Raw genomic sequence first — 144,179 nt, 5'->3', positions numbered from 1 at the left:
AATTTGCAATATACAACATTTATAAAATCAGGGTTAACTTTCATATGATATTATGCTACTTCACATGTAATGAAAGGAACTTATTACACTATATTCTCTACTCCTATTTTCCATCCTCTATGTTCATGTTTTCAAACATGTCACTTTTACATATGCTATAAACATACTATATTTTGCTGCTATTTTGGCTTTAAATAGCCAACTATCTTTTAGAGTAAATAAAATAGGAAAAATATAATCTTATTTTACTTTCATTATTTTTTCTAGCTTGCTTAGTTTCTAAAGAGTATTGTTTTAATTCCTGTTCTTCTATATGTAATATTTTTTTTAATCTGACTGCCTTTAATATTTTCCTTTTGTCTTTCTTTTTAGCAATTTTAAAATGATTAGGTGTATGAGTGTGTGTGTGTGTGTGTGTGTGTGTGTGTGTGTGTGTGTGTTCTATTTGGTTTTTTCTAAGCTTCTTAGATATGGGCTTTTGTTCATGTCATTAACTTTATAAAATTCTTAGACTATATTTTTCAAATACTTTTTATTCCCCATTTTTTCTCTCTTTTCTCTTTTCATGATTCCAAATATGCATATGTCCCACAGCTCTTGGATGATCTGTTCTGTTTTCTTTGTTCCATAGTCTGTTCATGTTTCAGTTTGTATAATTTCTATAAATCTATCTTCAAGTTCACTGATTCTTACCTTGATTGTGTTGTATCTAGTGATGTTAGTGTGTTTTTAATTTCTAGCTTTGACAATTCATTCTTTCTTATCAGTTCCATTTTCTCTCATGAAATTACCCATCTGATCTACATGTTGTCCAACTTTTTCTTTAGAAATTTTAGCATATCATAATAGTTATTTTAAATTCCCTTTCAGATGCTTCCAAAATCTGTGTGATATATGTTTCTGTTTCTGATGATTTCTTTATTATCTTGGGAATGTTTTTTGGTTTGTTTCTTTGTTTTTGTTTGTCTGTTTTTTGTTTTTGTTTTTTTGGGGGGGTTTGGTGGGGTTTTTTTGTTTGTTTTCCAGCCAGCTAACTTGGGTAACACAGTAAAGACTGAGGTAACGTCATTTTATGCCTGAAAAGAGGGTTGCATTTTCTTCTACTAGGTCTTAATTATGGGAATTTGAGTTAACATAGATACGAGTTTGGGATATACTGTTGCTATACCTATATTCATTGCACCACAGGCTTCAAATACCTTCACAAAACCCATGTTTTGGGTGGGGGTTGGTTTGCCAGAAAACTTATTTTTCAATATTTATTTCAAACTCAAAGTCTTTTCTTTGCATTATGCCTCAGAGAGTTATGTCTCTTGCAAATTACTTACTATTCAATACTTACCTTGGCATCTTGGTGGTAGGGGGCAGGGGTGGTGAATCAAGGCAAATGACAGTATTCAAAGGCATTTAAAAAGTATAAAAAATAAATAAATAAATAAAAATTTTTAAAAAAAGTATAAATGACAGGACTTGGTGATAGGGTAGATGTGGGACTAAAGAGAGGGCTGGAAGAAGAAAGCAGAGACTGGCAAGTCTGAAATATGCAGGACAGACTGGCAGGTTGGAAATTCTGGAAGGAGTGGATGTTGCAGTTTTGAGTCTAAAGGCAGTAGGGAGGCAGAATTACTTCTTCAAGGGACTTCAGTCTTTTCCCTTAAGGCCTTCAACTGAGTAGATGAGGCCCACCCACATTATGGAGGGCAATCTGCTTTACTCAAAGTGTACTGACAAATGTTAACACATCTAAAAAGTAGCTTCACAGTAATATCTAAGCTATTGTTTCTAGTTGGTCAGACATCTTGGAGCCTTACCAAGTTGACATAAATTTAATCATCACAAATTTTCAAAGGAGTTCTTTTAGACTTACAAGTATTACTTAAGTGTTTCATTTTTGAGTAATTGTAAATGACATTGCATTTTTAATTTCAGCACCCATGGGTTTTTTTCTGTAGAATAGAGAAATATTTTTGTATGTTTTCTATGTTTGTATTTTAATGCTTATTTTATATCCTGTAACCTTGCTGACCATACTTACTGTTCTAATTTTTTTGTTTTGTTTTATTTTGATGTATGTTTGTTTTTTTCTGCACATAGGGACAATTTTATATCTTCCTGTCCAATCTATATGCCATTCATTACTTTTTCATGTTGCATTGTCTAGAATACCTGATACTATTTTGAATAACACTGGGGAGAGGGAATATCCTTGCCTTTTTCCCAGTTGTAGGGATAAGAAATTCAGTTTTTCAACATTAATCTTAATGTTAGCTTAAGATTTTAAAAAATGAGATATAATTCATATACCATAAAATTCACTCATCTAATGTGTACATTGTAATTTAACCACAGGGTTGTGTAATCATAACTACTATATAATTCCAGAGTATTTCATTACTTTAAAAGGAAACTTTGTGCCCATTAGTAGTTATTCTCCATTCTGCCTTCCCTAAAAACCCTGGAAACCAGTAATCTACTTTTTGTCTCTATGCATTTGCATATTCTAAAAATTTCATATAAGTGTAATTATATAATATTTGGAATTTTGTGCCTAACTTCATTTACTTGGCATAATGTTTTCAAGGTTCACCTATGTTGTAGCATGTATTGGTATTTTATTGCATTTTATGGTTGAATAGTATTCCAATGTATGGATATACCATTTTGTTTTCTATTTATGATGTGATGCACATTTGGTTAGTTTCCACTTTTTGTTTTCTTTTTGTTTTGTTAAGTCTCCTTTAAATATTTGGTAGAACTCTCCAGTGTAACCATCTGAGCCTGAAAGTCCCTTTTTTGAGTAGTTTTAAATTATGAATTCAATATCCTTAATGTTTAGAGAGCTATTCAAATTATTTCATTTTCATGAGTTGTGGTAGTTTTTACTTTTTTGCAGAATTAATCCATTTCATATAAGTTGTCAAATTTATATTTTCATATTCTTTTACTATATCTTTGATGTTTTCCATTCTGTGGTGATGTTTTTCATTCTGTAGTGATATCACTTGTTTCCTTACTTATGTTTATAATTAGTGTCTGATGAATATTTTCACTGGGCATAGGATTCTGGGTTGACAGTTCTTTTTTCTCAGCACTTGAAAAATTTTATGCCACATCTTTCCAGCCTACTTCGTTTCTGATGAGAAATCCACTGTCATTTAAGTAGTTTTTTTCTCTATACTTATGGTGTCATTTTTCTCTGGCTGCTTTGAAATTTTATTCTTTGTCTTACAGTTTTAGAAGTTTGACTATAACGTAAATTTATTTGGCTTAATCTAACTTGAGATTTGCTCACCTTTTTGATTCTGTAGGCTTATTTATGGTTTTTGCCAAATTTGGGAACTTAGACTGCCCTTTTCTTCTCTGCTCCAAGTCTCTGATGACATGAATATTCTATCTTTTGTTGTGGTTTTTGAGGCTCTGTTTATTTTTTAGTCTATTTTCTCTCTGTTGTTCATATTGATTAATTTGTATTGTTCTGTATTCATGTTCACTGATTCTTTTATCTGTTCCCTCCATTCTGCTGTTGAGCCCATTTGTTGATTTTTTTAAATACAATTTTAAAGGTTACAGTCCATTTACAGTTATTCAAAATATTGCCTATATCCCCCGTGTTGTACAATATATCCTTGTAGCCTATCTTACACCCAAAAGTTTGTACCTCCCACTCCCCCACCCATTTATTGCCCCTCCCCCCACTGGTAACCACTAGTTTGTTCTCTATATCTGTGAGTCTGCTTCTTTTTTGTTCTATTGACTAGTTTGTTGTAATTTTAGATTCTACATATAAATGATATCATACAACATTTGTTTTTCTCTGTCTGACTTATTTCACTTAGCATAATGCCTTCCAAGTCCATCCATGTTGCTGCAAATGGCAAAATTTTATTCTTTTTTATGGCTGAGTAGTATTCCATTGTGTGTGTGTGTGTGTGTGTGTGTGTGTGTGTGTGTGTGTGTGTGTGTGTGTACACTACATTTTCTTTATCCGTTCATCTGCTGATGGACACTTATATTGCTTTTTTATTTATTTTATTTTTTTAATTGTAAAATTTCTGTTTGGTCCTTTATATCCTCTATTTCTTTAATGAGACTTTTAAGTTTTTCATTTGTTTCAGTGTGTTTATAAATTTTTGTTGAAGCATTTTTATAACAGCTGCTTTAAAATATTTGTCAGATAATTCTAGCATTTCTGTCCTTGTAGTGATGATATCCATTGATTGTATTTCTTTTCATTTAAGTTGAAATTCTCCTAGTTCTTCATATGATGCATGAATTTTGATTGAAATATTGGTATCTTGTATATTATGTTGTGAGACTCTGGATCTTATTTAAACCTTTTTTAATTGGCTTTCTTTGACACTGCTCTGGCAGGAAAAGGTGGGGGCACTGTCTCCTTATTGCCAGGTGTGCATAGACATACAGGTTGCTTATTCAACCTCCATTGCCAACTGAGGAGGGAAGGTATTTTTGGGTAAGAGTGGGAGTTTAAATTGGTCACTAGGTCTCTACTGATACTTCCCTGGCTTGGGAATTAGAGTGCCTTATTACTGCTCCCCATGTGACCTCTGCTAACAACACTGAAGGGATGTGGTTCATTGCCTCTGGGTAATGGTAAAAGTCCCTACACTCCTGTGTTGAAAACACCCCTGAAAGGAGTTGTGGAGCCTTGTTACTGCCAATTGCGAATATAAGACCGTACTTTCAATGTATTCTCCACTGACAATGCAGGGGCTGGAGGTCAGTACCACCTGGTAAGGTTGGAAATCCTAGTTGGCTCCTTGGCCTTTTCTGACACCACACCTACCCACATGTTGGGGCACCCTGTTACAGCCTGGTCAGGGTCGAAGCCTCGGATCCCTACTTAGCCTCTGGTGACATGGGTGGGGGTAGGGACAGGTGGTTTTTTGTTTGTTTGTTTTTGAGGGCAGTGATGGCTTGCTTCTGTAGAGTGGTTATTTTATAAAAGTTATCTTCCTAGGCTACCTCTTTCCTGGTCCCTGTATTACAAAGAGCAGAATTTGTTTGAGCTCTTATTGTCTGTGCCTATTGTCATTTCCAAGTTGCTGGATTCTTCAGCTGCAAGTCTAGGATGTATGAGGAATAGAAACAATGAAACCTAGGGAACTCCTTGCCATATTGTTCCTTGGATCCTGAGCTCCCTAGCTAGTCTGGTTTTTTCCTATCTTTCAAATGTTCTTATGTTTGTTTTATATAATACCCAACACTTTTAGTTGTATTTAGCAGAAGAAAGAGGCAAAATTATATCTATTTCATCTTCCAGAGGAGGGAGTGACTTTCATATACATTTTAAAATTTAATTTTGACAACTACTTCAAGTTAACAGTTCACAGGACAATTATTTAGGTGAGAAAATTGAGACTCAGAGCATTTATTTTTTATTTTTTATTTTTTTTAACATCTTTATTGGAGTATAATTGCTTTACAATGGTGTGTTAGTTTCTGCTGTATAACAAAGTGAATCAACTATACATATACATATGTTCCCATATCTCTTCCCTTTTGCGTCTCCCTCCCTCCCACCCTCCCTATCCCACCCCTCTAGGTGGTCACAAAGCACCAAGCTGATCTCCCTGTGCTATGTGGCTGCTTCCCACTAGCTATCTATTTTACATTTGGTAGTGTATATATGTCCATGCCACTCTCTCACTTTGTCCCAGTTTACCCTTCCCCCTCTCCATGTCCTCAAGTACATTCTCTAGCAGGTCTGCATCTTTATTCCCATCTTGCCCCTAGGTTCTTCATGACCATATATATATATATATATATTTTTTTTTTTTTAGATTCCATATATGTGTGTTAGCATATGATATTTGATTTTCTCTTTCTGACTTACTTCACTCTGTATGACAGACTCTAGGTCCATCCACCTCACTACAAATAACTCAATTTCGTTTCTTTTTATGGCTGAGTAATATTCCATTGTATATATGTGCCACATCTTCTTTATCCATTCATCTGTCGATAGACACTTAGGTTGGTTCCATGTCCTGGCTATTGTAAATAGAGCTGCAATGAACATCGTGGTACATGAGTCATTTTGAATTATGGTTTTCTCAGGGTATATGCCCAGTAGTGGGATTGCTGGGTTGTATGGTAGTTCTATTTTTAGTTTTTTAAGGAACCTCAGAGCATTTAAATAAGTTCATTTTAGTTGTTGAATCACTGACATTTACGTACACCCTTTGCCAAGACACCTATCATTCTCACTTTATGATCTTAACTTCTACAATGTAATTTATTTTCCTTCAGTTTCTTTATATTAAGACTGTGTATCAGATTTCTTGGTATCTCATACATTGCTTAGTGGGCCTATGCATATATTAAGTATTTAATAAATACTTGCTGGAAAAACACAATGAGAATGCATTCTTATACCTTTGTTATTATTTCTGATTAATTTTATTAATCATTTTATTCTGGATTATCGGTAAACCTTTCCTTTACTTTTATAGCTTACCCATAGCCTGATACTAATATGTGGTTTAGGAGGCTATTACCAGGGCACCCATGAGGCCCCACAAGGAAAGTAGTGCCTATTTTAAAACTGGATGTCTATGCAATTCAAAGTCCCTTTGAAATTTTGTAGATCTTCAAATCAGGGCAGACGTGAAATGGTATTTTTGGAAGTAAAGATTTGTGAGCCTCTTCTTGGTTCACAGCAACTCGATTCAGCTTCACCCATCACCTTGAAGTCAGCCCTTCAACAATCACAGGCACTAATAGCATTTTCTTCCTTTCATTGATTTTTTCAAACTGAATGCACAGCCTTCCTCTGACTGGCACATGCTATTGTGCCATGCTGCAGTTCTTCCTAGCCCTCTCTATTACCCTGTGTAATGCTGCTCAAATCCCTAATTACCCTTCTGGATACTGCTATGGCAGCTAATAAAACGATTTTGCAGGCTCAGATTGCCATGATTCTTCAGCAGCTACATATTCTTCCACTGTTGCTATGTCATTTTCAACATATGTTCACTGTTACACCTGTTGTTTCTAGTACAAGTATCTTTCATTTTTCTCTATTATGCTTTACAATTTTTTACCTGAACTTATTTCAGAATGAGAATTCAATCAAAGTGACACATTAACATGCCTTAAGCTTGAAAACATTTTGATCATATACTTAAAAGTGTACCTCAATTCAGATTGAATAAGTATGGTTTATTTTGTAAAACTATAGAAAACATCCCTGTTGATTTTTGTGAGTCACAGGGAACAAACTCTACAGAAATATATAATTATGTTGACAATGATGGAGCAAGATAATATGGGACTTTGACCTATCATGACAGGTGGTCCTGGAGGTGGCCTAATCTTGACATCTTGAATATAGTGCTATCTTATGTTGGTGAACCAGTTAACAAATTCCCAGGTACACTGTCTTCTGCCCCACTGAGATCTTAACCATACTTACAGTAAATGTTAAGGTATCTTGAAAAATGCTTTACAAGCATTATTTTATTTAATCCTCATATGAACTCTATGTTATAAATACTATCATTACCTCATCCCAAATTAAAGAAACTCATAGAGTAAGAACTTATATAGATAGTAAAGGACATACACAGGGTTCAACACCAAGTCCATCTAACTTAAATTCTAAGCCCATGCTATTAAGTATATATTGTACCACCTCTCATCATCCTGAGTACACTGTTATTTGCTTTGCCTCAGTCACGTGTTCAGGACTGTGCTGAAATCAAAGCATCAGCAGAATTTAAGTGGTGGTAGGAAGAGCATAGCAGCAGCTTTCCTCACCAGTTACAAGATATAAAGGTAAATATAGTAATAATTTTTTTTTTAAAATGAGTATGTAAATTAATTTTGTAGGTATTCTAAATATTAATAATTTAGTGTCCAGGAATTTTAATCACTGTACTACTCATTGGACTGGTACCTGGTGCTGTAATATTAGGAAGTCATTCTTTACAGCACACTGATAGACTGACTATGATAGACTGACTATGAGAAACACTTTCTCACTATGAGAAAGTGTTCAAATCTTTGAAAATATGCCCTACTGAACTAAGTACATCTAGATTCTTGTAGGTTTGAGACTCTTCATATTCCTTATATCTGCTTCCATAAAAGCCCTAGTTATCCTTTGCTTTCTCCTTTCTTTTTTTAAAATTTTTTAATTTAATTTTATTTATTTCTTTATATAGCAGGTTCTCATTAGTCATCAATTCTATACACATCAGTGTATACATGTCAATCCCAATCGCCCAATTCATCACACTACCATCCCCACCCCCTGGCAGCTTTCCCCCCTTGGTGTCCATACGTTTGTTCTCTACATCTGTGTCTCAACTTCTGCCCTGCAAACCGGTTCATCTGTACCATTTTTCTAGGTTCCACATACATGTGTTAATATACGATATTTGTTTTTCTCTTTCTGACTTACTTCACTCTGTATGAAGATCCATCCACGTCTAGATCCATCCACGTCTCAACAAATGACCCAATTACGTTCCTTTTTATGGCTGAGTAATATTCCACTGTATATATGTACCACATCTTCTTTATCCATTCGTCTGTCGATGGGCATTTAGGTTGCTTCCATGACCTGGCTAGTGTAAATAGTGCTGCAATGAACATTGGGGTGCATGAGTCTTTTTGAATTATGGTTTTCTCTGGGTATATGCCCAGTACTGGGATTGCTGCATCATATGGTAATTCTATTTTTAGATTTATAAGGAGCCTCCATACTGTTCTCCATAGTGGCTGTATCAATTTACATTCACACCAACAGTGCAAAGAGGGTTCCCTTTTCTCCACACCCTCTCCAGCATTTGTTGTTTGTAGATTTTCTGATGATGCCCATTCTGACTGGTGTGAGGTGATACCTCACTGTAGTTTTTGTGTGTGTGTGTGTGTGTGTGTGTTAGTTTCTGCTTTATAACAAAGTGAATCAGCTACAGATATACAGACGTTCCCATATCTCCTCCCTCCCACATCTCCCTCCCTCCCACCCTCCCCATCCCACCCCCCCAGGCGGTCACAAAGCACCGTGCTGATCTCCCTGTGCTATGCGGCTGCTTCCCACTAGCTATCTATTTTACATTTGGTAGTGTATATAGGTCCATGACACTCTCTCATCCTGTCACATCTCACTCCTCCCCCTCCCCATATCCTCAAGTCCATTCTTTAGTAGGTCTGTGTCTTTATTTGAATTTCTCTAATAATTAGTGATGTTGAGCATCTTTTCATGTGCTTCTTGGCCATCTGTATGTCTTCTTTGGAAAAATGTCTATTTAGGTCTTCTGCCCATTTTTGAATTGGGTTGTTTGTTTCTTTAATATTGAGCTGAATGGGCTGCTTATATATTTTGGAGATTACTCCTTTATCCGTTGATTCATTTGCAAATATTTTCTTCCATTCTGAGGGTTGTCTTTTCACCTTGTTTATGGTTTCCTTTGCTGTGCAAAAGCTTTTAAGTTTCATTAGGTCCCATTTGTTTATTTTTGTTTTTATTTCCATTACTCTAGGATGTGGATCAAAAAAGATCTTGCTGTGATTTATGTCAAAGAGTGTTCTTCCTATGTTTTCCTCTAAGAGTTTTATAGTGTCCGGTCTTACATTTAGGTCTCTAATCGATTTTGAGTTTATTTTTCTGTATGGTGTTAGGGAGTGTTCTAATTTCATTCTTTTACGTGTAGCTGTCCAGTTTTCCCAGCATCACTTATTGAAGAGGCTGTCTTTTCTCCATTGTATATCCTTGCCTCCTTTGTCATAGTTTAGTTGACCATAGGTGCGTGGGTTTATCTCTGGGTTTTCTATCTTGTTCCATTGATCTATGTTTCTGTTTTTGTGCCAGTACCATGTTATCTTGATTACTGTAGCTTTGTAGTATAGTCTGAAGTCAGGGAGTCTGATTCCTCCAGCTCCATTTTTTCCCTCAAGATTGCTTGGGCTATTTGGGGGCTTTTGTGTCTCCATACAAATTTTAAGATTTTTTGTTCTAGTTCCATAAAAAATGCCATTGGTAATTTGATAGGGATTGCATTGAATCTGTAGATTGCTTTGGGTAGTATAGTCATTTTCATGATATTGATTCTTCCAATCCAAGAACATGGTATATCTCTCCATCTGTTGGTATCATCTTTAATTTCTTTCATCAGTGTCTTATAGTTTTCTGCATACAGGTCTATTGTCTCCCTAGCCAGGTTTATTCCTAGGTATTTTATTCTTTTTGTTGCAATGGTAAATGGGAATGTTTCCATAATTTCTCTTTCAGATTTTTCATCATTAGTGTATAGGAATGCAAGAGATTTCTCTGCATTAATTTTGTATCCTGCAACTTTACCAAGTTCATTGATTAGCTCTAGTAGTTTCCTGGTGGCATCTTTAGGATTCTCTATGTATAGTATCATGTCATATGCAAACAGTGACAGTTTTAATTCTTCTTTTCCAATTTGTATTCCTTTTATTTCTTTTTCTTCTCTGATTGCCGTGGCTAGGACTTCCAAAACTATGTTGAATAATAGTGGTGAGAGTGGACATCCTTGTCTTGTTCCTGATCTTAGAGGAAATGCTTTCAGTTTTTCACCATTGAGAATGATGTTTGCTGTGGGTTTGTCATAATGGCCTTTATTATGTTGAGGTAGGTTCCCTCTATGCCCACTTTCTGGAGAGTTTTTATCATAAATGGGTGTTGAATTTTGTCGAAAGCTTCTTCTGCATCTACTGAGATGATCATATGGTTTTTATTCTTCAATTTGTTAATATGGTGTATCACATTGACTGATTTGCATATATTGAAGAATCCTTGCATCCCTAGGATAAACCCCACCTGATCATGCTGTATGATCCTTTTAATGTGTTGTTGGATTCTGTTTGCTAGTATTTTGTTGAGGAATTTTGCATCTATATTCATCAGTGATATTGGTCTGTAATTTTCTTTTTTTGTAGTATCTTTGTCTGGTTTTGGTATCAGGGTGAAGGTGGCCTCATAGAATGAATTTGGGAGTGTTCCTTCCTCTGCAATTTTTTGGAAGAGTTTGAGAAGGATAGGTGTTAGCTCTTCTCTAAATGTTTGATGGAATTCGCTTGTGAAGCCATCTGGTCCTGGGCTTTTGTTTGTTGGAAGATTTTTAATCACAGTTTCAATTTCATTCCTTGTGATTGGTCTGTTCATATTTTCTGTTTCTTCCTGGTTCAGCCTTGGAAGGTTATACCTTTCTAAGAATTTGTCCATTTCTTCCAGGTTGTCCATTTTGTTGGCATAGAGTTGCTTGTAGTAGTCTCTTAGGATGCTTTGTATTTCTGCAGTGTCAGTGGTTACTTCTCCTTTTTCATTTCTAATTTTATTGATTTGAGTCCTCTCCCTCTTTTTCTTGATGAGTCTGGCTAATGCTTTATCAATTTTGTTTATCTTCTCAAAGACCAGCTTTTAGTTTTATTGATCTTTGCTATTGTTTTCTTTATTTCTATTTCATTTATTTCTGCTCTGATCTTTATTATTTCCTTCCTTATGCTAACTTTGGGTTTTGTTTGTTCTTCTTTCTCTAGTTGCTTTAGGTGTAAGGTTAGATTGTTTATTTGAGATGTTTCTTGTTTCTTGAGGTAGGCTTGTATAGCTATAAACTTCCCTCTTAGAACTGCTTTTGCTGCATCCCACAGGTTTTGGATCGTCATGTTTTCATTGTCATTTGTCTCTAGGTATTTTTTGATTTCCTCTTTGATTTCTTCAGTGATCTCTTGGTTATTTAGTATCGTACTGTGTAGCCTCCATGTGTTTGTGTTTTTTACGTTATTTTCCCTGTAATTCATTTCTAATCTCATAGCATTGTGGTAAGAAAAGATGCTTGATATGATTTCAATTTTCTTAAATTTACTGAGGCTTGGTTTGTGACCCAAGATGTGATCTATCCTGGAGAATGTTCTGTGCACACTTGAAAGTGTAATCTGCTGTTTTTGGATGGAATGTCCAATAAATATCAATTAAATCTATCTGGTCTATTGTGTCATTTAAAACTTCTGTTCCCTTATTTATTTTCATTTTGGATGATCTGTCCATTGGTGTAAGTGAGGTATTAAAGTCCCCCACTATTATTCTGTTACTGTCGATTTACTCTTTTATAGCTGTTAGCAGTTGCCTTATGTATTGAGGTACTCCTATGTTGGGTGCATATATATATTTATAATTGTTATATCTTCTTCTTGGGTTGATCCCTTGATCATTATGTAGTGTCCTTCCTTGTCTCTTGTAACATTCTTTATTTCAAATTCTATTTTATCTGATATGAGTATTGCTACTCCAGCTTTCTTTTGATTTCCATTTGCATGGAATATCTTTTTCCATTCCCTCACTTTCAGTCTGTATGTGTCCCTAGGTCTAAAGTGGGTCTCTTGTATACAGCATATATATGGGTCTTGTTTTTGTATCCATTCAGCAAGCATGTGTCTTTTGGTTGGAGCATTTAATCCATTCACGTTTAAGGTAATTATCGATATGTATGTTCCTATGACCAGTTTCTTAATTGTTTTGGGTTTGTTTTTGTAGGTCCTTTTCTTCTCTTGTGTTTCCCACTTAGAGAAGTTCCTTTAGCATTTGTTGTAGAGCTGGTTTGGTGGTGCTGAATTCTCTTAGGTTTTGCTTGTCTGTAAAGCTTTTGATTTCTCCATCAAATCTAAATGAGATCCTTGCCAGGTAGAGTAATCTTGGTTGTAGGTTCTTCCCTTTCATCACTTTAAGTATATCATGCCACTCCCTTCTGGCTTGTAGAGTTTCTGCTGAGAAATCAGCTGTTAACCTTATGGGAGTTCCCTTCTATGTTATTTGTCATTTTTCCCTTGCTGCCTTCAGTAATTTTTCTTTGTCTTTAATTTTTTTAATTTATTTATTTATTTATTTATTTATTTATTTATTTATTTATTTATTTATTTATTTATGGCTGTGTTTGTCTTTAATTTTTGCCAATTTGATTACTATGTGTCTCAGTGTGTTTCTCCTTGGGTTTATCCTGTATGGGACTCACTGCACTTCCTGGACTTGGGTGGCTATTTCCTTTCCCATGTTAGGGAAGTTTTCGACTATAATCTCTTCAAATATTTTCTCTGGTCCTTTCTCTCTCTCTTCTCTTTCTGGGACCCCTATAATGTGAATGTTGTTGCGTTTAATGTTGTCCCAGAGGTCTCTTAGGCTGTCTTCATTTCTTTTCATTCTTTTTTCTTTATTCTGTTCTGCAGCACTGAATTCCATCACTCTGTCTTCCAGGTCACTTATCCGTTCTTCTGCCTCAGTTATTCTGCTATTGATTCCTTCTAGTGTAGTTTTCATTTCAGTTATTGTATTGTTCATCTGTTTGTTTGTTCTTTAATTCTTCTAGGTTTTTGTTAAACATTTCTTGCATCTTCTCTACCTTTGCCTCCATTCTTTGCCTCCATTCTTTTTCCAAGGTCCTGGATCATCTTCACTATCATTATTCTGAATTCTTTTTCTGAAAGGTTGCCTATCTCCACTTCATTTAGTTGTTTTTCTGGGTGTTTATCTTGTTCCTTCATCTGGTACATAGCCCTCTGCCTTTTCATCTTGTCTGTCTTTCTGTGAATGTGGTTTTTGTTCCACAGGCTGCAGGATTGTAGTTCTTCTTGCTTCTCACTTTCTCCTTTCTAACATGACAGTTAAGTTATCTAACAGACTACTTGCTTTGTCGGGGTCAATGGTACTCATATCCTAATGGATAAAGGTCGTCCTCATTCAAGCATCATTTTACCAATTTCAGTTTCTATGGAAGGCTGATGTGAGGAAGATTTTGGGAAGAACCCAAAAATTATATCCTTTATGTTACTGCCAATCTTTTTTATTCTTTGGACAGGGCCTGTTGACAGTTCAGAACCATTTAGGCAATATTTGAATTTATAGTTTGAAAATGAAGATTCATTTCAAGGCATTGGCCAGGAGAGTTGGATAATGTGAACCACCTGGCCAGTAGTCCTTTACTCCTCCAGTTTTGACTCTTGGACATAACATATATGGATTTTTGATTATTAATGGGAATTAGGTAAATGAACAAAGAAAACAAATATACATGATGTACAAACTTCATTTGAAACAAAAGGTTCAATTTCCTCTCCCTCTATTCTTTATCAGGATGGTTATAATTTCTCTGAATGGTTAGAGTAGACTTTCTGCTCTTTAATTTTCTCTTCCCACCCCCTAGTGAAGACCACAATGAGTCCTCTAAGTGGCCAAAAGGCAGCCATGGAGAATAAGGGAGCACACAATCTGAATTACTGGTCTTCAGATAATTAAGCATTGACTATTCATTTTTTATCTGATGTTTTAATTACCACTTTTATTTCAGAACTTACTTTCCTATAATTTTTGTTGTATAACCAAATAATCATCATGGTAGAATTGTTCTTTATCCTCATTTAACTTCCTATTGTATATGATGGTGTTATTCATAAATATGATACTGTTCCAGTAAACATAGATTTTAAATCCCATATTTAAAATAAGTTAGTGTTTCATGTGTCTTTTTTTACCTGTTTTATTTTGCAGGGTATATCATAAGATAGTATTGATGCTTTTGATCTTCTTGCTGTCTAGGGATCTGGTACAAAGGTAAATAAATAAAAGTGTGGGTGGAAGAAGGCATAAAACGCTAGAGACTCAGAAGTTCAAAACAGGGGAAGATTAACTTTCTATCTATATAAATAGACATAGAAGTTCACATCTGGGGATTCTTTTTTTTTTTTTTTTAAAGATTTATTTATTGATCGATTGATTACTATGTTGGGTCTTCGTTTCTGTGCTAGGGCTTCCCGTAGTTGCGGCAAGCGGGGGCTACTCTTCATCGCGGTGCGCGGGCCTCTCACTATTGTGGCCTCTTTTGTTGCAGAGCACAGGCTCCAGACGCGCAGGCTCAGTAGTTGTGGCTCACGGGCCTAGTTGCTCCATGGCATGTGGGATCTTCCCAGGCCAGGGCGCGAACCCGTGTCCCCTGCATTAGCAGGCAGATTCTCAACCACTGCACCACCAGGGAAGCCCCATCTGGGGATTCTTACCTTTTACTTTTCAGAGAATCTAACAGATAATTCATTCTTAGTTTTCATCATATATTCTGTTCATAAGAATTGAAGAACATGGACTTTTGATATATATTAAGCAGATATTTACTAAAAACCTAGTGTATTACAGGTGCTATGGGAATACAATTGGACTACAACTTTTCTGTCCAAAATATATTCAAAAATAGGGAGGGAGGAAAATATACACATAAAAAGACAAAAAAAATAAAAACATACAAGGCCAAATATATATACATCAATGAAAATCAGTTATATATACATCAATGGAAATTATATATAATGAGTAGTCTTTCACTTCAAGCATGGGAGAAAAGGTTTTATGAAGGTCCCTGCCACTACAAAACAACTAATTCTATGTGAAATAGTTTTCAGGATACATTGCAGTTCTTAGGTGAGGGAGTTCTCCTAGGTCTCTTCCCTCCAAATAATATGAGCTGAGCTCAGTATATGAAGTGCTGAACAGCAAGTAAATAAAAAAGAAAGGCTGTCTGTCTTGAGGAAAGATGCTGATACCAGCAACACAAGGGGGACACAAATATTCAGTCTATAGCACATTTTGATTATTAATTGATAAAAAGGAATAAACAATAAAATCAACACAATTAATTTGGAAACTTCAAATACTGAAGTCAAATTCTTCAAATTCCACCTTTTCTTTTATTCTCCTTTAACAAACTTTTTGACACATAGTCATCAAAACACAGGAGGGAGTTTAAAAAATTGTAGAAAGCTGGGGATAACTGAAAGTGGCTAATTTTACAGCTGTCCTTAGATAAACATAAAAGTTACGGGCAACTTGCATGGATCATTTCTTGTTTAATTGTCTACTATAATCTTTAAATCAACATTTATCTTGAAGACAAGGGAGCAAGATTTACAGCAAGATTGCGCAGCCTTATAATTGGACTTGATATGAATATAAAGTAACAGTTTTGTATTCACACAGTTCAATTCCCAAGTGTGGGATTTAGTAAGACTGTATTTTTTAAAGAAAAAGTATCTATGTTGTTTTATTGCCAAAATGAGAGAAATTGCAGAAAATGATTTGTCTTATTTGCTTTGGGGGCTCGAGAACTCCATCAAATTCTTTACTTCTTATGCAGACAAAAATATAGTCTAAGTCTTTGTTTTAAAAAAAATGCATAAAGAGAATTTATCTTCCAGAGGTTGGAGTGGACTTAATATTTTAATATTCTTTGAAAGCAACATTAATTTCCTGGGGATATTTTTATGCACCCACCTGATTCGTTGGCTGAAATCTCTAATGTTTAAGTATTTTCTGCTTTCTCAACCAAGATAATACTTTTTAAGCTACTTTTGCTTTGTTTCTAATAACAATGTAATATGGAATTTCTGAGTACATTTTCTACAATAAAATAGTATTAATGAAGATACTCATTAGGAAATTGTGAGAATTATCATCGGATGGTTAATGTTTGTGGTTTGAATTATATAGTTTCTTTGGATAATGTAAGACCCACTAAAATGCACTCTTCCACTTCTTTTTTTAGAATTTGGTGTGTGCTTTTGTTTTGTTTTTTACTGAAGTAGTTGATTTACAATATTGTGTTAATTTCAGGTGTACAGCATAGTGATTTGAGTTTGTTTTTTTTTTTGCAGATTCCATTATAGGTTATTATAAGATATTGGGTATGATTCCCTGCGCTATACAGTAAAGCCTTGTTGCTTATCTATTTCATACTATATGATATAATTTATATGTAGAATCTAAACAATGATACAAATGAATCTATATGCACTCTTCCAGTTTTTCCCCAAATTTTAACTCCAGAGGTCAACAGAGGAAGATCCAATCCTCTTGACCCTTTTACTCTGAACATTTCTATTATTGTCATGTGTGGTTACATTCAAAATATCTGAAGACGTGATTCCTGGTGCAAGTTTTTACTTTTACTTTTTCTTCATCTTAAACATGCTAAAATTATGACTGGCAAAATACCTAGTAAAGGAGTTAGAAGAAAAAATTCTGGTTTTAGTTCTGCAGAGAGGTCCCTCTGCCCTTCCTTAGAAAGTAAGTCATGGTCGTTGTCATCAAGGAACTTATCTGGTTTTCCTTAGGGCTTGGCTAGCACAGACAGGATTTCAGTGAATGAATATAAAGGTATAAATTAATTAATTGTATTGTTATTATTGAGACTTTATATTTCATATGTTAGTTATATGTGGAATCTAAAAACTACAACAAACTAGTGAATATAACAAAAAGGAAACAGACTCACAGATATAGAGAACAAACTAGTTGTTACCAGTGGGAGGAGGAAAGGGTGAGGGGAAAGATAGGGGGAGGGGGATTAAGAGGTACAAACTACTATGTATAAAATAAGCTATAAGGTTATATTGTACAACATGGAGAATATAGCCAATATTTTATAATAACTGTAAATGGAGTATAACCTTTAAAAATTGTGAATCACTAGGTTCTACACCTGTAACATATTGTACATCAACTATATCTCAATTTAAAAAACAGAACATTGCAAAGGGTATGAAAAGATCAAATTCCTTTTATCACAGATGTATTTAGATTTAATTTGCTATCTACCTAACTGGTTTAACCAGATTTTCAAAAGAATAAACATGTGGTTAATCTACCATCAGTCATGAAGGGGAATGTATATGCATACCCAGTAGTGTTAGGTATCGCATCACTTCAAAACATACCCCCTAATTATGGCCTCAAGCCCCTAGTATTTTCTCTTGCCATCCTATCCCTTATGAATATCATTTATTCCCTTGCCTTCTGTCAACATTTCTATGTAGTGGATTCCAAAGCTCTGACCTAGTTGTTCTTCTCATGTGTCTATTTGTCTCTCATTTCTAATTTCCTACTAGACATTTCTAACTGTAAATCCTGACAGAACCTCCTTGTATCATGCATACAACCACATTTCATATTTTGCCTTGTCCATTTCAGTTCCTCTTCTTTATTTCCTATTTTCATTAAGGCCACTACCAGCTTCCAAGGCACAATTTTTTTTTTTTTTAGTGTTTCCATAGTGAGCACTTTAATTAATTTTTCCATGGAGTACCATCTTTCTTTCATTTTTTCTTTTTTAACATCTTTATTGGAGTATAATTGCTTTACAATGTTGTGTTAGTTTCTGCTGTATAACAAAGTGAATCAGCTATATGTATACCTATATCCCCATATCCCCTCCCTCTTGCATCTCCTCCCACCTTCCCTATCCCACCCCTTTAGGTGGTCACAAAGCACCGAGCTGATCTCCCTGTGCAATGTGGCTGCTTCCCACTAGCTATCTATTTTATATTTGGTAGTGTATTTATGTCCATGCCACTCTCTCACTTCGTCCCAGCTTCCCCTTCCCCCTCCCCCGTGTCCTCAAGTCCATTACTATGTCTGCGTCCTTATTCCTGTCCTGCCCCTAGGTTCTTCAGCACCCTTTTTTTTTTTTTAGATTCCATATATATGTGTTAGCATACAGTATTTATTTTTGTCTTTCTGACTTACTTCACTCTGTATGACAGACTCTAGGTCCATCCACCTCACTACAAATAACTCAATTTCGTTTCTTCTTATGGCTGAGTAGTATTCCATTGTATATATGTGCTACATCTTCTTTATCCATTCATCTGTCGATGGACACTTAGGTTGCTTCCATGTCCTGGCTATTGTAAATAGAGCTGCAATGAACACTGTGGTACATGACTCTTTTTGAATTATGGTTTTCTCAGGGTATATGCCCAGGAGTGGGATTGCTGGGTCATATGGTAGTTCTATTTTTAGTTTTTTAAGGAACCTCCATACTGTTCTCCATAGAAAATCACACATATTTTAAAGCTAAGACACATCCTTGATTCTTCTTTCTCTCAGTTATCTTTTTTCCAGTCTTCTACCAAAACTCATCTTTTCTTCCTTCCAAATATCCATGATACCATCCATGTTCTTTGCTTTTCTATTACCAACACCCCTTCTAATTTTTGTCTAGATTACTGGAATTGCCTTCTTAATGAAATGCCTGTCTTTATCCTCACCTTCGACAAACATGTAGCAGCATTTTATTTGTTGGCAGCTTTATTGCCTATGTCATTGCTGTATCAATCAGGGTTCACCAGAAAAACAGAACCAATAGGATAGATAGATGGATCGATCAATAGACAGATAGATCAATAGATAGAAGGAGATTTATTATGATGAATTGGCTCATGCTATTATGGAATCTGAGACAGTCCGCCTTCTGCCATCTGCAAGCTGGAGGCCCAGGAAAGCCAGTGGTGTACATCCAGTCCAAAGATAAATAATGAAAAAACAAAACCTACTATGGCATTAATTGGTATACTGTACTTTGTTGGAGCAATCTGTAATATGTTGGGGAAGGATATATTTTCCCCTGATGAGATTTCATAAACTATTATGCAAATTTATTTTATAGCATTTGAGGAAAAATACAATTTTAGACACAATACATTATACTGTTAAAAAGTAGTAAAAATAAACAAATTTACCACTAACCTAAGGACATGAATCATATGAAATATTTATAAATCACATTTTGTAACCTTTAATAATATCAAACCAAATCCGGTCGTTTTAAATTAGATTTCAATCCAGTGTTCTACTCTTCAAACAATACTAGATCTAGCCAGCCTTCACTATCAAGGGTACTTTTAAATAACTATGCTCCTCATAAAATGCCTTCTTCAGAGAGGAACCTTGTTTCATGTTGTCTATAATAAATAAGATGAACTGTAATGTTATTTTCTTTCTCTTAACTACATCATCAGCTGTTTTGATTTATATTTCTCTCATAAAATATTATTATCAAGCAAAATAAAGCACAAAACCCTTTTTCTTGTTTTACAAGCAAGAGAAAGTCTAGCTTTTAGACTGTAGGTGGTTAGACAATTTGACTTCCTTTTCCTTCTATTTTTCTTTCTTATTTTTCCCCTGTCTATATTAGGAGTATTCTGAAATACACATCCAATCTGCATTTTTTTTTCAGTTGGTCTCTTTCCTTGACAGTCTGAAACAGGCTGTGCTGTGTACCGTGAGTTATGGCAAAATTTCCAAAGAGACTTTGCCTAGTGGAGGCCCCTTAATAGTCTGACTCTTTCTTTTCAATTAAAATAAAAAATTATAGGGTGACCTTGCAGGGCAAAAATCATTGTATATATTTGGAGCTATCTTTCGGATTTTAAATCCAAAGATGTCCCTGAACACTTTTGTATTTAATTTTATTTAAAAACTTGCAATTTTGGATAAATAGATTGGCAGCAAAGATGGACCAACAAAGGAACAGCTTCTTCCCTTAGTAGTAAATTATTAGCTTTTAAAGAAAATTGCCTCATTTACCCTGCTTTAAAATATGCGGTCTTTGTTGATAGCACATTTTGTCTTTAATGCCATGTAGTATTCTATATGTTATCTGTTTGCTTCCCTTCCCATTGATTCCAAAGCACAGCAACCAAGGTAACATTAAAGGGAATGATGCTTACATTGGAATATTCTTTATTTACTCAGAGTCCCAAATTACCATTCTACGCCTTAGATAAGCCATACTGGTGTTACCAAGTACAATTGCTAGCACTGTTATTTTAGCAAAGTCAATATTATGTTTCCCAGAAATCACAATATAGAGAGCCAAATATATCTATCTCTGCATATAAATAAAATAGTCATAGTGGATCATGGCCAGAGGAGAGCAACTAAATAGGGAGCCTGCAGGAAATCATATTCCAAGATAGGTAGTTGAAGTGACTGAAGTGGCTTAACCTGAGGACAAGACAACAGATCAGTATCTTTAGGAGACTGACACGCTGCCTACTGGGCTAGTGAGGCAACTCTGATCAGTATCTTTAAAATCGGAAGAGCTTGCATGGTTAAGAAAACCCCAAAGGTAAAAGCAGTGTGATGAATTGGGAAGTGTCCAGCTTTGGAGTGTGGCAAACTTCACTTGGAATCCTGTTTCTTCCTGATTGTGTGATTGGGCAAATGGTTAACTCATCTCTCTGCACCTTCATTTCCTCATCTGACAAATGGAAGTGATAAAACTGATGTCACATGACTGTTGTGAAGATGAATACCAATCACTTGCATAAAGCACCTAGCGGAGGGCCTAGCGTTAACTAAGAAAGTAGTCGGTGTTTGAATGTCCACGAGCAAAGGGAGGAAGGAGGGCTCTTTCTGGGCTGAGAGTAGGAACTGCGCATGGGACAAAGGGGAAAAAATACTATAATACCCTCAGTGAAGCCACGTTGGAGACCTAGGAACTAAACCAGAGCATCAAGTCAAAGAGCAAAGAGGCTAGAAAAGCTCTCTTAGTAGTGATCCTGCAAAAGGGGATAGGCAAGATGGAATGAATGCATAGTTTGAATGAACAAGAAGTTGAAGCCTGGTGAGACTGTGGATCAGTGGCACCCACTGTAGAAGGGAGCATTTCACAGGGTCTCTGTGCCACAGCAGTGGACGGGGAAAAACTGTTTTGAGGGCCAAGTTTGTTGACACACTTGACAAATGTTAACTATTATTAACATTCTGAAAATAATTCTTCATATTAATACAAATGGGTAGGCACTTTAGGAGAGTTTGCTCAAATATAAGGGACTAATTTATTGATATTGATTGACCCATCCAATCTTTGAAGTCTACTCAAACCTACTTATTAAAAGCTTCCTCATCATGCAAAACCCTACTCTGCTGCAGTCAGTCTTCTAGTAACTGTGGGCAAAATTTTGTGTTTGGGTCTGAATTTAATACATAATGGGCTCACATTCACTAATCTACCTTTTAAAACTGATTCCCAGTGATATTCTTACTTCTGAAACCTCTGCTTCATTCACGCTAATTTCTAAGTTCACTTGGCATGTTTCTATCTCTGATTTTTTTTTTCATATAATGTGTCATCTACATTAAATCCTACACCAAGCATCAAGACCGAGCGCAAATCCTAGTTTAGATACAATCACCTCTGGACTGTTAGAAAACTTGTTAGTTTAAAATATTTCTGAATTATTCATATGCTGTATTTTGATATGTATAACATCACTTTCTTAAAATATTGTATAATATTTCTAATGATCAGAGACTCAGAATTTACGTATCCCTGTCCCCCCACCCCCATTTCTCCATGTTATAGCAGCATATGATACATTCTCAATAAATATTTATCATACTGAATCAAGTTACTTTAATAAACAAGTGAGTTTTATTATCCTTCTGCAATTGGGCAGGAGTTGATGAATACTAGTTTATTAAACTAGGTGATGCATTACTGCCAGAACAAAGAGAAGTTTGTTCTGGGGCCATTTAATTTATTTAAAGAGAACCCTTGCTTTTTAAAATTTTCCTAGCAGTATGTGCTTGGCTATGGTGAATATCATAATTTAAGGAAAAGGTAAAAGAATGTTTGACTGATCAGGTGGCATGTTTACTATTAATTTCCCAGTCATCCAACCCTCAATATCAGAGTCATGAGCTTCTCTGGGGTTCTACAGGATGAGATCCTTGTGCACATGAGTTTCTATGCTTCAGCTTCTCCTTCTCTGCTTCCCCAGACCCCATCCTCCAAAACTTTCCATCTGCAATAAATCTGTTAATGTCTCTTGCCTACTAATGGGTTTTAGTGTTCATCCTCATTTTCATGTGGTCATATTTGGAAGATGAGACAAAGAGGTTTGGTCATTCTGCCATCTTTAACCATCTGCGGCTTAGTGACATTGAACCAAAACAGTTTTGAAACCACTGTGATCAACCTTTGCTCAAACCATTCACCCTCCTCTTAGTGCGTTCCCTCAGTTTATTCAATCAGTATTTAATTTCTTTAAAATCCACACTAAGTCTAATGCCTTCCAAAAAATAGAATTCATTTTTCCCTGTGGAGACCTAATGTCTCTATTCCTCCAAATCCCACAGCATGTTTTCTCAACGTCTATTACAGCATTTACAATCATTGGCTTTATTACTGGAATCATTTATATATCTCTGACTCCCCAGTTAGACTGCAAGTTCCAGGACACGGGGGTCCATGCCTTTTTAATCTTTATATTCCCAATGGCGTTTTGCCCATAGGAGGTAATAAATGTTTGCTCAATTGAAGTAAGTTACTTTATTCTACTTGTTATTCTTTATTTCATTTATTTATGTCTAATAAGTGATTTAATTTGTTTATTTTTATAATTAAAAACACAAATGTAATCTTTCTTAGGAGTTCTGCGTTTTCTAAATCTAATGTTCTATGCCTAAACTCCTATGTTTGTTAAGTTACCTAAATAAGTAAAATCAAAACACATTATGGCAGAAAGGGAAATAAAGGCCATTGTTTGTACATAATAATTCAGCACAGACATTGGAATTAGACCAGCATTCTAATCTGGCTCCAGCTCTTACTTGCTGTGTGACCTAGGGCAAGTCATTGTACTTCTCTGAACTTTAGTTTCTTCATTGGTAATATGAGCATAATAATACCTCCTTCTTGAAGTTATCAAGATTAAATGACTTTGCTAATTATAATTTTTCAAGTTCTAAACAAATTCTAGTTGTTATTGTTCGCATGAAACGTGACATGGTAAAGGGCATTCTTAGTCACCTCCCTGTTCTCAACCCCCGGCACAGGGCCTGCCACATAGTAGGTACTTACTATATATTTGTTGAACAAAGAAATGTGGAGGATGAAAAAAAGGAGGCAAAGAAGGTGGGAAAGAACTAAATTATATATTTATTCCAGATCTTAAACAATAATGGAAATTCCACTATCTGTAAGAAGGTAAATTCTACAATATTATCATGTTTAGAAGTAATTTTCTCTATAGCATGGTATGAAGGTCTATGTCTGTCCTAATGCATGAGTTCATATTCATCAAACAACAGGAACGATGTTTACAATAGATGTCAAGTGCATAGTAAGCAGATCTAGCATTCTTTGTGTTCCCTGAGACATACAGATTCACACGTGTTCTCAATCTATAAGCTGAATTCATATGTAAAAGATAAAAATGAAGCTGCATTTTTTTCTTTCTTTTCCACTCTCTTAACAACCCTAGCTCTGGAGAAAATAGGCAAGAAAAATGATTTGAACCCCACTATATTCTCTATTTCAGTGCTGTGCTATAAACATTTTACTTTATCAATTACTTTATCAGTTTTGAAACCCCACTGAGGCATGACAAGACAGTTAGATGAAGGGAATAGCAGTTTGGAAAAGCTCACTTGGTGGTCAAGCAGCAGACAATGGAGAGATGCATGTTGTGGCTGTAAAACCTCTACAGTATTTCTGGTTCAGAGACCTCCAAAGAAAGAGGACTTGAGAGCTGAGAAGAAAACCAGTGTTAGGGCCTTAAAGACATAATGCAGTCATGCATCAAAAAACAGCTTGGGGAGTCAGACATTCTGCTGCTTACTACCTGAGTGTCTTTGGAGAGGTGACTTTAAAATCTCAACCCCTCAGTTTCCTCTTCTGACAAACGTGCTGATAATCCTTACTTTTCAGGAGACTCTTAAGGGTGAGCTAATATAGGGGAGATCGTCTGGTGCATACTTCATGCATATTACTTTTCTTTTTTCCTTTTAGAGTTGGAAAGACCCTTGGGAAAGACAAACTAATGGCTGCAATTGGGTCTATCAGCCGATTTTATCTGCAAGACAGTTAAGTATGTAGTGTCTTTTCTAGAGAAAGAAAAGTTGGAGAAATTCACACAGTGAAGCAGCAGAAATTCTAGGATTTAATTATGCTTCTGCAAGTTCTTATAAGGAGATTCAATGTGTGTTAGAAGGAAGCCTCCTCATCATGTCTTGATAAAGTCAGGTTTAAAATGAGCTATAATTAGCTCAGTCATTCAGTAAAATTTGGGGATGCCAAGCTCAAGCCTAAATTTAATACTTGAACTAGTCTTCTGTGTTTGAACATGAAGTGCTAAATTATAATTCATTATCAAGAAGTAGGGGGAAAAGTATGAAACTTGCTTTGTGAGTTCATTCATTTAAGATATACCTGAGTTGGGCAGCATCCTTTGTAATATGGTGTTTCTTAATGCCTTGTGCATAATTGTTAGAAAAAAAGGAATTATCAATCTAAAATAATAAAAAAGTTATTACTAAAAAATCATGCAGTTAACCATGGCCTATGGTTGAAAGCTGGCTCTTTAGCCCACAAGATCCAGAGCAGAGCTAGTGGAAGCATACTGAAAATGCAAGCAAATCACCTTAATTCCTGAGCTTGCAATTTGAGCCATAAAGTTAAACCCAGTTAGAAATGTCACAAACGCCATCAACAATTTGGGAAAAGCAAACTGGCCATATGTGTGAAAAGCTTCAAATTACTGACGTCATCTGATCGAATAATTCAATGTCTAAGAAGCTACCTAAAGAAATAATCAGAAACATAAAAAATAACTAATCTACCAAAATTTTCACTACAACACTATTCATAATAGCAAATTTGGAAATTACTTAGATATTCAACAGAACAATGGTTAAAGAACCTGTGATATCCATATTACAGTCTTTTACATAGTCATCACAATATTATTTAGAAAGAATTCCCAATGACCTGGAAAATACTCATTATGTAATATTAGGTCAAAAACAGCAGGCTATGAATTTTTAATGATATATAAATGTTGTGTGTGTATGCGCATATGTGTGTATGTGCATACTCCTATGTATACATTATAAAAAGACTGGAAATAAAGGCTCCAAAATATGATTGAGCTTAACAACTAAATTTTACTTATTATTGTGAGTATATGTATATTTTTAAGTTTACAGTAAATAGCTATTACTTTTGTAATCAGAAAAACACAATATTGTTTATAACAGTATTTTTAGGAAGCTCTCCTGTAATATCCTCATGTAAAAGTATCTGTGAGACACAAACTTAGAATACATTTTGTTGAATAAATATTCAAGTAAGTCCACACTCTACTACTAGTAGGTAAAGAGTTGGAGCACCTGGAAGCTGCCTCATGAATAATCATTCTCCTTTTGGTGAATCCTCCCTGGTCTGGTGCAGTTCAATAATTCTTGTCATATGTTCTATTTGGCAGCTGCTCATCTGCCTCACGCTGCCTAGGTCACTGACATTCATGCTTCTAATGGTACAGCATAAACAGAAAAGAATACTACAAGCCTGGGTCACAGTTTTAACCAAAACCTAAAACAAACAAAACACTGACAAAATGTATGTCAAAATATACTTCACAATGCAGTGTTTTCTTATTTTAAACATTATTATTGTATTATTGAAATCCATGTTACTGTGACTGAGATCACTCTATTAAAATGAAAAATTTAACAGGTTTCAAAAGGTTGTATAGTTTGGGCAGACTTGAGATAAGCCCAGTATGAATTTGGAAACATGGGTTCTATTTGTGGTTCAGAGTAGCTATATATTCTTAGACTGTCACTTCTCTTGGAGCTGGTTTCCCTATCTGGAAAAATAGGGGTTGGGGACCATGAATGCTAAATCACCTCTCCCCCCATGCCATGTTCCCCCTGGATATTAGAAATTCAAGGCTTAGAAATTTGAGATCATGGAATCCAATGTTTTCAGTGTCATAAAAGTTTCATAAGCTAAAGTTTTCATTCCTCTTGCAAACAGGCTGACTACTGTACTGTATATCAAGGGCCAAAATGAGTTGTGAATAAAAGTTTGACTCAGTGGTGCTTCATCTGGATGAATTATAAGCCTCAAAGAACCTAACTGTAGCAAATTAATCAAGAAGCATATTCATTGTCTATGTATGCCTTTTTGAAACTGAGTTTCTCTAGTACACTTGAAAGGTGACTATCGTTCACTTGTGAAGCTGACATATTTGTTCTTAGTATAAGAACATGCATTTTGGATGTAGGCCAAGTTAAATTATTCCTCCTAGAAAATACTCCTTTCACTGCAAATGACAAATTCTTCCCTAAAACAAATCACTGTATTCACACGCCTGCTTATTGTAAATTATTTCAGTATTGTCCCCAGTCCATCACTTACTTTTAGTTTAAAAATGGAATATTTTTAGTCAAGGAAAAAAAATACTTAGAAGGAAAGATAGGATATATATTTCTCTTCTCACCATGAATGAAGCTGGGCTGTCTTCCAGGTATTTCTCATTTGGTTTAGGAGACAACTTTAAAATCTATACAAAGCTAATTACTATGTATTGTGAAACCATAACACACAACCAAGGATAAAGGAAAAAGTGGGAATCCATAGAGGACCTCATAGTACAGATGGACACATGCATCTTTGAGGAAAACTGTGACACAACCACTTATACAAGGTCATAGAGGTTATTCATTAAAACCTTTACCTTGTAAATGAACCCCAGCCTAGATTTAATGCTTGGATTATTTGTATGCACAGGCACTCAATCATTATCCACTTTCTAGAATTATAATTTATTTCTGCTTATTATTGCATGGAAGTATCAATCAGGACTAGCCAAACTAATTCCTAAAATGCAACTGAAAGTAGCTGTAATTAAACTGATCAGAATACAAATTTCAATGATCATCTTTTATATAGAAAATGGAAATTATGTACTACATATACTTTTCCCACATTCATTATTCACACATTCATTCATCTACTCATTTCACAAATACAGTGAAATGCGGACATTGTTTGTCACAGTCTATGTCTATGCATGTGTCTGTGATTACACACTTACACTTATATGAAGCATAGAAATTTAAGAACTTAGGAAAGTCTAAGAGTTATGAGACGCTAGTTTTAGTCTTGGCACTTAAACACATTGTATTTCCTAAAGAAGGCCCATGAAATTTCTCTTTTACACTTTGACACACTCCAATCAAGAGGCGGAGTGTAATTTCCCTTCCTTTCAAACCGGGTAGGTGATATAACTTCCTTGTAATTGCTAAAAATGTAGCAGAATGTATGCTCTGTGACTTCCAAGGCTAGTTCAGAAAAGGTCAGACATCTTCCGCCTGGTTCTCTTTGAACCCTCTGGGGGAGCGAACCACAGTAAAAGAAGCGTTATTTTCCTGAGACTAACATATTGGAGGGGCTACATGTAGACACTTTGGTCAAAAGTCCCAGCTGATCCCAGGTATCTTCCAGTCATCCCTTCTAAGATGTCAAGAATGTGAGTAAAGCAGTCCTCGACCTTACAGACCATGGCTTCCTCCAGCTGAGTACAACTAACTGACCTCAGTCAATGCCATGAAGAGCAGAAGAATTATCCAGCTGAGACCTACCTAAATTCCTTAACTATAGTATATGTAAAATGTAATAAAATAGTTGTGGTTTTAAGCCACTCAGTTTTAAGGTAGTTAGCTTCACAGCAGTAGTAACTGCGATAGATGTAAAACTTAATAGCTATGTAACTGTTGAAAAGTTACCCATTTCTTTTTCTCATTTGTAAAATGACAATACCGATATAGATCCTTCCCAACCAGCATGAAATAACAAGAGAGGATAATAGCTGTGGGAGTGCATTATGATGTGACATAATGGTAAAGCATTATCTCTATCCATCCATCCAATGTAAAAGTCAGTCCGGTGTTTCTAACATTCAAAACATTATAATCCTCTACATTATACGGAGATGGCCAAATGGTTTTAAGGCATGTACTTTGTTATCTAAGGTACAACCTCAGTCCCAATTGGAGGCTACATTTTGCAAACTCTCCTTCTTCTGAACAAATATATTAATTATCGCCACAGTTCAAGTACTTCAGGTTTCCCTGAGTCACATGGACTGAGCACTGAAATCTCCTTTATATGACTGTTTCTAACAAAGTACAATTAGAGGTGTCATTTTAGCACCTATTTTCCTCAAGCCCACATTTCTCTTTCATCCTCTCAGCAAGTTGAATACCAAGTTAGTCTCATTTCTTCACCCTTCCTTCACCCAATACTTTTTGGGTCAAGAAATCAAAGTTGCAAATGAGGTAAGTGTAGTGCTACCACGTTTAATCCTCAGAGCTAGTTGGTGCCTCTAATATTGCCTGGGCTGTACTGCCCTGCCTCTAGGTTTCAGTCTTCCAGAGTTTCAGTAACTTCGTTGTGGATATTTTCTTAAGCCATCTTTCCATGGCCACTCTAAGGGACACATTAGATGTGTTTTCAAAGTGACTTTCCAAGCTGAATCCCAGGCAGGTTACTAGGTTCTTTTGCCTGAGTTCTTCTAAGTGTGAAAATGTCAATATTCACTTTTCCATTACAAGAAAAAACTCAACACATACTATGCCATGCCTGCTAACGTTTTCTTTCTCCTGTTAGTGATATGGATATATAGAAATTCACACTGTCCCAGTTCTTTTATCTCTCTCTGATATTCAGTGAGATATCCTGGTGGTGGCTACAAGCTGAACCTTTATAAAAATTAAGAAAAAAAAAAACACCGAAACTTTGATCACACATCTCTAATAAGGAAGCAAATTCTAGGCTGTAATACTGAATTTGCATACACCTCTCTGAGGTCAAAGTTCGTTTGGAGGGCAAGTTCATATAGGTATACACCTCATTAAGAAAACATGGTGTTTGAAAATCTGGATTTATGGAATGGGGAAAATTGAGGAAGTGGGATGAAGTTATTCTCTTTTTTTTTTTTTTTTTAACTTTTTGGGTTTTATTTATTTATTTATTTATTTATTTATTTATGGCTGTGCTGGGTCTTCGTTTCTGTGCGAGGGCTTTCCCTAGTCACGGCAAGTGGGGGCCACTCTTCATCGCGGTGCGCGGGCCTCTCACCATCGCGGCCTCTCCCGCTGCGGAGCACAGGCTCCAGACGCGCAGGCTCAGTAGTTGCGGCACAAGGGCTTAATTGCTCCGCGGCATGTGGGATCCTCCCAGACCAGGGCTCGAACCCGTGTCCCCTGCATTGGCAGGCAGACTCTCAACCACTGCGCCACCAGGGAAGCCCTATTCTCTTTTTGGAAGTTTTATCTATATTATTTCTTTAAATACTGATCCACAGGTGCATATTTATTTATTCTTTTGAAGTATAGTTGATTTACAATGTTGTGTTAATTTCTGCTGTACAGCAAAGTGACTCAGTTACACACATATATACAGTCTTCTTATATTCTTTTCCATTATGGTTTATCACAGGATATTAAATATAGTTCCCTGTGCTATACAGTAGGACCTTGTTGTCTATCCATTCTATGTGTTAATAGTTTGTATCTACTAACCCTAACCCCAAACTCCCAGTCCATCCCTCTTCCACCCCCATACCCCTTGGCAACCACAAGTCTCTTCTCTATGTCTGTGAGTCTGTTTCTGTTTCGTAGATAGATTCATTTGTGCCATGTTTTAGATTCCATATAAGTGATATCATATATTTGTCTTTGTCTGACTTACTTCACTTAGTATGATAATCTCTAGGTCCACCCATATTGCTGCAAATGGCGTTATTTCATTCTTTTTTTATGGCTGAGTAGTATTCCATTGTATATATGTACCACATCTTCTTAATCCATTTATCTGTTCATGGACATTTAGGTTGTTTCCATGTCTTGGCTATTGTGAATAGTGCTGCTATGAACATAGGGGTGCGTGTATCTTTTTGAATTATAGTTTTGTCATGGGCATATTTTAAATGCAACATTAGTTACAAAATGTGTATGTACACATAGAAATTTTCAGAATTATATATTTTGCAGAGTAGGTTGTATATGTATAAATTATAACTAGATACAGTATTGCTTCAGGACAGAAAACTAAAGAAATGGGTAAGTAGTACCTTACTCACTGCCTATTTTGTGCAAGAAATAATGCTAGGGACATCATATGCATTCTTCGTGTTGATATTAAAGAAATTCTACCAAAGGGGAGGGGGGAGGGAGGGACAAATTAGGACTATGGGATTAATAGACACAAACTACTATACATAAAATAGATACGCAACAAGGATTTACTGTATAGCCCAGGGAATTACATGCAATATCTTGTAATAAACTATAATGGACTACGTATAATATGCAAAAAAACCCCAAAAGTGAATTGCTATGCTGTACACCTGAAGCTAACATAATATTGTAAATCAACTGTGCTTTAAGAAAAATTTTATTATCCCCATTTTAAAGATAGGGAAACTGAGGCTCAAATTAAGTAAGTAAATTATCCAAGTTTGCTCAGTTGGTAAAGGGTGAAATGATTTAAATTATAATTCAGCTTCATATTGCCTGTGTAGCCTTTGTCTTCCATTACTTCCCATGCTCTACCCTTTATGAATAGTTTGAGGTGTACATGTTTCTAACTTGCTACCTTTGCTCACAAAGTTCTCTCCTTCCGGGATGCTGTTACTCCCATTTCTACACATCATATGTAGCCCCACCCAGATAGCTGTCTTTCTTGAAGACTTTTTCAACATCCTCAATCAGAACTGTCTCATTTTCCTGTGTTCTCATGGCATTTTGTGAAGCTTTCTCATAATGCCTTGTATGTTATCTATGTTCATGTCTTAGCTTCCCAGCCAACCAGCCTTCAATAATAATACTCAGTTCTGTTAGTGCATTAAAAATACATCACATGTTCCCATTCATTTTCTCTTTAAAGGAAAACTCTCCTAGTGACTGGTAGTTGTGAACTCATTTCTAGTGCTTAACATGAGAGTTCAATTTTTAAACTAAAATATTACGATCCATTTTTGTTTAATTCACCATAGAATATACTCTTTTCTAGAGAGTTGTATTCTAAAATCAACAAAAATTCTCCCTCCATATCTATTTGTACCTATCAGTTCATCTACTTCTTTAATAGAATTTCAGTCAGCTGTGACTTTCTGGAACATTAGTTAATATATTAATTTAAAGTTCAGCAATTTGTGAGTATCTACAAAGTCCACAATAGGTCATGATTAACACTTAAATGATGGCTTATGAACGTGGGCAACCAATCTCAGCATCTGCATTTCTGCTGGGCTTTACTATTCTCTCCTCCTTGTTTTGACACCTATGCTATAATTCCCATAAACTAAACTGTGATTTTCTTGCAGCAGAAATGACTCCAAAAGAAAGTTAGCTGATATTTCTCTTGATAAAAGGAGGGAGGGAGCAAACAGTGAAGTCTAAGGAAGTGACAGTCCTTAGAAAGAACAAAAAAAGCAATAAAAATGTGCCTAAATTAAACAGAGGAAGAATAAATTTTATGGTAGCTCACATGAAATTAACAAGCCCACCAACCATATGCTCTATATAGAAACAAGAAAAATATAATTTCTCTATTTAATTTGCCGAAAACACTGCTCGTGAAGTGCTAGATAAAACATTATGAGCCTGAAAGATTTATCTACTTTTTAAAGGAATATTGCATTGCATTGCATTGCATGGGGAGAAACATATAGTGGTATGTGTCAACTAAGCGTTTCATGAAGCTCTTAAGACTTAGCTCTTACTCCCAAAAAGTTGTCAAACATAATCTTTCATTGTTATGACACATCTATTTACGTATCATCAAACTACATTTAAACAGGGTAAAGTGACAAGGTCTGGATTCCATGAGATTTCAGTATTCAATGTAGAAAAAGCTCAGTTTATTTTGACTTTTTGAGGCTTACTCTTTCACTTACTTGTGAGTTATTGATCTGCAAGTTTTATTTGCCTCCTCTAATTCTCTATACATTAGGAATTAATATTTTTGTTTGCTGTGAGCATTTTTCATTCACAATTTTCTGAGGCGTTCCAACTATTGAAACTATCTTTTTCAATTATGTAAAGAAAACAATGAATTTAAAGCACTGTTCTAGCTTAGCTGTCTCTTCTACTATTTTTGACTCATCTAGAATTACTTTTAAGTGAATTTTCTTGAGCATATGTATTGCCTTCAGACATATTTTCAGTGAAAGATCTAAGCAAGTGTCTTTTTTAACTTCTTCATTCTTTAACTTCTAGTCAGTCACTGCCCAGTAACCCACATTCATTTTCCGCTTAAGTAACAAAAATGTCCTCCGGACTATATAACTTTAAGAGAAACTGTTGATTTCTAATTACATATTGAATTTTGCCACCATACAAGTTACAGAAAACCAGAGGAATTATGTTTGCACAAAGCTTGTATCGGAAGTAATATTTTTATGTTTGCCATGGTGAGTTATTTTATTGATTTTACAGCACTGTATCTTTTATTCCTTATAATATGAAGTTGGTGATTTGGTTAAATCTGAAAAGTTAACTCTGTAATCTGGAAAAAGTCTGTTTAAATATCTTAAAGAGGATGAGGAAGAACCACAATTTAGAACACTGTAGCTTCTTATTCCTAGGACTAGTGTATGAATATGAGTGTGTGTGTGTGTGTGTGTGTGTTTATAACAGGTAAATGAAATTAATTCCTTAGTTCATAGTAGATTTAATATCTACTACATGCAAATAATTATTCTATGTTTTTAGATACAGTGATGACTAAGATATGGTCCTGGTTCAAAAAGAATTTACAGTCTGTTTATTGTCCTGGCTTAGACATCTCTTCTGAGCTCAAGACACCTATACTGGACAACACTGTCGACTTAAAAAAATGCACAACGTGAGAGTTGTGAGTTAAGTTTTATTTGGGGCAAAATGAGGACTGGAGCCTGGGAGACAGCATCCCAGATAGCTCTGAGAAACTGCTCCAAAGAGGCAGGGCGGAAGGCCAGTATATATCTGATTTTGGTGAAGGGGGAGTACATGCAATAGAGCACATATTTTTTTACAGAAGGTTTCAGCTCGTCTCGTGCAGGTTACTGCTAGTCACGAGGAGCAGATGTCACCATGAAGGTTTTTAGTGCTTTTCTAGATATGAGGAGATGCAAGAATTGGGCTCATAAAAATCAGCTCCTGAAATTGTCTAGCTATCTGAAGACCTGTTCTGCCAGTTTTTCCCAGAGCACAGAGTGCCTCATTTCTGCTCTCCACCCTGAACTGATTTCAGGGGGTGTTGAAAGTCAGCAGCTGCAGCAGCACCTGATTTAATCCTTGTAGGGGTAGATGGCAAGTGCCAATGGAAAATGCCAATTTGTAGTTGACAACACCTAACACAATGCCTGACACATAATAGACACTGAATAAATATTTGTGTTATGAATACTTCTCCTTTTCAGGGGCCTTAAATACTAAAGTTCTTTTGGACACAGACTTCTTCTCCCTCTGTGATCTCTTCTACTCCCATACTTCAGTGGCCAATATATGCTGACAACCTTCTCAATTTATTTCTCCAGCCTGAAATTCTATTCCAAATTTCAGATCTGTATATCCCACTCTACATCTGTAAATGGATGCCTCAGGAGCTCTTCAAATTCAAGATTCCCATTAGGGAACTCATGAGCTTCAAACCCATCCTTCTGTAGCCCCACTATAAACTTGGTATGTCCTCATTTGTTCCTAATCTTAGTAAACAGTATCACCATTCACTCAGCTACAAGGCCACCATTGCAAAGAGACCCTAATGAGGCCTAATACCTACTTCCGGGTATTCACATCTTTTTATAAGTCCCTCTCCTTGAGTATGGGCACGACCTGTGACTTGCTTCTAACCAAAAGAACATGACAAAAGTGATGGGTGTCACTCCTGTGATAATGTCACATCATATGACTCCATCTTGGTAGCCAACTCACTATAGAAAATCTCCTTGCTTTCTTGATGTAGTAAGTGGCCATGTTGGGAAGGCCCATGTGGCAAGGAACTGTGGGCAGCCTCTGGGAACATGGTGCATTATTGGTACAGTTAGAGCATAGAGAGTATTGGACAGAAGAGATTATGGGAAAAGAGCCTGGAAAGGTGGTTTAAGACTAGATTGTGAAAGACATTATCCTGCCAAGTGAACGATAATTTGTTACTGTGACAACAAAGTAGTTAACTCATTCAGTAAATGGTTGTTCCATGCTTACTAATTGCAATCAATTTTCTGGTCACTAGAGATACAGCTGAGAACAAAACCCCTGGCTTCAGAAGCTTATATTTGTAGGCAGAGAGTCACTGAATGGTTAAAGCAGGGTATATGTGAGGTCACATTTGGATGTTAAAAGAAAAACTAAAAAGAAAGATTAAATGACAAATATCATATGATATCGCTTATATGTGGAATCTAAAAAAACGGTACAAATGAACTTATTTACAAAACAGAAATAGAGTTACAGATGTAGAAAATAAACTTATTGTTACTGGGGGGTGAAGGAGGGATAAATTGGGATATTGGGATTGACATATACACACTACTATATATAAAATAGATAACTAATAAGGACCTACTGTATAGCACAGGGAAGTCTACTCAATACTCTGTAATGACCTATATGGGAAAAGAATCTAAGAAAGAGTGGATATATGTATATGTATAACTGAATCAATTTGCTGTACACCTGAAACTAACACAACATTGTAAATCAACTATACTCCAATTAAAAAAAAAAGAAAGAACGATTAAAATAGGAGAGAGTGGAGGCAGGGAGAACTGGAACCCAATTCTGGAAAATTGTTAACTAATAAAAAAATATAGAAAATACCAGATAGGAAGGAGAAGGGTGAACATGGCAGGGCAGGAAGTATAGCTGCTTACTACAAGTGAACACAACACTAGGCACGCGGTAGGGCATTGAATGATTGTTGATGTGAACCCGGCTTTTGGCTTCATTCTAACGTTTTCCTACTCCCAGCCAGGTGGGGCTAAGCTACTTGGATCTGGGTCCATTAATGTGCATTCTATGATTGGTCTTTTTAAACAGGTAGTCTGGTTCTTTAATTTGACAGCTCCTTCTCTGAGGTGGTAGTTTTTTGGTTTTTTTTTAAACATTTAATGTTGCTATCCATTTATTTTTTTTTTAGAGATAACATACATGTTTAATTTAATTAATTAATTTATTTATTTTTGGCTGTGTTGGGTCTTCGTTTCTGTGCGAGGGCTTTCTCTAGTTGCGGCGAGCGGGGACCACTCTTCATCACGGTGTGCGGGCCTCTCACTATCGCGGCCTCTCTTGTTGCGGAGCACAGGCTCCAGACGCGCAGGCTCAGTAGTTGTGGCTCACGGGCCTAGTTGCTCCGTGGCATGTGGGATCTTCCCAGACCAGGGCTCGAGCCCGTGTCCCCTGCATTGGCAGGCAGATTCTCAACCACTGCACCGCCAGGGAAGCCCGAGGTGGTAGTTTTTAATCCAAGAATATGATGGCCATGTGTTGGCATTATTAGAACAGTAGCCCTTCTGCCACTTGGAAATACAATCTGCTTCTGAGAGTAGCTGCTTGTCTTCATTGAAAAAAATGACTTTATCTGAATTTTACACTTTTCCTACTTGACTCTGGGTTTTCATTCTCTATCTGCTGCTGATGAACTTATCCTTATTTGGAAGAGCTCTTTTGAATTTTTGCAGGATCATATTTAAGGCAGAGTAACATTTTCAAAGCAAGTTACATATACTTCAATGAGCTTTTCAGACTATACTTTAAGAAAAGAATATGTGAGCCTAAATTTAAGGGTAAAGGTAGTTTGCCATTTTTCCCTTACTCATATGTATCATCAATGTCCCAAAATTTAGGTCAGGACTGGGAAGTGAAAATGGGATGAGAGAGCATTCTAATGGAGAAGATTAGCATACTTACAAGTAATTAACACCATATAAGAACTTACGTAGCAAACAATATAGTTATCTTACTAAACTGCATGCAGCCACCTTAAAATTTGGAGCCCACAGTAAAATTAAATTTGGGTTGCTTCTCAGCATTGGCATTGACAGTTTCATTTTTTTTTAATGATGCCTTAATCTAAAGTGGTTTTGTGAACTGAATTTATGTGCTGCTACTAGGCTAATAATACACAATACATATATTTAAAATTTTTAAAATTTTATTTATTTTTTTATACAGCAGGTTCTTATTAGTTATCTATTTTATACATATTAGTGTATATATGTCAATCCCAATCTCCCAATTCATCACACCACCACCACCACCACCCCCCCACCGCCACTTTCCCCCCTTGGTGTCCATACGTTTGTTCTCTACATTTGTGTCTATTTCTGCCCTGCAAACCGGTTCATCTGTACCATTTTTCTAGATTCCACATATATGTATTAATATATGATATTTGTTTTTCTCTGACTTACTTCACTCTGTATGACAGTCTCTAGATCCATCCATGGCTCTACAAATGACCCAATTTCGTTCCTTTTTATGGCTAAGTAATATATCATTGTATATATGTAACACATCTTTTTTTTCTAACATCTTTATTAGAGTATAATTGCTTTACAATGGTGTGTCAGTTTCTGCTTGATAACAAAGTGAATCATTTATACATATACATATGTCCCCATATGTCTTCCCTCTTGCATCTCCCTCCCTCCCACCCTCCTTATCCCACCCCTCTAGGTGGTCACAAAGCACCGAGCTGATCTCTCTGTGCAATGCGGCAGCTTCCCACTAGCTATCTATTTTACGTTTGGTAGTGTATATGTGCCCATGCCACTCTCTCACTTTGTCCCAGCTTACACATCCCCGTCCCCGTAACCTCAAATCCATTCTCTAGTAGGTCTGCATTTTTATTCCCATCTTGACCCTAGGTTCTTCTGACCTTTTTTTTTTTTATATTCCATATACATGTGTTAGCATACGGTATTTGTTTTTCTCTTTCTGACTTACGTCACTCTGTATGACAGTCTCTAGGTCCATCCACCTCACAACAAATAACTCAGTTTCGTTCCTTTTTATGGCTGAGTAATATTCCATCATATATATGTGCCACATTTTCTTTATCCATTCATCTGTCAATGGGCATTTAGGTTGCATCCATGACCTGGCTATTGTAAATAGTGCTGCAATGAACATTGGGGTGCATGTGTCTTTTTGAATTATGGTTTTATCTGGGTGTATGCCCAGTAGTGGGATTGCTGGGTCATATGGTAATTCTATTTGTAGTTTTATAAGGAACCTCCATACTGTTCTCCATAGGGGTGCATCAATTTACATTCCCACCAACAGTGCAAGACGGTTCCCTTTTCTCCATAACCTCTCCAGCATTTGTTGTTTGTAGGTTTTCTGATGATGCCCATTCTAACCGGTGTGAGGTGATATACCTCATTGTAGTTTTGATTTGCATTTCTCCAACAATTAGTGATGTTGAGCAGCTTTTCATGTGCTTCTTGGCCATCTGTATGTCTCCTTTGAGGAAGGTCTATTTAGGTCTTCTACCCATTTTTTGATTGGGTTGTTTGTTTTTTTTAATATTTAGCTGCATGAGCTGTTTATATAGTTTGGAGATTAATCCTGTGTCCATTGATTCATTTGCAAATATTTTCTCCCATTCTGAGGCGTCTTGTTTATAGTCTCCTTTGCTTTGAAAAAGCTTTTAAGTTTCATTAGGTCCCATTTGTTTATTTTGGTTTTTATTTCCATTACTCCACGAGGTGGATCAAAAAAGACCTTGCTGTGGTTTATGTCAAGGAGTGTTCTTCCTATGTTTTTCTCTAAGAGTTTTAGAGTGTCCAGTCTTACATTTAGGTCTCTAATCCATTTTGAGTTTATTTTTGTGTATTGTGTTAGGGAGTGTTCTAATTTCATTCCTTTACAAGTAGCTGTCCAGTTTTCCCAGCACCACTTATTGAAGAGACTGTCTTTTCTCCATTGTATATCCTTGCCTCCTTTGTCATAGATTAGTTGACCATAGATGCATGGGTTTATCTCTGAGCTTTCTATCCTGTTCCATTGATCTATATTTCTGTTTTTGTGCCAATACTATATTGCCTTGATTACCATAGCTTTGTAGTATAGTCTGAAGTCAAGGAGTCTGATTCCTCCAGCTCCATTTTTTTCTCTCCAGACTGCTTTGGCTATTCGGAGTCTTTTGTGTATCCATACAAATTTTAAGATTTTTCGTTCTAGTTCTGTAAAAAATGCCACTGGCAATTTGATAGGGATTGCATTGAATCTGTAGATTGCTTTGGGTGGTATAGTCATTTTCACAATGTTGATTCTTCCAATAAAAGAACATGGTACATCTCTCCATCTGTTTCTATCATCTTTTTAATTTCTTTTATCAGTGTCTTATAGTTTTCTGAACACAGGTCTTTTACCTCCTTAGGTAAGTTTATTCCTAGGTATTTTATTCTTTTTGTTGCAATGGTGAATCGGATTGTTTCCTTAATTTCTCTTTCTGATCTTTCATTGCTTGTGTATAGGAATGCAACAGATTTCTGTCCATTAATTTTATACCCTGCTACTTTACCAAATTCATTGATTAGTTCTCATAGTTTTCTGGTGGCATCTTTAGGATTCTCTATGTATAGTATCATGTCATCTGCAAACAGTGACAGTTTTACTTCTTCTTTTCCAATTTGTATTCCTTTTATTTCTTTCTCTTCACTGATCGCTGTGGCTAGGACTTCCAAAACTATATTGAATAATAGTGGTGAGAGTGGACATCCTTGTCTTGTTCCTGATCTTAGAGAAAATGCTTTCAGTTTTTCACCACTGAGAATGATTTCCTGTTGGTTTGTCATATATGGCCTTTATTATGTTGAGGTAGGTTTCCTCTGTGCCAACTTTCTGGAGAATTTTTATCATAAATTGGTGTTGAATTTTGTCGAAAGCTTTTTCTGCATCTATTGAGATGATCATATGGTTTTTATTCTTCAATTTGTTAATATGGTGTATCACATTGATTGATTTGTATATATTGAAGAATCCTTGCATCCCTGGGATAAACCGCACTTGATCATGGTGTATGATCCTTTTAATGTGCTGTTGGATTCTGTTTACTAGTATTTTGTTGAGGATTTTTGCATCTATATTCATCAGTGATATTGGTCTATAATTTTCTTTTTTTTGTAGTGTCTTTGTGTGGTTTTGGTATCAGGGTGATAGTGGCCTCATAGAATGAATTTGGGAGTGTTCCTTCCTCTGCAATTTTTTGGAAGAGTTTGAGAAGGATGGGTGTTAGCTCTTCTCTCCATGTTTGATAGAATTCATCTGTGAAGCCATCTGGTCCTGGACTTTTGTTTGTTGGAAGATTTTTAAGCACAGTTTCAATTTCATTACTTGTGACTGGTCTGTTCATATTTTCTATTTCTTCCTGGTTCAGTCTTGGAAGGTTATACCTTTCTATGAATTTGTCCATTTCTTCCCGGTTATCCAATTTTTGGCATAGAGTTGCTTGTAGTAGTCTCTTTTGATGCTTTGTATTTCTGCAGTGTCCATTGTAATTTCTCCTTTTCCATTTCTAATTTTATTGAATAGAGTCCTCTCCCTTTTTCTTGATGAGTCTGGCTAAAGGTTTATCAATTTTGTTTTTCTTCTCAAGGAAACAGCTTTTAGTTTTATTGATCTTTGCTACTGTTTTCTTTGTTTTTATTTCATTTATTTCTGGTCTGATCTTTATGGTTTCTTTCCTTCTACTAACTTTGGGGTTTGCTTTTTCTTCTTTCTCTGGTTCCTTTAGGTGTAAGGTTAGATTGTTTACTTGAGATTTTTCTTGTTTCTTGAGGTAGGCTTGTATTGCTATAAACTTCCCTCTTAGAACTGCTTTTGCTGATTCCCACAGGTTTTGGATAGTTGTGTTTTTGTTGTAATTTGTCTCTAGGTATTTTCTTATTTCCTCTTGGATTTCTTCAGTGATCTCTTGGGTGTTCAGTAACGTATTGTTTAGCCACCATGTGTTTGTGTTTTTTACGTTTTTTCCCCCTGTAATTGATTTCTAATCTCATAGCGTTGTGGTCGGAAAAGATGCTTGATATGATTTCAATTTTCTTAAATTTACCGAGGCTTGACTTGTGACCCAAGATGTGATCTATCCAGGAGAATGTTCCATGTGCACTTGAGAAGAAAGTTTAATCTGCTGTTTTTGGATGGAATGTCCTATAAATATCAATTAAATCTATCTGATCTATTGTGTCATTTAAAGCTTGTGTTTCCTTATTAATTTTCTGTCTGGATGATCTGTCCATTGGTGTAAGTGAGGTGTTAAAGTCCCTCACTATTGTTGTGTTACTGTCGATTTCCTCTTTTATAGCTGTTAGCACTTGCCTTATGTATTAAGATGTGCCTATGTTGGGTGCGTGTGTGTGTGTGTGTGTGTATATATATAATTATTTATTTTAAAGTGAGAAATTTTTTTAAATTTTATTTATTTATTTATTTTTTGGCTGCATTGGGTCTTCATTGCTGCATGCAGGCATTCTCTAGTCATGGCAAGCGGGGGCTACAGTTCCTTTTGGTGCACAGGCGTCTCATTTCAGTGGCTTCTCTTTGTTGTGGACCACGGGCTCTTGATGCGTGGGCTTTGTTGCTCCACGGCATGTGGGATCTTCCCAGACCAGGGATCGAACCCATGTCCCCTGCATGGGCAGGCGGATTCTTAACCACTGCACCACCAGGGAAGTCTGCATATATATTTATAATTGTTATATCTTCTTGTATTGATCCCTTGATCATTATGGAGTGTCCTTCCTTGTCTCTTGCAACATTCTTTATTTTAAAGTCTATTTTATCTGATATGAATATTGCTACTCCAGCTTTCTTCTGATTTCTATATGCATGGAATATGATTTTCCATCCCCTCACTTTCAGTCTGTATGTGTCCCTAGGTCTGAAGTGGGTCACTTATAGACAGCGTATATATATGGGTCTTGTTTTTGTATACATTCAGTGATCCTGTGTCTTTTGGCCGGAGCATTTATTCCATTCAACTTTAAGGTAATTATCGATATGTATGTTCCTATTACCATTTTCTTAATTGTTTTGGGTTTGTTTTTATAGGTCTTTTCCTTCTCTTGTGTTTCCTGCCTAGAGAAGTTCCTTTAGCATTTGTTGTAAAGCTGGTTTGGTGGTGCTGAATTCTCTTAGCTTTTGCTTGTCTGTAAAGGTTTTAATTTCTCCATCAAATCTGAATGAGATCCTTGCTGGGTAATCTTGTTTGTAGGTTTTTCTCTTTCATTCCTTTAAATATGTCCTGCCACACCGTTCTGGCTTGCAGAGTTTCTGCTGAAAGATCAGCTGTTAATCTTATGGGGATTCCTTTGTATGTTATTTGTTGCTTGTCCCTTGCTGCTTTTAATATTTTTTCTTCGTATTTAATTTTTGACAGTGTGACTAATATGTGTCTTGGCATGTTTGTCCTTGGATTTATCCTGTATGGGACCCTCTGTGCTTCCTGGACTTGATTGATTATTTTCTGTCCCATATTAGGGAAGTTTTCAACTATAATCTCTTCATATATTTTCTCAGTCCTTTTCTTTCTCTCTCTCTTCTTCTTCTGAGACTCCTGTAATTCAAATGTTGGAGCGTTTAATGTTGTCTCAGAGACGTCCTCAATTCTCTTCATTCTTTTTTCTTTATTCTGCTCTACAGGAGTTATTTCCACTATTTTATCTCCAGGCCACTTATCCGTTCTTCTGCCTCAGTTATTCTTCTATTGATTCCCTCTAGAGGATTTTTAATTCCATTTATTGTGTTGTTCATCATCGTTTGTTTGCTCTTTAGTGCTTCTAGGTCCTTGTTAAACGTTTCTTGTATTTCCTCCATTCTATTTCCAAGATTTTGGATCATCTTTACTATCATTACTCTGAATTCTTTTTCAGGGAGACTACCTATTTCCTCTTCATTTGTTCAGTCTGGTGGGATTTTGCCTTGCTCCTTCATCTGCTGTGTTTTTCTCTGTCTTCTCATTTTGCTTAACTTACTGTGTTTGGGGTCTCCTTTTCACAGGCTGCAGGTTTGTAGTTCCCGTTGTTTTTGGTGTCTGCCCGCAGTGGGTAAAGTTGGTTCACTGGGTTGTGTAGGCTTCCTGGTGGAGGGGACTGGTGCCTGTGTTCTGGTGAATGAGGCTGGATCTTTTCTTTCTGATGGGCAGGACTGTGTCCAGTGGTGTGTTTTGGAGTGTCTCTGAACTTATTATCATTTTGGGCAGCCTCTCTGCTAATGGGTGGGGTTGTTTTCCTGTCTTGCTAGTTGTTTGGCATGGGGTGTCCAGCACTGGAGTTTGCTGGTTATTGAGTGGGTCTGGGTCTTAGCGTTGAGATGGAGGTCTCTGGGAGAGCTCTCGCCGATTGATATTATGTGGGGCTGGGAGGTCTCTGGTGGACCAATGTCCTGAACTCGGCTCTCCCACCTCAGAGGCACAGGGCGGACACCCAGCTGGAGCATGAAGACGCTGTCAGCCACACGGCTCAGAAGAAAAGGGAGAAAAATAAATATATAAATAAATAAAATACAGTAAAGTAAAAAAGTTATTAAAATAAAAAAATAAAAATGTAATAAAGAAAAGAAGAGAGCAACCAAACCAACAAACAAATCCACCAGTGATAAGAAGCGCTAAAAACTATAACATAAAAAGCAAAACAAAGGACAGACAGAACCCTAGGACAAATAGTAAAAGCAAACATATACAGACAAAATCACACAAAGAAGCATACACATACAGACTCATATAAAGAGAAAAAGGAAAAAAATATATATATATATACATTAAAAAAAGGAAGAGAGCAACCAAATCAGTAACCCAATCTACCAATGATAATAACTCTAGATACTAAACTAAGATAAACATAAAACCAGAAACAAAATAGATGCAGAAAGCAAACCCCAAGTCTACATTGCTCCCAAAGTCCACTGCCTCAAGTTTGGGATGATTTGTTGTCTATTCAGGTATTCCACAAATGCAAGGTACATCAAGTTCATTGTGGAGATTTAATCCTCTGCTCCTGAGGCTGCTCAGAGAAAATTCTCTTTCTCTTCTTTGTCCGCACAGCTCCTGGGGTTCAGCTTTGGATTTGGCCCTGCCTCTGCATGTAGGTCGCCCTCTGGCGTCTTTTGGGCATTCTGAAGTCTTCTGCCAGGGTTCAGTAGGTGTTCTGTAGGAGTTGTTCCACATGTAGATGTATTTCTGATGTATTTGTGGGGAGGAAGGTGATCTCCACGTGTTACTCCTCCGCCATCTTGAAGGTCCCCCCAGCATTCCTCTTTTGAGTTTTATTTTACAAAATGAGTTGGATCCAGATGTGCTGAATTGTCTGCACTCATTCAAGTTCTCTTTTTCTCTCATTATCCTTGTCACTGTGAAGTAAACGTTATAAAATATTCCTCTGTATATAGTTACTATTATCCTCTTCCTAGATTATTATTTCCTAAACTAGTATCCTCCGTAGGCAGGAGGTCCCATGGCCATATATTACTGTATCCCTGAATACTGAAATTTTTTTCTACATTTTATCATATTTGAAATTGTTGTTTTTTACATTTTATCATATTTGAAATCAAGATTCATTTATTCCTTCAGACAAAAAATATTACTGCCCTTGTGGAAGTTATATTTGGAGGATGGAGGGGAATACAATATAAAACAAAGAAATTATATAGTATGTTTGATGGTAATAAGTCCAAAAGAAGGACAAAACAGGATAAAAGTAACAGTGGACCTCACTGGTAAAGAGACTTTGGGAAAACAGTCTTGAAAAAAGTGAGAGAGTTAATCATGCACTTATCTAGGGCAAACATATTCTAGGCAAAGTGGACAACCATTGAAAGGCTGTGAAGCAGGAGGGTGCCTGGTGGGTTGGAAGAATTGACGTGCAATGAGACCAATGAGCCTAGGAGTGTGCAAGGAGGAAAGTAGTAGCAGAGGTCAGAGAGGTAAATGCAGACATAAAACTAAGGAAGCAGCAGGAAATCTTGACATCAAGGCCAGGAAACTGTAGACATGAAACTAAGGCAGAGGCAGGAAATATTGACATCAAGGCTGGTGAAATATTTGGTATGTGTGCATCCAATTAACCATGGACAATTTGTGCAGGCAATGGGATTAACTAATTTGACTGTCTTTGTTGATCAAAGTAACCTGTTATTGGGACTTTCCTGGTGGCACAGTGGTTGAGAATCTGCCTGCCACTGCAGGGGACACAGGTTAGATCCCTGGTCCAGGAAGATCCCATGTGCCACGGAGCAACTAAGCCCGTGTGCCACAACTACTGAGCCCATGCGCCACAACTACTGGAGCCTGTGTGCCTAGAGCCTGTGCTCCACAAGAGAAGCCACCACAAATGAGAAGCCCATGCACCGCAACGAAGACTAGCCCCCGCTTGTCACAACTAGAGAAAACCCTCGCGTAGCAACAAAGACCCAATGCAGCCAAAAAAAAAAAAAGTAACCTGCTATTTAATGTTTTATTCTACAGATAGAGCTGAAGACTTCAAGTTAGTACTGGTATAATAAATCAGAAACATATGCCATGGTATAATTCTCTGTTTGCAGAGTTAAGCTTAGGATGACATTGTATTAAAGGTTGGGCAGAAGAGGGGCTTCTATGTTTTTTTTCTTTAATTCCCACCAGAAAAAAAAAGCCTTTTCAATAAGATATCAACACATCAACATGACTTGTTGAACAATGAAGAAATGAATATGTCAAACTGTCACATCTTCATGTAGATGAAATATACATGCTGTCTTTAAATTCAATTATTTGAAATGAATTTTTAAAAAATTGTTAACGGTATAGTTGAAATGAATTGTGTTAAGTAAATATATCTATGTAGATATATTAGTAGATAATCAAGCTTTGCAAACATCAGTTGCAAGAAATTAGAGCCATATTCATCTTCCCTATTACTTCTGGGTCCAGTAATTCTTTTTTTTTTTTTTAAGTTTATTTATTTATTTATTTATGGCTGTGTTGGGTCTTCGTTTCTGTGTGAGGACTTTCTCTAGTTGTAGCGAGCGGAGGCCACTCTTCATCGCGGTGCGCGGGCCTCTCACTGTCGCAGCCTCTCTTGTTGCGGAGCACAGGCTCCAGACGTGCAGGCTCAGTAATTGTGGCTCACGGGCCCAGTTGCTCCGTGGCATGTGGGATCTTCCCAGACCAGGGCTCGAACCCGTGTCCCCTGCATTGGCAGGCAGACTCTCAACCACTGCGCCACCAGGGAAGCCTAGGGTCCAGTAATTCTTATACACTAAAAAAAGATTTGGGCTTATGCTCCAGAACCTGAAAATGGACCCAAATACTGTTTACACTTAATTTACTCATTTTGCTCTAGTTTATACCAAACCTCAGATTAAACAGTAGTAAAACTTCATTTCTTTAATCATTTTATAAAATTAACACATTGACTTAATCAAATTTGCCTTTCCTTTGCATTACACAATGTTCAAGTCTTACTCTACCCTTTGGATTGCCTAAACCCCTTAATGAAAAGAGGAGCTCTCTGATGCAAGCTTTCACAATGAGATATTTAAAGTAATGTGTTTAAAAACACAGAACAAAGAAATTATATATTAAGTACTAATTTCTCAATGATTTATTAATGGCTGGGTTGAACCATGGGGGCAGAATAGTATCTTGTGATCGTCTATGTTATGTTTTTGCCTTGAAGTTAGATAACTTGGCTTTGGTTACAGTTCAGTTATTCACTGGCTCTGAGCCACTACTTCCCAACTGTAAAGTAAGAGGTTACACTAGCACAATTATTTGAAAACTATTTTCCAAGAGATGCAAAGAAGATACTTCAAGGGCTGCCGCTGGGGTTAGGGTAGGGGTGGGATGAACGGGGTACACAGCTCTTCTAAGAACATCTGTTAAATATATTGAGATTCTTTGTAAGATTTCACTGGAAAGAAGCTTTCCAGTGTGAAAATTATTTAACAATTGTTGTATTGGGGCAGTGTTCATCAAACTTTTTTGTTTTCCTAGATCATAAAAAAACTTTTAATATACTTACTCCCTCAAAAAGTTATATATTAAAAGCTAAAAACGTTCACTGTATGTTTAAATGGTACTTTTAGAGCATATTACAAATATTAAATTTTAAAAATAAAAGTACTTCGTCATCTTTTTAAATTCATCCAATAGTATCTATATATCAAACAACTGGGTACACACCATTATCCATTAAAATGGACTTGAACAATCTATAACTGTCAGAAATTTAACATTGTTCCTTTTTGTCTTGTAACTCATATAGCTATTTCCACAATATTTTATACTAGTGTAATATATTTTATGTTTAAACCTTTTATGGAACATAAGATCATATTTCTTGGGCACAAAAATATGTATATACATAAAAATGTTCATTCAAACATTTCCTGTGACCATACATTCCTATGGATTAAAAAAATTCAGGATTGAGTTATCATTACACTTATTTAGTAGTATCCAATTGATCAAAATAAAAAAACATTACACATTTGAATAAAGTATTAAAAACAAAGTTAATATTTCTTAGAAATCTATTTCTTAAATGCATTGGACAAGAATAATTTTTGCAATGAGTTTATTTGCCCCTAGATAAATATTTTTGTGCTAAAATTAAGTTCATTCATGGAGAACTTTTGTTCTGTGTGTGGTGTTTGGGTTTGCATATATGTTAGGCCTGGAAACTTATTTGTGACAATTACAAGATGGGAAAGGAGTTTTATTTTAGTAATGTCTCATACTCATTTGATCTCTGACTTATCTGGCAAAAATGTATAAGCTGTTAACTGGTTTAGGTCTTCCTTCAATGGGCTTGAAAGAATTGGAAGCCACATGAATGGCAAAGAATGTGTCACCAAGCGACAGTTTGATTCACATTCTCAACAGTTACAACAGTGTTTGTTAGGGACAAGTTGAGAGCACTGCCGTTCTTTCATAAAGTGGAAACAGGAGGATTGGGACAAGAAACAGGGGAAAGGACAGGACAACCTGCTTGGACGCTGCTTCCAAGCAGATCAGTTTCCGAAAGATGACATGTAGAAGTTAGGGAACTGAAAATACTTTCTCTTAGAACTTGCCACATCCAAGTACCCCTTAAAAACTCTTCATGGACCTCTATACACATATATGGATGCCCTAGTATAAAAACCACTGCTCTGGAGGATCTCTTGGGTCTCCTCACATTTTATCATTTGTGATCTCTTGTAGTTTATCATATTATGCATTAGAAACCTAAAATCCCTTTGTAATGGAGAAGCAAGAAGGAAACACGTAGATTTCACAAATGCAAAATATGCCTCACCCTTTCATATTTTTCTTTTGTATTTACACCAGATTAAACCTCTCTAAATAACGGTATCTCCCAAATCAGTTATTGTTCTTCTCATGTGTATCCGATTGAAAAGCGAACTTGAAAACTGAGTTTTACAGTTGACTTGTAACTAGATCCAGAGCAAATCAGCCCTGTTAAATGCCTCTTGCCTACTGATAAATTGAATTGACTTGAGCAGAAACGCATTAAAATGTAACATGAGAAGAATATAGGAAGAGAGGAAGAGTGGCGTGATAATTACCATAGAGACATTATATCGACCCTGCTATTAGTTTTTCATGTCACTAGCAAAACTGAGAAGCAAGCTCTTTAGAGTAAATACAATGATTTATTTTTATGTTACAATTATATTGTTCTAGTTTAGAAGAGAAGCATGACACAGCTACATGAATTCAATGTGAAGCTCTTCTTTAGGTAATTAACTCCATCAGTGACACACTATTTTCAAATAACAAGGAACATACAATTTTCACCTGAGGGCTCCAGACATTTGGCTTCCTCAAATCAAGACTATAGTGATGGTCATATGAACTTATCTACCAAACATAAACAGACTCACGGACATAGAGAACAGACTTGCGGTTGCCAAGGGGGAGGGATGGAGTGGGAGTTTGGGATTAGCAGATGCAAACTGGTATATATAGGATGGATAAACAGCAAGGTCTTACTGAATAGCACAGGGAACTATATTCAATATCCTGTGATAAACCATAATGGAAAATAATAGAAAAATAGAATATATATATGTATAAGTGAATTACTTTGCTGTACAGCAGTAATTAACACAACATTGTAAATCAACTATACTTCACTTTAAAAAAAAAAAGACTATAGTGATGGGGACTAATTAACCCATCAGTGCAGGGTGGCCCACTGGTCTGTCCTCGGATATCTTGAGCAGCATGAAGAGTCTTTTACTGCCCATGTAAATATACAGTGACATCACCATGAAATGTGGTATTTGGTTTCCACTGTCAGACTTGGAGGTTTACTGGCATAATGCATGCAGGCAGAATGACTGCCTAATGTTCTTGGGTCCTAGTAAGTTTTTTAGGAAGGTTTGATGAATATTTGTGGAAGGAAGAAGGAAAGGAGGAAGAAAAGCATTCTATATATTTTTAAAGAAACCTAGTAGATGATGGCCATTCTGACTGGTGTGAGGTGATACCTCATTGTAGTTTTGATTTGCATTTCTATAATGATTAATGATGTTGAGCATTCTTTCATGTGTTTGTTGGCAACCTGTGTATCTTCTTTGGAGAAATGTCTATATAGGTCTTCTGTCCATTTTTGGATTGGGTTGTTTTATTTGATATTGAGCTGCATGAGCTGCTTGTAAATTTTGGAGATTAATCCTCTGTAAGTTGCTTCATTTGCAAATATTTTCTCCTATTCTGAGGGTTGTCTTTTCATCTTACATCCACTATGGAGAACAGTATGGAGGTTCCTTAAAAACCTAAAAATAGAACTACCATACGACCCAGCAATTCCACTACTGGGCATATACCCTGAGAAAACCATAATTCAAAAAGAGTCATGTACCACAATGTTCATTGCAGCTCTATTTACAATAGCCAGGACATGGAAGCAACCTAAGTGTCCATCGACAGATGAATGGATAAAGATGTGGCACGTATATACAATGGAATATTACTCAGCCATAAAATGAAACAAAATTGAGTTATTTGTAGTGAGGTGGATGGACCTAGAGTCTGTCATACATAGTGAAGTCAGAAAGAGGAAAACAAATACCATATGCTAACACATATATATGGAATCTAAAAAAAAAAAATTGTTTTGAAGAACCTAGGGGCAGGACAGGAATAAAGATGCAGACATAGAGAATGGACTTGAGGACACGGGGAGGGGTAAGGGTAAGCTGGGATGAAGTGAGAGAGTGGCATGGACATATATACACTACCAAATGTAAAATAGATAGCTAGTGGGAAGCAGCCTCATAGCACAGGGAGATCAGCTCGGTGCTTTGTGACCACCTAGGATAGGGAGGGTGGGAGGGAGATGCAAGAGGGCGGAGATATGGGGATATATGTATATGTATAGCTGATTCACTTTGTTACAAAGCAGAAACTAACACATCATTGTCAAGCAATTATACTCCAACAAAGATGTTAAAAAGAAAAAAGAAGAAACCTAGTAGAGCATATAGACATAAATGAGTGGAATCATTCATAATAGAATGTACTGCAAGATTTTTTGTAATTCACACATTTTGTGTGTATATTTATGTCTGTATATATACATATATATCTGAGTATATATGTATACGTGTCTATACATACAAACACACATATATATATATACATATAGAGAGAGTGTGTGTGTATATATATATATATATATACACACAGAGAGAGAGAGAGAGAGGATTACAGTGAGAATGTGTGCAGGTGCAATTTAAAGCTGTGAAGAGCCATGCAAGTGTGGGCTGTCCTTTTATTGGGAGCACACACCAGTTGTTTCTTGAGAGAGACACAGGATATAACTATACCCTGGAATTACAGTCAAAGGCCACAGAACCTTTGGTCAAAAGTGTGGTTCTTGGAATTAGACGGAGCTGTGTTGGTACCCCAGCCTCATCACTTACTGGCTGTGAGACCTTGCACAAGGTATTTAACTTCTATGTGCCTCAGTTGTCTCATTTGTGCAAAGGGCATAATAAGAGTTCCTAAAGCAGCAGGATGTTGTGAAAAGTACATGATCCAGTGTGTGTACAATATTCCTTACTAAAGATTTATGGATGTAACAATACAGGTCAATATTCCTTCAATTAATCTTTACTAAAAAGATCTTAAAGAAATGTCCCATTTGTTCAGGTTGCAGAGCTGTGTGGTAATAAGGATAACACAGGTTTTGAGTATGATAAATCTGAATTGATATCCTAAATCTTTGCTACTTTCTCAGATTTCTCTCTGTAAAATAGGATAATATATAATCACTGACTCATATTTAGCAGTGACAACATGCCACTGTTCCAAGAGCTTTACATGTATTTGCACATTTAATCCTCATAGCAACCCCATGGAATCAATGCAGTATCGTTACTTCTCTTAGCTACTCATTGAAGTTGTGGTCATTACCCTAATCTCACAATTGAGACACTAACTTAGAGTTTTCATAAATGGTACTAGATTTTCAACTTCTTGAGGCCTTGAATCCTGTGCAAGGTATCAAAAAGTCCTTGGAAACTATGACATAGTTAATAAACATATGGTAAGTTGAGTCAGGAAGATGACTGTCAGAAACCAAGCCTGCAAAAATTGACAATGGTTTGGCGAGTATGGCTTGAATACTCTAATAATACTTCAGAAAACCTAGAGCTCCTGAGAATGAGGATGGGGTAAAGTGTGTAGGAGGGTAGACTCCTCAGTTTAGTGGTTGATGAATATACAGGCCTTTTTAAGGGAACTGAGCGGTTCTACTTGCAGCCTGTTGCAGGAGGATAAATTGAACCATTTGAAATCTATGGAAAGTGTACAGAAATGTACTCTAGAAATCTGACTGCTAGAAGTTCAGGCCTTAGGCACTTTCTCTTATTAAAAAAAATTAACAAACCTATTGACATTCATCTATTAGACTAAGAAGGAAAAAAAGAAACCGTAAAGCTGGCAATATTTCTAAGTTTGATTGACTTTTTCTTATGAGGAAAAAATGTAAAAAAAAAAAAAAGGATTTACACTTCTCCAAACAAAATACACGAAGAATACATATGATGTGGTGGAACCTTGAATTGACCTCTTTATTGTCACCAAAGCACCAGGGAAAAACAATGTATTTCTTGGGTTGGATGTTAGAAATAGGTATGTCTGCTTTTAATACAGGTATGCTTCTTCTGTGTAAAGATGATTCCTATCAGTTTGGGCTAATTCATGCTTTATAATTTAACATACATTTTCAAGAATTGTCTGAGTGGTCCAAGCAGAATGTTGCTGTGGTTGTTGCTGTTGCTGTTTTTGTTGTATTCATTTCCAGTTTTTGGAGGAAGAAATTGAGCCTGCAGAGAGATGAACTGACCTAGTTACAGACATAAGCTAGTATTTAGTGACATGAGACCTATTTGCATAGAAAGGTAACACGAGACACATTTCCCTGTTCGCTGTGACTAAATTCAATAACCAAAGATCATGATGTCAGTAATCCCATACTTGGATTTAGATTAAACATAAATGGATTAGGCTGGCAACAAGAAGGGCCACTTCTAAATGGCATCATTGGATCTGTCACAACATGGTTTATACAGAAATATTTGGGAGTTTTGTAATATATCAATATAATCTATATACACCACCCATTCAGATGACCAGATTAATTATGCAAAGGCCCGGTTTTGTTGATACTATTTACTAATTTAACTGTAGGATATGATCTGTTAGGCCTTGTTATTTGTAGATGCCTCCTCGTTTCTGTTCTGCCTCCTCTAATTACCTCCTCCTTACTTAATGTAGTTACATTTTCTATTCATTCATTCAACAAATATTTATTCAATGCTTACAATATACTAAGCACTGTCCTGTGTTCTGAGGACCCAGTAGTGAAAAGACCAACATGGTTCTTTTCCGTGTTGAGAACAAAGTCTGGTGGAGGAGGCACCTGAAAGGCCTTGCTGATGGATTGCATGTGGGAGCTAAGGAAGGTTGAGGAGTCATGGGCGACTCCCAGGCTTCTGACTTGGGCAGCTGGGTGGATGGTGCTGCTATTCACTGAGGGCAGGTGTGCTGGAGGGAGGGCAGATGTTTAGTTGTTGTTGCTTTGGTGTTCTTCTGGCTTGACAAGGGGAAAGTGATAAATTACATTTTAGGTGTGTTGAGCTTCAGGGGCTTCTGGGCCACCTAAGGGGAAATGTCCAGTCAGCAGTTGGTTATACAGGCCTGTATCTGTTTAATCTCTCTGAATCCCATCCCTCCCTTCTCGAGGACCTTAATCTATTGTTTATCCCCTCTCTGTGTTTTAAGTTCTTTCTGTAAATTTGTTCTTTATCTTTAGTGTGAAACATACTTCACACACTTAAAAAACAAAGGGACACACATCTCCAATCCTGGCATCTCCATATACTACCTGTTTCCCATCATTAAGTCATTCATTCAATTAATAGTTATTGAACATATATTGAACATTTTGCAGGTTACTGGACATAAAAGTGGTAAATAAGATCAGCAACAGCCCTGTCTTTATAGTGCTTTCTACAGGCAGTGAACAGATAACACATATGTCACATATTATAAGGAAAAGTACAAGGTATTCAAAGAAAAATATAATAGGAAGACCTAATCTAGACCGAGAAGTCATGAAAACCTGGAGAAAGTGATATTTAGGTGAGACCTACAGGACGAGTAAGATCTGGCCAAGAGAAGAGCATGGAGACTGTTCAGGGTTAAAACAGAGTTGAAGACTGTAGGAAGATTTGTCAAGACTCAAAGATAGGAAAGATCATAAGCCTTTAGGGGGACTAAAATTGGTCTATAGTAGATGGAATGGAGATTCCATATGGTTAAATCCAACAGAAAGAAGTGGGAGGTAAGATTTAAAAAATGCTTTCAGTTATTTGGAAAGTATTTTTTGAGTGCCTCCTATAAGCTAAATGCTCTTCCAGGCACTGAGGATTCAGCAGTGACTAAGACAAAGAATCCTGCCCTCATGAAGCTGCAATTCTAGTGAAGAGAGAAAGAAGGTTAAAGGGTAGTGTGGGAAGTCCTGGACAGATCATACAGAGTCTTATGATTTTGTAATTAATCCTAAGGACAATAAAAGGACATTATAACATGTTAAGCAGTGAAATTACAAGATCAGTTGTATGTTTTAAAGACATCACAATGGCTAAAATGTGACAAAGATGAATGAGTTGGAGGGATCAAAAGTGGAGATAGGAGATGAGAGGAGACTGTTAATCATCAGGTAAGAGATCCCAGTATCCTGGGGTACAGTCGGAATGGAGAAAAGTAGAGGACTAGATATTTATTTTTGAGGTAGAATCAGCAAGCCTTTGTAACTGTCAGGATGTGTGGAGGGGAGGTGAAGTAAGGTAGAATCTAGAGTCACTTCTGTATTTTTGTATTGTGAGCCTGGTGGACAGCGGTATGATTTACTAAGATCAGGAACACTGAGGAAGAATAGGTTTGGGGCATAGCTATGATCAGTTGCAGACATTATAAGTGTGAGATATCAAGGAAACAGTCAAGCAAAAGGTGTCAATAGACAATTGCACATATCAAAAGTGGAACCATGCGAGCTGTCCCCCCCCCCTCCACCGAGCGGAGGCAATAAATTGGTGCATGGTCTCTAGGGAATTTGTAAGCAGTAATAAAATTGACTAAAACGGATCTGCTTCTTATTATTGCCATGTGCTAGTAATACTAAGCAATTCCAGAGACAAAATACTCTTCTCTACTTGAGCTGACTCTTCCCATCACCCGCCCTACTCCTTCCTTGGTACACCACTGCAGTTGGGTATGGACGCACATGGAGGAGAGCAAAGTCTGAGCTAGAGATATTTCTTTGGGATTCATCAGCATATGGGTAATAATAAAATCATGGGAATACAGGGACTATGCAGAGATATTCAATATTGAGAAGGCCATAGCGAAGAGCCAGAGCCTTGAGAATGATGATATTTAAGGCGTTAGCCTAGAAAGGAGTACCAAAGGAACTGGGAAGTATTTTCTCGAGAGGTGGTGGAAAATATCAGAAGTGAGTGACATTATAGAAGCCAAAAGAAGAGAGTATTTAAATATGGAGTGGTCAAATGTCAGGTAAGATGAGGATCAAGAAATGTATGATCTATATTCAACGTTAATTGCGCCCTCAACACGTGTTTGGGGTCACAACAAAGAATAAAACACATTCTCACCCCTGAGAATTTTACAGACAAGTGAGAAAAACAGGTTATATTGCAATATAGAAAGCAATATAACAAGTGTTACGAGAAAGCCATGTAAAATGTTTTCTTGGGAGAAACTAGATTGGAAACAGAAGAGAAGAATGGGGGCAGGGGTTGTGCCAGAGATGGCTTTATGGGAAAGGAGATATTCATTCGTGGTGAGCCTTGAAGAATGAAGCAGCGTTTGGCAGATGAGAAGAGAGAACAGGATATTCAAGGCAAAGGAATGTGCAAATTCATGGAAATATGCAAAAGTGTGTTGCTTTCAGTAAATGATTGCTTGGAGTGCATGTGAAGAAGCAGCAGAAGACTGAAAATAAGTCAGAATTGCCTTGTGAGATGTCGTGTGCCACGTGAAGAAGATTTGAAAATTTTTTTAACTGTATAAAATAGGGACCAAGGTTGTACAATCCATGACTGCACAGGTATTTTATTCACATATCTCACCTGCTTTCTAAAATAATTTGAACTGGTTATCATTGTTTCATTTTAAAATATAATATTAAAATCAAAATATATATCTATATGCAAAATGCTTATAATTTCATAAAAAGTTCACTTTCTAAAGCACTTTCAAATTTATCTCACTCCATGAATTCATCAAATACTTTAAAAAAGTATTCCCTGCCTTCTACATGCTTCTAAAGATCCCACAAATCTTAGGTCTCATGATTGTTCCTGTTCGGGAACCATCGACTTTGATCATGAAATACTGCACATTTTCAAGAACAACACTGGCCTCAAATGGGTACCTGGGTACCTATTAGAGGCAATATTTGGTACAACTCATTTATATTCATGTTGCATTCTTTCCAAAAGATGCAGTATCTCTTCTATCTGAAGTTTCCCCATTCTAAATTACCACCATGGTGTATTTTCTTTGACTCCAGATTGTTTTTATCCTCTGATAGTTCACAGGAATCTGAATGAATTTGCCCATCTGCTTTGGGAAGATTTTCCCAGGTTGTAACTTTTGGGTAACTGCTATTAATATAGAAACTGGATTTCTCGGGTCTCATGCTGATTAGCCTGTCAAACATATTACAGTTGAATTAGTACATGTTCATCCATTATCAACTACAGTCATATTTGAATTATCACAATTCCAAGAGTCAGTTTTATCTATTGACACAAATATCAAAGCCTCAGTCAAGAAAAGACCATTAGTAACCTTTTGATGGTGAGTAAATGTGGTGAGTTAGTTGATCAGCTCTTCCCCTTCAAAATTCTTAGCAAATATCCCTGGTTGACAGTTAAACTTTTGGACACTATAACCGAAAAAGGCTTTTCAATGTATATATGTGCAGTTTTTCTCTCCTGAAGTGGAATGCTTTAGTAACAAATATGGCAAGGGTGTAAGCATTGCATGTGTATGCTATCGCATTCCTCAAATAGTATTGTTACTCTCCTATTATTAGCAAAGGAAATGGAAATCCAAGAATGTCTAGACATTAACTTCAACCATTCTCTGTTATCTGAATGAAGGTACTATACACGACTACATCTATTTTTTGCATCTCCACTAAACCCACTTCATTTCAGTTTTTACCAAACACATGGACCCTGACAAAATACACGGGAAACCCCATTCAGAAATGCAATGATAAATGAATGCACGTCCTGTGGTCATTTACCTTTAGACGAGCAGGCCACAGAGAATCTCAGAGGACTGGCAGACTCTCCTCAAGCAGTTCACAAGGCTAATTGTTGACTTAAATGGACTATATGTAGATAAATTAGCACAATCCACAAATAGTGGGAGACATGTCTCCATGGGTCTCTCCTTCAAGTCTTTTGATCAAGTGGCATTAACATCTTTGTTCCAGACTCTTCTCAAGGATGTCTGTATAGCAAACTGCCTTGGAAGATAGAGATAGTGTCTCCCTCTAGGGCCGAGAATAAGTATGCTTCCTTAGCAGGATAATGAAAATAATGTCATTCTCTGGGGCAAATGTTAGGCAGATTGGCCAGCAGCCCTTTTATAAGATTGTTTAAGCACAGCGTTCCTCAGTTATGACCCAGACCTGCTGTTTGTACACCATCCACCTGGTCCACTCTGTATCATCCCCATGGGACTTGTGGGGGTGGGCAAGAGGAACTAATGCACGTATGAAGCTCGTTCTGCCTGCTCTTCTGTTTGTTAACAAGTCCTTTGTCTCTGACGCAGGAATCTTATGCCTTCTGCTGGCATGTATGAAATAGTGGCAGGCTAACTTTTATCTTTCAAGCATGATAAAAACCCAGACGCTTCATAGTTCTTAACACCATTAATAAAAAACAACTCAAGTCAATGTTCTAATGACAGTAGGGCATCACAAATTAAAGTTCTGTGCAAATCAATAGACCAGGATAGTGGTGAATGAAGAGTCAGTCAAAATATTAGCAACATCTTAGATGCCTCTAAGTACAAGCTTATTAATGTTAAACTCATTATCAAACACTTGCATCTTACTGAATAAAGGTCACAAAATACACAAAGAAGTGTAGATTCTTCATATAATATAGTGTCCTGGTATATTATTAGGTGGTAAGCTGCTTGGGCTTCCATTCCATAAAGGAACTGACATGCATTGGTTATAAGCACTGACTTGGCTATGTGTGCATAATGCCATTAAAATAACTAGCTAAAAATGGAAATGTCCTTAAACAAGTAATCTGATGCCACGTTAATAAAACGTAGTGATATGATTGAAAACAACCTTTTAAAAAGGAAAATTTCAGATAAAACTTAATTTTGTGTTCATGCCAGTAAATTTAAATTCTGTGACAATTTGTAGAGAATAAATTTACTACTGAATATGCTAAGATTATAAAATGTTAATTTTTTATAAAATGCTAATAATGCCTGATATTTACTGGTGGTATGATTATAAATAATTATTTCCTCACTCTTGCTTAATTCAATGTTAATATATTTCTTCTGGATACCTTTGTGGTTAACTTGTTAATTGTAACATTACCTAGACTTCTCTGTTCCTGGTGACCATTCAGAAATCTTGGCAGAGGCTGTGTTGTATATCTTTATGTTCCTCAGTATTCTGCATGTAGTAGGGGCTCAGAAATGTGAAAAAGATATGGTGCAATGTTTTCAACTTCCATTGCTTCTAGAAAAAAGACGACTAACTTCCTTTTTTAAATAACAGCAGCAAACATATTTCTCAGCATAGGTGCTTCTGTGAAATTGCTTTAAACCATCCCCATGAAATTCAAAAGCCATTTGTTAGAAGGCTGCTCTATTTTTATGTCTATGATGTCTTTTATTCTGGGTAGAGCTTTACTATTTAAAAAATCAATATTCAGGAAAGTAACAGCCTCATGACTTTATTAACATTTTGTTCAACTTTTCCCCTCTAAGTAAACCATTTTCCAAATGATAATCTGTTCTATACTAACTATAATTTGGAAGAAATTTTTTCTTGTGATCATTCTTGTGTTGTAAATAGTAAAAACCTATAACTAGCACACAAATATATAACTTACAAGGCAGAAATATTAAACTTCAGCATTCTAATGGTTTTTGATATTTAAATTAATTTAGGATTCATCTTAGCACATTTGTTGCTCTCAGGGCTGTCACCTCCAAATTTCTCTATGTGAGTTGATTGATCTGATATAGACACCACATTATTTGGGAAGAACTCTGAACACATTGACTACAAGTATTAATGGAACCAGTGACAAAAAATGCCATGTCCACTCGAATATAAGTTCCACGATGGCAATGACCTTCTCTGGGTTTCTCTATCCTCATTGACTAGAATAGTTCAATAGAATGGATGTTCAATAAATAGTTATTTAATTAAACACAATGAATTAATCTTGTCATGAGTCTGATATGGCTATAAAGAAGGAAAGGAAGTATTTTATGGAAGAGTTGGTCTGTGAGTCTAGCATTTGTATTTGTCACACTCTATCACATTCCCTGTTTTATTATATCTGTGAGTTATATCATTCCAAATAATTATTTATCCACTTATTTGTATATTATTTCTCTCCTCTACTAGATTACAAATTCTATGAGGAAAGGTACCATGTCTGTCTTGTACAGAAGTATGTTCTGGGCACCTCAAATAATGTCTAGCATATAGTAGATCCAATATATATCTGTTGAATGAGATGGTAAATTTTAATATGAACTTGGTATATCTATAAATTGTAAGACAAAAAAACAGAAAGGTATGAAAATTCCAATTGTTGGCATGGTGAGACAGACCCTCTAGAAGGACATCTGCATCTGTTCAGTGTGTGAGGCCAGGTTATGAAAGTCACTTTTTATAATGAGCTAGAACCTGCTTATGAATCTTTAATATTTGTGGGGATTGAAGATTTCTATAGAATGCTGAATAATCTTGGTTTTGGAGGAAGTTAATTTAGTCCTCAAGGCAGAGAGATAACTACATGGGATTGATATAACCTAGCATTAAGGGACATTTTAAATGGAATGAGGTATAATCTGATCATTATTATTATATTTATACAGTTTTTTTTATTATTAGTGGTAGTAATTGTAGTAGTTTTAGAAGCGATAGTGTCTGGCATATGGCAGACACCAAAAATAATTATCAAATGAATGAAAGGCCTGTCATGTTTAGATTTGCTGCCCTCCTTATTCTGAGATGTCTTCAGAACAAAATTTTCCAGTCCTCCCAAAATTCCTGAGTTGGATATACAGTGATTGGAACACCAGGATAAACTCTGAGAGGAGTCATGGAACTAATCTGTTCCAACTGTTTTCCAAGAGATAGATATCAATTTTTTTTGTACATAGACTTGACCTCACACACAGAACAAAGGCTCACAAACATTTCCACATGTTCATTACCCAGTTTCCATTTCATGTCAGGTGTTTCAAGAGATGTCAGGTGTTGGCTTCAGGAAGGGTATTTATTAAAGGGGAGCAGTATGTTGGAGGAAGGATCACAGTCTAGGAAATCAATGGTATGAGTTAAGCCAGAATTATTCAACTTATATGTGGCTGAAAAACATTTACCAAACTCATAATAATAAAACCATGATAATAAAACAGAATGCCAATTTAAGAATTTACAAGAGAAGTATATATTTGGCTCAAGAACTGGATCCAATTATCTGCACAGAGGCTTCCCTGCTGATATTCAAGGAGATAACTTTGTAGATATAATCACAATGTAGCTTATGGGGAGAGGAACACTTTTCTATAACAATAATATTTGTTTTGCTCCCATCTTCCACCTAATTATGCACAAGATCCTGTCAATTCCACCTCTGAAATGTATCTTGAAGTTTTTTTATTCCATTCTTTTCTTTTTTCAGTTTTTAATTCACCACGTTTCTCCCTGAACTGAAGCAATGCCATTCTAACTGCTTTCTCTATCTTCACTCTTTCCTATCTTTAGTCTCATTCTTTTTTAATCCACTCTCCACACTACAGTCTAAAGAATCTCTCTGGTAATCAAGTCTGCTTGTATCACACCACACTAGCCCTCTTGAGCAAAACCTTCAATGACTCTTTGCTGCATTCCAGGAAGAAACAAAATACACACATATGCATGCACAGACACATACTTTTAAGCAGGATAACCAATCAGCCTTTATAATCAGCCCCAATCCACATTTCCATCTCCTTCTCCTAAAAAAATGTCCCCAAATAACCTACGCTGTCATGATTGCCTTAACATTTGCCAGTTCTACATTGTGCCAAGTCTTCCTTTCATCTGCTTATGCTGTTCCTGCATCATGGAGTGTCTTTCCACCCTTTACCTATAAAACACCTTTTTCATCAAGACCAAAGTCAAATGTCACTTCCTCTGTGAAATTTTCCTTGATCTACCTACTTGAAATTATTAATTCTCTCTATTTTCACAATACATATCCTATTAATACTATTTTGCACTTTTCTATTGTCTCTTTTATTATGTGGGTATGTCTGCATCCATTGTTATATCGTTAGCACCTTTAGGGCATCTTCCTCACCTTTGCATCTTCCTTACCTACCTTTGTATCCTACTGTCGTAGTCTGCTCAGGCCGCTTTAACAAAATACCTTAAACTGGGTGGCTTAAACAACAGGCATTTATTTCTCATGGTTCTGGATTATGAGACATGTAAGAGCAAGACGCTAGCATATTTTGTTTCTTATGAGAGTCCATTTCCTGGCTTGCAGATGGTCACCTTCTCACTGTGTCCTCACATGGTGGGGAGAGTGGAAGCTCTGGTGTCTCTTCCTTGTCTTATAAGGGTAATAATCTCATCATGGGTCCTAACCTCATACCCTCATCTAAACATAATTACCTCCAAAAGGCCCCACCTCCTAATACTATAACACTGAGGATTAGGGCTTCACCATATAATTTTTGGGAGGACACAAACATTCCATACATAACACCTACCCACTTGTCCCTACCCCCTTTAGTGTCTAGTAGAGTGCTGATACAGTGTTGAACATGTAATAGTCTTGGAAACTTGAAAATCAACCTTTCAGATATCCAACTGCTCTCAGATTTCTGACTGTGGTTGACCAGCAGTTCCCGCTACTAAACCCTGAGCCTACCAGGACATTTACGTAGAAAGTCCTCCTTTCCTCTAGGCTGCTCTCAGCCAGTGATGAAGTGCAGCAGGAATACTAATGCAGACCAACCTCTGGGACATTTGAGACTCCTCTGATGACTGATGTTGCCTCAAGGACTCTCCATTGGCCTTGCTGAACTTTCTTAGGACTGCTCTGTAAGTCTAAGACACATCCATGCAATCTTCCTTTCTTCCTTCTCTCCTTCACAAGGGTTAGACCTTTGTGTTGTCTGATGGTTCCTCTTGCATCTTCTCCCCATTTTCCCTCACAAGCAATACCCCTAAATTTTTCTTTTATGTGTAATACTCTCTTAGTGTCTGCTTTCCAGAACACCTTGAATAACACAATATGTTTCAATAAATCAAGGAATGGTGCATACTGTCTCCTATCTCCCAGAAGCCTTGGTGCTACTCTCTGGCCATTCAAAGTCCTTAATATGATCATCAACCTAGACCTTCCTTCCTTTTCAGTACACTCCTATGTAATGACCTGACAGCCTCTGGCATTATTGATCCTTTATTAATGCCAAACGCCATATATGGGTCTAGGACTAGTGACTAGTCACTTACTCATTCTTTTGTACTTATTTTTAAACAAGTAGCTGAGGAAATAAGATTTGTAGTGAACTGGTGACATTATCAAAAATTATAACCTTGCTTTATGTTTATATAAAACTTATCTCAAAATATTTTGTATCTGTCCTGACTTTGTGCTTGTTTTCAGCTACACTTTTTGAAGAGAAAACTTAAAAGACGTAAAAATAACATCAGAAGAAGAGCAATATAGTGGCTGGGCCACTGAGCTTGTCACCATCTTTCTATTATTACCTGTCAATTGAATATTGGCAGTGTGACCAACAAAACAGAGTGTTCCAAGCAATGTCTAGATGTAGTTTCACATGAAACACATGTAAGAAAGGAGGGGAACGTTAACTCTAATAATCATGGAAATGTTTTTAAACTCTGATCTGTCAGCAAGAAGACAGGCAACAAGATCAACTCCTAGCTTGTAAATTACACTATCTGGTCCAGGGCTGGTACTTTACCCTCTCCCTCTCTCTTTTTCTTTTCTGTTCCTTTTTTGACCTCAGATGCAGAACAGTATCTTAATCATAATCCTCAGGACATGGTACAATTTTTTTTAAATTATTTATTTATTTATTTATGGCTGTGTTGGGTCTTCGTTTCTATGTGAGGACTTTCTCAAGTTGTGGCAAGCGGGGGCCACTCTTCATCGCGGTGCGCGGGCCTCTCACCATCGCGGCCTCTCTTGTTGCGGAGCACAGGCTCCAGACGCGCAAGCTCAGTAGTTGTGGCTCACGGGCCTAGTTGCTCCGCGGCATGTGGGATCTTCCCAGACCAGGGCTTGAACCCGTGTCCCCTGCATTGGCAGGCAGATTCTCAACCACTGCCCCACCAGGGAAGCCCCGGTACTCTTTCATTATTGATCTGTGCAAGTTTACTGTCTTATTCTATCATTTTTGTCATGGTTCCTGCCCCATCGTCATAATGTTTCTAATATATGTCCTTGGATATGTATACGCCCTTGCAACATTGTATAATGTATATATCATAGTGGTTAAGAGTGAAGAATATGGAGCCAGATTGCTTCGGTTTAAACCGTGGCTCTTTCACTAAATAGCTATGTAACCTTATAAAAACTGCTTAAACTCTTTGCTCTTCACTTTCCTAGTATTATTGTGTGGATTTAATGAACATGTGATGCCCTTGGGAAAGCATCAGGCACATAGTAAGTCCACAATGAATGCTTGCTATTCTTCGTGTAAGCATGAATCTTTAAATGATATGAATGATAGTCCTATAGGTGTCATTGTATTTCTTTTTTCACTTAACACTATATTTGTACAATTTACCCATGAAGAAGCATGCACATCTAGTTTATTAGTTTGACTTGTTTAGAGCATGCCATGATACTCATCTATTACCTATTATATACATAATGGACACCTAGGTTGCCTTTAACTCTCAGATACCATAAACAAACAAAAAAATTCTAATATATCCATTGAGATTACATTCTGCCGCAATAAACAGAAACCAAATAGTGGTTCATTTCTTCCACAAAATATAAAGTCTATAGGTATTGATAGATGGCTTCAATCTTTATAATGATTCTGTGTTAAAATATACTTTGTCGGACTTCCATGGTGGCACACTGATTAAGAATCTGCCTGCCAATGCAGGGGACACAGGTTCGAGCCCTGGTCTGGGAAGATCACACACGCCACGGAGCAACTAAGCCCGGGCGCCACAACTACTGAGCCTGTGCTCTAGAGCCTATGAGCCACAACTACTGAGGCCATGTGCTGCAACTACTAAAGCCTGTGCACCTAGAGCCTGTGCTCTGCAACAAGAGAAGCCACCACAATGAGAAGCCTGTGCACTGCAACGAAGAGTAGCCCCTGCTCGCCACAACTAGAGAAAAGCCTGCACGTAGCAACAAACACCCAATGCAGACAAATTATATATATATATACACACACACATGTATACATACACTTTGCCTACTGTTAATAGAGCTATACCAGCTTGCTTTATGTTGGCATACTTAGTGCTTGCTACACACACATACACACACACACATACATGTACACACACAGATATGTGTGGTGTGTATGCATGTGTATAAGAATACATGCATATACTTTTTTTAACTGTTAACCTTATACTTTATGTGTGTATTTTATAAACAGCATGTGGTTGAATTTTTAGACACACCTTAAATTTTTTTGTCTTTTACCCAGGCATGTGGTGTGTTACCATTTGTTTTGATTGTTGCCTTACTGGAATTATTTCCACAATCTTAGCTTGTGCATTCTATTTGAGTTTTTAGATGCTTTTATTATTTCTCTTCCTTTCATTTTATATTGTAATGGCTTCAGAGCCTCTTAAGTTTCATTTTTCCCTGCTGTTGCAACTTTTGGAAGTTTCACAGTCTACTTATACACTTTTAACAACTGTCCTTTATATCTTAATATGTAAATTTTAACATTGATAAACATTACAGCTTTACTCTGAGAAAAATAAAAGAAGATCTTTGGAACACTATAATCACAAGCTTCCCTCCTTGTCGTTTTTGTTTTATTTTCTGGTGCTTATTTTTTTTATTTTATTGGTTTCTTATACTTTAATTCTATATTTTAATTTTTCTTTTTTTTACAGTTGATTTAATTCCTTTTTTTAATCGAAGTACAGTTGATTTACAATGCTGTGTTAGTTTCAGGTGTACAGCAAATTGTTGTTATACATACATCCATTCATTTTCAGATTCATTTCCACTATAGTTTACAGTAGGTCCTTGTTATATATATTTTTTCACATCTTTACTGGAGTATAATTGCTTTACAATGGTGTGTTAGTTTCTGCTTTACAACAAAGTGAATCAGCTATACATAAACATATATCCCCATATCTCCTCCCTCCCACCCTCCCTATCCCACCCTGCTAGGTGGTCACAAAGCACCGAGCTGATCTCCCCGTGCTATGCGGCTGCTTCCCACAGGCTATCTATTTTACATATGGTAACACATATATGTCAATGCCACTCTCTCACTTTGTCCCAGCTTACCCTTCCCCCTCCCCATGTCCTTAAGTCCACTCTCTACATCTGTGTCTTTATTCCTGACCTGCCACTACGTTCATCAGTACCACTTTTTAAAATTCCATATATATGTATTAGCATACGGTATTTGTTTTTCTCTCTCCGACTGACTTCACTCTGTATGACAGACTCTTGGTCCCTCCACCTCATTACAAATAACTCAATTTCATTCCTTTTTATGGTTGAGTAATATTCCATTGTATATATGTGCCACATCTTCTTTATCCAATCATCTGTCAATGGACATTTAGGTTGCTTCCATGTCCTGGCTATTGTAAATAGTGCTGCAGTGAACACTGTGGTACATGACTCTTTTTGAATTATGGTTTTCTCAGGGTATATGCCCAGTAGTGGGATTGCTGGGTCGTATGGTAGTTCTATTTTTAGTTTTTTAAGAAACCTCCATACTGTTCTCCATAGTGGCTGTATCAATTTACATTCCCACCAACAATGAAGGAGGGTTCCCTTTTCTCCACACCCTCTCCAGCATTTACTGTTTGTAGATTTTTTGATGATGGCCATTCTGACCAGTGTGAGGTGATACCTTATTGTGGTTTTGATTTGCATTTCTCTAATGATCTGTGATGTTCAGCATCTTTTCATGCATTCGTTGCCCATCTGTATGTCTTCTTTGGAGAAATGTCTATTTAGGTCTTCTGCCCATTTTTGGACTGGGTTGTTTGTTTTTGTGATATTGAGCTGCATGGGCTGCTTGTATATTTTGGAGATTGATCCTTTGTCAGTTGCTTCGTTTGCAAATATTTTCTCCCATTCTGAGGGTTGTCTTTTTGTCTTGTTTATGGTTTCCTTTGCTGTGCAAAAGCTTTTAAGTTTCATTAGGTCCCATTTGTTTATTTTTGTTTTTATTTCCATTACTCTAGGAGGTGGGTCAAAAAAGATATTGCTGTGATTTATGTCAAAGAGTGTCCTTCCTATGTTTTCCTCTAAGAGTTTTATAGTGTCCAGCCTTACATTTAGGTCTCTAATCCATTTTGAGTTTATTTTTGTGTATGGTGTCAGGGAGTGTTCTAATTTCATTCTTTTATATGTAGCTGTCCAGTTTTCCCAGCACCATTTATTGAAGAGGCTGTCTTTTCTCTATTGTATATTCTTGCCTACTTTGTCAAAGATACGTGACCATAGGTGCATGGGTTTATCTCTGGGCTTTCTATTCTGTTCCATTGATGTATATTTCTGTTTTTGTGCCAGTACCATACTGTCTTGATTACTGTAGCTTTGTAGTATAGTCTGAAGTCAGGGAGCCTGATTCCCCCAGCTCCATTTTTCTTTCTCAATATTGCTTTGGCTATTTGGGATCTTCTGTGTTTCAATAAAAATTGTAAAATTTCTTCTTCTAGTTCTGTGAAAACTGCCATTGGTAATTTGATAGGGATTGCATTGAACCTGTAGATTGGCTTTGGGTAGTAATTTTCACAATATTGATTTTTCCAATCCAGAAGCATGGTATATCTCTGCATTTGTTTATGTTATCTTTGATTTCTTTCATCAGTGTTTTATAGTTTTCTGAGTACAGGTCTTTTGCCTCCTTGGGTAGGTTTATTCCTACATATTTTATTCTTTTTGTTGAAATGGTAAATGGGATTGTTTCCTTAATTTCTCTCTGTGATCTTTCATTGTTAGTGTATATGAATGAAAGATATTTTGTGCACTAATTTTGTATCCTGCAACCGTACCAAATTCATTGATTAGTTCTAGTAGTTTTCTGGTGGCATCTTTAGGATTTTCTATGTATAGTATCATGTCATCTGCAGTGACAGCCCTACTTCTTCTCCAATTTGTGTTCCTTTTATTTCTTTTTCTCTCTGATTCCTGTGGCTAGGACTTCCAATACTATGTTGAATAACAGTGGAGAGAGTGGATATCCTTGTCTTGTTCCTGATCTTAGAGGAAATGCTTCCAGTTTTTCACCACTGAGAATGATGTTTGCTGTGGGTTTGTCATATATGGCTTTTATTATGTTGAGGTAGGTTCCCTCTATGCCCACTTTCTGGAGAGGTTTTATCATAAATGGGTGTTGAATTTTGTCAAAAGCTTTTCCTGCATCTATTGAGATGATCATATGATTTTATTCTTTAATTTGTTAATATGGTGAGTCATATTGATTTTTTTGCGTATATTGAAGAATCTTTGCATCCCTGGGATAAATCCCACTTAATCATGGTGTATGATCCTTTTAATGTGTTGTTGGATTCTGTTTGCCAGTATTTAGTTGAGGATTTTTGCGTCTATGTTCATTAGTGATATTGCTCTATAATTGTCTTTTTTTGTGATATCTTTGGTTTTGGTATGAGGGTGATGGTGGCCCCGTAGAACAAGTTTGGGAGTGTTCCTCCCTCCACAATTTTTTGGAAGAGTTTGAGAAGGAAATGTGTTAACTCTTTTCTAAATGTTTGATAGAATTCACCTGTGAAGCCATCTGGTCCTGGACTTTTGTTTGTTGGAAGATTTTTAATTACAGTTTCAATTTCATTACCTGTGATTGGTCTGTTTATATTTTCTAATTCTTCCTGGATCAACCTTGGAAGGTTTTATTTTTCCAAAAATTTGTCCATTTCTTTCAGGTTGTCCATTTTCTTGGCATATAGTTGCTTGTAGTAGTCTCTTGTAACCTGTTGTATTTCTGTGTTGTGAGTTGTAATCTCTCCTTTTTCATTTCTAATTTTATTGATTTGAGTCCTCTCCTTTTTTTTCTTGATGAGTCTGGCTAAAGGTTTATCAATTTCGTTTATCTTCTCAGAGTACCAGGTTTTAGTTTTATTGATCTTTGCTATTTTTTACTTTGTTTCTATTTCATTTATTTCTGATCTGATCTTTATGATTCCTTTCCTTCTGCTAACTTTGGGTTTCTTTTGTTCTTCTTTCTCTAATTGCTTTAGGTGTAAGGTTAGGTTGTTTATTTGAGATCTTTCTTGTTTCTTGAGGTGAGCTTGAATTGCTGTGAACTTCCCTCTTAAAACTGCTTTTGCTGTATCTCATAGGTTTTGCATCATTGTGTTTTCACTGTCATTTGTTTCTAGGTATCTTTTGATTTCCCCTTTGATTTCTTAGTGATCTGTTGGTTATTTAGCAGTGCACTGTTTAGCATCCATGTATTTGTGTTTTTTACTGTCTTCGTCCTGTAATTGATTTCTACTCTCATAGCACTGTGGTCAGAAAAGATGCTTGATGATTTCAATTTTCTTAAATTTTCCAAGGTTTGATTTGTGACCCAAAATGTGATCAATTCTGGAGAACGTTCCATGTGCATTTGAGAAGAAAGTGTATTCTTCCGCTTTTGGGTGGAACGTCCTAAAAATATCAATTAAGTCTATCTGGTCTATTGTGTCATTTAAAGCTTGTGTTTCCTTATTTATTTTCTGTCTGGACAATCTGTCTATTGGTGTAAGTGGGGGTGTTAAAGTCCCCCACTATTATTGTGTTACTGTCAGTTTCTCCTTTTATGGCTGTTAGCATATGCCTTATGTACTGAGGTGCTCCTATGTTGGGTGCATAAATAATTATAATTGTTATGTTTTCTTCTTGGATTGATCCCTTGATCATTATGTAGTGTCCTTCCTTATCTCTTGTAACAGTCTTTATTTTAAACTCTATTATATCTGCTATGATTATTGCTACTTCAGCTTTCTTGTGATTTCCATTTGCATGGAATATCTTTTTCCATCCCCTCACTTTCAGTTTGTATGTCTCCCTAGGTTTGAAGTGGGTTTCTTGTAGACAGCATATATAAGGGTCTTGTTTTTGTATCCATTCAGCCTGTCTTTGTCTTTTGGTTGGAGCATTTAATCCATTTATGTTCAAGGTGATTATCGATATGTATGTAGGTTCATTTTCTTAATTGATTTGTGTTTTTGTGGGCCTTTTTCTTATCTTGTGGTTCCTGCTTGGGGAAGTTCCTTTAACATTTGCTGTAAAGCTGGTTTGGTGGTGCTGAATTCTCATAGCTTTCACTTGTCTGTAAAGGTTTTGATTTCTCCATTGAGTCTGAAAGAGATCCTTGCTGGGTAGAGTAATTTTATTGGTTGTAGGATTTTCCCTTTCATCACTTTAAATATGTCTTGCCACTCCCTTCTGGCTTGCAGAGTTTCTGCTGAAAGATCAGCTTTTAACCTTATGGGGATTCCCTTGTATGTTATTTGTTGCTTTTCCCTTGCTGCTTTGAATATTTTTTCTTTGTATTTAATTTTTGATAAGTTTGATTAATATGTGTCTCAGCGTGTTTCTCTTTGGGTTTATCCTGCATGGGACTCTCTGCACTTCCTGGACTTGACTATTTCCTTTCCCATGTTTGTTAGGGAAGTTTTTGACCATAGTCTCTTCAAATATTTTCTCAGACCCGTTCTTTTTCTCTTCTTCTTCTGGGACCCCTATAATTCGAATGTTGGTGCATTTAATGTTGTCCCAGAGGTCTCTGAGACTGTCCTCATTTCTTTTCATTCTTTTTTCTTTATACTGCTCCCTGCCAGTTATTTCCACCATTTTATCTTCCAGGTCACTTATCCGTTCTTCTGCCTCAGTTATTCTGCTATTGATTGCTTCTAGAGTATTTTTAATTTCAGTTGTTGTGCTGTTCATCACTGTTTGTTTGCTCTTTAGTTCTTCTAGATCTTTGTTAAATGTTTCTTGTATTTTCTCCATTCTGTTCCTGAGATTCTGGATCATCTTTACTATCAATCATTACTCTGAATTCTTTTTCAGGTGGGTTGCCTATTTCTTTTTCATTTATTTGGTCTTGTAGGTTTTTACCTTGCTCCTTCATCTGTAACATTTTTTTGTCCTTTCATTTTTGTGTGTGTGTGTGATGGCTGAGGCTGTATTACTGTCTTACTGGTTGTTTGGCCTGAGGCATCCAGCACTGGAGTTTGCAGGCAGTTGGATAGAGACGGGTCTTGGTGCTGCAATGAGGACCTCTGGGGGACCTCACTCCAATTAATATTCCCTGGGGCCTGACGTTCTCTGTTAGTCCTGCTGCTGTAGGAACTCCTCCCTTCCCCCAGCCACCCCTCAGGGGTGCCAGTCCCATAGGTCCGGCCTTTACTTTTGCTCACCCTTCCCTTCCTCCCATTCTCTTAGGATGTGCACAGCTGCGGGGGCCTCGGTGGGCAGAGGATCAGGCCCAGGATCTCAGCAGGCTCCTGGGGGCCCATGTGGGCAGGGGAAACCTGGCCATGCTCCCTTTTGATCCTCTGCCCTCCCAATGGTCCCCCAGTTTCCCCCTTCAGGCGTGGGATCCCTTGCCTCCCCCAGCCACCCCTCAGGAGCACCAGTCCCATCCCACCTCCACTTCTCCTCCCCCCTCACTCCCCCCCATGCCCCACATCCTACCCAGTCGCTGGGGGTTCCCCCCATCCCCTTAGGTATTCATGGTCCCCCACCGGTGCCTGCTAAGTGCCCTAGTTGTGCGGAGACGTGGATTCCGTGTCCTCCTAGTCTGCCATCTTGACTCCACCCCCTTAATTTTTCACATTAAACATTCTTGTTATTGTAGGAACGCCCAAATTCATAAAACAAATACTAACAGACAGAAAGGGGTAAATTGATGGGAACACAATAATAGTAGGAGACTTCAACACCCCACCACATCAATGGACAGATCTTCTAGACAGAAAATCAGTAAGGCAACAGAGATCCTAAATGATACAATAGAACTGTTAGACTTAATTGATATTCTCAGGGCAAAGGAATTAAAAAAAACAGGATACACATTCTTTTCAAGTGCACATGGAACATTCTGTAGGCTTGACCACACACTAGGTCACAAAACAAGCCTCAACAAATTTAAGAGGACAGAAATTATCTCAAGGATCTTTTCTGACCACAAAGGCATGAAACTAGAAATCAACCCCAGAAAAAAAAAATGAGAAAAACACAATTACATGGAGACTAAACAACATGCTACTAAAAAACTAATGGGTCAACAATGAAATCAAAGAGGAAATTTAAAAATACGTTGACACAAATGATAATGAAAACACAACCATACAAAATCTATGGGATGCAGCAAAAGCAGTTATTCGAGGGAAGTTCATAGCTATATAGGCCTTCCTCAAAAAACAAGAAAAATCTCAAACAACCTAACCTACCACTTAAAAGAATTAGGAAAAAACAAACAAAACCTAAAGTCAGCAGAAGGAAGGAAATAATAAAGATCAGAGAGGAAATAAATAAAATAGAGATTTAAAAAACAATAGAAAAAGTCAATAAAACCAAGAGCTGGTTCTTTGAAAGGATAAACAAGATTCACAAACCTCTAGCCAGGCTCACCATGAAGAAAAGGGAAAGAAAAGAAATAAAGAAAATAAATGAAAAAGGAGACATAACCACTGATACTGCAGAAATACAAAGAACCGTAAGAGAATACTATGAACAATTATATGCCAACAAATTTGACAACCTAGAAGAAATGGACAAGTTACTAGAAACATACAGCCCACCAAAATTCAATCAAGAAGAAATAGATAATTTGAACAGACTGATCACTAGAAGTGAAATAGAACCTGTAATTAAAAAACTCCCTACAAATGCAAGTCCAGGACCAGATGGATTCACAGATAAATTCTACCAAACATACAAAATAACTTATACTGATCCGTCTCAAACTCCTCCAAAAAGTTGAAGAGTAGGGAACACTCTCAAGGACATTCTGTGAAGCCACCATCACCCTGATACCAAAACCAGACAGAGATACCACCAAAAAAGAAAATTATGCACCAATATATTTGATGAATATAGATGCAAAAATTCTCAACAAAATATTAGCAAACCGAATCCAACAACACTAAAAAAGATCATACACCACGACCAAGTGGGATTCATCCCAAGTTCACAAGGATGATGCAACATACTCAAATCAATGTGATACACCACATAAACAAAGACAAAAACCACATGATCATCTCAATAGATGCAGAAAAAGTATTTGACAAAATTCAATATCCATTCATGATAAAAACTCTTACCAAAGTGGGTATAGAGGGAACATATCTCAAAATAGTAAAAGCTATTTATGACAAACCCACAGCGAATATAATACTCAATGGTGAAAAGTTGAAAGCCTTCCCTCTAAAATGTGGAACAAGACAAGGATGCCCATTCTCAGCACTTCTCTTCAACATAGTATCAGAAGTCCTAGCCACAGGAGTCAGACAAGAAAAATAAAAGGTATCCAAATTGGAAGTGAAGAGGTAAAATTGCTGTTATATGCAGATGATATGATACTATATGTAGAAAACCCTAAAGACTCCACACAAAAGCTACTAGAACTGATAAACGAATTCAGGAAAGTAGCAGGATACAAGATTAACATATAGATTAACATGCATTTCTTTACACCAACAATGAAATATCAGAAAGGGAATGTAAAAAAAAAAACAGTACCTTTTAAAATCGTATCCCCCAAAATAAAATACTTAGGAATAAACCTCACCGAGGAGGTGAAAGACTTATATGCTGAGAACTATATAAAACATTAATAAAGGAAACTGAGTATGATTCAAAGAAATGAAAAGATATCCTATGCTCTTGGATTGGAAGAATAAATATTGTTAAATGGCCATACTACCCAAGGCAATCTACAGATTTAATGCAATCCCTATCAAATTACCCATGACCTTTTTCACAGAACTAGAGCAAATAATCCTAAAATTTATATGGAACCATAAAAGACCCAGAATGCCAAAGCAATCCTGAAGAAAAAGAACAAAGCAGGAGGCATAACATTCCAGGCATCAGACAATACTACAAAGCTACACTAATCAAAACATCATGGCATTGGCACAAAAACAGACATATGGATCAATGGAACAGAATAGAGAGCCCAGAAATAAACCCACACACCTATGGTCAATTAATCTTCAACAAAGGAGGGAAGAATATACAATCTCTTGAGAATATATAGTCTCTTCAGCAAGTGGTGTTCAGAAAGTTGGACAGCCACATGTAAATCAAAGAAGTTAGAACACACCCTCTCACCACACAGAAAAATAAACTCAAAATGGCTTAAAGGCTTAAACATAAGACATGACACCATAAAACTCCTAGAAGAGAACATAGGCAAAACATTCTCTGACATAAATCATACCAATGTTTTCTTAGGTCTCCCAAGGCAATAGAAATAAAAACAAAAGTAAACACATGGGACCTAATCAAACTTACAAGCTTTTGCACAGCAAAGGAAACCATAAACAAAATGAAAAGACAACCTATAGAATGGGAGAAAATATTTGCAAATGATGCGACCTACAAGGGCTAATTTCCAAAATATACAAACAGCTCATACAACTCAACAACAAAAAGACAAACAACTCAATCGAAAAATGGGCAGAAGACCTAAAGAGACATTTCTTCAAAGGAGAAATACATGAAAAGATGCTCAACATCACCAATTATTAGAGAAATGCAAATCAAAACTAAAATGAGGTACCACTTCATGCCAGTCAGAATGGTCATCATTTAAAAATTCTGCAAATAACAAATGCTGGAGAGGGTGTGGAGAGGGTGTGGAGAAAAGGGAACCCTCCTACACTGTTGGTGGGAATGTAAGTTGGTGCAGCCAATATGGAAAACAGTATGGAGGTTCCTCAGAGAACTAAAAATAGAGTTGCCATATGATCAAGCAATCCCACTCCTGGGCATCTATCCAGACAAAACTATAATTCACAAAGATACATGCACCTCTATGTTCATAGCAGCACTGTTTACAATAGCCAGGATATGGAAACAATCTAAATGCCTATCGACAGATGAATGGATAAAGAAGATATGGTACATATATACAATGGAACACTACTCAGCCATAAAAAAGAATGAAATAATGCCATTTGCAGCAACATGGATGCAACTAGAGATTATCATACTAAGTGAAGTAAGTCAGACAGAGAAAGACAAATACCATATGATATCACTTATATGTGGAATGTAAAATATGACACAAATGAACCTATCTATGAAACAGAAACAGAATCAGGGACATAGAGAATAGACTGGTTGTTACCAAGAGTGAGGGATGGGGGAGGGATGGATTGGGAGTTTGGGATTAGCAGATGCAAACTATTATATACAGGATGGATAAACAACAAGGTCTTACTATATAGCACAGGGAACTATGTTCAATATCCTGTGATAAAGCATAATGGTAAAGAATATGAAAAAGAATGTCTATATATGTACAGCTGAGTCACTTTGCTGTACAGCAGTAATTAACACAACATTGTAATTCAACTATACATCAATAAAAAATAAATAAATAAACATTGTTTTTGTTTTAGGCCGTCAGTGTCGCTTGAAATTTACCTACACATTTAATGATTTCTTTGTTCAATTAATTGTTTTCCACTTCTGTTTCTTTCCTCCTTCCCTACCTTCCACTGGAAACATCAAATGTTTTTTTTGCTGGTTTAAAAATTATAGATTCTCTTTTGAAATTTTAGTGGTTATTCCTAACTTACTAAGATGCATGCTAGTATTTTTTCCCATAAGCTTATTAACCTTACTTATAGTTGTGTCTACCTGGTGACCTTGGCATGCTCTCAGTTTCCTCTAAGCCCAGAATCTAACATAAATGTCATGCACATGAGAAGGGCTCAGTATTTGTTGGAATCATGTGTAATCTCTCCTCTAGTGTCTGAGTAAGTACTTGGCAAATTAACTCAGTATAGTTTAGAACGAGACAACACAATGGAAAGGGATTATTTGCCAAATACTTATTAGGAATTCTAGTATCGTTGCATCCTGACCCAGGCATCCTAGTGACCCTGTCTTCCAAAGACATCGAACATAACCCATCCTCAATATCCCTATCCTCATGGCACAATGGTCAGCTTTCTTACTGCCCTGTATTGAATACTAAATGGTCAAAGAAGCCAAATGAGGCAAGCACATCACCATTACAGACATGGGTCCCGTCTAACATGGCAGAGGGGAGAAACCCACCTACTAAGGAATGTAATCCAAGTACTTTGCTCATGTAATGAATTCCAGCTGAATAGTTCTTGGAAAATTTTTGAAAAGACTGGATTAGATAGTATCAGTGGACAGTATGAAAGTTCCCCATGAGAAGATCTCAATGGGAAGTTAAAGGAAATGGGGAAAGTTAGCTTATCTCATCCTCAGGAAATCTGGACTGAGATTCAAGGATATTGGGATTCCTTCCTTCTCTCTCTTTCTTTCTTTCTGTGCCTGCATTCTCTCTCTTTCTTTCCCTCCCTCTCTCTTGGATTTTTACTTCTTCAGTTTTTAATTAATAATGCTTGCCTCATATCTATGCCACAGAAAGATTAAGATTAATAAGTCATATTCAGCTACAAAAAGCACTTTCTGAGCCCTGAAAGATTGATTTTCACCATTCCTCACCTCCAGGATCCTTTGTTGATTGCAGCCTTGGACACAGTCTGAGTGAACACTCACGTGCCCCATAGCCAAGCAGCAAGGGAACTGCCAAAGCAAGAGACTTCCCCCTGGGGCACTGCATACCCCGTGACCTAAGGGGCATTCAAGTGCCCCTGCTGTGCCCTTCCCCCTTTTCACACTTCAGAGGTGGGCACTCTCCCATTTTCCTTGGGCCTCAGTGCTCCCTTCTACGTGTCAACAGAATAAGTTCCCCCACCATGTTTTCTTATAATTCTAGAAAATAATATTTTACATTTGTACGAACAGCTTTATAATGCTGTCATATTAGGGAAAACACTTCAAATGCTTTCGGTCAATCCATAGTCATATGCTTACTGTGCCTCTTTCCTTCTATTTTTTTCTTCTATTCATTTATTAATTTTCTTCCTCTCTCCTTCTTCCCTCTCTCTCTCCTCCCCCTCTCCCTTTCCTTCTTCTTTTCTCTCTTTGCTTCTTTTATTTTGTTCCATATATTTATTTTCTTCATAATAACAGACAATAAAATGTTAACATTTACTGCTTCTTCAGTTGTATTAACAACCATATTAGCAAAACTTCACATAGGCAGTATAAGTTAATCATCAAAAGAATTCTAGGCAGAAAATATCATTATCGTCATCATCAATCCTAATCTGCATATATAGAAAATCAAGCTCAGAAAGTCAAATTCAAGAGAGTAAAAAATCAAGCTAAGTAACTTGCCAAAGGTCCAAACTCGTCACCAAACCCAGGCATGTGCAACTGCGAAGTCCTTGGTCTCAACGCCGAGATATCTACTCCTGATCTCTGAATCTCTTTTCTATCATACGCCATTTGTCATGTAGGCGGTATTTTAAGAACCAACTTGTGGTAGACATTTTTAATGTCAGCATGTCAACTGCATTTTCTATTTAATGTTTGTAAGATTTCCTACAGATGGCCCCATTATTTTAGGTATCTCACACCCAACTGCAAGATAATGAGGAGGCTGATTTCAGCAAATGAATACATGTAAAAATTTTTTTTCTTATTATGTGTCTGTCAACTACAACAAATTATTCACGGTGCTACTTATAGCCTGACTTAGATTGAAAGTCCAGTTTGGGTGCCACAATCATGATGCTACTTAGAAATAGTATTTGAGGGTATGTTGTCACATGCCTCCGCGTCATTTTCCATAGAAGGTAGTCATTTCACAGAAACTATAGCCATAAGCATACACAGATTATAAGACATTCTCAGTCAGGTTTGGCTTCCTTCCATGTTGGTGTCTCCAGGATTGCATATTTTTTAAAAATTCTGTGGTGTTGGGAGACATTCTAGAATGTTCCTTCTCCCACATCTACCATATCAAGTCTAGTAGTTTTTACTTCCTAAATTCATCTTTTCCTCTATATCCTAACTGCTATCACCCCATCCTAGGCCTCCTTGTCTCTCTCCTGGAATACCAAAATAGCTGCCTAGATAGTCTCTGGGTTTCTAGAATTGGACCTCTCCAGTCTGAACTCCACCCTCTAATCTGAAGACATTTTGAAGACCAGAGCTGATCTAATCTGTCTTCTGCTTAAAAGCCATCAAGTTTTCATAACAAGTTAACAAAAATATACCCAAGTTCCTAAATATGACATACAAGGCTCTTAAAATATATCCCTGAACATTCATCTATCTCATTCCTTCCTTATATTAACTGTATGGAATGCCATCCTCAACCTCTCTCCCTGAGAGACTCCTGGAGTTTAAGCATTTTCTTTTTAAGTATTCCCTGATATTCCCAAGTTGAACTGACCACTTGCTATATTTTGTATATCCCATAACTTATAGTAAACTATTATAGTAAACACTCTACTGAATACCATTTATTTGACTAAGTCAACATGAACTGTGGCCTCCAGTGTGTCTCCTGTAGAGTTTGTCTCTAGTGTACTGTGAGCTCCTTGAGGGCAAAGTGTAACTTATTGGCCTATTTACCTAGAGTCAAGCACAGAACTTTGTATATTAGTTAACCATTAGTAATGTTTATTGAATTTAAAGAAAAAGGTAGTAAAACACAGAATCTAGAATAAAATACGACCTGACCCTAGTGCAACCAATAAAACCATCCCCAGAAACTACTGAAATACTCTCACATCTTTCATTTCTCTTTTCCTCTTTATCATCACTGCTACTTTCCTAATTTAAATTCTCATCATCTCTCACTTGGGTTATTGAAATAACCTGGGTACTGATCTCCATCCAATTTTTCCACTCCTCCCCCAAACCATCCTCCACACTATCAGACTGATCATACCAAAACAACTTGCTGATTATGTCAGTCTCTGGCTTTCACACACTTAGGAGCTCTCCACTAGCCTTTGGATGAAGTTCAAACTTCTTAGCTTGATCTATAAAAAGCCCTTCAAAACTTGGCCACAGTGTATATTCCATAATCTCCTGTAACTCCAAATATACAAACTCTTTCATAGCTCTGACTAGTATCCATGCAATTCTCTCTCCCTGGAATATTTGTAACTATTAACATCAACGATAAAAGCTTACTCATCCTTTAAAGACCAGTATAAATACCTCCTCCTCTCTCTTACTTTCTCTTATCATCTCCATTCACTTCACTTCACCCCACTCCAGAAGAATGAATCATTTATATACACATCCATTATACCATACATTGCATCATTGTATTTGTGTATGCATCTGTCTTTCTCACTGGACTGTAATCTACTTGAGAACAAGGGCTGTGGACTACCCATTTTTGTCTTTAAGGTGAAGTGCAGTACCTAGATGACAACTGGTAATTGGAGTTTGTGGAACGTTATATGCACCCAAACTATTCAGCAATGTATACTGTAATGTGGTGAGGGTACAGGGTATGTAAATATATATATATATGATATATACCATATATATATATATATATATATATATATATATATATATATATATATATATATATATATATATATATATATATATCCTGTGAAGTATCTATCTTGTACATAGAGTAAAATTAATGCTGAAATATTCCAAAGTATAGGCTATATCTTCCAATGTAGCTCAAAATTTATGATTATTAATTTCATGTAAGTTGTCTTATCTAATTTATACCATACTTGTAGACAAAGTACCATCTCAGAAAACCAGTTATGTGACTGCTGAATGACACTGGATGGAATAAAAGTTTCATTTGTAAATGAACATTTTAATCATGAACACATTGCATATCCTGAAACATTTCTGCCTTTTTCTGTTAAAACTTGAATTAAGATGATAAATGTTGTCAATGGAATTGTAATCATTGATTTATTCAACGAGTATTTGTCAGTTACTAAATGGCAGGTACTCAGGTTTTGTGACAAAGCATAAATAAAACTACAATGGCCTCTGCCTTCTTAGAACCTATAATCCAGAGTGTAGAGTAACAATAAACAAACATACATTATTCAATAATAATTATAAAAATTTTTATGAAGGAGAAGTCCAGGGTGTTATGAATGTATGTAACATCTCTGAACCTCAATTTCCTCATTTGTAAATATTCACAGTACTTTTGACATAATAATAATAATACCAATTGCTATTTATAAAAACCCCTTCTATCTGTTTACTGTTCACAAATAGTTTCACATCATTCATACATTTATTCTTGCAACAAATATTTATTGAAAGTCTACTCTGCACAAGGGATTATCCGAAGCACAGTGAATATAATGGTAAAGCCTAACTATACATGTTAAATAATCATACAAGTATGATGAGCACTATGAAGAAGAAAGTCCTGCCAACACAGAATATGCACTATTTTAAAGGATGATGGTAAGTATAAAGGGCAGTCACCAAATAGTGTGATAATTTAACATTGGCTACTTTAATAATGAGAGGTTTAAAAATACTTTCTAATGGTAATTTTTTTTCTTTAATTAATATGTAGGCACTGCATGATTCCCTGGAAATCCTATATGCTCTAAAATCCCTTTCCCAATTAAAAGTCCCATCCCATCTGTTTACAGAACTCAGGTAGCTATTTGATAGAAAGCAATTTCATCAGATTAAACTATGGTATAAACAAATCAATTGTCAGCCCTTCCAGAGATAACTGTATTTTAAAATGATTATTTATACTTTCAAATTCCTATATCTCTAACTGTGATAGGTGTGGCTAGGAACATTTTGGAAGTCAGGAGACTCCCTAAGAACCCCCAAACCATGCCCAGAAGAAGACAATCGCCTTTACTGCTGGCACAGGAGGGCAGTGCTTTAAAAGAAAGAGGGAAATCAATGTAAAAGAAATTCACATTATACATTTATTTTTACAAATTATTTCCAGAGTACCCTAGGTTCACCCATGAGTCCATTCTATCATCATAGTTGTGCACAATTGGAATTTATGGCATTGAAGAATGTCGCAAGATCCACAAAGAATAATGACCTTGAAGCATTTCACGATCCACAAAGAAAACGGCAGTGATAATCCCTAGGCACTATTCAGCTACTTTGGAACAATTTTCAACAACAATGGCTGAGATACAATTGGGTTTTAGAGTAACTTTCAGCTAACCAAAAAATATTAAGTCAAACACCTGATTCCCCAAGCAGTCTAGATAACTGGGGTTTTATGGTATGTTAACATAAACGTTAGACAATTATTTCCCCCATATGTTTCCCTGTTTTAAAACCCCCAGCAAAAGTCTTTGTAGGAGCTCTTGAAAATGTTCCTGAAATTTTATCCCATTTCAGTGGCTCTTATCTAAATTGTCTTTGCTGATATTGTTGTCTTATATGGCGATCTTGTGTGCCAAGTATTTTTCTCATTTCAACTGTGTCACAGTTTCTTTTTTATTTATTCAATTTAAAAACAAACTCTTCACATCATATCACAACTGATAATATCAGGTTGGCAATTAAAATATTGGCATTCTTTAACATTTAATGTGATTCATCCATTTTCGACTATTTTCAAAACTCAGCATAGTATGAGTAAGTCTTCCGTAGATACTAAAGAACAGTGTTCAATAAATTAACAACTTAGGATGCCTCACATTTATCAGCAAATCTGGTGAGTTGTATATCTGCCAAGGAGATGCTGGGTTATGAAATCAGCAACAACAGCTGTTGCAGCAATAGTACTTTTTCTTTTTTTCTACTATATACTGAATAGCTGTTTTTCTCTTCAAAGGCAAAAACTGGACCAAAAAAATACAAGAATCGAATGAGAAAGAAAATGGTGGTTTTCAATCTGACATCTTTCACTTCTATCTTGGCATGCTTTCTTAATATTTAATATTGATGACATAATTTGTAGATATTATTAACACTGGTACCTAACCTTTTGGATTTGAGTTTCTTTCCAGAGCATAAAGGTTTTGAGAGTTTTAGACAGTTCTTAATATCAATTTGAGTATCTGGAAGCCTAACATATAAAACTTATATTTTCTATGTTTTGGCAAATTATTTTAACAAATTATTTTTAAGTAGAGTATGTATACTCTCTAGCTATTGTTATACTAATAATTAAAATTACACTAACAGCCTACCTTTTGAACTTTTAATGTCTTTTATTGCATTTGAAGATTTTGGGGAATTGGAAAGGGTTGCAAAGATGAGATTTATGGGAGGAGCTTCAAGATGGCGGAAGAGTAAGACATGGAGATCACCTTCCTCCCCACAAATACATCAGAAATACATCTACATGTGGAACAACTCCTGCACAACACCTACTGAATGCTGGCAGAAGACCTCAGACCTCCCAAAAGGAAAGAAACTCCCCACGTACCGGGGTAGGACAAAAGAAAAAAGAAAAAACAGAGACAAAAGAATAGGGATGGGGCCTGCACCAGTGGGAGGGAGCTATGAAGGAGGAAAGGTTTCCACACACTAGGAAGCCCCTTTGCGGGTGGAGACTGCGGGTGGCAGAGGGGGGAGCTTTGGAGCCGCAGAGGAGAGCGCAGCCACAGGGGTGCGGAGGGCAAAGCGGAGAGATTTCCGCACAGAGGCTCGGCACCGAGCAGCACTCACCAGCCCAAGAGGCTTGTCTGCTCCCCCGCCGGGGCGGGCGGGGGCTGGGAGCTGAGGCTCGGGCTTCAGTCGGATCCCAGGGAGAGGACTGGGGTTGGCTGCGTGAACACAGCCTGAAGGGGGCTAGTGCGCCACAGCTAGCTGGGAGGGAGTCCGGGAAAAAGTCTGGAGCTGCCGAAGAGAGAAGAGACTTTTTCTTGCCTCTTTGTTTCCTGGTGCGTGAGGAGAGGGGATTAAGAGCGCCACTTAAAGGAGCTCCAGAGATGGGCGTGAGCCGCGGCTATCAGCGCGGACCCCAGAGACGGGCAGGAGACGCTAAGGCTGCTGCTGCCGCCACCAAGAAGCCTGTGTGCGAGCACAGGTCACTCTCCACACCGCCCCTCCTGGGAGCCTGTGCAGCCCGCCACTGCCAGGCTCCCGTGATCCGGGGACAACTTCCCCGGGAGAACGCATGGCGTACCTCAGGGCGCTGCAACGTCACGCTGACCTCTGCCGCCGCAGGCTCGCCCCGCATCCGTACCCCTCCCTCCCCCCAGCCTGAGTGAGCCAGAGTCCCCGAATCAGCGGCTCCTTTAACCCCATCCTGCCTGAGCAAAGAACAGACGCTCTCAGGTGACCTACACACAGAGGCGGGGCCAAATCCAAAGCTGAACCCCAGGAGCTGTGCGAACAAAGAACAGAAAGGGAAATTTCTCCCAGCAGCCTCAGAAGCAGCACATTAATCTCCACAATCAACTTGATGTACCTGCATCTGTGGAATACCTGAATAGACAACGAATCATCCCAAATTGAGGTGGTGGAATTTGGGAGCAACGATATAATTTTTTTTCCTTTTTTCTCTTTTTGTGAGTGTGTATGTGTATGCTTCTCTGTGTGATTTTGTCTGTATAGCTTTGCTTTTACCTCTTGTCCTATGGCTCTGTCCGTCCGTTTTTGTGGGTTTTTTTTTTGGTATACTATTTAGTGCTTGTTATAATTGGTGGATTTGCTTTACGGTTTGGTTGCTCTCTTCTTTCTTTCTTTCTTTTTTTAAATTACTTTTTAATTTTTTTAATTTTTAAAATTTTTTTATTTTAATAACTTTATGTTATTTTTTCTTCTTTCTTTCTTTTTTTCTCCCTTTTATTCTGAGCCATGTGGATGACAGCGTCTTGGTGCTCCAGCCGGGCGTCAGGCCTGTGCCTCTGAGGTGGGAGAGCCGAGTTCAGGACATTGGTCCACCAGAGACCTCCCAGCCTCACATAATATCAATCGGCGGGAGCTCTCAAAGAGACCTCCATCTGAACGCTAAGACGCAGCTCCACTCAACGACCAGCAAGCTACAGTGCTGGACACCCTATACCAAACAACTAGCAAGACAGGAACACAACCCCACACATTAGAGAGAGGCTGCCTAAAGTCATAATAAGTTCACAGACACCCCAAAACACACCACCGGACGCGGCCCTGCCCACCAGAAAGACAAGATCCAGCCTCATCCACCAGAACACAGGCAAGAGTCCCCTCCACCAGGAAGCCTACACAACACACTGAACCAACCTTAGCCACTGAGGACAGACACCAAAAGACAACGGGAACTACGAGCCTGCAGCCTGTGTAAAGGAGACCCCAAACACAGTAAGTTAAGCAAAATGAGAAAACAGAGAAACACACAGCAGATGAAGGACCAAGGTAAAAACACATCACACCAAACAAATGAAGAGGAAATAGGAAGTCCACCTGAAAAAGAATTCAGAGTAATGATAGTAAAGATGATCCAAAATCTTGGAAACAGAATGGAGAAAATACAAGAAACATTTCACAAGGACCTAGAAGAACTAAAGAGCAAACAAACAATGATGAACAACACAATAAATGAAATTTAAAATTCTCTAGAAGAAATCAATAGCAGAATAACTAAGGCAGAAGAACGGATAAGTGACCTGGTGATAAAATAGTGGAAATAACTACCACAGAGCAGAATAAAGAAAAAAGAGTGAAAAGAATTGAGGACAGTCTCAGAGACCTCTGGGACAAAATTAAACGCACCAAAATTCGAATTATAGAAGTCCCAGAAGAAGAAGAGAAAAAGAAAGGGACTGAGAAAATATTCGAAGAGATTATAGTTGAAAAATTCCCTAATATGGGAAAGGAAATAGTTATTCAAGTCCACGAAGCACAGAGAGTCCCATACAGGATAAATAAAAGGAGAAACACACCAAAACATATTAATCAAACTATCAAAAATTAAATACAAAGAAAAAATATTAAAAGCAGCAAGGGAAAAACAACAAATAACATACAAGGGAATCCCCATAAGGTTACCAACTGATCTTTCAGCAGAAACTCTGCAAGCCAGAAAGGAGTGGCAGGACATATTTAAAGGGATGAAGGGTAAAAACCTACAACCAAGATTACTCTACCCAGCAAGGATCTTATTCAGATTCAATGGAGAAATTAAAACCTTTACAGACAAGCAAAAGCTAAGAGAATTCAGCACCACCAGACCAGCTTTACGACAAATGCTAAAGGAACTTCTCTAGGCAGGAAACACAAGAGAAGGGGAAGACTTACAAAAACAAACCCAAAACAATTAAGAAAATGGTAATAGGAACATACATATCAACAATTACTTTAAATGTAAATGGATTAAATGCCCCACCAAAAGACATAGACTCGCTGAATGGATACAAAAACAAGACCCGTATATATGCTGTCTACAAGAGACCCACTTCAGACCTAGGGACACATACAGACAAAGTGAGGGGATGGAAAAAGATATTCCATGCAAATGGAAATCAAAGGAAAGCTGGAGTACCAATTCTCATATCAGAAAAAATAGACTTTAAAATTAAGACTATTACAAGAGACAAAGAAGGACACTATATAATGATCAAGGGATCAATCTAAGAAGCATATATAACAATTGTAAATATTTACGCACCCAACATAGGAGCACCTCAATACATAAGGCAAATGCTAACAGCCATAAAAGTGGAAATCAACAGTAATGCAATCATAGTAGGGGACTTTAACACCCCACTTTCAACAACGGACAGATGATCCAAAATGAAAACAAATAAGGAAACACAAGTTTTGAATGATACATTAAACAAGATCGACTTAATTGATATTTATAGGATATTTTCATCCAAAAACAACAGAATACACTTTCTTCTCAAGTGCTCATGGAACATTCTCCAGGATAGCTCATATCTTGGGTCACAAATCAAGCCTTGGTAAATTTAAGAAAATTGAAATCATATCAAGTCTCTTTTCCAACCACAACACTCACTATGAGACTAGATATCAATTACAAGAAAAAATCTGTAAAAAATACAAACACATGGAGGCTAAACAGTACACTCCTTAATAACCAAGAGATCACGGAAGAATTTAAAGAGGAAATCAAAAAATACCTAGAAACAAATGACAATGAAAACACGACGACCCAAAACCTATGGGATGCAGCAAAAGCAGTTCAATAGGGAAGTTTATAGCAATACAATCCTACCTCAAGAAACAAGAAACATCTCAAATAAACAACCTAACCTTACACCTAAAGCAATTACAGAAAGAAGAACAAAAAGAACCCAAAGTCATCAGTAGGAAAGAAATCATAAAGATCAGATCTGAAATAAATGAAAAAGAAATGAAGGAAATGATAGCAAAGATCAATAAAACTAAAAGCTAGTTCTTTGAGAAGATTAACAAAATTGATAAACCATTAGCCAGACTCATCAAGAAAAAAAGGGAGAAGACTCAAATCAATAGAATTAGAAATGAAAAATGAGAAGTAACAACTGACAGTGCAGAAATACAGAGGATCATGAGAGATTACTACAAGCAACTATATGCCAATAAAATGGACAACCTGGAAGAAATGGACAAATTCTTAGAAAAGCACAACCTTCCGAGACTGAACCAGGAAGAAATAGAAAATATAAACAGACTAATCACAAGCACTGAAGTTGAAACTGTGATTAAAAATCTTCCAACAAGCAAAAGCCCAGGACCAGATGGCTTCACAGGCAAATTCTATCAAACATTTAGAGAAGAGCTAACACCTATCCTTCTCAAACTCTTCCAAAATATAGCAGAGGGAGGAACACTCCCAAACTCATTCTACAAGGACACCATCACCCAGACACCAAAAGATGTCACAAAGAAGGAAAACTGCAGACCAATATCACTGATGAACACAGATGCAAAAATCCTCAACAAAATACTAGCAAACAGAATCCAACAGCACATTAAACGGATCATACACCATGATGAAGTGGGGTTTATCCCAGGAATGCAAGGATTCTTCAATATATGCAAATCAATCAATGTGATACACCGTATTAACAAATTGAAGAATAAAAAGCATATGATCATCTCAAGAGATGCAGAAAAAGTTTTCGACAAAATTCAACATGCATTTATGATAAAAACCCTCCAGAAAATAGGCATAGAGGGAACTTACTTCAATATAATAAAAGCCAAATATGACAAACCCACAGCCAACATCATCCTCAATGGTGAAAAACGTGACACCATTTCCACTAAGATCAGGAAGAAGACAAGGTTGCCCACTCTCAGCACTATTATTCAACATTGTTTTGGAAGTTTTAGCTGCAGCAATCAGAGAAGAGAAAGAAATAAAAGGAATCCAAATTGGAAAAGAAGCTGTCACTGTTTGCAGATGATATGATACTATACATAGAGAATCCTAAAGATGCTACCAGAAAACTACTAGAGGTAATCAATGACTCTGGTAAAGTAGCAGGATACAAAATTAATGCACAGAAATCTCTTGCATTCCTATGCACTAATGATGAAAAATATGAAAATGAAATTAAGGGAACACTCCCATTTACCAATGCAACAAAAAGAATAAAATACCTAGCAATAAACCTACCTAAGGAGACAAAAGACCTCCATACAGAAAACTATAAGACACTGATGAAAGAAATTAAAGATGATACAAACAGATGGAGAGATATATATACCATGTTCTTGGATTGGAAGAATCAACATTGTGAAAATGACTATTTTACCCAAAGCAATCTACAGATTCAATGCAATCCCTATCAAACTACCACTGGCATTTTTCACAGAACTAGAACCAAAAAAATCACAATTTGTATGGAAACACAAAAGACCCCGAATAGCCAAAGCAATCTTGAGAACGAAAAATGGAGCTGGAGGGATCAGGCTCCCTGACTTCAGACTATATTACAAAGCTTCAGTAATCAAGACAGTTTGGTACTGGCACAAAAACAGAAATATAGATCAATGGAACAGGATAGAAAGCCCAGAGATAAACCCACGCACATATGGTCACCTTATCTTTGATAAAGGAGACAAGCATATACAGTGGAGAAAAGACAGCCTCTTCAATAAGTGGTGCTGGGAAAACTGGACAGTTACATGTAAAAGTATGAAATTAGAACACTCCCTAACACCATACACAAAAATAAACTCAAAATGGATTAAAGACCTAAATGTAAGGCCAGACACCATCAAACTCTTAGAGGAAAACATAGGCAAAACACTCTATGACATAAATCACAGCAAGATCCTTTTTGACCCACCTCCTAGAGAAATGGAAATAAAAATTAAAATAAACAAATGGGACCTAATGAAACTTAAAAGCTTTTGCACAGCAAAGGAATCCATAAACAAGACGAGAAGATAACCCTCAGAATGGGAGAAAATATTTGCAAATGAAGCAACTGACAAAGGATTAATCTCCAAAATTTACAAGCAGCTCATGCAGCTCTCAATATCAAAAAACCAAACAACCCAATCCAAAAATGGGCGGAAGACCTAAATAGACATTGCTCCAAAGAAGATATACAGATTGCCAACAAACACATGAAAGGATGCTCAACATCACTAATCATCAGAGAAATGCAAATCAAAACTACAATGAGATATCATCTCACAGCAGTCAGAATGGCCATCATCAAAAAATCTACAAACAATAAATGCTGGAGAGGGTGTGCGGAAAAGGGAACCAACCCTCTTGCACTGTTGGTGGGAATGTAAATTGATACAGCCACTATGGAGAACAGTATGGAGGTTCCTTAAAAAACTAAAAATAGAACTACCATACGACCCAGCCATCCCACTACTGGGCATATACCCTGAGAAAACCATAATTCAAAAAGAGTCATGTACCACAAGGTTCATTGCAGCTCTATTTACAATAGCCAGGACATGGAAGCAACCTAAGTGTCCATCAACAGCTGAATGGATAAAGAAGATGTGGCACATATATACAATGGAATATCACTCAGCCATAAAAAGAAACGAAATTGAGTTATTTGTAGTGAGGTGGAAGGACCTAGAGTCTGTCATACAGAGTGAAGTAAGTCAGAAAGAGAAAAACAAATACAGTATGCTAACACATATATATGGAATCTCAGGAAAAAAGAAAAAAGAAAAAAAAAGGTCATGAAGAACCTAGGGGTAAGACGGGAATAAAGACACAGACCTACTAGAGAATGGACTTGAGGATATGGGAAAGGGGAAGGGTAAGCTGTGACAAAGTGAGAGAGTGGCATGGACATATATACACTACCAAATGTAAAATAGATAGCTAGTGGGAAGCAACCGCATATAACAGGGAGATCAGCTCAGTGCTTTGTGACCACCTAGAGGGGTGGGATATGGAGGGTGGGAGGGAGGGAGATGCAAGAGGGAAGAGACATGGGAACATATGTATGTGTATAACTGATTCACTTTGTTATTAATCAGAAACTAACACACACACACACAAAAAAAGAGATTTATGAATACTATTATTTCTGCTAACCAAAGAATATTCATATATAATATAGCCTTTTTCAGCTTGATGTTTTTGTAATCCTGAAAGTGATATTTTATTTCCTTTTGTTCCCTGACATGCATGCATATAGTTACCCAAGAAAAAGGTTTTAACACCTATCCTTTGCAAAGTATTGCAGATAAAACAGATTAATCAGACATAGGCCCTGCCCTCAGGAAGCTTATAGTAGTCTAGTGAATCAGACCTGGAGTTTTAATTTAGATTACGTTAACTAGTAGATAAATGACCTTGGATAGTTAACATCTAGGATGAGCATTCCTGTTCCTCTATAAAATAGGAATAATAATATTTCCCTCCTCAAAGAGTTACTGTGAAAATTAAATTAGATCACAGATATGAAGCACTACTCTCCTACACAATAAATGCTCAGTAAATAAGAGCTATTTGCTATTGTTGTTTCTGTCCTCCTCCTCCTCCTCCTCTTCCTCCTTCTGCAACAGCAGAGGAAAACAGGGAAGCCAGAGAACGGGAAATAGGGAGGAATCAGGGATAACATTTCCAAGCAGGTGGTCTATCAAAATTGTGTAGAATTTGAACGTACGAACTTTGTAGCAAAGGACATTCCAGATAGAAGAAGCATTGTGCAAAAATGCCTGGAGTTACTGATTCAAACTTTGCTCAGAAAATCAGTGTGAATTCCATCTATGAAAACCAAATATCACTTCTGTGGCAACAATTCTTCTGTGTGTTTTGTGGGAGAGGAAGTTTGCTGAACATATTTCTGTTCTCCTTTGATTCTAAGTTGAGGAACTCAGGAGAGCAGAACCAGTTACTTATAAGCAAAGACCTCCATTCCCGCAGTCATCAGTTCACTTTCTGGGAAAGAGGGTCTCCATACCTGCCAGAAACTGAGATCAGAGCAAAGGGAATGATCAACCAGATTTTGCTGTCTTCTACTTTTGGAAAATTTTTAAATTGTCAAACATCAATCACTGACGCCATTATGTGCCTTCAAACATATTCTGTAATGAAGATTATATAATTGTATCTCTGAGTATCAGTGCTGAAGTAGCATTTATCTATGTTTCACCCCTGTTCTAATCTTCAGAGCGCTAAAAGGGATTTTATGGTTGACATAACGATTTCTTTGAAGAAGGAAGTTCACTTGGCCCCGAGGCCTTGCCAACATCAAAGAGCTTGGTCCAAATGGTTCCTTCATTGTGAACATAATATGATTCATTTGTTTTCCCCATCCTTCCTCCTGATTCTCCCCAATTGCTGAAATGGGATGTGCATGTTCTTTCATAAACACACAAACTTTCTTTATAATATATTCTATCAGCAAGCACTAGTTAAACTATTGGCTTCAAAGGTCTATAGAAGTGCATGAAATATAACATAAAATATTTAATAATGGTGATAAACTGCACAGTCTTTCTTCATAGTGATTTCAAAATTGAGGCCATGCATCTCAGACCTAAGAAGAATATTATGACAGCGATACTCAAAATAATGCATGCTATTTTTAAAATGGGAAATGCAAAAAGGTGCTGAGGTTGGAAAAGTGTCCAGTGAATTGGAAGATGAAACAAATATAGACAACTACCTGACTGGACCACAAATATACTTTCTTTCTCCTCATCACACTTTTTCCAAAGCACTATTTTTTCTTCCTCAATGTTATCACACATATACATTTACATTTTGCTGTTTCCCCAAAACCCTCATCCACTCTTTTATAAAAATAAATTTATTTATTTATTTTTGGCTGCATTGGGTCTTCATTGCCGTGCACAGGCTTTCTCTAGTTGCAGCGAGCGGGGGTACTCTTCATTGCGGTGCACGGGCTTCTCATTGCGGTGGCTTCTCTTCTTTGCAGAGCATGGGCTCTAGGTGCACAGGCTTCAGTAGTTGTGGCACGCAAGCTCAGTGGTTGTGGTGCACGGGCTTACTTGCTTCATGGCATGTGGGATCTTCCCGGACCAGAGCTCGAACCCGTGTCCCCTGCATTGGCAGGCGGATTCTTAACCACTGCAACACCAGGGAAGTCCCCCTTATCCACTCTTTATAGAAACAGAGATGTTCCAATTGTTATTCCTCATTGAGAATTGGAGTAAATTTCACTTCAGGACCTTGCCCTTGAAGGAGCTAAAACGACTTTTTTCCTTTTTTCTTTTCCCTTTTCCCTCATGAACCGCTGGGTTTATAAACTTTGAATCTAGTGTCCGTTTCTGGCCCAATGGATAATGCTTTGGTCCTTTTTCTAAACCCAGTCCAGGCTGCTCAAGTGCCTCAGATGGTTTCTGTGAATCTGGGTAGAGCTTTGCAGAACTGAGCTGAGCTCCACATTGAAAAATGGATATTTTATAATTGTGGTTGTTTTACCGTTTCAATATAACCCTATAGCTATTACCTCTTAGACATTCTAAATCTTTGAATTGACTTTGTCTTTCCTTTTTATAGTTATAATACATTTTAAACATGTAGAAACATCCAGAGGGTAATATTACAAATACCCATTTAACTATCACCCAAATGTAAAGATTTTGCAACATTTGAGTCAGAACTTTTTGTAATAAAATAAAACAGTGCAGAAAGTTTAAGTCTAATTATACTCACTGTGACCTTTATATAGAAAGTACTGTATTTTATTCATATGAATATAATAGTTTACTAATAATATTAACATTTACTTTGGGCTTATGAGATGTCAGGCAGTATGCCTCTGTCCATCTATTGATTAACAGATTGTTTCCTTTTCCTTATTATTACAAAAATCCATATATACATAAATATACACGTATATATATGTATGTATATGTCTATGTGCACGTCATATATATTGTATTAGTTTGGTAGGGCTGCAATAACAAAATACCATAGACTATGTGGCTTAAACCACAGAAATTTATTTCTCACAGTTGTGGAGGCTAAAAGTCTGAGATGGAGGTGTCAGCAGGTTTGGTTTCTCCTGAGGCCTCTCTGCTTGGCTCGTATACGGCTGCCTTCTCACTGTGTCCTCACATGGCCTTTTCTCTGTGCATGTGCAGCCCTGGTGTTCTCTCTGTGTCTGTATTTCCTCTTCTTATAAGGACAACAGGCCAGATTAGATTAGGGCCTACCCTAAGGGTCTCATTATAGCATAATCACCTCTTTGAAGATCCTGTCTCCAAATACAGTTACATTCTGAAATTACGGAGGTTAGAACTGCAACATACACATTTTGGGGGAACACAATTCAGCCCATAAGAGTTGTGATACAGTAGTCTTTTTTGTTTTTGTTCTAGTTGCGTCATGCGGGATCTAGTTCTCTGACCCGAGATCGAACCCGGGCTCCCTGCGTTGGGAGCGTGGAGTCTTAACCACTGGACCACCAGGAAAGTCCCTGTGATACACTAGTTTTTGTGGTTGGTGGTTTGTTTCTTTTAGGGACTGTACCAGGGAATGGAATGGGATTGCTGACTCTTAGGGAATATATAACTTCAACTTTGTTAGGTATTGGCAAATTGCTCTTCAGATTGCTTCTTCGAATTTGTATGCCCACCAACAGGGTAACAGAGTCTGTTTTGTCCATTTCTTTCCCAAAACTTGGCATTGTCATACTTTAATTTTTGCCGCATTGGGGGGTATGAGATATATCATTTCTTAATTTTGCAGTTCTCTGTATATTAACAAATTTGCACCTGTTTCCTATGTTATTGGCCTTTCATGTTTCTTCTCCTGTGAACTACCTGTTCTTAGTCTTTAGCTATACTTCTATTTGCTTATTTGACTTTTTCTTCTTGCTTCATATTAATTCCTTTTTTTCTTCCAATTTTATTGAGATATATTTGACATACAGCACCATGTAAGTTCAAGGTGTACAGCATAATGATTTGACTCATATATCATGAAACTATGACCACAAGTTTAGTGAACATTTGCCATCTCATAGATATAAAAATAGAAATTTTTTCCCTTATGATGTGAGCTCTTAGTATTTATTCTGTTAACAACTTTCATATATAACATACAGCAGTGTTAATTCTATTTATCATGTTGTACATTACATCCCTAGTATTTATTTATCTTATAACTGGAAGTTTGTACCTTTTGACCACCTTCATCCCTTCATCCAATTCCCCGCCCCCACCCCCACCTACCTCTGGTACCACAACTCTGATCTCTTTTCTATGAGATTTTTTTCTTTTTGAAATATCATTGGGACTTCCCTGGTGGCTCAGTGGTTAAGAATCTGCCTGCCAATGCAGAGGACACGGGTTCGAGCCCTGGTCCGGGAGGATCCCACATGCTGCGGAGCAACTAAGCCCATGCACCACAACTACTGAGCCTGTGCTCTAGAGCCCACGAGCCACAACTACTGAGTCCGCGAGCCACAACTACTGAAGCCCGCGTGCCTAGAGCCCGTGCTCCACAACAAGAGAAGCCATCGCAATGAGAAGCACACGTACCACAGCGAAGAGTAGCCCCCACTCACCACAACTAGAGAAAGCCCACGTGCAGCATCAAAGACCCGATGCAGCCAAAAAATAAATAAATTTATTTAAAAAAGAAATATCATTGACCTACAACACTGTTAGTTCCTGTTACACAACATAGTGATTTAATATTTCTATACATTTCAAAATGATCACCGTAAGTCATTACAACATGTCACCAAAAATGTTACATAGTTTTTGACTATATTCCCCACACTGTACATTTCATAGCTATGACTCATTTATTTTGCAACTTGAAGTTTATACTTCTCAATCTCCCTCTCCTATTTCTTTCCTCCCCCACCCCCCTTCCCCTCTGGCAACCGTTTGTTCTCTGTATCTGTAACTCTATTTCTTTTTTATTATGTTTGTTCATTTGTATTAATTCTTTATGTTATTAGGGATGTTAATTATTTTCAGTTACGTAAGTTACAAATATCTTCTCCAAGTCAGTGCTTATAACTGAGCTTAGTTTATGATGGCTTTTGTCTTATAGAAAATTCCAATTTCAATATCAAATTGTTAGTCTATTCATTTTCATTTGCGCCTTTTGTATCTTGCAAATCTTTCCCTACTCAGGTATAATTAAGATATTCTCCTACACTTTATTCTACATTTCTTAAAATGTGTTTTTTTTTTTCTCTTTAAATTTATCTAGAATGAAGAGGTTATGGTGTTATTTTTAAACTCTCATTTTATGTTTCTACATTGACTGTAAGTTGTTTCAGCATAACTTATTTTGTAATCCATCTTTTCACGACTAATTTGCAATGCCACTTCTGCCATATACCAAATGCTCATATAACAGCTAACAACTATTATACATATGTTATTTGTTAGTCATTGTATTTGCATTATATAGTATAATCCTTGAAACACTTGCATGAAGAAGGTATTATTTCCATTCTACAATTAAGGAAACTGATGTAAAAAAAGTCTAATATTTTCTCCAATGTCACAAAACCAGCAAGTGGAGGAGCCTGGAATTGAGCCCAAGCAGTTTGATTACCACTATTCAATGACACTTCTTTTATATATATATGAAATAGTTTCTGGAGTTTACATTTTTCCACTGGTTCACTTGATTATGCATGTGACAAATCACACACTTTTAATGATTTTTCCTCTTTAATATCTTCATATTGGTAGGGCAATCTTTCCCATCTCATGTTTTCTTCACAAGTATATCAATCATTCTTACCAATCTCGTTGTATTTAAACTCAGCTTCTTAAATTCCATTAAATCCTCCCTGAATTTTGTTGTAAGCACATTATACTGAAGATCATTTTTGAGAGAATTAACATCAGTATGATATCGAGACTTTTTACACACAAACATGCTAGGATCCTTATTTTTAAGGTCAATTTTAATTTTTAGGGTGCCTTTTTTCCTAAGACTATTTTTTAGAACAGTTTTAGAGGTTTATAACACAACTGAGAGGGAGGTACAGAGATTTCCCATATACCCCCTGCCGCCCTACACCTGCATAGCCTCCACCCTTATCAATATCATTCACCAGAATGGTATTTTTTTTTTAAACAAGAATGAACCCACATTTATACATCATAATCACTTAAAGTCTGTAATTTACCTTAGGGTTCACTCTTAGTGTTTTACATTCTATTTAGTTTGGAAGGTCAAATTTTATGTCCTTCAAACTCAGCAGAGGCATATTTAAAAAATAAAATAAATGTGTGATCTGGAAGGTTTTGGAAAACTGTCAATGCTCTCTCAGACATTACACCATATTGCTAGATCAGCAATACATTATTATTGATTTCACATGATAGTGTCAAGCTGAACTAACATTACAACATGGGATAGCATTGAAATTGATATACCTGAATAATTCAAGCTGTTATTATTCTAAGTCAGCCATTTTTTAAAAGCATAAGTATTTTAAAAATAAAGTTTCTTCTAAAATACCATATGATATCACTTATATACGAATCTTAAAAAATGATACTGGGGCTTCCCTGGTGGTGCAGTGGTTGAGAATCTGCCTGCCAATGCAGGGGACACGGGTTCGAGCCCTGGTCTGGGAAGATCCCACATGCCGCGGAGCAACTAGGCCCGTGAGCCACAACTACTGAGCCTGCGCGTCTGGAGCCTGTGCTCCGCAACAAGAGAGGCCGCGATAGCGAGAGGCCCGCGCACCGCGATGAAGAGTGGCCCCCAATTGCCGCAACTAGAGAAAGCCCTCGCACAGAAACGAAGACCCAACACAGCCAAAAATAAATAAATAAGTAAATAAATTAAAAAATTTTTTTAAAAAAGGGAAAAACAAAACAAGTTTATTAAAAAAAATGATACAAATGAACTTATTTACAAAACAGAAACAGACTCATGGACACAGAAAACAAACTTATGGTTCCCAAACGGGAAAGGGGGGGATAAATTAGGAGTTTGGGATTAACAGATACACACTACTATATATAAAATAAATAAACAACAAGGACCTACTGTATAGCACAGGGAACTATACTCAATATCTTGTAATAACCTATAATGGAAAAGAATCTGAAAAAATATATATACACACACATACATGTGTAACTGAATCAATTTGCTGTACACCTGAAACATTGTAAATCAACTATACTTCAATTATATATATACATTATTATTTTTTTATTTTTTTATAAACATATGGGCTTCTAAAATTTTCAGCAATCCTCCAAATTTAAAACTTAAATTTTTATAAATACTGTATTGCATTTATGTCAAAGCCACCAGGATGATAGTTGAGAAACAAAATTTATAACCAAAAATTGGGAACATTAATTAAACAACACCTTCCATTGCTTGACCTCATCTTAGGATGATCAACTGAGGCAGCGAGAGTCTTGAACATTTTGTAAATATGTTCACTTATGAAGTGTACAGGGAGACTGAGCAAACTTGCAAGAACCAGAGTGAGAAAGTGACTCATTTTGTGAGAAAAGAAAAACATGTTTCCCTTTAGATTTTTTTTAAAACATCTTTATTAGAGTATAATTGCTTTACAATGGTGTGTCAGTTTCTGCTTTATAACAAAGTGAATCAGTTATACATACACATATGTCCCCATATCTCTTCCCTCTTGCGTCTCCCTCCCTCCCACCCTCCCTATCCCACCCCTCTAGGTGGTCACAAAGCACCGAGCTGATCTCTCTGTGCTATGCGGCTGCTTCCCACTAGCTATCTATTTTATGTTTGGTAGTGTATATATGTCCATGCCACTCTCTCACTTCATCCCAGCTTACCCTTCACCCTCCCCGTATCCTCAAGTCCATTCTCTAGTAGGTCTGCATCTTTACTCCCGTCTTGCCCCTAGGTTCTTCTGACCATTTTCTTTTTTTAAAAAAAAAATATATTGTAGATATATTGAAAGCAGTCTTAAAGCTCTGAGAAGAAGAAAATTCAGAATAACTGCACTTGGGAAAAAATAATCTATTATCACTTCAGAGAAGGAAGACAGTAACCAAGACACAGCAGAATGACTAAGCTAGGCCCTAAGCAGTTTTCTGAACGAATACAAGATTGCTCTCACTACTCCCTAACATTTTTTTTTCTCATCCTCACTCAGCTACCCTTGTCCATCTTGTACCAGGTCAGCCATTCTGCCCTTCTTTTTGTAGGGTTAGAGTTGCCTATGAGTGGAAGTGAATAGCATGCCACTTCTAGGTCTGGACATTAAAACACCTCATGTGAATTTCTCTGTGCTCATTCCTCTTCCTAGGATCTAGAATACAGACATGCCTGCCATCCAACTTCAACTATGCCAACGAGGACAATGACTGGAGACAACAGTAGAAAAATAAGAAGAAAGTAGCCAAAGTCTTTAAGGGACCAAATGGAACAGAGTAGCCTGCCTATCCATTACAGACTGCTTACTAAGAGAGAAATAAACATTTTTGGTCTTTAAGCCACTATAAAATTGGGTCTCTCTGTCACAGAGGCGTAGCCTACCAAACATCATCAGAAGCCAGAAATGTGTCCAAGTTGTTTTGGACACATGAATTAAGTATAAGATCCTTAAAGCAATATCTCAAGTATTTTAAAAGCTTTCATTTATCTCATGTCATTCTTGCCATTCACTAACAAGGAGCTCAGTTGAGTGGAATCAGAATCAGCTACATTTTAAAGATGGGGAACTGAGGCAAGAGAGGAAGCTTTTTAATCACAAAATTGTGCCAAAAGAATAAAAACTTAGAAACCCATTGTATGACTCACAGCTCTTTCCTTATATAGAAATGTTATTTTATATAAAATGCTTATACACCATTACTGATTCATCATAAAATTCTAGATTATTTTGTGACAGAGAAAACCCTTGACAAGAGGTCAAAATCACCTTGTCTTTCCTCTTACATTCACCACATGTGTGGTTCAGATGCCCCACTCAAATAAATTTTACAAATGTATCTCTGCAATTGAATACTCTTTTCCCCATTAAACAACATTGTAATTTCCAAATACAGTAATTCCTCTCCAACAGTAAGGCTCAGTTGCCTGAACACATCCAATGCAGGAACATCAAGGCTAAAGAACTTCAGATCATACAGAAAATATTCAGCCAAAGGGACCATGGTCATGACTGTAACCGTGAAACCCGTTATCTTTTTGTTCAATAAAATCAATAAAGATATTATATTAATTAAAGAGAACATAAAACATATTTACATAACAAAGTAATAATAGTACCAAAAAATTTCCATTTATCACCACTTGCTTCCTAAACAGTCAGCTATGCTTTTTCCTATGAAGCTTAAAGAAATGAATTCCATCTGCCTTATTGTATATAAGGTATACAAGGACATTTTATCCTGTTTGCTTCACCATTCAAAAATATGGTATCTTCCGTACTCCAAAAACTATAAGATGCTGATGAAAGAAATCAAAAAAGATGCAAACAGATGGAAAGATATACTGTGTTCTTGGATTAGAAGAATCCATATTGTCAAAATGACTATACTACCCAAGGCAATCTACGGATTCAATACAATCCCTATCAAATTACCAATGGCATTTTTCACAGAACTAGAACAAAAAATTTTATAATTAGTATGTAAACACAAAAGACCCTGAATAGCCAAAGCAATCCTGAGAAAGACTGGAGGAGGAATCACACTCCCTGACTTCAGACCATACTACAAAGCTACAGTCATCGAAACAGTATGGTACTGGCACAAAAACAGAAATACAGAACAATGGAACATAATAGAGAGCCCAGAAATAAACCCACACACCTATGGTCAATTAATCTATGACAAAGCAGGCAAGAATATATATAAAGGAGAAAACACAGTCTCTTCAATAAGTGGTGCTGGGGAAACAGGACAGCTACATGTAAAAGAATGAAATTAGAACATTCTGTAACACCATATACAAAAATAAACTCAAAGTGGATTAAAGACTTAAATGTAAGGCTGGACGCTATAAAACTCTTAGAGGAAAACATAGGCAGAACACTCTATGACATAAATCACAGCAAGATCCTTTTTGACCCACCTCCTAGAGAAATGGAAATAAAAACAAAAATACACAAATGGGACCTAAAAATAAAAAAAGTATTCTTTGATACTCTTCTTATCACTTTGTCCTGATCTATCCTTCTCATAATTTAGTAAGTTTATGCACATTAATTAGCTGGCTCCAATTCTTAAATCATTAAACTATGCCCCACCACATCATGGTATAAAGAAATCTTAGCATAGACAAAAGGGAGCTTATTCTCTAGAACATTTTTGAGGCAATCCATACACTGGAGTCCACTACTTGAATTTCTCATCCAAGCTGCTCTTGATAGAAAATATCCTGCAGATATGCTGCACTGACTGGTTTCACCTCCTCTGCAGGTATATGCTGGTCTATGGGGAGGGTCTTGTCTGCCTATCATGTATGTGATTTCTCTAGATTGGGACACTTTGAGGGTCTTGAGTTAAGTAAGAACTTGGGTCTTGTGTTTATGTTCTTTATAAGGTGAAAACAAAGAAGCTACTTTTCAATCATAAAATACTGTTCTTATAGATTATGCTGTTTCAGAATTTCTGATGATTAAACTAAGTGGAAGCTTCCCTCTTGGGGAAAGTAAGTCTGTTAAGTAAATAAGTAGTTTTCAACAAATGGGAAAGACCACATTTATCATTGTTTATTGTGAAACATCATATATGACATTACTGTACATATTAATATTATAAATTATGTATAATGTTGCATATACATATATTGCATATATGTATATATTGCATATATAACAAATATAACATTAAATATTATATATTATTATTTCATATGAGCTGCCATTTTTAATTTTTACTATTTGCTAGATATATTACCTAATTTACTCTTCACAGCAATACTAGGAAGAACACAGGCTGGTACTGTAATTAACATGTTATATATTTCATCTTATTCATTTGTCACAATGAACTTTCAAGGTAGGAAATATTATTATTCCCATTCTTAGGAATAAGGAATCCGAGGTTCAGGAAAGTTAAGTAAGTTTTGCAAGGATTTCAGATTCTAAGTGTATGAGTCAGATATTGTAAACTATCTGTCTGACTCCAGAGCCTCTGTGATGAACCATCACGTTACTCTGTCCCTTCCAGCTCATAAATGGGACAAGGTTCTGCAAACTACATTGGCAGCATAAACAGTAAACATGAGGAGTTGTACAGCATAGTAGTTAAGAGAACACTTAGATCTGAGTTCATATTCCAGTTCTGACACTTAATAATAGTGTGATCTTGGGCAAAAGACTTTTTCAGCATTGGTTTCCTGACTGTCAAAAGTGGATATAAATGACTACTTTGGGCTTCCTTGGTGGTGCAGTGGTTATGAATCCGCCTTCCAATGCAGGGGACATGGGTTCGAGCCCTGGTCTGGGAAGATCCCACATGCCCCAGAGCAACTAAGCCCATGTGCCACAACTACTGAGCCTGCGCTCTAGAGCCCACGAGCCACAACTACTGAAGCCCGTGCACCTAGAGCCCGTGCTCCGCAACGAGAAGCCACCACAGTGAGAAGCCCGCGCACCGCAACAGAGTAGCCCCTGATCACCGCAACTAGAGAAAGCCTCTGCGCAGCAACGAAGACCCAATGCAGCCAAAAATAAATAAATAAAATAAATAAATTTGTTTTAAAAAATGACTACTTTACAGGACTATTTGGAATTGTAAATAAGATAAGGCCAGTTCAGCACTAAGTGGTTTGATACAGAGTGTACTAAGAGGTGGCTGTTAGTATTCCCGAGGTTCCCTTTCTGGAGGACAAGGCAAATCAGCACTAAAGTGATAATACACAATCACTACTTTACCCTCATTTATTCAGCTATTCATCAGATATTTCTCATAGACTTTCAACAAATGAAAAGCAATGAAGTAGTGGTAAGCAGAGCCCAGAACTAGCGAGTGTCCATTCCACTAACCAGCACAGCCTCCTGACCCTCTGTATTGGCTACACACTCAGCACACTATGTGTTCATTTCCCAGCAATTTACTCTGTACCATGGACTGTGATATGTGTTGGAATGCAAAAGTGAGGAGCATGCAGCCCCATCACTGAGGAACTCACAGATTAGCAGCAGGGCAAGACGTACATATGAACAACTACACCTGATAGAGAACTGTTTTAACAGGAACATAATTCAATAAGAGCACAAAGGAGGGAGTGGTTAATTTGGGGAGACAGGGTAAGAAAGTCTTCAAGAAGAATTTATGAAGGGAACCCTCCTACACTGTTGGTGGGAATGTAAATTGGTGCAGCCACTATGGCAAACAGTATGGAGGTACCTCAAAAAACTAAAAATAGAGTTGCTGTATGATCCCACTATTGGGAGCAATCCCACTGCTGGGCATATATCCAGACAAGATGAAACTATAATTCGAAAAGATACATGCACCCCTATGTTCATAGCAGCACTATTTACAATAGCCAAGACATGGAAACAACCTAAATGTCTATGGACAGATGAATAAAGATGTGGTACACACACACACACACAGTGGAACATTACTCTTTCATAAAAAAGAATGGGGACTTCCCTGGTGGCGCAGTGGTTGGGAGTCCGCCTGCCAGTGCAGGGGATGCGGGTTTGAGCCCTGGTCCAGGAGGATCCCGCGTGCCGCGGAGCGGCTGGGCCCATGCGCCACGGCTGCTGAGCCTGTGCTCTGGAGCCTGCGTGCCACAATTACCGAGGGCCGCACACCTGGAGCCCGTGCTCTGCGGCAGGAGAGGCCACCACAGTGAGAGGCCCGCGCACCTCGACGAGGAGTGGCCCCCTCTCGCCGCAGCTGGAGGGAGCCCACGCACAGCAATGAAGACCCAACGCAGCCAAAAATAAATACATAAATAAATTTTTTTAAAAAACAATGAAATAATGCCATTTGCAGCAACATGGATGGGCCTAGAGACTGTCATACTAAGTGAAGTAAGTCAGAAAGAGAAAGACAAGTACCATATCACTTATATGTGGAATGTAAAATAGGACACAAATGAACCTGTCTATGAAACAGACTCACAGACATAGAGAACAGATTTGTGGTTGCCAAGGGGGTGGCAGGCAGGGGAGGGAAGGATTGGGAGTTTGGGATTAGCAGATGTAAGCTATTATATATAGAATGGATAAACAATAAGGTCCTATAGTATAGCTATATTCAATATCCTGTGATAAACCATAATGGAAAAGAATATGAAATATATCAATATATATATGTGTATATATATGTATAACTGAATCACTTTGCTGTACAGCAGAAATTAACACAACATAGTATCAACTATACTTCAATGAAATTTAAGAAAAAAGAATTTATATATGAAAAGGATTCTGGAAGAGAGAAAAGTAAGGAAGGGGCATTGCAAGGAGAAGGGGGGCACTATAAGTGTAAGAACAGAGAAAAGAATGAGAATGAAATTCAAGGGGGAGATTATGAACAGTTGACTGAACTTAAACCAACAGACTAAACTCTCCTGAACATATACGAAAATCAGAGGCAAGCAATAAGGTCCTTTAAATGGACAGCATGGATATCCTGAGCTTTACTCACTGAAGACCACCTCAGACTTTACTCATAGTCTGGCTTCAATCACTCTCCTCTCTTTTCTTTTTTCTCTCTTCTCACATCTATCACCTTTAACCATCTTCTCACTATTGATAGTAACTTAGAAGGAGAAAACTAGTTGGGAGAAACCTGTGCCCACAACTGGTCATTGAGAGAAAAGGTCAAACCAGCTATTAAGAACAGATACAATGAAGAATCTTGAGATGGGGAGATGCTCTTGCATTATCCAGGAGGGCCCACTCCTTATAAGAGGGAGGCAAGAGTGTCAATCTGAGAAAAATAAGTGATGGAAGCAGAGGTCAGAAGAGAGGGATATTTGAAGAGTCTATGCTGCTGGACTTAAGGATGCAGGAAGAGAGGCATTAGCTAAGGATTGTGAGAAGCTTCTAGAAGCTGGAGAGGGCAAGGAAACAGAACTTCCCCTAGATCCTCTAGAAAGGAAGGTGGCCCTGTCCACGTCATGATTTTAACCCAGTGAAACCTCTGTGGGATTTCTGATCTACATAACAGGAAGTTAATAAATTTGTATTGGTTAAACCTCCAAGTTTGTGGTAATTTGTTGCAATACCAATAGAAAACTAGTACAGGCAGTATTTAATGCCACTGATAATGACTCTGAGGCACCAGAAAAATTTGAACACACATTTTTTTCTGAGAAGGCAGAAATGTTTAGGATACCTACCAGCTGAAATATAGCTTAACTTTATGAAAAGAATCAACTTTATGAAATTCAAGTATTCAGAAAATTTCACCTCTGAAATTAACAGAAAATTTCAGTAGGTAGACAACACTGTGCACTGGATAACTACTTCTACCTTGCCTCCAACATTTAGATTCTCCTGAGACCCAGGAAAAGAAAACGTTGAAATGACTGATGCATTTTAGACTATCTAAACATCTTTCCATTGCCCTATAATGGGCCAAGGAAAGTAGTCATTTCTAGAGTGCCAACTTCTTCCAGGCAGAGGAAGTTATTGAGCATCTACTTTGGGAGACAGAATACCATGGCAGATAGTGCTCTGTGGGATTCAGAATCCTCTGCACAAAGTATACAATAAATCTGGGGAGATGTCAGGCTTTACAGGCTCTATGGAGCAACATGTCAACAAATTTGATTTAATATAGGGAAAACATTCACATACCTTAGTGCTGAATGGACGCTCTAGCTAAACTGATATTCCTCTATAAAAAGCTTTTACATTATATATTAAAGTGTTTAGCCCACTAGTAATGCTGCCAGGGACCTTCATAACTGGCGACCTCTGAAAATGGCAACAGGAGTAAATGAATGTTGCATCCCAGCTTGTTAAAAATAATGTAGTTGTGTTCTTAATAAATACTGAGCTTTATAACATCACCCAAAAGATTTTTATGTTAATGTACTACATGTTTATCTTTCTTTGTGACTGCTTCATTAGAAGTGAAAAATACTAAACGATTCCAAGCAAAAACTCAGAGTTACGGTATTTTGTCTAGGTGCCTGGAAGCAGGATATAATATTAAGTCCACAAAGAAAATAGTCTACAAAAATTGAGACAAGTATTTTAGCAGAAAGCTTTGACTCCCTGAATTACGTCTCTTTAATGACTCTTCATGACCTTCAGCATATTGTTCAAATGTCTCCGCAGGAAATACACAACGCTCCTTCATCTAATCATTGCTTAGCTGTCAAGCTTTGACGCACAAAAGTAGGTGGAAAACTAAGGCTAGATGCAGGGCTTCACTCCTGTCTCATCTCAGGAAAGGGCTGGTGGTCTTGCCTTCTCCTTGCTGTCTCTCCCAACGCAATGTCTCCTATATTTGTCTTCCTAGCCCTATTCCTGGAACCGAGTGTCCTGTATCCACACTGACTTTCTACTTTCTACCCAACTTACATTTTGGCCTCTCTTTTGCAGTTGTTTCTGCCTCTTCAATAATGTCTCGGTATAAAATCAATCCATTTATTCAAACCTAGAATCTTTACTTTTTAATGATCTAATGCCCCTTCATAGCTAGCTCATTTCAACATAGCTTCAACCCTCCCTTTTGACTCCTATCACCACTACTTTGTTTCCTAGACTTTTAGCTAGCGCTCTGAAGACCTCTGGCCTTTCTCTTGGCTGAAATTTGATAAATAACATTTATAAAATTACATGATGCCTTTGATGGAATTGGACAGGGTAACCTAGGAATCCGAGAAATGTTTATAAGATTGCTTCTAGGGAAATAGTGCTTCCATTTCCAGACAACCAATTATGTCCGGAGAAATAGATCTTTTTTTTCCCAGAGAACCAATTAAGACACAGTGAATTTTAGAATAGAAAAGTGTTTCATAAATTGGTCAAAGTTTGTGATAAGATGAAAAAGATGATGAGGAGAACTAAGCATTACTGAGTGCTTGCCATACACCAGACGCTGTGCTAAGTGTTTTGGATACATTATCACATTTAGTACTAACAACTATATAAGATAGATACATTTTTTTTCCATTTGGGGATTATGTAACTTATACAGACCACACAAATGGGAAGTTTTGAGGCTGCAATGCGAACTCGGATATGTTTTGTACCAATGTTGTGTAATGCAACTATCAGGGTAAAGACTAGCCTGATATACAGATGAAGGAAGGAAGGAAGGAAGGAAGGAAGGAAGGAAGGAAGGAAGGAAGGAAGGAAGGGAGGGAGGGAGGGAGGGAGGGAGGGAGGGAGGAAGGGAGGGAGGGAGGAATAGATGGATTGATGTAAGAATAGATGAATAAAATAATCTGAGCATTATATAACATCTTTTAAAATACAAATTTTTATTGCTTGTAGGGTTTTTCTGTAACTCCCTTCCCCTTCCCAAGATACATCAAGTCCTGCCTAAAATGTATCAACCACAATAGAAATCGCTAGTCTTAAATATATCATTTCACCAGCTAAAGTAACTGGATGTCTGGTTACAATTAGCTCTTTTGTTCACAGTGCAATGACTGCTTCTGAAGTGCTTGAAGCCGTATGTTTTCAATAGTGTTTTATGATATAAAGCATGCAGTTTTGGAGTTAGCTATGTTTGAGGAAAACTCCAAACTCCAGCACTTCCAGGCTGTAACCATGAACATGCTACTTGGCTCTTCTGGTACTCAGTGTTCTCATCTGTGGAAAAGTACTTACTTCCCAGATTTAGAGTTTTTAAAAAGGTCTTTAAAGTTGTCTTTTGTTTTGCTTTGTTTTTTAGCTAACATATAAAAGTTTTTGGCTCAGTGCCTGGTACATTAAAATTGTTAGCTATTTATATTAATAGTGTTAATAGAGAGAGCTTCTTTCATTTATCTTGTGACTTATAATTTTCAAAGTGTTTTCACTGAAATTATCTCAATTGATCACCTAAGAAGCCTGGACATAAGACTTAAAAATAGCAAACTTGATCTTCTAAGAAAATTAATAATATGTCCCAGGCTTTGTATTGCTTCTTTTAATTCTTACTACAAACTTGACAGGTAGGTACTAGTTTACGTATGAGAAAATGAAGTTAACAAATAATAACTAACTTGCTCAAAGGTATTCATCTAATCTGTAGGAGAACTCTGAATCAGATACACTTTGAGTTATTTCTCAAGCTCAGTTGGGGTGTTTTCCCAACTTTGATCATGTGATAAGTTTATTCTTGAGAAAATGAAGCATAGGCATAGGGACTCTAGAGCCAGTGTGCATGGGTACAAATTCTGGCTCATTTACTTACCACCTGTGTTAACACAGGGCTGCAGTTCCTCATCTTTAAAATGGAGCTTATAATATACCTCATATGGACGTGATGAGGATTAAATGAGATAATATATACAAAGCAATTAGAATAGTACTGGATACACATTAATCACTCAGTAAATCTTTTTTAATTATTTTCTGAGGCAGATGGTTAGGCATCTCCTATATAATTATTTAACACTTACAACTCAGTCCTCTTTTAGTATACTTTATTCTGAGATTAATGGAAAAAAATAACTAAAAAATCTAAATCCTTTATTAAAAGGATTGATCAATGCAGTATCCCAGCACTACCATCTACTTCCAAATAACATTTTGGTGATAGGGTTAAGGTATCCATTTTATGGGTGGGGAGAATAAGATACCCACAGATCTAATGCCATTCTAAAAATAGGTATTAGAAGATGACTATCAGTGGGCCAGACTTCATTCTCAGTATAGGATCACTAGCACTTACTAGATAGATAATTTTGAAGCCACATTGTTCAATCACTCCTCATCCCCCCAACATAATGTAGACCCTTGGTTGTAGTAGAGCTTATGTTCTCTACGTAGAAATACTTCTATGAGGTGTTTTCAATTATCAGTTAGCTTGGGAAATAATCAAAATAATAAATAGCTACCATTTAATAAGCATCTACAATGCTTCCAGATATGAACTAGGCCCTTTATTATACATGAGATGTAAAGATAATCTGAAAACCCAAATGTGAAACAAATAGAAATTTCTTTGTCTTTCCATGACTTGACCTAATTTACTTTGTGGCCCATACCTACCAGGGTAGCAGAAATGGACTCACTCTCATGGAAGGATTTTCTCCTGCCTGTTTCCCCAGCCCTGTGTCTAAGTTGCTCAGGGCTTACAACACACCAAAGAGTCGGTCACGAATGGGGTAGGCGTGCGGGAGTACTGGGCCATCTGTTTCCTGGTGCCATCAGTCCACTCAGGCAATCTGACTCTTGCAAGAAAGCACTGAGGCATCCCTCATTTTTTCCTCATTGCCCACTCAGGTGACTCTTGCCTCTATTTCTGCACCATACTCAAGGATATGGGAACCCTTGTGTTATTTGTCATTCCATGCTGGGACTGTGGGATCACTGCAGGCCTGTTTACGCTCCATCTATTGAACCATTACCTCTATGGGATCTTGCTGTCTTCTTATTTCTCCCACCTAGTAATCAGAGTAAAGATGCCCTTGATGTCTCAGCACCATTTTCCTTCCTTGAGCTCTGAGACGAGACCACAAGTGACATCATGATGACAGCCTCATGAGAGACCCTGAGCCAGAGGATCCAGCAGATTACTGACTCACAGATGTTGTAAAATAATGTTTGTTGTTGTAAGATCCTAAGTTTTGGGGTAATTTGTTATGCAGCAATAGGTAACACATACAATAGAAATAAATTAAAATTTGTTTGTCCTTTCAATATTTCTCTGTCTTTTCCTAAAGCCCTTATTTGGCAACCAAATTCAAGAATTCTTCCTTTTGGGAAATGATTTCTGTACTGTCACATCCTTCTACTATGGCAAAATATAGCACAGTTCTTGAGTTGAGGTGAGGGGAAGAAGCATGGGAGCTTATAAACTATGAGGGGAAAATGGCTAGTATTTTAAGAACACCATTTCATCTTACACTACTATTCTAGGAGATAGTTATTATACCCATTTTGTAAGAGAGAAAAGTTAAGCTTCAGAGATGTTAAGTAATTTTCCAAAGATCACATAATCAGGTATCAATTATCAACCTTCATTTATCTTTATTACATTTCACCACCACTAGGACAACGTTTGAGCCAATATTAAAAAAAGAAAAAAATCAACCTTGCTATTTAAATCTGGCATGCAAGTTTCTACATATGAAGAGTTGTATGCTAAATGAAAAAGGTTAATTTAGTGTAATATGAGATAACACGATAACAATGGTACAAGTTGACTTTGGACTTTCTGGACTCTGCTTCGTTATGAAGAGCTAACACAGAGCACAGTAATTTCTGCAAATTATGATGAAGTACAGAGGAAAATATCAGATACTAGACCAACATTTTCACTTTCTTAAGTTGTCACACTTACTCAATTCCTATCCTACATAGTCCTTTGGAAAGACATGATTTAATATTGCTTTCACCTATGAAACCATTCATAACATTTGGTTCTCATCACATTTTTCTTCTCATATATAATGAGTATACATGATGGCACCTGTCTTCATCGAGCCTACAAAATTGAAATCAAAGCCAAGAAAATATATTCTCCTTTCTCCACATTGATGTATTGAATCTATGACTATCTTGGCAATGCAACAAAAATTAGTGTGCTCTGTACACAAATATGTATTTCTTCAGTTATTCTGTATTACACACAGTAAGATTGTTTGTGTTCCTTATCTATTCCATCATGTGGAGAATTTAATCAACTGATTTAATTTAATCAACTTTCTTCACTATAGCCTGAAGAATCTAGACTGCTCTAGGATATTTAACTCATGAAAGCTCTTTCTTTAAATACAGAGGTAGGAGGGGAAGTGGGGCACAGTTAGATGCTTCTGAGTTTTCTATAAAAAGATACACTCAAAGGCCTTTAAAACATTTCTTTATTACACTCATTTAACAAACACATATTATATTTTCTTGGTACCTGACACTATTCTAAAAATTTTGTAAACATCAATAGTAACATTTAATTTTCATGGCAACTAGGTAAAGTAAGTACTCTATAGTAATTGTAAAACTGAGGAAACCGAGGCACAAAGATGTTAAATAAATTGTCCAAGGTTGGACAGCCACTAAGCAGCAGAGCCAGAATACAAAATTTGGCCTTTTGGCTAGAAGATCCATGCCCTCAATCACTACACTGTGCCATATAGAGAAAATGAATCATTTTAAAGATGTCTGAGAAATAGCATGAATTCCTTTAGTAGTATATCAATAAAAATGTATACATATTTTATATCCACATATATATTATGCATATTTCATGCCTATGTGGCCAATGCTACTGAACAGTCTCAACGATGACCTCTCAAAGTAAGAATGCATAGATGTATAATATTTACATATGGATATAATGGACAAAAGCATTGCTTTATTGTCAGAAGACATTGTCTTGAGTCTTGACTATGACTCACTGATTATAATTTCGGTAAAGTACATTAACCTGTAACAGCCTTAATTTATGTTTTGCTCACTATTCTATCTGTAGCTCCCTGCACACTGTGCTTGGCAAACCAGAAGTATTCCATAATTTTGTTGAATTGAATTGATAATGGATACTGCTTGATTATTTGGGGATTATCTGTTATGTCACCTGATGAGTTTTGTAACAGTGGTTGCTTGCCCATATTTAAACAAGACCTAAATAGTACTTGCTTAGTGTGCCTTATCCAAAAATAAATATTTTGCATAGAGGAACCTGAAAGAAACACGTTTTATAGGAAAGTCAAATGCTCATCAAGTCATAGATTAGATTTCACATACCTTCTTGGGTTTTGGAATAACAGACTAGCCCATTCTGTGCTGGAGATAAAGTACTTTATGACCACCCAGGAAATTGAAATGGAAAAAGGCAAAACAACCAACTGTGTCAAATTATTATCTTGGAAAGTTTGAAGATTGGGCCTACAGCTCCAAAATACTATGTTCTGAGAGAATTCCAATACTCTCTTCATCAAAGAACCAAGAAAGAGAAAAAACTTTCTCTTACTTTTCCTTTTAAAGTGCTGTTTTCCTTTTGCTATCTGACCTTACCTCCATTTCCAGATGTTTTTTAAGTCACAACTGTAGATATTTCTGTTTGCTTCAAGCGGTGCTTTAAAAATACTTATACGAGCAGTGCATTTTCTGTTTAAACCCAAACCCAAGTTAAGAAAAGGACACTATCATGGAAACAGCTGGTTTCTTGTTGTCATTGCTATTATTGTTGTTGTTCTTCTCCTCCTCGTCCTCCCCTCCCCCTCCTCCCCCTTCCCCTCTCCTCTTCTTCCTTTTCTTCTTTCTTCTTCTTCAAACTAAGTAAAATTACAAAGTCAATAAAGCTAACCTAAGCTAAACTTGCAAAATTGATGTAGGGCCTCTTGAAATGTCTGCCAAAAAATGGAAATATTTAGAGAATATGGCCCCCAAATCACAAAAATTTTGTTGTAAGTTTGAACACAGATGAAGTTTCTTGCTCTCATACTCAGATGGATGGTAGAATCTGCTTTAACTAGGAATTAATTTAAAAATTGAACTCAGGCCCAGTTGATGTTTATTCCACATTTCATACATCTACCAATAAAAAAAAATTAGTATAACTAGCAAATTGTTTTCAAGCATTTAGAAATTATTCTCTTAGAAAGCATTGGGATGCTCTTGACAGTCATTAAACTCTTCCTATCTTTAGCCCCACTTTGTTAGCCTAGATTTCATTTGTTTGCAAAAAAGAAAAAGAACTGAATTTCTTTCAAGTCTCAAAACCTTTATCCCTCTCTAAATAGTTTCAACATGGTTTAGATAACTGGCCTTACTTGCATGTGTTTCTTTTGCACATTCACTGATGTATTGGAGAAGATACCCTTTAACTTATTTTCTTCATCTTCAATTTAGAATTCTATTCAAAAATCCAAGCTTGTTAGAACTGCTAAATATATTGTTTTTGGAGATGGTAAAGTTTCCAAGGTTCTAAACTATTTATTTCTACATAAACAGTTACACTATAATAAAGACAGCCTAGATAAGAAAATTGGAAAGAAAATCCTATGGGATTTTCCATGTTTCCCAAAAGTTGTGTGACTTTCAATGTTCTCATTTATCATTCACATGAATGTTCCCACTATACAGAACAAACTCCTTTAAAAGGAGACAGAATTGGGAAGGACTTCTACAAATCACTTAGGTGCAGTTCTTATCACAGTTCACTCATGTATGGATTAAATGAGAACACTAGAACAAAGACTGTCTCCTTTTCAAGGTCTTTTCTTACAGTAAATTTAAGCAAACATGAATTAGATTTCCCCGTGGTGAGGCTGCAAACAGAGACATGCTTTTCCCTGAGACTTCTTCTTTTGTTCTTAAGTAAATGTTCAAAAAGTACCTTTTTTTTTTCTCTTTAACAGACTGTTCATAATGGCTCAATGGAAAGGTTAATGTGATTTATTTTCCCTTGTTTCATCACTGTTGTCAGTGCTACTGACAACGCGTTCAATAGTACGATATGTATGCTGCCAACATGGAACTGCAAACCCAAATAGCTGATGATATAAAGCATTTGTCGATTTGGCAAGATGATCTATGGCTCTTAATGAAAAATGAGAAATCAATTAAAAATGTTCATTAACAATATTCTTTTGAGTTTGTTGACTAAGATCACACACAAAATATATATGACCCTTCTTTGTTTCTTCCTGACGTATTCAGGCTCCAAAAGTTTGAATAATTTTAACATTGGGAAAAGTGGCCTACATATGAACCAGTCTAGTAGTATGCTGTGACATCATTTTATATGACTGTCTCCAAAATACTGAATATTTATTGAAATGAATTATATTTGATGTCAGCTGAATGCATAGCATACATTAGGTGTATGGGATGGTAGATTAAACATTCATATTTGAGGTCTGATAAGGACCAACACCTTTTATCTGCTAAAAATAAAACAAAAGATTCAATGTTCATTAAAAAATAAAGTTATTTTCAACAAGTGTGCCAAGACCATTCAAACAGGGGAAAGACAGACTTTTCAACAAATGGTACTGGGAAAACTGGATATCCACCCACCCAGGAAACTTGCAGGAGACACACCTGTCCAAGGCCCCCATGACAGGTCTGCTGACTTCATTCCTGAGTATGGACCCTGAAAGGAGCCCTGTGACCTGGATCCAGCCCACTCTACAATGGTCCTGGAGGCAGTTCTTTCCATCCAGGGACCCACTCTGGAACCATGTAGGAGCTCTCTCAGACCTAGTGGGAGCCAAACCTGTCTGTGTACCTGGTAACAGGCCCACTGTCTATGGACTTGACTGCAGACCTAGAAGTGGCCCCATGAACTGCCTCCCACTCTGCTCCAGCGTGGTCCCAGAGCTGTCCCATCCACCTAGGGATCGGGGAGGAACCACACATGCTTGTGCCCCTGGTGACAGGCCTGCCAATCGCAGACTTGACAACAGCCATGTAACTCAGCTCCAGCTCCACTGGACTGAGATCCCGGAGACAGTCCCATCCATCTGGGAACCCAGCGCTGGTAAAGGTAAGCATATAGTCAAATTCAGAAAACTCTAATGCTGTGACGGTAGTGGTGTGTAAATCACTTTTAACTTTAGTATAAAAGTGAAAAGACAGAATTATTAAAATAAATACAGCTACAATAATTTGTTAATAGATACACAATATAAAAATATGGAAATCGGGACACAAAAACAAAATGTGTGTGGAGGGTGAGAAAAAGTGTGGAATTTTTATATGCAATTGAAATTAAGTTATCAACTTAAAATAGACTGCTCTAAGATAGTTTATGTATCACTTCAAGGCATATAGGTGCTGCTAATAAAGAGATATGCACGTGCAGAAATTTGTTATCTTCTTCTTTTTTAATTCCAAAGTATCATTTGCTGTCAAAGAACTACTTAGTGTTAAGTAGCAAGTTTATTTCCCTATGAGAATGTAGCTTTCCCATCTGAAACTCTGAAATCATTTAGTTTATATTGGTTTTGATCAAATCAAGAGACAGAAAAAATAAGGAAATGACGGCAAACAATAATCCTACTTTATTCCTAAGACTGGGATATTTTATGGATGACAGCTAAATTAAATTGGAGTAAGAATTGCTCACAATGATTAATGCTGCTGTTCATTCATAGTAACTAGAAAAGAGAAAGAAAGTAATTTTTCTTTAAAGGAAAAATCAATAGGTTGAAGGAACGATCAATTACTGAAGACAGACTCCTGAGAAAACTCATCACTAGTTTCAGCTTCATTATCCTCTTTGAGCTCATAAGGCCTTTGCCCAGAGTGTGGATAAAAGATTCTCCAGAAACCTCTGCCCCACTCACTACTAAATTTGACCCTGAAAGCAGCTGGGAAATCATGGGTGTAGCTGTCATTAACTGTTGAGCTTCAGGTTGTGGTTCTGTTTCCCTTGGTCCTTAACAGCTAATACTCAACAAGCCAGCCAGCCAACCAACCATTCATTCATTCATTCATTCAAGAAATGCATTTTGAGCATGCACTATAAGTTAAACAACAGGGTGAGAGAATCTAATCAGAAATTAAAAAAAAAAAGAAAGAACACTAAAGAAGACAACACTCATCCTAATTAAAGCTATACCCGCTATATACTGGGGATCAATGAATACCAAGGCCTAAGGATTTTGGCAGCCTTCCTAAGTCTGCATATCACCCTATTGCTGCCTGCCCAGAATCAGAGGCATTCCTGGCTTTGTGCAAGTCTTCTTCCTCTTTTGCCTGCTGTCTTGGCCCCATGCCTTCATGCAGAAAGCAAAATCTATAAATATGAACTAGCTCTCATGCAGCTGAGAAAATCTTCAATGGAGACGGTGGTGCTAATAATGATAAATGTTCTTTTCCCTCTGATTCATACAATAATTTTATTTTAAAAGGTTGGTTTTCTTTCTTTTTTAACACTGACAGAATATGCAACCAGGGGTGTACGCAGAAGCCTGGGCCCATAATAGAAGTGAAGTGCCATTGTTAAGTGGCCCACAAAGGGAGGGGCAGGACCCACCACAGCAGCCTCTTTCTCAGCTCACTAGACGCTGCCTTGGCAGGCTCCAGCCACCGCCTCGCCAGGCTCAGGGAACAAGCTCCAGTGGGTTGTCCACACACAAGGCAGGGCTGAAATCACAGGTGAGCCCCAGGGACCATGTCACTTAGGTAGGAAGCAGGGCTGAAATCTCTCCCCATGGTTGTGCAAGCCACCACCAGCTTTGTAAACTCAGCACCTGCCAGACATCAGAGTGGACAATGGGTGCTCCTGCAGCTGGGACGGGCCTGGCCTTAGCAACTGTGGGCTTTATGGGCACATGCATGTGGGGGCTGGGCCACGCCAGTATCTGGGCTGCCTCCACAGCTCCCAGAGCAGGTCCAGGTGTGTGGGGACTGTGGTCCTGAGACCTGACATCAGTGGATCTGTGCTGATGGCCTTGTGAAAACAGCCCCTGAGGGACACCAGGGCTGACTGCCAGGCCTTCCCACTGTTGAGGCGGGGCCAAGGGCAGTGCTAACAACAGTGTACTTTGTGAGCCTGTGCAACGGGTGACAAATGACACAACAGAGTGCACTCCTAGGTGGACAGCTCCAGCAAAGGAATACTTAGTGGCTCCTCTCCCAGTGGAAGTGCTCCAATCCCTCCTACCTCACACTGCAGCTCAGAAACGTAGCTCAGAAACAGATCTGGGGGCTTCTACTCCAACAACTAGGGAATAGACCCTGCCCCCAACAGGGCTGTGACAACCACACAGCAAAGAGGAGGTCCTGCTCAACATCCAGTGCAGACTCTGGTCACCACAACATCAGTCATATGCCCTCTCAAGGGGATAAGAGCCAGGACACACTGAGGAAACAGGCGGCAGGCATCCATACTAAAAACAGCCCTCACACCAAAAATATTAAACCCATGCCAGCTACAAGGGATGCTCCCACATAAAAACAGGCCTCCAAGACCACAGTAGATAATTGTTTCTCCTAAACTCACAGAGTAAGAGAACTATAATTAAAATGAGGAAGCAGGGAAACCACTCCCAGTTAAAAGATCAAGAGAACTCCCCTGAAAAAACAATGAAACAGACCTCTTCAGCCTGATAGATACCAAGTTCAAAAAGGAGATAATGAAAATACTGAAGAAATTAAGAAAGGCCATTGACAGAAATGCAGATTACTGTAAAAAGGAACTAGAAACTATAAAGAGGAGCCAAGAAAAATTAGAAACCTCATTTGCTGAGATGAAAGGTGAGCTAAAGGCAATGAATAGCAGAATGAATAATGCAGAAGAATGAATAAGTGATCTGGAAGATAGAATAATGGAAATTACCCAATCAGAACGGCAGACAGAAAGCCAAATGAAAAAAAATGAAAGGAATATAAGAGACCTATGGGATAATATAAAGCATGCCAATCTACGTACAGTAGGAATTACAGAAGGAGAGAAGAAAGAGAAAAGTGGATTGAAAATGTATTTGAAGATATTATGGCTGAAAACTTCCCAAGCCTAAAGAAGGAAACAGATATCCAGGAATAGGAAGCACAGAGGGTCACAAACAAGATGAACACAAACAGACCTACAGTGAGATATATTATAATTAAAATGGCAAAAGTTAAATATAAAGAGAGGATTCTAAAGGCAGCAAGAGAAAAACAAGGTGTTAATTATAAGGGAACCCCCATAAGGCTTTTAGCTGATTTCTCTTCAGAAATGTTCCAGGCCAGAAGGGAGTGGCAAGACATATTCAAAGTTCTGAAAGGGAAAAATCTGCAACTTAGGGTACTCTACCCAGCAAGATTATCATTTAGAATAGAAGGAGAGATAAAGAATTTCTTAGACAAGCAAAAACTAAAAGATTACAGCAATACTAAACCTATTGTAAAAGAAATATTGAAAGGTCTTCTCTAAATAGAAAAGAAGAAACTATAGGAAAGAGAAAATTGCAACTGGAAAGTGAATCACTTAAACAAGCTAGTAAACAGATTAAAAGAAAAACAATTTTTTTTAATTCTTGTGAAAACAATGATAACCACAATGAACAGCAAAAAGGAAAAGATGAAGATGTAAAAGAGGACATCAAAATCATAAAATGTAGAGGAGGAGAGTAATAAAATGTAGAGTTTTTTCTTTTATTTGGAATGTGTTTGAGTCTAATTGACTATCAGTCTAAAGCAAGTAGATATAGGAAAGGGTTAACATACATGAAAAACAGGGTAACGACAAATCAAAAACATACAATAGATTCACAGAAACCAAAAAAGGAGAACACAAGCATAATATAAAAGGAATTCATCAAACCACAAAAGGAAAAACAAGAAGAAAAAGAAAGGAACAAAGAAGAAATACAGAATCAACTGGAAAACAAGGTTTAAAAGGGCAATAAACACATATCTATCAAAAATTACCTTAAATGTCAATGGACCAAACGCTCCAATCAAAAGACATAGGGTGGCAGATTGGATTTTAAAAAAAAAGAGCCTACAATATGCTGCCTACAAGAGATCCACTTTTAGGGCAAAGGGCACACATAAATTGAAAGTGAGAGGATGGAAAAAGATATTTCATGCAAATGGAAATAACAAGAAAACAGGAGTAGCAATACTCATATCAGACAGAACAGACTTTAAGACAAAGTCCATAAAGAAGGATAAAGAAGGACACAATATAATGATAAAAGGATCAATACAAGAAGAGGATATTACACTTGTCAACATATATGCACCCAATATAGAAGCACCCAATACATAAAACAAATAATAACAGACATAAAGGGAGAAATTGATGGGAATACAATAATAATAGGAGACTTTAACACCCCACTCACATCAATGGACAGATCTTCCGGACAGAAAATCACTAAGGCAACAGAGATCCTAAATGACACAATAGAACAGTTAGACTTAATTGATATTTTCAGGGCACTACATCAAAAAAAAAAAAAAAACCAGACAAAACATAATACATATTCTTTTCAAGTGCACATAGGTCATTCTCTAGGATTGACCACATGCTAGGGCACAAAACAAGCTTCAACAAATTTAAGAGGACAGAAATTATTTCAAGCATCTTTTCTGGCCACAGTGGCATGAAACTAGAAATCAACCACAGAAAAAAGAAATGAGAAAAAAATGATTACGTGGAGATTAAACAACATGCTGCTAAAAAACTAATGGGTCAGTGATGAAATCAAAGAGGAAATTAAAAAATATATTGAGATAAATGACAATGAAAACAGAACCATACACATCTATGGGATGCAGCAAAAGCAGTTCTTAGAGGGAAGTTCATAGTGATACAGGCCTTCCTCCACAAACAAGAAAACTCTCAAACAACCTAACCTATCATCTAAAAGAATTAGAAACAGAAGAACAAAACCTAAAGTCAGAAAAGGAAGGAAATAATAAAGATCAGAGAAGAAATAAAATAGAGATTAAAGCACTATTCACAATAGCCAAGATATAGGAACAACATAAATGTCCATTGACATATGAATGTATAAAGAAGATGTGTTATGTATACACAATGGAACACTACACAGCAATAAAAAAGAACAAAATAATGCCATTTGCAGCAACATGGATGGACCTAGAGATTATCATACTAAGTGAAGTAAGTCAGAAAGACAAATACCATATGATATCACTTATATGTGGAATATAAAATATGACACAAATGAACCTATCTACAAAACAGAAACAAACTCACAGACATAGAGAACAGACTTGTGGTTGCTAAGGGAGAAGAGGGGTGTGGGAGGGATGGATTGGGAGTTTGGGGTTATCAGATGCAAACTATTATATACAGAATATTTAAACAACAAGGTCCTACTATATAGCACAGGGAAGTATATTCAATATCTGGTGATAAACCATAATGGAAAAGAATATAAAAAAAGAATGTATACATATGTATAACTGAATCACTTTGCTTTACAGCATAAACTAACACAACATTGTAAATCAACTATACTTCAATAAAAATAAATCAATAAATAAAAATAAACAGAAAGACAAAGAATGACTTAGGAACTGTCACAGATTGGAGGAGAGTAAGGAGACGTGACAACTAAATAAAATGTGGTGTCCTGCAATGCATCCTGGAACAGAAAAGGGACATTAGGTGAAAAACTGATGAAATCCAAATTAATTCTGTAGGTTAGTTAATAGCAATGTTCTAATGTTAATTTCTTGGTTTTGATAACTGTACTATGGTTATGTGAGATGTTAACATTAGGGGAAAGTGAGTTAAGCACCAGTATGGGGGGGGAGCTTTGTGCTATTTTTGCAACTTTTCTATAATTCTAAAATTATTTTAAAATAAAAAATTATAAAAATAAGCATACACATTGGATCCAACATCACATCAGTTGGAGGCTGGTATTTTCCAAATGAGAATTTGATACAACCCTCTTCATTTCATTGTTTGTATTATTTCTTTTCCTTTCTCTTAGCTACCATTTGTTTTGTGCATCACTTTTCAAGTACATATGAAACAATTTTTTCTCTTTTTATAAAACATTAAATATAAGAGGCAATTTGTTTATCTAAAAGAGGAGAAAGTTAACCCTTCTAACTATTCAATATATAGTATATAATACCTCAGAATTACTTTAATTCCTAGCTTGATTATCAAAGATATAGTTTGGAAATGAAAACAGGTAACCTGAACTGTTATCCAAATTCATCTTGAAAAAGGTGAGATGCTTTATTCTAGTCTGTATTTTAAGTGCAGCAATAGATTTATCTCTTAATCAAGCTCTTTAAAAATTGGCTGCCGCAGAGGACTTCTATTTGGTAGTATGACCACAGAAGGCAGTCATGACCCATGCAGCTTAAATAACGATAATAACATAATAATATCAACAAACATTGTGTGCCAGATGCTTTGATAAATGATCTACATGCATTATTTAATTTATTAATAATAAAAATTATGAATTGTTAATAGGTATTAAGTATACTCTATGTGTCAGACTCTGCTGAATACTTTACAAAATGTATTTAATTTGATCTTCATCAGAAATCTGAGACAGGTAACCTTGCCCTTCTTATTTTAAAGATGAGGAAACTGAAGCTTAGTCAGGTTCAGTAATTTATATAAAGTGACATATATATGACTGGTAGACTGGAAGCTCCGACTTCAACAGTCAAAATTCAGAACATGTACTCTTAAACCTTATAAAATGTTGCCTCCATATAGTTAACAAGGCTCAACACGGAAGTGGTGGAATGATCCAAGAAATCGCCTAACTAGAACACAGGTTCCCAAACTTGGCTGTGCACTGAAATCAACCAGACCACATCACATACCAGTTCAACCAGAATCTCTAGGTGTGAGATCAGGACAACAGTTATTTCTTTATAGCTTTCCTATGTGATTCCAATGTGCCACCAAGTTTAAGAATCTATGCTCTAGAAATTGATTTTTGCATAACTTTACAAAATGCCAGTGAGAAAGGACATGGTTAGGCAAGCTAAGCACACAAAACATAGAAACTAGAAGTTAATGACACTAATGTTACTGTACAGAAGTTCTAATTGTTAATGAGAAAAAGTGTTTCTTTTTTGCTTATCTCAGTATTTCAATAAACACATATTCCTCTGATGAAGAAACAGATTACATATTCCATTGTGACGATATTTTTCCATAGTCTTTTAAGAATGAAAAATAATTTTAACTTTAAAATAATTGAGAAAGAAGAATTACTAATGTTGTTAATCATGCAGGGTTTTTTCCCCCCTGGTGTCTTTAATATTCTATTTATTTTCCACTCAGCAGTTAGTAAATGGAATTGCACCATGTTCTCTTTTATGTTTGATTTCCTCTAAAGAATATAAATATCACTAAATAAAATACAGATAATTTTCTCCTTTGGCTTATATATTGGTGTGCTCTTATTGTTACATGTCTATGATATACTTATTAATTTATTATTATTTTTAAAAAATATACTCTATTTCTGAACAGTTTAGTGAGAAGTTGAAATGGTTATCTAAATCATTCGAGGGAAAAAAAAAGGAATTTTAACCAAAATTCACTGTATTCAACTTAGGTCGAAAACAACTTGAATTCTGGAAATAAAGCCCCTCACACTTCTTGTTAATATATGTAAAGACAGTATGCATTCATTCTGTGAATGCCTATGGCAAGTATATCCTTTATGTTTTTTACTCAAAGAGATGCATGTTGATGGAGATGGGAAATGAAAATATTAAGTGTTCTTGTTTGGTTGCATAAAATTGTGATATACAAATTTGAAGGAGTTAAAGGGACAACGTTCCTGAGATAATCTCTGAGACTCTGGACTTGAACAGTATCACTTCAGGGCCCAGGTGACAAAATGAGATGGAAATCCATGGCAAGGGCAAATCTTCCCAGCTCTGCAGAGAATCAAGCACCACTTAGACTTCTTGTGAACTCTGGGATAAAGCACTCTTGTTACCAATGATGTCTCTAGGAAGACACTATGGTCCTGGCAGTACTGAGTTTCTTTAGGTGATGTCCTAAAATAGTGGCCACTGGCTAAGAGTCATGAGAACAGGAAAGGAAGAACACTGTAGATGAGCTGTGAACATATGCATGATAATTCTTTGTAGTTCACCAAAAACAACTGGGTGTACTTTGTTTGGGGGATTCCTCCATTGAAGTCAGTAGAGGATTGAGCTCTTGTAAATTAAGCATTAAAATAAGAAAAGAAAGGCAATATGACCTCTTTTATACTCACAGCCTAGTGAAGCTTAGAAATGCAAATTGTAGACATAAAACAAATCTGGTGAATGTACATGGAAATAATGTGTTGATTGAAACCTCTACCCCTGATTTCTACCCCCTAACTTCCAACAAAATGAAACAATAGCTGCACAATACTTTATGGAAGTTTCAGAGACTAATTAGAATCTGTTCATCATATATTTGTGGAATAGCTATTGTTTGTAAGACCTTATTCTAGAAAGATGCTACAGAATGATTCTGAAATTGTCCAGTCTGTAAGAAATCCATGTGAACAAGTTTTAGATTTAAAAGTGAGGTCTCAAAAATGTTGCTTCTGATTTAACCAAATGATGTACTCTCAATAAACCCCTAGTGTGCATGGGGTGCTTGAGGAGCTGCTGACGCCCAAAGATTGAGAGGCATAAGAAAACTCAATCTGTAGTTATCACTGACCAGACACCACTTCCACAATGCCAGAAGAAGGCATAAGCACCCCCTACCACCACTGCTTAGCAATTTGGATCACACAAGGGAGAAAGGCTGACAAAGGGAGGGAAGTAAACCATTAAGGGCTGAGGTTTTACCCCAAATAATTAAGCTATGAAAGAGACAGCGGCAAGGTTACATTACTTGATTTCGGCTTTCAAATTACTGAATGATACTGAATATTATAGAAAAGCATAGATCTGTCCATTTGCAAATGTGGAAGCTTGAAAGCCAAAATGAGTTGCATTATATGTATATATAAGTAACATTTTACATGCCCTGGTTTGTGACTATTCAATTTATTGCCAACCAAATTGCTTCCAGAATAACCAGTTATTTGACCAATTTAATCAATTTCTTTCTAACAGGGTGTGTCTAAATTAGTAGATTATTCAAATGGGATGCACGCAAGTAGAATCCTGCTCAACTGTCGTATTACCCTGAAAATCCAGCCATCACAATGAGGTGGGGAAGATGTTGGTCATAGGGCACAAACCTGCAACTAGAAGATAAACAAGTTCTGGAGATCTAATGTACAGCACTGTGGTCATACTCAACAATACTGTATTATATACTTCAAAGATGCTAAGAGACTAGATCTTAAATGTTCTCACTACAAAAAAGATAATTATGTGATGTGATAGGTATTAGCTAATGCTACTGTGGTAATCATGGCAATATATAAATGTACGAAATCAACACACTGTACACCTTAAGTATGCACAATGTTATATGCCAATTATATATCAATTAAAAAAAAAGAATAGAGGCAGGGGTTTCTGCAGCCACTCAGGTGCCTGTAGTAGTGTCCTAGTAGTTCCCCACCTCTTCTGTCCTTTTCTAATGTTTTCCACAATTGTTTATCAGTTTAGAAACAAAACAAGTCTTTGCATGGCATCCACCTAAAGCCCATCCACTGCTTTCCATTACTCTTCTGATTGAAAAAAAATAACTTCCACCATAACCTATCAATTCGTAAGTCTTATGTGAGCAGAGTTATGGCCACTACCAAAGTCTCCTACCTTGTGTTACACCCCTCTATTCATTGTCTTCTTACTCCACCTGTGCTGGTTTTATTTCATTTACTCAACTGGGTACATTCCCTACCATCTCAAAGCTTTCTCACAAATTATTCCTTCTGCTTAAGGCACTCTCCCACTGCCCCACCCCCAAATATGCCACAGTTTGCCTATTTAATGACTACCCATTCTTTCAGGTCTCAAGTCCCTAACTTCACGGTTATCTTGGGTTCTCCTGTGTGGACTCTCCTACACAGCATCTATCACAGTTTGTAATGGTGTGCTTTAGTGAGTATAGGTCAGCCAGTATGCCTGTATCTATAATATGTTGCTCACCATCATATCCCTAAGGTTAGCATACTGCTTGCTCATAAGACATCCTTAACAAATGTTAGTTGAATGAAGGAATTAGTGTATGAATAATGGCATAACCAAGGGGCTGGTCCAGTCCAGGCGGTCTTGCATGGAAAATAGGCATTGGCAGATTACTAGTAATGACAGGCACTGGAGAGAGCTTGGTGGTTCAGTGCATGACCTTTGGTTCACAGCTCAGACTGACCATGTAATAGATATGTGATTATGAGTAAGTTACTTTTCCATGTCTCAATTTCCTCATCCTAAAATAGGGACAAGAGTAGTTTTCTACAAACAACCCAATCAAAAAATGGGCAGAAGACCTAAATAGACATTTCTCCAAAGAAGACGCACAGATGACCAACAGACACATGAAAGAATGCTCAACATCACTAATCATTAGAGAAATGCAAATCAAAACTACAATGAGACATCACTTCACACCAGTCAGAATGGCCATCATCAAAAAATCTACAAAGAATAAATGCTGGAGAGGGTGTGGAGGAAAGGGAACCCTCCTACACTGTTGGTGGGAATATAAATTGGTGCAACCACTATGGAGAACAGTATGAAGGTTCCTTTAAAAACTAAAAATAGAACTAACATATGATCCAGCAATCCCATTCCTGGGCATATATCTGGAGAAAAACATGGTTTGAAAGGATACCTGCACCCCAATGTTCATTGCAGCACTATTTACAATAGCCAAGACATGGAAGCCATCTAAATGTCCATTGACAGATGAATGGATAAAGAAGGTGTGGAACATATATACAATGGAATATTACTCAGCCATTAAAAAGAATGAAGTAATGCCATTTGCAGCAACATGGATGGACCTGGAGATTATCATACTAAGTGAAGTCAGACAGACAAAGACAAATATCATATGATATCGCTTACAAGCAGAATCTTTTTTTAAAAATGATACAAATAAACTTATTTACAAAACAGAAACAGACTCACAGACTTAAGAAAACAAACTTATGGTTACCAAAGGGGAAAGGTGGGAGGGAGGGATAAATTGGGAGTTTGGGATTGACATGTACACACTGCTATATTTAAAATAGACAACCAACAAGGACATATTGTAAAAAACTTTTTTTAAATAATAAAAGGTTTATCTCAAAAAAAAAGAACAGTTTTCTACCTCATAGAGTTATGGTAGGATTAAATTGAATATCGTATATAAAGTGCTTAGTACAGTGCCTGTTCCTTAGAAAGTGCTATTAATGAGAATGATTATTGTCCTCATCATTGTTTTATTGTTAAGTTTCATTAAGAGATGAACATTGAGGGATGGACATATGCTTCAGCAGGGGTATTTAACTATAGGCCAGCAACTCAAGTGATGAGAACATTCTGACACAATGCTAAAACTTAAATCCCAAAAGGAGGTCTAAATAAAGCACCTACATAGGGAGGAAGCATCAAATGATGGACTAATGTCCAGATAGTATGCAACTAGTGGAAATGAAAGAGGAGGAGAGCAATGATCCTCAGATTTCTTACACAATCTTTGAGCAACTGAGATTTTGGAATAAAAACACCATCAATGGAAGACAAGACAAGAACCTAATTCCTGGTGATTGGTAATAGACACATATTTACTGTAGAGATGCTATTAATGCTGTTGAAATGTGTCATCTTTTCAAGTCCCCTTATGAAAAATTTGTCTCGGTCCTAGAAATAGTTATGCTTCCTTTGTAATGAATTGCTTCATACAAGCAATCATACTTCTTGTTTGCTTTGGCTACTAGGAAGCTCACAGGGAAACGTAGGGCTCACAAATAGCAAAGTACAGCATTCAATTAGTCAATCAATGAATAGCATAACTTCCGAAGCAAAAAAGCTATTTATTTTTATGTTTCTAAAATTACACATTCCTCCATATTACTTATCACAGATGTACATTTTCATTCATTTGTATGTTTATTTGATGAATATCTGCCTCCCCACTAAAGAGTAAGTTCTTTGAAGACAGGAAAAGTATTTATCTTCTTTACCTCTATACCCCCTAGTTCATAGCGCAGCTCCTAACAAATGGTAGGTGAACAAAAATATTTGTCAAATAAATGAATGCAAGTTCACAGTGACTCGTGGAATTTATTTTGTGTATTAACCTCAACCCTGGCTTCATTTTTCTTCTTCAATTTTCATTTGCACAAGTTTCTTCCTTCCTTTTAAAAAATCAGTTGTATTTTATTATATAATACCTGTTAGTTGCATAAAACATTATAAAATATAAATAGTAGGTATAAAAATAACTCATAACCACTCTAACTAAAGAACTTTTAATGAGGGGTATTACCTTGTAGAACTTCATTAAATATATATGAATGCATGTATATATGCATGTATATATGAATTTTTTTCATGTTTCTGATGTATTAATCCACAACAAAACAATCTGTAGGATTTAACTTGTTTTGTATGTACTATACTTTTGTAAAATACTATCAATCCTTTTTGGAATAAGGATGGCTATAACCATGTAAGCACTGGAAATAGGGGTAAGCAAGTCAGTGTGGGTCAGACACAAGATGTACTAGACACTTATGCACTGGGCTCCTGACCCCAGACTTTTTATTCTTCCTACCTAAGCCTGGTGTCAGTCTATGATCCTAGACTACAATCTGAGGACCAACTATGCTAAACTTTCAGAGTCAGCAAGATATGGGAGGGAATCACACTGTATTTTCTGGGCTAAGTAACAGTTCAAGGATGGAACATAACTGACATCTTAGGTAACAGAGTGACATTAGGAGTACTGGCCATGGACACAGTCTTTCTTCCCCACCTCCCCACCCACCAAATCTTGAGATCACGTAATTTTAAGTCAGCAAAATATGGTGTCCTTTTATTTTTATGTTTCTGTATACCCTCTCTCTGGGTGAAGCTCTCCCCTCAACCCTGGGGTTATAGAAACAAGTAAGAGAAAGTGAGGGGGTATGCTCCAAGATGGCAGCCCACGTGGTGCGGCACGGGATCCTCCGGGCGCGGAAAGTGTCGCTGCCTCAGCTCTCCCTGACAGGCAAAAGATGCCTGCTTTCTGCAGCATATGTGGACAGCCACAAATGAGAAGCAAGAGAAAAAGAAGATTGTCACCTCGCACTTTGTACCTTCATTATGCAATGTGATGTGGTGAAGAGTCTGTACTTGGAGGGGAAGACAGCTGGCTGTGAACCACAGCTCTGCCAGCTTTCAGAGACTATGTCCCTTAACTCGGTTCCTATACCTATAAATTAGGGATGATAATGCCCGCCCCAGGTAATACCCTGACATATAGTAGGTGCTCCAGAAATATGTGAAAGGAACAAGTCCCTAGGCCCCTTGATTTTACTCCTATATAAAACATTAGATTGTGAGATGAGATGAGGTTTTGAAACTCAAACTGCTTGGAAGAAAAAGAGGCTGTTTGAGACAATATTTTTTTTCTGCTGCGTAAGAGAATGTAATTAAAACTTGCGTTCATATGTGAAAAAAAAAAAAAAGAGAAAGTGAGGATGATTATTTCTTTTTCACCTCTGCATGGTACTCACGACTAAACATGTGAAAACCAGATGTTTTCTTTTTTTATTCTATTGTTTATTTTTTAAAATTTATTTTATTGAAGTATAGTTGATTTACAATGTTGTGTTAGTTTCTGGTGTACAACAAAGTGACTCAGTTATACATATATATAAAATAGTTAACATCTGCTAATCCCAAACTCCCAATCCATCCTTCTCTCCCCCTTGGCAACCACAAGTCTGTTCTCTATGTGAGTCTGTTTCTGTTTCATAGATAAGTTCATTTGTGTCATATTATAGATTCCACATATAAATGATAAAACCTGAACACCAACATTAACACCACCGAAGAGCTGGGTTTCCCTTTTCTTTCCTATCTAATTTTTTTAATTGAAGTGTATTTGACATACAATATTATGTTAGTTTCAGGTGTACAACACTGTGATTCGACATTTATATACATTATGAGTTGGTCACCACAAGTGTAGTAACCATACAAAATTTTTACAATATTATTGACTATATTCACTATGTTGTATGTTGCATCCCTGTAACTTATAACTGAAAGTTTGTAGCTCTTAATCTCCTTCACTTATTTCACCCAACACCCCAACTCCTTCCCCTCTGGCAACTACTTGTTAGTTCTCTGTTATCTATGAGTCTGTTTTATCTTGTTTGCTCATTTGTTTTGTTTCATATATTCAGCATATAAGTGAAATCGTATGGTATTTGTATTTCTCTGTCTGACTTATTTTACTTAGCATAATACCCTCTAGGTCCATCTATGTTGTCACAAATGGCAAGGTTTCATTTTTTATGGCTGTGTAATATTCCATTGTATATGCACATAAACCACATTTTCTTTATCCATTCATCTATCAAAAGATACTTAGGTTGCTTCCATATCTTGGCTATAGTAAATAGTGTTTCCATGAACATAGGGGTGTGTATGTATTTTCAAATTAGTGTTTTTTTTCTTTGGACAAATACCCAGAAGTGGAATTGCTGGATAATACAGTAGTACTATTTTTAATTTTTTGAGGACCCTCCATACTGTTTTCCATAGTAGCCACATCAATTTACACTCCCACCAGCAGTGTACTAGGGCTCCCTTATCTCCACATCTTGCCAACAGTTGTTATTTGGGGTCTTTTTAATGTTAGCCATTTCGACAGGTATGAGGTTATATCTCATTGTGATTTTGATTTGTATTTCCCTGATTAGTGATGTTGAACATCTTTTCAAGTGTCTGTTGGCCATCTGTATGTGTTCCTTGAAAAATGTCTAATCAAGTCCTCTGCCCATTTTTAATAGAACTGTTTTTTTGATATTGAGTTGTGAGAATTCTTTATGTATTTTGAATATTAACCGATTATCAGATATATTGTTTGACAATACCTTCTCTCATTCAGTAGGCTGCCTTTTTGTTCTGTTGATAGTTTCCTTCTCTGGGCAAAAGCTTTTTAGCTTGCTGTAGTCTCAATTGTTTATTTTTGCTTTTTTGCCCTTGCCTGCGGAAACAGATGCATGCCAAAGGGCACAGTGCCTATGTTTTCTTCTAGGAGTTTTATGGATTCAGTTCTTATATTTAAGTCTTTAATCCATTTTGAGTTTATTTTTGTATATGGTGTAAGAAAGGTGTCTAATTTCATTCTTTTGCATGTAGCTGTCCAGTTTTCCCAACACCATTTATTGAAGAGACTATCTTTTCCCAAATGTATAATCTTGGCTTCTTTGTCATAGATTAATTGACCATAGGTGACTGGGTTTAATCTGAACTCTCTATTCTGTTCCATTGATCTATGTGTTTTCTGCGCCAGTATCATACTGTTTTGATTACTATAGCTTTGTCGTATACAGTTGACCCTTGAACGATGCATGACCCCCCATGCAATCAAAAATCTGACTATAACTTATAGTTAGCCTTTCAAATCTGTGCTTTCTCATTCGTGGATTCAACCAACCAAGAGTGTGTGCCACTGTAGTATGTACTTATTGAAACAAATTTGCATTTAAGTGGACCTGTGCAGTTCAAACCTATGTTGTTCCAAGGTCAATTGTAGTTTGAAATCAGGGAGCATGGTACCTCCAGCTTTGTTCTTATTTCTCAGGATTGTTTTGGCTATTTGGGGTGTTTTGCAGTTCTATACAGATTTTAGGATTTTTTATTCTAGTACTGTGAAAAATGCCATTGATATTTTGATGGGAATTGCATTGAATCTGTAGATTGATTTGGGTAGTATGGATATTTTAACAGTATAAATTCTTCCAATCCATTAGCACAGTATATCTTTCCATTTATTTATGCTGTCTTTAATTCGTTTCATCAGTGTTTTACAGTTTTCAGAGTACCGGTCTTTTACCTCCTTGGTTAAGTTTATTACTAGGTATTTTATTCTTTTGTTGCAATTATAACTGGGGTTGCACTCAATTTATCTTTCTGATAACTTGTTATTAGTGTATAGAAACAAATTTCTGCATATTAATTTTGATTCCTACCACTTGACTGAATTCATTTATTAGTTCTATCATTTCTTTTGTGGACTCTTTAGGGTTTTCTATATACAGTGTCATGTCATCTACAGACAATGACAGTTTTACTTCTTTCTTTCCAATTTGAATGCCTTTTATCTCATTTTCTTGTCTGATTTCTGTGGCTAGGACTTCCAGTACTATGTTGAATAAAAGTGGCAATGGTCATCCTTGTCTTGCTTCTGATATTAGAGAAAAAGCTTTTGGCTTTTCAACACTGAGTATTATGTTAGTTGTGGGTTTGTTACATGTGTCCTTTATTATGTTATGTTTCCGTTATACCCACTTTGTTGAGAGTTTAGTCATAAACGGATGTTGGTTTGCAAAATGATTTTTCTGCATCTGTTGAGGTGATCATATGACTTTTTATTTTTTAAACATCTTTATTGGAGTATAATTGCTTTACAATGGTGTGTTAGTTTCTGCTGTATAACAAAGTGAATCAGCTATATGTATACATATATCCCCATTTCTCCTCCCTCTTGTGTCTCCCTCCCACCCTCCCTATACCACCCCTCTAGGTGGACACAAAGCACTGAGCTGATCTCCCTGTGCTATGAGGCTGCTTCCCACTAGCTATCTATTTTACATTTGGTAGTGTATATATGTCTATGTCACTCTCACTTCGTCCCGGCTACAAATAGGTATCACCTCACACCAGTCAGAATGACTATCATCAAAAAATCTACAAACAATAAATGCTGGAGAGGGTGTGGAGAAAAAGGAACCCTCTTGCACTGTTGGTGGGAATGTAAATTGATATAGCCACTATGGAGAACAGAATGGAGGTTCCTTAAAAAACTAAAAATGGAACTACCATATGACCCAGTGATCATATGACTTTTTACGGCTTGAGAATTGTTTTAAAATTTTTATTGGAATATAGTTGATTTACAAGATCATATGACTTTTATCCTTAGTTCTGTTAATGTAGCATATGATGTTGATTGCTCTGCAGATGTTGAACCATCCTTGCATCCCTGGAATAAATCCTGCTTGATCATGGTGTATGATCCTTTTAATGTATTTTTAAATTTGATTTGCCATTATTTTGTTGAGTATTTTTGCAGCTACCTTCAGAGATAGTGGCCTGTAATTTTCTTTCTTTCTTTCTTTCTTTTTTTTTTTTAGTGTCTTTATCGGATTTTAGTATGAGGGAAATGCTGGCCTTGTAGAATGAGCTTGGAAGCAAACCTTCAAATTTTTTTGAAGTAGATTGAAAAGATAGGTATTAACTCTTCCTTAAATGGTAGTATTCCCCTGTGAAGCCTTCTGGCCCTAGACTTTTGTGTCTTGGCAGTTTAGTGATTACTGATTAAATTTCATTACTAGTGATTGGTCTGTTGAGATTTTCCATATATTCTTTTGTTTTATTTTTTTACATCTTTATTGAAGTATAATTGCTTTACAATGTTGTTAGTTTCTGCTGTATAACAAAGAGAATCAGCTATATGTATACATATATCCCCATATCCTCTCCATCTTGCATCTCCCTCCCACCATCCCTATCCTGCCCCTCTAGGTGGTCACAAAGCACTGAGCTGATCTCCCTGTTCTACGCAGCTGCTTCCCACTAGCTATCTATTTTACATTTGATAGTGTATATATGTCCATGCTACTCTCTCACTTCATCCCAGCTTACATTACCCCCTCCCCATGTCCTCAAGTCCATTCTCCACGTCTGCATCTTTATTCCTGTCATGCCCCTAGGTTCATCAGAACCATTTTTTTTAGATCCCTTATATATGTGTTAGCATACAGTATTTGTTTTTCTCTTTCTGACTTACTTCACTCTGTATGACAGACTCTAGGTCCATCCACTTCACTACAAATAACTCAATTTCATTCCTTTTTATGGCTAATATTCCATTGTATATATGTGCCACATCTTCTTTATCCATTCATCTGTTGATGGACACTTAGGTTGCTTCCATGTCCTGGCTATTGTAAATAGAGCTGCAATGAACATTGTGGTACATGTCTCCTTTTGAATTATGCTTTTCTCAGGGTATATGCCCAGTAGTGGGATTGCTGGGTCATATGGTAGTTCTATCTTCAGTTTTTTAAGGAACCTCTATACTGTTCTCCACAGTGGCTGTATCAATTTACATACCCACCAACAGTGCAAGAGGGTTCCCTTTTCTCCACACACTCTCCAGCATTTATTGTTTGTAGATTTTTTGATGATGACCATTCTGACCGGTGTGAGGTGATACCTCATTGTGGTTTTGATTTGCATTTCTCTAATGATTAGTGATGTTGAGCATCCTTTCATGCGTTTGTTGGCAATCTGCATATCTTCTTTGGAGAAATGTCTATTTAGGTCTTCTGCCCATTTTTGGATTGGGTTGTTTGTTTTTTTGATATTGAGCTGCATGAGCTGCTTGTATATTTTGGAGATTAATCCTTTGTCAGTTGCTTCGTTTGCAAATATTTTCTCCCATTCTGAGGGTTGTCTTTTCATCTTGTTTATGGTTTCCTTTGCTGTGCAAAAGCTTTTAAGTTTCATTAGGTCCCATTTGTTTATTTTTGTTCTTATTTCCATTTCTCTAGGAGGTGGGTCAAAAAGGATCTTGCTATGATTTATGTCATAGAGTGTTCTGCCTATGTTTTCCTCTAAGAGTTTATAGTGTCTGGCCTTACATTTAGGTCTTTAATCCATTTTGAGTTTACTTTTGTGTATGGTGTTAGGGAATGTTCTAATTTCATTCTTTTACATGTAGCTGTCCAGTTTTCCCAGCACCACTTATTGAAGAGGCTGTCTTTTCTCCATTGTATATTCTTGCCTCCTTTGTCACAGATAAGGTGACCATATGTGTGTGGGTTTATCTCTGGGCTTTCTATCCTGTTTCATTGATCTATATTTCTGTTTTTGTGTTCTATATATTCTTGATACAGTCTTGGAAGATTGTATGTTTCTAGGAATTTATGTATTTCTTCTAAGTTGTCCAATTTGTTGGCATATATTTGTTCTCAGTAATCTTTTATAATTCTTTGTATTTCTGTGGTGTCAGTTGTAACTTCTCTTCTTTCATCTCTTATTTTATTTATTTAGGCTCCCTCTCTTTTTTTCCTGATGAGTCTGGCTAAGTGTTTATCATTTTTTTTTATCTTTTCAAAGAACCAGCTCTTAGTTTCATTGATCTTCTCTATTTCTTTGTCTCTATTTATTTCTGTTCTTGATTATTTCCTTCCTTCTACTAACTTTGGGGTTTTCTTGTCGTTTTCCTAGTTCCTTTAGGTGTCAGGTTACATTGTTTGAGATTTTTCTTGTTTCCTGAGGTAGGCTTTTATCACTATAAACTTACCTCTTAAAACTGCTTTTGCTCTGTGTACCACAGATTTTGGAACATTATGTTTCCCTTTTCCTTTGTCTCAAGGTATTTTTTTATTTCCTCTTTGATTTATTGATCATTGGTTATTTGGAAGCATGTTCTTTATCCTCTATGTATTTGTGTTTTCTCCGTTTTCTTCTTGTAATGTTTAGTTTCATACCATTGTGGTTAGAAATGATGCTTGATATAATTTCAATTGTCTTAAATTTATTGAGACTTTTTTTCTGGCTTAACATGTGAGTTATCCTGGAGAATGTTCCATGCGCACTTGAAAAGAATGTGTATTCTGTTGATCTGGGTCAAATTTATTGTATATATCTATTAAGTCCACCTAGTTTAATGTGGCATTTAGGCTAGAGTTTCCTTATTGATTTTCTCTCTGGGTAATTTGTCCATTGATGTAAGTGGGGTGTTTAAGTTTCCTATAATTATTGTATTACTGTCAATTTTCCCTTTATATCTTTTAATATTTGGTTATATATTTAAGTGCTGAGAGGTCCAGCTGTGACTGCTGCAGGCATGCAAATATGTAGGGCTGGCTCCTGGCATGACTGGCTGTGAGGCCTGGCTACAACTATTTACAGGCATGTTGGTGTGCAGGACTGGCCTCTGGAGTGGGAGCTGCTTTCAAGGGGCACTGGTGCCAGCTGAGGCAGCCCACTAGGTGGGGTGGTGTGGGAGCTGCTTTGGAGGGGTGCTGGATGTTCCTTTTCTTAGTGAATGCCATAATATGCGGTAAGTAAGACTGCTTCAGAAAGTGGGTTTAAAAGTGGTGTGGCTACAAATATCTTAACAGATTCACAGATTGCTCCTCAAATGCAAGGCTTTCAGCAGTGCCTGCCTCTATAGAATGCTGAGAAACCATTAATTGACAACTGAATAAAATGTTATATAGTATTCCAAGTCATTTAAATGACCCACATCTATGTCACCACCACTCCTTTGAATTGATTGCTCAGGCAGTTTTTAACAGGCGTACTTATCTTCTAAATGCAGTGATGGGTAGGATTCAGCCTACAGTAACAATGCAGTGAAGTCCCATGGTTACATTGTAACATGGAGCTCTCACTGAAACATGTGGAATTCCAGCTTCTCATCATGCCACTCCCCTAGCCAAGCCCAACCAGAAGGATTACCAGCTTTTTTGTGCTGAAACCCAGAAAGCCTAGATTTCTTCCCTCCTGTACAGGAAAATTAAACACGCACACATATACAGAAAGAGAGAGAAAGTGGGCTTCTTATCCTGTGCAGTTGCTCTGAGCTAAAGGAATTTTTTTCTTCAAAATGAAAACTATTATGAAATCTGCAAGTCAGGCTATTTGTATAAGTTTTCTTTTGAAACATATGACTCTCTTAAAAATTAAACTTTTCCATCCCTGTGAACATCGTGGAGTACATTTAACAATGATAAGACCATAGGCAAATCTTCTAAGTTATTTTCTGGATAAGGCAGCCCTGATCTGTTGAATGGTGTGCCAAAAGCTCCACAATAGTGATGAATGGAGAAAAGAAGAGAGCTATGACTCTAAAATATAGTAGAGTATAGAATAAAAATGAGAACTGGGGCTAAAAAGAATACCCATGTGGAAGACTTTGAATTATAGATTTGAAGTTCAAGGGTTTCCTAGGCCAGTGATAAGGTGTGAAAGAAAGTATTTCCATGTCAAAATTCAAACTCCTGAGCATGGAAACAAGAGCCTTTATAACTTGGCACCTGCCTACTTCTCCAATCATGCCTAAAATTTCCTCTTCCAACACTGTATGTTCCAAGTATTCTCCAAATTTCCTGCTTAGGAGCTGCGCATGTACAGTTTTTCTCATCTCAAATGTCATTCACACCCTCTCTTTACCTAAATAAGCTGAATTTCATCTTCAGACTCAGTTATAAGTGTCACTTTCTCTGGGAAAGCATCCCTGACACCACTTCCAGTTACCTACTGAATTGCCTTGCTTCTGTTATTTTGCAACAGACAGACAATTAATATGGGTGCTACTTCTCTCACCTCAATATTCTGTGAGCTCCTACATATATATATGTCTTCATCCCTAGTCCTAGTAGATATTCAGTTACATACTTAACTAATGACTCAATGAATGTAGTCAAACAGGTAACAGCTTTTGTGACTGTGAATGATCAAATCATTTGGAGCAGGACCCCTAGAAAGCAACAATCAATATCAGAGATTAGGCCTGCTATCCAGAGAAAAGAGATTGATATGAGCCATCATCTAGGGCTCCAGAAAAGCAGTCTAAGCTTCAGAATAGGATTCTAGGTAGGAGCCCAGCTTTTCAAACTATTCCAGCATAATTAAGGTCACAAACAAAGCTCAGCTTGGTGGGAATATGAGTGACTATGACATTGGCCAGGTCAATAAAAACACAAGCAATTTCAGACACCCCTTGCTGTTGGGGTTCAGACACCTGAAGACTCTGAGAAAGGGCCAGGAGTACATACGTTAACTGGTGGAGCTAAACTTGTAGGCCAGTCTTCATGACTACAAGCTTTGTGACTAAAGAGGAAAAGCCAATAATGGAGGTGAATGCAGCAGATAATGGAGGTGAATGCAGCACCAAGTATTGGGTTGGCCAAAAAGTTCGTTCAGATTTTCTGTAAGATGTTACTTTTTGGCCAACCTAATAAATCTCAGGCAGACTCCTGAAGAGAAACTCAAACAGATCAAAAAATATTGTCAGTAATTTAAGCTTTACTTTCCTCATCTAAAAAATGGAAATTAGACCTAGGAGGGACAAGACGGCATAGTAGAATGACCTTGAGCTCACCCCCTCTCAGGAGCACACCAGAATCACAACTAACTGCTGAAAAACCATCGATTAAAAAAGAAAAAAACCCCTGGAACCTACCAAAAAAGATATTCTACATCCAAAGACACAAAGAAGAAACCTCAAGAAGACAGTAGGAGGGGGCATACTCACAATATAATCAAATCCCATACCACCAGGGTGGGTGACCCACAAACTGGAGAACAATTATATCACAGAAGTTCTCCCACAGGAGTGAGAATTCTGAGCCCCATATCAGGCTCCCCAGCCTACAGGTCTGGCATCAGGAGGAGGAGCCCCCAGACTATTTGGCTTTGAAGGCCAGTGGGGCTTGAGTGCAGGAACTCCAGAGGACTGGGGTAAACAAACTCCACTCATGGAGGGTGCACTCAAGGTCTCACACGCACCAGGACCCAGGGCAAAAGCAGTGACTTCATAGGAGCCTGGGCCAGTCCTACTTGCTGGTCTTGGAGGGTCTTCTGGGAAGGTGGGGGGAGGCTGTAGCTCACCTTGGGGATATGGACACCAGTGGCAGAAATATCAGAGTGTCATCTACATGAACTCTCACTGAAGCCAGACATTTTGCCTGGGTCATAAGCACCAAGACCTGGCCCACCCAAAAGCCTGTAGGCTCCAGTGCTGGGATGCCTCAGGCCAGACAACCAACAGGGTGGGAACACAGCCCCACTCATCAGCAGACAGGCTGCCTAAAGACTTCCTGAGGTCACAGCTACCTCTAGACATGTCCCTTAACACAGCCCTACCCACCAGAGGGCCAAGACCCAGCTCCACCCACCAGTGAGCAAGCACTAGCCCCTCCCACCAGGAAGCCAGCACAAGTCTCTAGACCAGCCTCACCCACCAGGGGACAGATACCAGAAGCAAGAAAACTATGATCCTGCAGTCTATGGAATTGATTCCGTAGACTCAGGTCAGAATCTACCCTGGGAAAAGCTGGTCCCTGGCCCTTGAGTGATGAGAGGGGAGTGTACTGCTGGGACACATAGGACATCCCCTACAGAGTGCCACTTCTCCAAGGTTGAGAAATGTAACTAACCTACCACAGACATAAAAATACAAATAGAAATTTAAACAAAATAAGATGGCAAAGGAATATGCTCTGGACGAAGGAACAAGATAAAACCCCAGAACAACTAAGTGAAGTGGAAAGAGGCAATCTACCTGAGAAAGAGTTCAGAGTAATGATCATAAAGATAATCCAAGAACTTGGGAAAAGAATGGATGCACAGAAGGAGAAGTTACAAGAGTTTTTAACAAAGAAAATATAAAGAACAACCAGAGGTGAAGAATACAATAACTGAAATGGAAATAAACTAGAAGGAATCAATAGCAGAGTAAATGAAGCAGGACGGATCAGTGAGCTGGAAGACAGAGTGGTGGAAGTCACTGCCATGGAATGGAATAAAGAAAAAAGAATGAAAAGAAGTGAGGACAGTTTAAGAGACCTCCAAGACACCATCAAATGCACTAACATTTGAATAATAGGGGTCCCAGAAGGAGAAGAGGGAGAAAAAGGACCTGAGAAAATATTTGAAAAGATAATAGCAGAAAACTTCCCTAACATGGGAAAGGAAACAGTCACCCAAGTCCAGGAAGCCCAGAGAGTCCCCTACAGGATTAACCCAAGGAGGAACATGCTGAGACACATAGTAATCAAACTGACAAAAATTAAAGATAAAGAGACAATATTAAAAGCAACAAGGGAAAAGCAACAAATAACATACAAGGGAACTCTCATAAGGCTATCTGAATTTTTCAGCAGAAACTCTGCAGGCTGGAAGGTGGTGGCACGATGTATTTAAAGTGATGAAAGGGAAAAACCTACAACCAAGATTACTCTACCCCGCAAGGCTCTCATTCAGATTTGACAGAGAAATCAAAAGCTTTCCAGACAAGCAAACGCTAAGAGAATTCAGCATCACCAAACCAGCTTTACAGCAAATGCTAAAGGAACTTCTCTAGGCGGGAAAGAAAAGGCCACAACTAGAAACAAGAAAATTATGGAATGGGAAAGCTCACCGGTAAAGACAAACATACAGTAAAGGTAGGAAATTATCCACACACAAATATGATATCAAAACCAGTAACTGTGAGGGGAGGAGAGTACAAATTCAGGAGATATATATATATATATATATATATATATATATATATATATATATATATATAGAGAGAGAGAGAGAGAGAGAGAGAGAGAGAGAGAGAGAGAGAGAGAGAGAGAGACTGCTATACGAAAACCTCATGGTAACTACAAGGCAAATTTCTATAACAGATATACACACAAAAAAGAAAAAGGAATCCAAACACCACACTAAAGATGATAGTCATCAAATCACAAGAGAACAAAAGAGGAAAGGAAAAAAAAAGTCTTCCAATATACCTAGCTAAGCACTTGTGCTTTGAGCATGCATGTTTCCTTCCGCTCAGATCCTGAGCAAGTTACTACACTAGCTACCTGACCCTCCAACCAATTGGGTCAGAATTCAAAGAACCTGGAGCAGCCCTGAGGCCCATAGGCTCACATAAGAATGATTACCTCTATAATAAACATAATAAACTACCCCTTAATTAAGCATCCTACTATTTGAGTCCTCTATTAGACCCTGGACCTGCATTTTCTTTTGCCTAGGAAGACCATCCGAGGATAAAGCTATTTAAGGTCACACAAACCCAGCTTGGATTCTAGAACCCATGTTCTTTCTATGGCACTGCTTATGAATGAGGGCATGTCCACCTGGGTCTCCAGGTTAATGCAGCAGTTTCCTCCTTTGGGGGCTGTAGCCCTATCCTGAATGTAGGCAGTCTTGATTGAGGCTCTGACACTCCGTATCTGTCTTATTAGCCCCCTCCCTGCAATGGCTGGACCTGACTTGTGGACTCAGTCACTGGCTGGAGTCCTGCTCCTTCAGGGATGGGTTTCTGGCAACACCGGTCAGTGTCCAGACCAGTACTGCTGGCCCCACCCACCTCAGAAGCTCTGGGGTGGAGTTCACCCAGGCTGATCTACTTTCCACACCTTCTCCATAGTAAATGCTGATGAGAGATGTTTGGATGGTCACCTACTGTGAGCCAGCATTACATTAAGCACCTAAAATTTATTGTTGAGTGGTACTCATCCACCCTGGACCCTCAAGCCGCCTGTCATCCAAGCCCAGATCAGACTATGGCCAAAAGCATGAAGAAATATTCCTTTAGTATGCTGACATAGTTGAAAAGGCCTTGTGCAAGAGATATCCCAAAAAACAACAAATGTGAGACGCACGTAGAGAGACTCTGGGTTCCTGCAGAATCATGGGTTGTTGGTCATAGTTCACTTTATCAGCGGGAAACTCACCCAACACAGTTCTATAAAATTACATCAGTGGTGTTAAGGAAGTTGGGAAAAGTACTGATCAGTAAGGTTGAGAGTCACAATTAGTCTCAGGTGACAGCAGTTCATCCTATAGGCGCTATACCACACATCAGTTCTTTACACTGTGCATGAAAATCACCTGCGGCTCTTGTTACAACGCGGATTCTAACTCAGTACATCTGAGATGGGGCCTGAGGCTCTGCATTTCTAACAAGCACTCCTAACATGCTGAAAGCCACCGATCCTCAGACGACACTTTGCATAGCCAGCTCATAGACCTCCTTGACACAGGTTTAAAAAGGAAAAAATATAGTTGACTTACTTGGATCTAAGTCATGCATGTAGGTGGCATTAGAACCTTGCAGCCAAGGTGCAGGATCTTACCAGAAAAGTAATCATTCATAGAAAAAAAAAAAAAGCCAGCACTGAGTCTCAGAGCATGAGGAAGATGGAGCCTGGAGTTGAGGGGTCTAGAAACGCGTATAGAAATCAAGAGAGGGAAAGAATGGGCAACAGTCACAGAAATAGCAACAACGTTGTTCAACTGAATAAATAATCCATGTCTGAAGGTGGCCTGGGGTATTTGAAGTCAGGCCTGGGAATGCCAGACCGAGGATACTAGACTCACTGGCACAGAAAAGGCAAACGGCAAAGTCTTAGCAACAAGCAACAAAGAAATCAGTGCAGGCAAACCAAAAACGCCAGAGTGAGCATAGGGTCACACATGTCCAGAAGGCAACCAGGTGGATTCCCTGATGCAGGAAGTGAACTTACCTGCTCATCTTCAGCTTCCAGAAGAAATTGAGCAAGGGAAATCCAAGTGTCCTAGTCCCAGAGGAAATAGCGTGTCCAGCAGGGAATCCAGGAAGGGATGAGGTACGGGAGCCGGAAAGCTCAGCAAAGGCTCACTCAGCTCTGCTACCCACGTCAAATCTGCCGTAAAGTTACGTCGTACTGGGCCAATGAAAGGCCTGTATTCCTTCCTACCTGCGTGGGGCAGAATCAGAACGTGTGAGTTAAGTGGCTGTAGCTGTGAAAATTGGCAAACAGTATGCGGCAGGAGGCACGCTGGTAGAGCCCGGAGTCTCAAAGTGAGGTCCCAGATCAGAAGTATCAGCATCACCTGGGAACCTGTTAGGATATGTAACTTCTCAGCCTCGCTCCAAACCTACCAATCAGAAACTGCGGGGGTGGGGCCTGCAGCCTGTGTTTCTACAAGCCCTCCAGGTGATTGTGATGCAGGCTCACTGCAGTAGAGTCTATTGAAAGCATAGTGGAGAGACAAGGCCAGGTGTGGCAAAGGACAGTCATTTTAAGTAGGCTTCATAATGGGCTTTTAAAGAGCTAGTGAAGACTAAAGCCTGTTTACAGGGAGAAGAAAACCCAGTAGAGGTAATGTAAAATAATAAAGAATAAAACATGCTCGGTGACCAACAGAGTTGGGCAGTGAAATTCCATGGTAGTTTCATCAATGATGAGGAATCATCTAGCCATGTGTAGGACAATGATGTTCTGATGCTGATGATGAGAGACATCATGAGAGCCAAGAGGGGTCAACTCACAATATATGTTTGAATATTCTCTCCTGACGTATTTTTTTTTTTTTTTTTTTTTAGTTTTCAACAAAGTTGTTTATTAGAATAAAAAAAACCTCTTACTACTGTGGAATAAATTATTTGTATTTCCAGGGATCCTTTCCATTGACCTTTTACTTTTGACAGCTGTTTGAAAGTAGTTTCCAATTTGCTTGCAGATGAATTGTCAAAATTCCCACCACTGGAAGTATCTCTGATTTTAAAATATTCTCTTCTCTCTTCTACAGGTTTTTCAGATGTGAACTGTTGGCACCTTCGTTTCCGCTGGTCAGGGGATGCTCCTTCAGAACTCCTTTACCAGTTTCCAAAGCATTTTCTCATGTATCTTGTTTAAACCTCACGACTAACTCCATTTTCTTGAGGAATTTGTACCTTTTGTTACATCCTGTATGCAGGAGACCAGAGCTCTCCCTTCCGTGCCACCAGTTATTTCTGGGGCTCCCCACGGCCCCAGAAGAACTTCATTTGGGCTCCCAAACAGGTCCATGAGTGGCAGCCACCGCCTTGCTTTCGCCAGGGTTCTCTCTGGTTCTCATCTCCAGCCCACGAGGCCACTTGGAGCGCCCCCTGCTGCCGCTGACGGGCACTGAGCGCCTGTCGGCGGGAAGAAAGGCCTCCTCCAGCTCCTGTTTCCGAGGCTGGTTCTCACGGGTTTCAACAGTTCCCCAGCGGCTAGGACTCGCCTCCTAACCGAGTGGTCAAAGATCCTGACTTCCCGGCTTGACTGGGAGCACCGACCTAGCTCTCTCCTCCCGTCCTCCTCCTCTCTCGCTTTGGCCTCACCCCAACGCCTTTCTTCTGCCAGCTGGGGGCGGGTTGGAGGGGCGGGGCGGTGGAGGAACACCTGGACTGATGACGCACAGGAGTGTCTCTCCTGACGTATTTTTAAGAGACTCACTGAAAAGAAGTGCTATTTATTGCCCATGCTTGTGAAGAGATCTTCTCAGAGGGGGAAAACAAACTTGAGAAACACAAACATGGTGGTCTAATGGGATCTGTTTGACAAAAACTTTGTTACAAAGCAGAAACTAACACACCATTGTAAAGCGTTTATACTCCAATAAAGATGTTAAAAAAAAAACATTGAGAAAGAATTTTGTTTTAAATATGAACATAAATATAAGAAACAAACCCCCCCAAAATACGTAGGGGCTTTATTTACAGGCACACTTTGTTTTATTGTGCTTTGCTTTATGGGGCTTCACAGATACTGCGTTTTTTACAACTTGAATTTGTGGCAACTCTGCATCAACAAGTCTTTTGGCACCATTTTCCAACAGCATTTGCTAACTGGTGTCTCTGTGTCACATTTTGGTAATTCTTACAATATTTCAAGCTTTTCCATTATGATGGTATTTGTTATGGTGATCGTGTTCTTTGATGTTACTATTGCAAAAAGATTGCAACTCGCTGAAGGCCAGTTGTTGGTAAGCATTTTTTAGCCATAAAGTAATTTTTAATTAAAGAAAAAAACCATGTAGCTATATTCTATAATGGCGAGTAACCTTTAAGATATTCTAACTAGATTAAATTCTTAAATTGCTTGAGTTTTGTAGGAATCTTTTCAGATTCACTGTGTAAATCCAATTCATTCCCTTGGTTCTAACTGTGAGCAATCACTTATTGGTGAAAAATTATTAAAATTCCTCCTTTTCAAAAAAAAATCTTTGGAAGAGGATAATGAGTCAATCGTATCACAAGACAAAGAGCTGGCTTAGATAATACTCAGACAACTTTCTGCCTAATAAGTGTATGATTTAACACTCAGAAAAATCCAGTAATTAAATTAATTTCCCCAAGTAAACAGATTTTGAAACATAGCCAATATCTTCTTCTATTGCCAACACTCCCTCCATTATCTGGACACAGATGCTTGTTTCTTTAACCAGTGATATCTGCTTCATTTCATTTGCTTGTTTGTTTTCCCTGCAGTGAAGTTGGAAATGAGAGAGATGCAATGCATCCTAACTTCACGTGGGTGTCAGGAAGCTCACTTCTATTTGAGAGTCAAACCCGCAGCAAGAAAACAAGAAGTGCGAAGAGACCAGAATATGATCATATTGTCTGCTCTATACATATCCAACGTGTATTAAGTCAGTCTCTCTCTCTCCATCTCTCTCTAAATACAAGCCTTACTAGGATATAAAGTCAGCTTTTCCAAACTTGTCGAAATGCAACAATACATTTGAGAGATCCTTTTGAGTTAATTCTAAAACACGTAATTCACTGCTCACCCATCACATCCCCAGGAACACAGTGCAATAGTAACGTGGATGATCAGCAGAATGGCTGCCGAAAACTGTCAAAATGATCTCCTCTTGCTTTTAGTCTCTGACAGATTTGACAGGTACAATTTCTTGGAGCTTCTTTCATTATTTCAGAACAGAGAGGGGCTGGAATGAAATCCCCAATCTGTCTGGCTGCCTGAGGCATGTTCCAAAAATATCTAACCTACCTCTAGGTTCACAGGGAACTGAAAAGAAGAGTGAAAGTTCCTTTGGATTTTGAAACAGATGTCTTCTTACAGATGCTGCCTTACAAACTGTACCCGTCAACTGGCATGACCCCTTGGTGGGAATCAAGATGGCAGTAAGCCTCTTTTTATTTTGGAAGACTTCTTTCTATGAAATAGACCTGTTCGTTCTTCTCAGACCTTACTAGAGTAAATAAGAAAGCCATATCTTGCCACTTAGCTCATTATTTTTTTCATTACATAAGACCTCTGAGTAATAAAGCAACAGAGATGACAGGACTTATATATTTACCCACAAGCCATCCTCTAATCTGTGACATGACACCTTCAATCATTTCTCACTTCCAAATTCATCCCCAGGGGTTCCCATAACACACTGTGCCTCTAACTGCATTTGCCAACATCTTAACCAGTATTATAGTTCTTCTATTGTCTTATAAAGTCTATCAGTCTATCACAATATCAGCTCGTCTGTGTATTCCTAATGTTTGGCACATAATAGGTGCTGAAAAAAGTTTTGTTGAGTCACATTCAATAAAGTAAAACATAGGTTCCTAGTAAGTTGTCTAAAGGATGTTAATAATTCTCCACACATTACTTATCAGTGCTTAACTGCTACATTAATTTAAATAAAATTTTATAAATGTACTATAAATGAAGTTTGATGCATCCTAAGATATTCCTGCGGTTGGAGAAAACTACAAGAACTAGTTATTACTAAAAAATCAACTGTAGTTTCTTTCATTTCTTCTTGTTGCTCTTCTCCTGGCTCAAGCCTCTTGATTTAGAACTTATTGAAGGTTTCCACTCCGTTATACTTTTCTACTTCCTGGGATTACCAGAGTCAAATGAGGAACCAACAGTGGGATAACCTAAAAGTTAAGAAGGATAAAAAATGGAAAGTAAGGTGAAAGTTTCCTGGTCTAACTAATTTCAGCACATGATGACTAGGATACCTAAGACCTACACCGGGTCCCCATGATTTGAGCTGAGGCACACAAGTCATATAACACCTGCCCACTGAGCTGAATGAAATATAAGAAATAAGCCCTTTTATTACAAGAATAAATATCAAGTGTTTCTTTGTCATCTCAGAGAGTTTCATTCAGATGTAATCAATACACTTGGGCTCAAGTGTGCTGGACAGGAGTAACTAAAATCTGACTCTATTCCTCATTCTTGGGTAGTCTTATTGGCAATATCTGAGGATAAACATGATAATATCTAATATCTAGAGGTATCAGAATATTAGTTTACCTTTCTCAGTCATTTCTTTATCAATCAAGTACAAGTGAAATCTCAGCTTGTCCCTTTAGAAAAAAATTAAAAGACCCTTTATTTCAATATTTCAATTGTATTTTCTTCATGTACGCACACATACACACACACACCAATCACAGTATATTTGCTGTGGTCTGAATACATCATAGATTTCCTCAGTTCTGCAATCATGCTAATTCTGTATCATCACTGGATTGTTCTTACATCTTCCAATTTTTCTCCCTTCTCTCCCTTCAATTTTCAAATCACATACTGATTCCTCTGCGACTGCCTCTCTGAATACCCTCAATAGCTTAGAGTATTCCCCTAGTCTCCACCCCCAAAACACTTTGTGTGATTATTATAGAAATTACAGCATTCTGGCCTTAAATCCTATATTATATTTTAGTAAAGCTATTTTGCCAACTCCACTTCAAGTTCCAGTGAAGTGAGAATCCATTTGGTCACTTTTGCATTCCAATGACAATTAGCACCTTGTACTACAAATGCTGGCTGTTCGATACACATGGTTCGAATAATATTAAGTAACCATAGTTTTAACAATACGAAGTTCACATTTCCCAATTGTATCAACTCTGATAAACAGGTTTCTTTTTCTTCACATCTTCATGTCCTTCCATATATCCTTACTACCCAAGGAGAGCTAGCCACTTCAGAAAATGCAGAGACTTGGCCATATGAATATTATCTTTACTCCCAACAGCTGTAATCCAACCAAGCCTCCTGTGAATGAAGTAGACCATTTCCAACAGGGTCATCTTCTACCAGAGTGAGGCCTCATATTTATACTGTGTAGAATTTAAAAGATGGAACTTTTATACAAGGCCTATGTAAATTTTAAGGGTTAAAATGATGTGATTGCCATAGAGAAAATGGGCATAAAATGCATAGAAAGGGAAATAAGTGGGTATTAAAAATGAAGGAAAACACTGCCTCTGTAATATTCTTTTATAAAGCCGATGGCAGCAGAAACTCAGTAGAGTCTATGAGCTATTGATAATCAAGGGATAGCAATTTTATGCCATAGATTCTGTGTTATAATATTGTCATCAGTGACATCCATGGACTAATTCTCTCATGGCTTCTAAGAGTAAATTTGTAAAAGTCATAGTGACTGAGGTGAGAAAATGTTTTTAAAAGCAAAACACTGAGGAACAATTGATTAGCATTCTCAAGCTCGGGTAGTAAAATGGCTCTTACTCAGCCCAGAGATTGTCTACTTATTTCCAAATTATTCAAGAATCAAAAACAGATAATAAAATTTAAAAAATTCCAACACTTATCGACAGTTTGTGCTAATATATTGTAATAGGAATACTGAACTGGGCTGATATTTTGTAAAGATTGATGGTTAATTACTTACACTAAATTATTAATTTTTTCATGTATTCAATTAATTGTATTATTATTAAATTAATATAGGTACATAATTTTAAAGTCAGATTATTTTAACGATCTTAACCAAAACAGCAATCCCAGTCCCCAACCATATTCTTGCCCACCCCTGACTCCCACTCTCAAAAGCTAACTTCTTTCACCTATTGACTTTTAAAAATTTCTTCCAGTATATTCCTCCATATTTAAAGTAATATTCATATATTTATTATTGAGTTTTTATAG

General features: G+C 37.2%; 2 long non-coding RNA genes across 2 annotated transcripts; one reads left to right on the top strand and one right to left on the bottom strand.

Annotated features, from left to right (window-relative positions):
* Positions 1–35,808: 35,808 nt before the first annotated feature.
* Positions 35,809–100,629, bottom strand: LOC309620126. The gene is made up of 2 exons (XR_014239431.1): positions 95,628–100,629; positions 35,809–37,183 (listed from the first exon to the last, which is right to left on the bottom strand). It is a non-coding gene; the product is annotated as an uncharacterized lncRNA (long non-coding RNA).
* Positions 100,625–122,445, top strand: LOC309620136. The gene is made up of 2 exons (XR_014239440.1): positions 100,625–108,647; positions 108,876–122,445. It is a non-coding gene; the product is annotated as an uncharacterized lncRNA (long non-coding RNA).
* Positions 122,446–144,179: the final 21,734 nt, after the last annotated feature.

The sequence above is a fragment of the Balaenoptera borealis genome (assembly GCF_965194805.1).
Source record: "Balaenoptera borealis genome assembly, chromosome: X".
Classification (NCBI taxonomy): Eukaryota; Metazoa; Chordata; class Mammalia; order Artiodactyla; family Balaenopteridae; genus Balaenoptera; species Balaenoptera borealis.
The sequence above is the reverse complement of the archived record's forward strand: the minus strand, read 5'-3'. Positions and strand labels throughout refer to the sequence as shown.